General features: G+C 40.9%; 4 protein-coding genes across 4 annotated transcripts; 3 read left to right on the forward strand and 1 right to left on the reverse strand.

Moving 5' to 3' along the window:
• The first annotated feature begins 5672 nt into the window (after positions 1–5672).
• On the forward strand, positions 5673–31557 carry LOC139473621 (epithelial sodium channel subunit alpha-like). Its single transcript, XM_071256295.1, has 11 exons — positions 5673–5832; positions 15187–15383; positions 17032–17252; positions 18829–18929; positions 20331–20494; positions 21819–21935; positions 22377–22527; positions 25191–25269; positions 27778–27936; positions 30141–30216; positions 31375–31557. Exons 1-11 carry the CDS (start codon positions 5673–5675, stop codon positions 31555–31557), a joined length of 1608 nt encoding a protein of 535 aa, XP_071112396.1.
• A 20518-nt stretch (positions 31558–52075) lies between these two features.
• LOC139475188 (epithelial sodium channel subunit gamma-like) lies at positions 52076–81620 on the forward strand. The gene is made up of 11 exons (XM_071258444.1): positions 52076–52226; positions 60639–60826; positions 61901–62157; positions 62748–62848; positions 63824–63987; positions 64103–64213; positions 64998–65151; positions 68332–68410; positions 71326–71484; positions 77865–77940; positions 80714–81620. Exons 1-11 carry the CDS (start codon positions 52076–52078, stop codon positions 80876–80878), a joined length of 1605 nt encoding a protein of 534 aa, XP_071114545.1. The 3' UTR covers positions 80879–81620.
• A 5393-nt stretch (positions 81621–87013) lies between these two features.
• Positions 87014–98993, reverse strand: LOC139474767 (serine-rich adhesin for platelets-like). The gene is made up of 4 exons (XM_071257891.1): positions 98917–98993; positions 96394–97025; positions 93834–94018; positions 87014–92848 (listed from the first exon to the last, which is right to left on the reverse strand). Exons 2-4 carry the CDS (start codon positions 96928–96930, stop codon positions 87466–87468), a joined length of 6105 nt encoding a protein of 2034 aa, XP_071113992.1. The 5' UTR covers positions 96931–97025; positions 98917–98993; the 3' UTR covers positions 87014–87465.
• Positions 98994–99072: 79 nt separating this feature from the next.
• Positions 99073–108992, forward strand: LOC139474115 (serine-threonine kinase receptor-associated protein-like). The gene is made up of 7 exons (XM_071256987.1): positions 99073–99194; positions 102436–102571; positions 103570–103724; positions 104471–104570; positions 106427–106564; positions 107033–107169; positions 107938–108992. Exons 1-7 carry the CDS (start codon positions 99080–99082, stop codon positions 108138–108140), a joined length of 984 nt encoding a protein of 327 aa, XP_071113088.1. The 5' UTR covers positions 99073–99079; the 3' UTR covers positions 108141–108992.
• Positions 108993–115350: the final 6358 nt, after the last annotated feature.

A 115350-nucleotide genomic window follows, 5' to 3' on the forward strand; every position in this document is an offset into this window, starting at 1 on the left:
ATAAATGTTCGATTGGTAGAAATCTGGAGACCTGGAGGACCATGGCAGGACCTGGGTGTTGTGATTCCTCATAATGGCTGTTGTCAGTCTTGTCGTGGGAGGTCGGGCGTTGTCTTCTTGGAAAGTGACGTGTGGACGAACAATCTCATCCGTGTAACGTTGTGTCGTTAAGTTCCCTTGAACTTGCACCAAGTCTGTTCTAACAGTGTAGAAGATGGCTGCCCACATCATTACGCTCCAACCGCCAAATCTGTCCACTTCCTGTATGCAGTTTCGGGTATGACGTTCCCTGCAACGCCTGAAAACACAACGTCTCCCACCCGCACGGCGAAGCATAAAACACGACATCGCCCACCCGCACGGCGAAGCATAAAACACATCTCCCACCCGCACGGCGAAGCATAAAACACGACATCTCCCACCCGCACGGCGAAGCATAAAACACGACATCTCTCACCCGCACGGCGAAGCATAAAACACGACATCTCCCACCCGCACGGCGAAGCATAAAACACGACATCTCTCACCCGCACGGCGAAGCATAAAACACGACATCTCCCACCCGCACGGCGAAGCATAAAACACATCTCCCACCCGCACGGCGAAGCATAAAACACGACATCTCCCACCCGCACGGTGAAGCATAAAACACGACATCTCTCACCCGCACGGCGAAGCATAAAACACGACATCTCCCACCCGCACGGCGAAGCATAAAACACGACATCTCCCACCCGCACGGCGAAACATAAAACACGAAATCTCACACCCGCACAGCGAAGCATAAAACACATCTCCCATCCGCACAGCGAAGCATAAAACACGACATCTCCCACCCGCACAGCGAAGCATAAAACACGACATCTCCCACCCGCACAGCGAAGCATAAAACACGACATCTCCCACCCGCACGGCGAAGCATAAAACACGACGTCTCCCACCCGCACAGCGAAGCATAAAACACGACATCTCCCACCCGCACAGCGAAGCATAAAACATGACATCTCCCACTCGCACAGCGAAGCATAAAACACGACATCTCCCACCGCACAGCGAAGCATAAAACACGACATCTCCCACCCGCACAGCGAAGCATGAAACACGACATCTCCCACCCGAACAACGAAGCATAAAACACGACATCTCCCACCCGCACAGCGAAGCATAAAACACGACATCTCCCACCCGCACAGCGAAGCATAAAACACGACATCTCCCACCCGCACAGCGAAGCATAAAACGCGACTCGCCACTAAACCAAACTTGTCTCAATCGCAGTTGTGTCCGAGTTCTGTGACTTTGAAACACTGACGTCGCAGTCGACGCTGCAGGTCCGTGAAAATGACCCCTCGAACTAGTCGTCTAGCGCGAATACTTTTATCGCGTAAACGGTTCCTCACTGTCTGAGCTGTGACATTCTGTAAGGTCATTCTACATGTGGCGGGTATTTCACGGATGGTATAGTATCCCTAATATCCGAAATGTCATGCAAAGGATGGAGTGATTTTCAGAACTGAAATGTTGGTACTCTCACAATGAAACATTTTTGTTGATGCCAGATGTACGTTGGTTAACTCATGTCGAGTGAGTGAGTATAGTTTTACGCCGCTTTTATCAATATTCCAGCGGGGGACACCAGGAATTGGTTTCACTTATTATACCAATGTGGGGAATCGATCCCGGGTCTTCAGCGTGACGAGCGAACGCTTTTGCCACCAGGCTACCACACCGCCCCTAATTCATGTCGATAATGTATGTTGTGAAATGTCTCTAAAATAATTCACATGACTTAAGAGGTCTTTAATAGGTTTTGTGCAGTATGTTTTAAATGTGAAGCAAAATTGGAAATTCAGAATCAGTTAAATATACAACAAAATCTTATGTAAAAAAAAAAAAAAAAAATTAAAGTTATTGTTACTGAACTTCAAAATTTTCGATTCCAATTCTACCATGAAATGTGAGTATTCTGTACACTGTAGTTTGGCTAGGTACACCCCGTTAGAGAAGTGAAATGGCACCAAAAGGGAAAGACGTTATTGTGGTGTGATTGTCTTTCACATCACCGTATCTCGTCATCTTGTTCGTGACGCGTGACTAACTAGATTCCCATTGTCCCTGTCTTCTATCTAGCAAAACTACAGCCAAGGGATGCATTATCACGGTCTGTTTTGTCAAGCTATTTGTCTGAAATACAGTTATCAGACTGTTCATTCTGTAAAGCCGTATAATCGATATCCTTCTTAGTGCAAGTAATACATTGACCGCGGTAACCGTATATGTGTTTATAGTGAGTGAGTGAGTTGGGTTTAACTCCGCTTTTAACATTATTCCAGTTATATCACGGCGTGTCAGCTTAATGTGGGAGGAAAGCCCTAAGTGATGCAGGTCTCAGACGTTTACCACTTCGGTGAAACCCACGAGCACGGGTATGGTGCTGACAAACCTAGAAACATAATCCGGGCGAATCGGCATTCGAACCCACAATCATTGGTTTCTGGCGTGTCCAGGGGACGCAACTCTGCACAGCGAATCGCGGCGCCTTAGACGACTGGGCCACCCGTGCCCACAGTCAGTATGTGAGGTCCCGAGCATCTCTTCATGAATAATTATGTTGTGAAAGTTTCATTATTTAATTTCAGAATATATATTTATAACGAACTGACAGATATAGCGAACTTACTATTTTTGTCCCGACTATTTGCTTTAGTTATGCTGTATATATACTTATAACGAACTACAGTTATAACGAACCAAAATTAGTAGTCCCTTTGAGTTCGTTATATCCGTAGTTTACTGTATTTTTATTGAAGCACAGTTAGTTTCTTCCATTAGTATATTTACCAATTAATTGTAATATTAAACGTCAACGCTAGAGAATAATCTGTCTCGATCATCTGCAGAAACAGGTTCCATTGGGCGTAAAAGACAAAATAGTTATGAAAAGTATTCGGATGGATAACTCATCAGTGATGGCAGCAGGTGTTAGCGAAAACTGTAAGCATGTCCTGCCCCGCCATTCACATGTAGCAGTATGCTTGTAAACAGGTGAGGTGAAATGGGGTTTAACGTCGCGTCATAGATTATTGCACTTATATATAGCGACGTGCATGTACGTGTGTGTGTTTGTGTGGCTGCTTGTACTAGTCCGGACTGATGCCGACTTATAGTGCTAGCTCACTGAGTTACCATTGTAATGTATTCTCAGTTCCATTTAACTATGTATTTGACTGAGGTTTTAGCCAAGTGTACATTTATTAAAATAGATATATACTGATTGGAAGTGATATTTGTATATGTATCATGTAATATTTATAGTATTTTGTAGAATCTATAATGCTTGTATTCCATACAGGCTAGTGTAACTGTGGTTATGTAGTATATTTATATGTAGTATACTTATTTGTGCGGGGCTATTCACTGTACATCAATAAGCGAATTCTACCGTATAGTTCTCACTCGACTTAAGTGATATATCGTCATTCGCTTTCTTTGTATTTACAATGGGACTGCTTTAATTGATCACAAAGTGGTCTATTGTAACATGCTGACATGATTTATACTGTCCATGCCCATGATGTTTATATCTGTTTTAGGGCAGATCCGGACTACCGTATAGTTCTCACCCTACGCCCATTGAAATAAATCCCTTTTGACCCAACAAGTACTCCCTTATCTTTGAGACGACCAGAGTACTGCTGTAAAACGCACTGTAGGGAAATCATCAACCAAGGCGTGAAGCATTAGCTACTAGCGAACTCAACTACAATGGTAATAAATATCAACACAGGAGTGAGAATAACCTGAATACAATACTGCCTCACTAATATCATTGTGAGTTGGATATTTGCTGGAGACAGAATATGTCAGATATGGCTTGTCACCCAGTCAACCCGTGTGTGAAGTGCCTTACCCTCATCCGCCATCCTTGTCATCGTGAACACCCGCTGATTTAGATGCTATAGATTATGTTTATTGCTAAATGCTCTTGTTTATTCCAAACTATCCTTTATGTCTGTTTTGAAAGTTCCAAATATGCCAACAAGAACAAACAGTTGTCCTTTTGGAGTGAAACATTGTACCAAATCGTCTTTTATTCTACATGAACGGTTGATATTTTCGAAAAGGTTTGCAGAATGGTCAGTTCCCGTCTGAGATTGTATGGATGTCAACTTCTTTAATATGAGGTACACAACGTTTCGGAGTGTATACTTACTCCTTCATCAGGTGAATAAACATTCATAAATTGATAAATTCTCTTCCTAATGTGCATCACTTCTAAATCCCTTTCAAGGACTTAAAATACAGGGCACGGTGTATAGGGGAATGTACAACCCCTACATTAAGACTTTGACAAGACAGTCTCTGTGGACATTATTTGAAAAAATAAACCAGAACGCTTTGTAGCTCTGGCGTCGTGATGCTCGTGGAACGTGACGCTGTTGCGAGTGCACTCATCCACACAATGCATGGTACACGGTTCTTAACAATTTCCTGGGATCCCAAAGGACTATTTTATCAATTGCTAGGATATATATGTTGATTAAGGGAGACTATACTACTAATAAATAAATAAAAGCGACAAAATTCTTCCAATATTCAGTAAAAAAATCCCTGGTTTATCCAATTGTTTTACAATAAACATCGTTATAGGTAACAAGATATAACACAACTTTATACATATTATTTGCCAAGTGTTTGAGGATTATACAAATATTTGAAAATATTTAATAGTTTATTCCACACTGTATCATTCGTCATGTATTACAAATCATGTATCCGCTATTCCTCGTCCACAAGTCATAGATGCGGGTTCAAGCCCCACTGGCGACACGTTTACCGATTTGAAATCATTCACTTGTGTGTCAAATATGAAAAACTAACAATTCCGTCGATTCCAATTCCAAGCGTTGTTTATTGACGATTGCTTCAAGAGAATGACTAATAAACATCTGTCCATTCCGGGAAAGTAACGGAACGTTTTGAATAGAATGACGTCCCTACTGTGTTTTAAAAAGTCAATAAGGTCGTTTCAGAAATTGACCAAGGACAGTACTTTGAAACAATACAAATGTCGTTGTGGACTTTTTATCCTCATGTGTAGCTAACACAACTCACAATTACAATAACATCGAGTAGTACCAATACTGTTTGGCATGAAAACTTAATGTCTCGTCTTGGTTTGCATGACAGATGCCGTTAAGTTAATGTTCCATCTGTTATATTGATTCAAACCTATTAATGTATCTCCGTTATGAAGAATTAATTGATGAGTCTGTCCATTGTGACCGGAACGTAAACAGACTACTATGGGTCCAGGGATGATGTTCCGCCTATCAATAGCCTACGAAGCTCACATCCAGAGCGTCGGCCAATCACAGGTATTACCGTAGCGGGTGTTTCTGTAATGTAACCATTGACTGTCAATTAACGTATTCTTGCTATTCTGTCTGGATCTTCATATGCTCGTGGTTACTGACATAATTATTCAATGTGAGTTGTTACAGCAGTTGTTGCATCATCCAACATCACCTAGTACCTCATCACTTGACAGTATGGATGAAGGCATATGGTATTAACACTGCATGGTTCAGAATGACGTGCTATTATTAAACTTGATCTAACGAGTGAGGACTTAGTATTTTTACACTGGGGATTTGTGAGTCTGTGACACAATGTATGGAAACAAAATGGACAGCAAAAGAAATGAATCGGTTGCTTCCCTCACCACTTACTTCGCGGAAAACACGAGCATGCATGGAATATCCAGGTTTGTAGGAAAACCGGGCTTTTTCAGGAGAGCGTTTTGGGTTCTGGCGGTGTTAACCGGAGCTGGTGAGTGATGTAAATTTCTGACGTATTACCTCTCATTTTATATTTTATCGAAACTTTTCATGCTGGCGTGGTTTTCTCGGCCGAATATTTCTTTTCCCCAAAACACACGCAATTGCAGAATATATAGCTGGTTAAATGAACCAAAGACTAATCGTAATGGGACGTCATTTGTCTCTGTACAGTTTTCTTGAAAAAAACGTTTTGTTGGCCGTAACAAGTTGCTTGTGCGATTCCTTTCAGAGACAGTAATGTTATGTAGCAGCGAACTATTTTGTCCCTAGAAAAACCCCATCAAAGTGAGTGAGTAGATGGGTACACTGGGTAGGATTGTGAGTGTATGAGTGAGTGACTTGGGTTTAACGCCGCTTTGAACCGTATTCCAGTTACTGGTATATCATGGCGTGTCATCTTAATGTGTGAGGAAAGCTAGACATGATGCAGGTCTCACGAGAACGGGCATGGTGTTGACAGACCTAGAAACGTAATCGTTATGTGTTTTCAGATCTAATATTTGATGCCCGGATAATCAATTTGGAATAAAGAACGGTGGATATTTACCCCAGGTGACGTTCTATTTGATTCATAAACACATGCTTATGATACAGTCGGAACCGTACAATGGACTTCGCTTTCAGTAGAGATTTTCTATGATTGAGGAGCTCTTTTTTCATGAGATTTCCTATGATCGTGGCACTGTTTTTTATGAGATTTTCTATGATTGTGGAGCTGTTTTTTATGAGATTTCCTATGACTGTGGAGCTGTTTTTTATGACATTTCCTATGATTGAAGAGCTGTTTTTTATGAGATTTCCTATGATTGTGGCACTGTTTTTTATGAGATTTCCTATGATTGTGGCACTGTTTTTTATGACATTTCCTATGATTGAAGAGCTTTTTTTTTATGATATTTCCAATGATTGTGGAGCTGTTTTTTTCTGAGATTTCCTATGATTGAGGAGCTGTTTTTTTATGAGATTTCCTATGATTGTGGAACTGTTTTTTATGAGATTTCCTATGATTGAGGAGATTTTTTTATGAGATTTCCTATGATTGTGGAGCTGTTTTTTATGAGATTTACTATGATTGAAGAGCTGTTTTTTATGACATTTCCTATGATTGTGGCACTGTTTTTTATGAGATTTCCTATCATTGAGAAGCTGTTTTTTATGACATTTCCTATGATTGTGGCACTGTTTTTATGATATTTCCTATGATTGAGGAGCTGTTTTTTTATGAGATTTCCTATGATTGTGGAGCTGTTTTTTATGACATTTCCTATGATTGAAGAGCTGTTTTTTATGATATTTCCTATGATTGTGGAGCTGTTTTTTATGAGATTTCCTATGATTGTGGAGCTGTTTTTTATGACATTTCCTATGATTGAAGAGCTTTTTTTTATGATATTTCCTATGATTGTGGAGCTGTTTTTTATGAGATTTCCTATGATTGAGGAGCTGTTTTTTATGAGATTTTCTATGATTGAAGAGCTGGCTTTTTAAGAGATTCCTATGATTGTGGAGCTGTTTTTTTTATGAGATTCCTGTGATTGAGAAGCTGTTTTTTATGAAATATCCTATGATTGTGGCGCTGTTTTTTATGAGATTTTCTATGATTGAAGAGCTGGCTTTTTAAGAGATTCCTATGATTGTGGAGCTGTTTTTTTATGAGATTCTTATGACAGAGGAGCTGTTTTTTATGAGATTTCCTATGATTGTGGCACTGTTTTTTTATGAGATTTCCTATGATTGAGGAGCTGTTTTTTATGAGATTTCCTATGATTGTGGAGCTGTTTTTATGAGATTTCCTATGATTGTGGAGCTGTTTTTTTATGAGATTTCCTATGACTGTGGAGCTGTTTTTTATGACATTTCCTATGATTGAAGAGCTGTTTTTTATGAGATTTCCTATGATTGTGGCACTGATTTTTATGACATTTCCTATGATTGAAGAGCTTTTTTTTATGATATTTCCTATGATTGTGGAGCTGTTTTTTTCTGAGATTTCCTATGATTGAGGAGCTGTTTTTTTATGAGATTTCCTATGATTGTGGAGCTGTTTTTTATGAGATTTCCTATGATTGAGGAGATTTTTTTATGAGATTTCCTATGATTGTGGCACTGTTTTTATGATATTTCCTATGATTGAGGAGCATTTTTTTTATGAGATTTCCTATGATTGTGGAGCTGTTTTTTTATGACATTTCCTATGATTGAAGAGCTGTTTTTTATGATATTTCCTATGATTGTGGAGCTGTTTTTTATGAGATTTCCTATGATTGTGGAGCTGTTTTTTATGACATTTCCTATGCTTGAAGAGCTTTTTTTTATGAGATTTCCTATGATTGAGGAGATTTTTTTATGAGATTTCCTATGATTGAGGAGCTGTTTTTTATGACATTTCCTATGATTGAAGAGCTGTTTTTTATGATATTTCCTATGATTGTGGAGCTGTTTTTTATGAGATTTCCTATGATTGTGGAGCTGTTTTTTATGACATTTCCTATGATTGAAGAGCTTTTTTTATGATATTTCCTATGATTGTGGAGCTGTTTTTTATGAGATTTCCTATGATTGAGGAGCTGTTTTTTTATGAGATTTTCTATGATTGAAGAGCTGGCTTTTTAAGAGATTCCTATGATTGTGGAGCTGTTTTTTTTATCAGATTCCTGTGATTGAGAAGCTGTTTTTTATGAAATTTCCTATGATTGTGGCACTGTTTTTTTATGAGATTTCTTATGATTGAGGAGCTGTTTTTTATGACATTTCCTATGATTGTGGAGCTGTTTTTATGAGATTTCCTATGATTTTGGAGCTGTTTTTTTTATCAGATTCCTGTGATTGAAGAGCTGTTTTTTATGACATTTCCTATGATTGTGGAGCTGTTTTTATGAGATTTCCTATGATTTTGGAGCTGTTTTTTTTATCAGATTCCTGTGATTGAAGAGCTGTTTTTTATGACATTTCCTATGATTGTGGCACTGTTTTTTATGAGATTTCCTATCATTGAGAAGCTGTTTTTTATGACATTTCCTATGATTGTGGCACTGTTTTTATGAGATTTCCTATGATTGTGGAGCTGTTTTTTATGACATTTCCTATGATTGAAGAGCTGTTTTTTATGATATTTCCTATGATTGTGGCACTGTTTTTTATGAGATTTCCTATGATTGTGGAGCTGTTTTTTTATGACATTTCCTATGATTGAAGAGCTTTTTTTATGATATTTCCTATGATTGTGGAGCTGTTTTTTATGAGATTTCCTATGATTGTGGAGCTGTTTTTTTATGATATTTCCTATGATTGTGGAGCTGTTTTTTATGAGATTTCCTATGATTGAGGAGATTTTTTTATGAGATTTCCTATGATTGTGGCACTGTTTTTATGAGATTTCCTATGATTGAGGAGCATTTTTTTTATGAGATTTCCTATGATTGTGGAGCTGTTTTTTTATGACATTTCCTATGATTGAAGAGCTGTTTTTTATGATATTTCCTATGATTGTGGAGCTGTTTTTTATGAGATTTCCTATGATTGTGGAGCTGTTTTTTATGACATTTCCTATGCTTGAAGAGCTTTTTTTTATGAGATTTCCTATGATTGAGGAGATTTTTTTATGAGATTTCCTATGATTGAGGAGCTGTTTTTTATGACATTTCCTATGATTGAAGAGCTGTTTTTTATGATATTTCCTATGATTGTGGAGCTGTTTTTTATGAGATTTCCTATGATTGTGGAGCTGTTTTTTATGACATTTCCTATGATTGAAGAGCTTTTTTTATGATATTTCCTATGATTGTGGAGCTGTTTTTTATGAGATTTCCTATGATTGAGGAGCTGTTTTTTTATGAGATTTTCTATGATTGAAGAGCTGGCTTTTTAAGAGATTCCTATGATTGTGGAGCTGTTTTTTTTATCAGATTCCTGTGATTGAGAAGCTGTTTTTTATGAAATTTCCTATGATTGTGGAGGTGTTTTTTTATGAGATTTCCTATGATTGAGGAGCTGTTTTTTATGACATTTCCTATGATTGTGGAGCTGTTTTTATGAGATTTCCTATGATTTTGGAGCTGTTTTTTTTATCAGATTCCTGTGATTGAAGAGCTGTTTTTTATGACATTTCCTATGATTGTGGAGCTGTTTTTATGAGATTTCCTATGATTTTGGAGCTGTTTTTTTTATCAGATTCCTGTGATTGAAGAGCTGTTTTTTATGACATTTCCTATGATTGTGGCACTGTTTTTTATGAGATTTCCTATCATTGAGAAGCTGTTTTTTATGACATTTCCTATGATTGTGGCACTGTTTTTATGAGATTTCCTATGATTGTGGAGCTGTTTTTTATGACATTTCCTATGATTGAAGAGCTGTTTTTTTATGATATTTCCTATGATTGTGGAGCTGTTTTTTTATGACATTTCCTATGATTGAGGAGCTGTTTTTTATGAGATTTTCTATGATTGAAGAGCTGGCTTTTTAAGAGATTCCTATGATTGTGGAGCTGTTTTTTTTATGAGATTCCTGTGATTGAGGAGCTGTTTTTTATGAGATTTCCTATGATTGTGGCACTGTTTTTTTATGAGATTTCCTATGATTGTGGAGCTGTTTTTTATGAGATTTCCTATGATTGTGGAGCTGTTTTTATGAGATTTCCTATGATTGTGGAGCTGTTTTTTTATGACATTTCCTATGATTGTGGAGCTGTTTTTTATGAGATTTCCTATGCTTGAAGAGCTGTTTTTTGGCGCTGTTTTTATGAGATTTCCTATGATTGAGGAGCTGTTTTTTTATGAGATTTCCTATGATTGTGGAGCTGTTTTTTATGACATTTCCTATGATTGAAGAGCTGTTTTTTATGATATTTCCTATGATTGTGGAGCTGTTTTTTATGAGATTTCCTATGATTGTGGAGCTGTTTTTTTATGACATTTCCTATGATTGAGAAGCTGTTTTTTATGAGATTTTCTATGATTGAAGAGCTGGCTTTTTAAGAGATTCCTATGATTGTGGAGCTGTTTTTTTTATGAGATTCTTATGATTGAGGAGCTGTTTTTTATGAGATTTCCTATGATTGTGGCACTGTTTTTTTATGAGATTTCCTATGATTGAGGAGCTGTTTTTTATGAGATTTCCTATGATTGTGGAGCTGTTTTTATGAGATTTCCTATGATTGTGGAGCTGTTTTTTTTATGAGATTTCCTATGATTGTGGAGCTGTTTTTTATGAGATTTCTTATGCTTGAAGAGCTGTTTTTTATGAGATTTCCTATGATTGTGGCACTGTTTTTTATGAGATTTCCTATGATTGAAGAGCTGTTTTTTTATGATATTTCCTATGATTGAGAAGCTGTTTTTTATGAGATTTTCTATGATTGAAGAGCTGGCTTTTTAAGAGATTCCTATGATTGTGGAGCTGTTTTTTTTATGAGATTCTTATGATTGAGGAGCTGTTTTTTATTAGATTTCCTATGATAGTGGAGCTTTTTTTATGACATTACCTATGATTGAAGAGCTGGCTTTTAAGAGATTCCTATGATTGTGGAGCTGTTTTTTATGAGATTTCCTATGATTGAGGAGCTGTTTTTTATGAGATTTCCTATGATTGTGGAGCTGTTTTTTATGAGATTTCCTATGATTGAGGAGCTGTTTTTTTATGAGATTTCCTATGATTGAGGAGCTGTTTTTTATGAGATTTCCTATGATAGTGGAGCTGCTTTTTATGAGGCCTTAGTTACATGTGTACTAGCGTTGTGCGACTAAAGTGATATATCGTCGTTTGCTTTCTTTGTATTTACAATGGGAGTGCTTTAATTGATCACAAAGTGGTCTATTGTAACATGATGTACTTGACGTTCCAGTAGTTACTCAGACAAAATAGACACAAATCATGAATAAAGTAATAAGCCTGTCAAACAATTTAGTTACTCAGACGTTGATGTTCTGCACAATACTGAGATGACAGGTCCCTGTGGGACATACACGGCCTATACACGACCAGACAATGCTTCGTTTAATACAGATTGTATCTCATGTTCCAAATGTACATATGTTTAACGTCGCGGTGTATCTCAGTGGGGATTTCAGGAAAGAATAGGTCGCTTGTATCCCATTCTTGTCTCGCGGAGATTCTAGGGTAGGTCAACAATAAAAAGTTTATCTCTCTTTGGGGATTGCAGGGAAGAATGGGACACCATCACGTCGTTCTTTTCGGTCTGTGAGGTTTCAACGGAGCGATAGACTGTAAATAGAGCTTAAAGTGGTCTACAAATGGACCGTATTGTTGAGCTGGGTTGGCCGTGTTTCAGTGTATAGCCGACGTTATCAATCCCCTATTTGTCTGGCATTGAACAATAAACAAATTAAAACCGGAGTAGCACAGTACAGAGGCTCACCTGACTTCAGTGATATTACAGTTACGGGGTGAGAATAATTTGTGCAAGATAGTTTGTAAATATTACCCAATAAGTGGATACCTTATTTTAAGTTCTATATTTTTTTAATGATCTCACACTTTGTTCCGTGTGCTTACAATAGAATAGAGGCCGCCTAGTGGATAGAGCGTCCGCCCAGAGATCGGAAGGTCAGGGGTTCGATACAAGATAAAAGATTCAATTTAAAGTTGCCCTGCCTTGTGCTTGGCTTGAAGTGGATTCACGTCAGTATACCATGTCTGTGTGGAGCTTACGTGTTGAACTATTTGCTATTTCAATGGGCAAGCACCATACAACCAGCACTACTACAAGCAGCAACACACGCAGGCATGCCCGTCACTATATTGGTGAAATGATCTTAAATGCGACGTTAAACCCATTTCCACTCTCTTTTCAAAGGAACATTGATTACTGAGTCATGTTCCACAGTTGACTACTGTGTAATGTTCCACAGTTGACTTCTAAGTCATATTCAACAGTTGACTACTGAGTCATATTCAACAGCTGACTACGAAGTCATATTCAACAGTTGACTACTACGTCATATTCTACAGTTGACTACTAAGTCATATTCTACAGTTGACTACTAAGTCATATTCAACAGTTGACTAATAGGTCATAATCAACAGTTGACTACTAAGTCATATTCCACAATTGACTACTAAGTCATATTCAATAGCTGACTGCTAAGTCATATTCCACAATTGACTGATAGTTCATATTCAACAGCTGACTACTAAGTCATATTCCACAGTTGACTACTGAGTCATATTCCACAGTTGACTTCTGAGTCACATTCCACAGCTGACTACTAAGTCATATTCCACAGTTGACTACGTCATATTGAACAGTTGGCTACCAACTGATTGATTATTAACAGAGTAAGGGAACGTTTCCAATAATTAAACTTTCAAAATAGGAGGGTTGATGGATAAGCTCTAAGCTTCACATTGAAGGGATTGCTGAAAAGTGAAATATATTGGTCTGGGCAATACATGGAGATAAATATAACAAAAATTGAGTCATTTGAGCAACATTGTTTCTGTAATTTGGCAGTATTCGAAAGAGGGGTCTTTGACATTTTGAAAAAGGAAAAATGTGAGGAACTTGCAGTAATCAAGTACTTGCAGAAAAAGGGGCTCAACACAAAAAGCCATTCATGATGATACGAGTACATCGCTAGGGGATGATCATGATGCCCCTTCCTGTGTCTCCGTGAAGACAGGCAGCAGAGTTATCGTGGCAGGGAGAGTGAGTGAGTGAGTATGTTTTACGCCGCTTTCAGCAATATTCCAGCAATATCACGGCGGGGGACACCAGAAATGGGCTTCACACATTGTACCCATGTCGGGAATCGAACCCGGGTCTTCGGCGTGACGAGCGAACGCTTTAACCACCAGGCTACCCGACCGCCCCCATGGCAGGGAGAGCCTTGAAGACGCCCCCATCAATGAAGAGTCCAACACGAAGGAATAATGCCCCTTACTATGACACTGTAAAGAGGTGGACAGCAGAGTTTAAACGTGGCAGGGATAGCCTTGAAGGCAACTCTCGTCCTGGAAGACATCACACCAGACATAATGATGAGAATCCACGATATGTTTTTTACCGACGGTCGAATGACTGGGCGTTATATGTTACTTTTTTCACAGGAGAGAACAATGAATAAAGCATTAGCTATGCGGTTTCCCAAACTTCTGTTATCTGATCCAAAACGCACCAGGCGCAACATGTCCCTTGATAATCTAGCTTTGTTTGAAGCTGACCCAGAAAGGTTCTTGCAATGATGTGTGACAATGGATGAAACCTGGGTTCCAAACAATAATCAAAACATGGCATCCTTGCTTTGGTGTGCCGAGGGTGTCATCATAGTGGACTATCTTTCTAAAGGCCGAACATTAAAGGCAACATGTAATGCTGACGGTTTGAGGCAATAATGGGATGAACTTATAACTAAGAGACGCAGGAAGCTGAAAAGTTGTCCCATCGAGACGATGCCTCAGTCATTGCCATCGCGACAATCCAAGAGTGTGGCTTGAAGTCCTGCAGCACCGACCTTCTCCTCCTGATCTGGCTCCATCATTTTGATTCAAATGATGCGTCATCCCAGCCACGTTTTGGACAGCCAAGTGTAGGACTTCTACGAAACGGGAATAAAACACCAATCAAAAACGTATCAATGTAGAAGTCGACTTTGTTGAAAGCAGTTCATTTCAATATCAGAACATACCAATCATCCCTCGTACCTTGCAGAAATGGGATTGATTTCATTATCCAGTATTCGCCTTTTGTATGCACCAGGTATCTGGTGTGTTTTCTATTCAAAACAGATTATGGTACACACACTGTTATTGTGTCTCATGCTCTACCGATAATTTACATACAATTCTATTATTCATATCAAGATGTGAAGGTGATAGTTAAAACACAAGATGGGTATGTATCAAATGACTAATTCAAACTAATGCTGACAATCATGAAATATATGCTCAAATCGGTTCCTGAAAACTTTCAACAAAATGAACATGAAGTGCTGGGTTCCAGTGTACACTGAATGCAGCTGTTGCCTCCCGTGCTTCATTTTGATATTGTGTCCGAGATAAACAGGACACAAATGTGTGTTAGTGTGTGAATGTGAATGTGTGTGAATGTGTGTGAATATGTGTGAATGTATGTGAATGTGGGCGTGTGAATGTGTTAGAATGTGAGTGAATGTGTGTGTGAATATTTGTGAAGGGGTGTAAATATGTGTGAATGTGAGTGTGTGAATGTGAGCGTGTGCGTGTGAATGTGAGCGTGTGAATGTGTGAGTGTGTGAATGTGAGTGTGTGTGAGTCTGCTTGGTGAATTATTTCATTATTGATATTTTGTACTGTAAAGAATGATCATATTTATTATTTCATTTTTTATGATAAATGTATTTCAAAGGCGTTGCTGTGTACAACATCTGGACGATAGGCATCGCCTACAGCAGGTGGGAGGTATCTACGGTGGTCAGTCTCGAATACAACTCAAAACTTCGTTTCCCAGCCGTAACCATTTGCAACCTTAATCCAGTAAAGAAGAGTAGTATTGAGGTGGAAGAGACTGAATTTGACAGCTTGAAGACAGCTTTACGATATGAGGTAAAGGCTTACAAAAGCAATAACAACAAATGTTCATTTAATACCGAAGATTTACGAAATCTACCGGAGATTTCCGAAAAAACACCAAAAACGTTTGTGCCTCTTGTTTGTTTCTACCATGAATTTCGAAAGTACTCGAGGTTTGTTCGAGACAGATATATTTGATGTCAGCGCTGAAAGATATTCACTTTTCATTTCTGAAACCCAGAATAACCCAAATAATTTCTTTCCACCCACAACATATTATTTACAGAACTTCAAGTATGTCCGGGGCACGGGTGGCCCAGTCGTCTAAGGCGCCGCGATTCGCTGTGCAGAGTTAAGACCCTTGGGCACGCCAGAAACCTATTATTGTGGGTTCGAATCCGGGTTCTCCCCGATTATGTTTCTAGGTTTGTCAGCACCATACCTGTGCTCTCACGGGTTTCACCGAAGTGGTAAACGTCTGATACCTGCACCACTTCGGAGTTTCCTCCCACATTAAGCTGACACGCCGCGATATGACTGGAATACTGTTAAAAGCGGCGTTAAACCCAACTCACTCACTCACTCAAGCATGTCCATCGGCCGATTTACTTTTTGGGGGGGGGGGGGGGGGGGGGGGGGGAGCCGAGGACAAAATATTTTTTAGGCATTTTCCAAAACAAATCTCTGCCTGAAGTATCATACTTTTATACTGTATACTGTTAACACGTGTAAGTTTGAATTCGGCGCGGTCGTGAATAAATGAGTCCAGCGCAGTGGAATGCACATCTCACTTCTCGTTTTAATTGGATAATGATATTAACTCATCTTGATTTGAATAATACCCACCTTAGAAAGAGCGAAATGCTCTGAATTCTGACATCATCGATGTTGTCTCAGAAAACTGGGATTGCTCAACCCGTCACACGGGTTCGAATCCAAGGTCCACCTCGAGGTTGATCACAGAAGAACACGTCCATGACATTCTTTGCGTCAGCTATCGTTCACATTGAGCTGATATACTACCGTAGAACTGAATATCATCAGAATCCCAATTTACCAGGTTGTGTTTTATGGCCCTCTTTTTTTGCATTGAGTGAGTGAGTGAGTTTGGTTTTACGCCGCTTTTAGCAATATTCCAGCAATATCACGGCGGGGACAGCAGAAATGTTTTTGCATTGAAATATATATGTATAGACCCCAAACTTCAAAAATATGTATTACAATTAAATCTTTTTATCTTCTTATTAGATCTGTTAGCTATCTTGACGAAATAACTCTGAGTTAGAAGTAAATAACGACTTACTTGTCCGTCAACTTGTCAGGTTAAGTGTGAGTGAGTGAGTGAGTGAGTGAGTGAGTGAGTGAGTATGGTTTTATGTTGCTTTTTTATCAATATTCCAGCAATATCACAGCGGGGGACACCAGAAATGGGCTTCACACATTGTACCCATGTCGGGAATCGAACCCGGGTCTCGAACTGAGCACTCAGTGCGAACTCTTTAACCACTAGGCTACCCGACCGCCCCTGTCAAGCAAAGACAAACTACATGAAGAGTAGCATTTTATTTTTGAACATTTCGCCCCACCGACCATTTTTTGAAGACATTGTTTACAAATGGAACCGACTGACGATTAAACTTCATTTTTAAACGCAAAATACAGGTATGATTTTAATGACCAGGATCTGTTCCCGACTTCGAGTGAACCAATGGATAACGAAGACTTCTATGACTGGGAGAATTCATCAGTCTCTTACGACACCTACGACAGAAACTACCGGGCAACTATCGACTTCCAGAAAGCATTATTACTGATGAAGGTGGCGAGGAGAATCCAAATCGGCCATCAGATCCACGATATGCTGATTGAGTGCTCCTTTCAAGGAAAAGTTTGCACTCCTAGGTGAGATTAATAGATTGAGTGAGTGAGTGTTTGTCAGTGGGTGAGTTGTTGGATAGGTGGATCGGTGGATGGATGTATGCCTTTGGTTGAATGCGGCTTTATTCACTGATTCAGCATTTTGGAAAGAGAAAGATAATTTTTACTTGGTGAATAAATGAATATCTTTTCAAAAGCTGAACAAAAAAATGGATCCCCGTTTCAAATGAAATAAAATCAACAAAATTATTTTCATAATTATAAGAAATATCTGCGATGCTTGTACGGACTTATGCCGATTTTATAATGCTTGTGATTTTTGGAACAGTAGTGTGTAATACCGTCACGATTTGTCAAACATTCATTCAGTCGACAAAGCATACTGCGTACGAGTCTCCCAATAGCGATTCGAGGGGGTTTGTTCCACTCCACTTGCAGCGCCTGGCCAAGTTCAGCCAATGTATTCGTCGGCTTATGACGTTGACCCATGTCCCAGACATGTTCAGAGGGGGAAAGGTCTGGGCTCATTGCTGGCCATGGCATGCCATGGATGTTGTGCTGCTGGAGGTGAATATTGACGATTCATGAACGGTGAGCAGAGGCGTTGTCATCATGAAAGACAAAACATCGACCCACACGCCTTGCAAACGGGACAACAAAGTATCAGTATGTTGTCCCGATAGTCACGTTACCCTTCTTGCACAATATGGAGTGGGGTCGCTCAGTTATAGTGAAGCCACTCCCCACCACAACCGATCCACCACCAAATCATAGTTTCTCAGCTTGACATCGGCTTGACGTTCATTTCGACGTCGCCAGACACGACCACGACTATCAAGGAAGTGCAAAATGAATCGGGACACATCTGAAAACATGACACCTGACCAGCGACGTTTACAATCGTTTCGACGTCGTGTTCACCATTGACGTCTTTTATCAATTTGACGAACTGTAAGAGGCGGCACACCACTTGTCCGTCGAGCAACCGTAACTTGTGCTCCAGTAGTTAGATGAACGTTGGCAGTATATTTGATTCCCCGTTTGAGGTCTATTTCGTAGAGACTGGTTTCGGAACATTCGATCATGTACTCTTGTCGTTGACCTGTGTCACCCTGAACGTATTTTAATTGTCAACATTTTTGTTGATACCTGTTCCATAGTCCGCTGATCAGAGACTGAAACATTGAACGTATTGACCACTGCACGCTGACTTCGGCTAGTTTCCAGTATGCCAGTTGTCCATAGACGCTCCGCACATTGCCAGCTCATGCACAAACAATGAATAATGATGACTCACTGAATACAGCCCGCGCTCAACAATGTCGGACAAGTCTCTGCTAGGAACATGGGGGTTAAGTTTGGTAAAACGTTCAAAGTACGACGTCGTCATGTTGCGATCTCCAGAAATGACGTCATGATGGAACGAGGTTTTATCGTGAAACAAATAACCCTTCGTTTTTCATTGTTCTTTGCGATTCATCGCGGAGCTATCTATATAATATACAAAATAGAATCGAATGTGAATAAACAAGATCATGCTGAATTGATATGGCGATAACCTGAAGCTGTAGGGAATGATTATTGTAACATACGATTGCAGCAACTTCACCCACTTCTACAACTACATGCACGGCAACTGCTACACCTTCGTTCCAACAGACGTCGACTACACCTTCATCAGCCAGACGGGGCCGCTATACGGTATATGCTGTCAAACTTTGTGTTTCCAATGTTCAACTTAAATACAGTGTAGATATGTGCACGATGACAGTTAGGATCACAATTGAGCTATAAATGATCGACGGTCATAAGGGAGGCAACTCTGTGCGTCACTCCCCGTTAATACAGAACTATGAACACGGCTAAATCATATTTGGTTCAATACAGTGTAAAATTGGTGATTGTGCTGTTTGAAAGATGTGTCATGGATCGATATATCTTGTAGGAATTATTCGACAGAATAGGACTATGTCCCCACAGATTTGTCTTGATGCTGTTTTTGTCTGTCTCTGATGTTGTCTTGTTCCCTCAATTCTGTCTCTGATAGTGTCTGTGTTCCCTCAATTCTGTCTCTGATGCTGTCTGTGTTCCTTCATTTCTGTCTCTGATGCTGTCTGTGTTCCCTCAATTCTGTCTCTGATGGTGTCTGTGTTCCCTCAATTCTGTCACTGATGCTGCCTGTGTTCCATCAATTCTGTCTCTGATGCTGTCTGTGTTCCCTCAATTCTGTCTCTGATGCTGTCTGTGTTCCCTCAATTATGTCTCTGATGGTGTCTGTGTTCCCTCAATTCTGTCACTGATGCTGCCTGTGTTCCCTCAATTCTGTCTCTGATGCTGTCTGTGTTCCCTCAATTCTGTCACTGATGCTGCCTGTGTTCCCTCAATTCTGTCTCTGATGCTGTCTGTGTTCCCTCAATTCTGTCTCTGATAGTGTCTGTGTTCCCTCAATTATGTCTCTGATGCACTCTGTGTTTCTTCAATTCTGTCTCTGATAGTGTCTGTGTTCCCTCAATTCTGTCTCTGATGCACTCTGTGTTCCCTCAATTCTGTCTCTGATAGTTTCTGCGTTCCCTCAATTCTGTATCTAATGGTGTCTGTGTTCCCTCAATTCTGTCTCTGATGGTGTCTGCGTTCCCTCAATTCTGTCTCTGATGTTGTCTGTGTTCCCTCAATTCTGTATCTAATGGTGTCTGTGTTCCCTCAATTCTGTCTCTGATGGTGTCTGCGTTCCCTCAATTCTGTCTCTGATGGTGTCTGTGTTCCCTCAGTTATGTCTCTGATGTTGTCTGTGTTCCCTCAATTCTGTATCTAATGGTGTCTGTGTTCCCTCAATTCTGTATCTAATGGTGTCTGTGTTCCCTCAATTATGTCTCTGATGGTGTCTGTGTTCCCTCAATTCTGTCTCTGATGCACTCTGTGTTTCTTCAATTCTGTCTCTGATGGTGTCTGCGTTCCCTCAATTCTGTCTCTGATGTTGTCTGTGTTCCCTCAATTGTGCCTCTGATGTTGTCTGTATTCCCAACGGTCTGTCACCATTGCTGTCTGTTTTCCACAGGTCTATCCCTGATGCTGTCTGTTCTGATGCTATTTGTTTTCCAACAGGTCTATCTATGATGCTATACGTGGAGGAGGCGGAGTATATCTCAAGCCTTAGCAGCGGTGTGGGCTTCAAGGTAGTCGTCCACAGCCCAGATACCATGCCATTCCCTGAGGACGAGGGGTTCGACATAAGTCCCGGCTTTGCCACATCCGCCGGCGTCACCAAGGTGAAGATATATGCACCGTTAGGAGGAACTGTACGGTGACCTTGACCTCCCTGGGATGGATATTCTTTGGACAATATACAGAACACGTGGTGTTACACTATTTTTTAACACGAGATTCAGATGCCTTGAGGGTCTATTTTGCTGAAAGGGCAGTGTGTGGGATGCTGAACTTCCTCATTGGAACCATATATGTGGAATTGTTCGGGGTGGGAAATTTCGGCACTGGTTGGCTTCCCTATGGGCATCTATTGTGCCCCCTCCCCCCACCCCCCCCTCCCTCCTTCTTGCTGATTTGATTCTTTAGGCATGTGAGCCGGAATTTCTGTTCTGATTGGCAAAGTCAAATAAGGGTAATTTGACGTTTTAAGAAGTTTTACTTAAGCTTCGGCTATATCAAAGATCTGATATCGTTCAATGACCATCCAATAGCCAATTCCATTCCACTGATTTACCCACCTGAAGTAGAAATAACGGAGCCTAAGGAGACCGCATCATCTGTTTCATATTTTGATGTAGCATAAAGATTCCAAGTGACAAAACACTCTCCTCAAGACTGTATGACAAGAGGGATGACTTCAGCTTTCCAGTGTTCAACCTTTCCTTCATGACGAGCAGTGTTCCTGCAGCGCCAGCTCTTGGTATCTGTATCTCACAACTTTTGGGGGTGCAGTTGGGCGTACTCTTTCTGCCAGAACCCCAGGGAGCGTCATGCGGTTCTTGCTCTGAGCTAGTTTGATTGAGGTTACAGCATTCGGGGCTTCAGTTGAGCTTTCAGAGGGTTTTGTGGTAGACCTGTAGGTGACGTTCTATGTTTGGCACGTCGGTGGAGGAGGAGATGGTATCCGGTATGGCTCCCTGTGTTAGTTTCCGGTTGGGCAGGATACGCTCACCTTTTTGCGAACAAGTAGTATCATCACTATTATTCATCATTCGTTGGCACATGCTTATGATGTGGTCGGAATCATGCAGTCGACTCTTTTTTGGACAGAAATTTATTATGGGTGTGGAAAGGGTTTTTGTCGCTTTTGTTTTTGTGTGGAAAGGTAGCGCTTCATAGAGTCTGCCCTGTATGTCACAGGAGTGGTCGCATGGTTAAAGAGTTGGATTGCGGATTGCATGGGTTCGATTCCTTACGTTCATACAATGTGACAAGCTCATTGTTTTCTTGACATAGTTGGACTATTATTCATATCACACAACTCACTCAATAATTATGAAAACAAAAGGTCAGGTGCGCAAACGAACCGGTTAACCTGAATTAAATTAAGGTATTACGATTTGGGTTTGATTTGTCTAATCCTCCAACAACCTTTCATATTATCAGGTCACCGTGGAGCGTGTCCCGGCCCCCTACGGTAACTGCAAGCTCTATGGACCGGGGGTAGAGGAACCGCCCAATATATTCACCACCCAGGTGCCTAACATCACCTATAGCGATAAGGTGGGGGCGTTGACATGAAATGTCTGAACATTTAACAAAATGAATCTTTGACTGAATTGATGACACATGACGGGATTGCTGAGCGGTCACTCCTAGCGTGACGTTAAATCATTATATGTATTTCGCCGTATCCGCTGTTGGTGACGCTGTCTCAAGACTTGGGTTGACCTGGAGCAGCTAATCTGTGAAATAACACTAATTATTTATTAGTAACAGACATTGTTAGAGAGAGGTGAATTCTTGGGAGCCGTGCCAGGATCCGCTGATAACGTGTTCGAATCCCAGATTAATCTTGGCTGGTAGAAGGCACCACAAAGGGCAACATCAGCCAATTAAACTTTTAATAATTAATATTATTTTTTAATTTATGAGATAGAAACCTAGACTGAAAGCAGGGGACCTGGTTGCTATGGTGACATGTAACTTGTTATTTCTACTCAGACGTGCAAGAAGACGTGTGTGCAGAAGATACTGGTGTCACTGTGCGACTGCTGTTACAACATCTACCCCTGCAACCCTGACGCCCTCAGGATCATCAACTCCAGCATCACCTCCGCGGTCCGGTTTTGTGGCCTTAACGGCGAAACGAAAGGTACATTAGAAAACAGCGTTAGTTGAAAATGTCCTCCTCATTGGGCGGATAGTATTTTACGCCACACGATAGTGAGCACCGTTTTGTCTATAGGGAGATTAATACTTAGTTTCACATATTGAATCCCGGTGTTAGTTTTTGTTCTTGTTTTATTTGTTGTTTGATGCCGCACTCAGCAATATTCCAGCTATATGACGGCGGAGTCTTTGGTGTGAACAGAACACCAGGCTTCCATTGCGCCTTTCTTCATATTTCTGAATGTATTAGGAGGCACGGGTGGCCCAGTCGTCTAAGGCGCCGCGATTCGCTGTGCAGAGTTGCGTCCCATGGCCACGCCAGAAACCTATGATTGTGGGTTCGAATCCCGGTTATGTTTCTAGGTTTGTCAGCACCATACCCGTGCTCGTGCGTTTCACCGAAGTGGTAAACGTCTGAGACATGCATCACTTCGGGCTTTCCTCCAACATTAACCTGGCACGCCGATATAACTGGAATAATGTAAAAAGCGGCGTTAAACCCAACTCACTCACCCACTCACTCACTGAAAGTATTAACGATGCAATTGTCATAAATGCGACATTCTCGAATTCTAAGAACGGTATTGATTCATCAGCGTTTGTATGAAAGTCATCGAGTTATACCCAAAGGTTGAAGACCTTCAGTCCAGGCAATCAAGATATCTAGGCAATCATCATTATTTCAACCATATGGCGAATCACCTAACAAAAAAAATAAATCTACATCATGGGGACATGTGGTACAGGTCAATAGAGGGAACGGCATCGAACATCATTTTTGCCAGTGATGCATGAAATTTGGAAAAGTCCTCCACATGTATATCATATAACTTTTTGAAAGAGCAACATATCTCTCTCTTTGTTCGGATTTCTATGGAGTTTCGGAATCCAGTTCAAGCCTGGGATGGACAGGTGTTCAGGTTCTAGAGTCAAGTCAAAGATTTTTCCTCAGTTAACATATTGGCCGTATATGTGTCATTATTTGACCTGTCACTTTCACCAAGTTCTGATCAAACAATTAATGCAATGAGGATTACATATAATGGTTATGTTATTTGAGACCTTGTCAGTTGCAACAACTACAAACTGGTCATGTAGGGCAGACAGACTTTGGATGACAGCTGTCGCGGCAGAATCGTTTTATTCCAGTTCTGTTTCTTCTTTTCTGTTTGTGAATTCTAACGATGACAATATCATGCACTGGAAAGACATTTAACAGGTTGAAAGTGTCTTTTGGACCACTTTTTTGTATATGCTTCAACAGCATCCATACTGATTTTAAAGTAGTGATTCCAATTTGTCGGTGGCTGCTGACGATGTTTTTGTCCGTATTTGACACTGAAATCATGACACGTTAAATCATGAATCGAACTACATTTGATACCTCAAAATTAACATGCCTTTTCACACAAAAATCTGCGAAAGAAAACATCGATCTGAATCGAAAGCACATAAGAATGGCTGCATATAAATCATTTTGTTTTATTTCCGATCTAATATTATCAGACATTTTGTCACTCACTGTTGCGCTGAACAAACACTTGGTCACAACAGCTTATCACACATGAAGAAATCCTTTTCAGAATACATACAATTAAGTAAAACATACACAAATCATTCTGTCGCACAGGGCCGGCATGTCTTCAGCTAAAAATCGGCGGTATTCAGACATACTTCAGGATGTTTCTGTTGGCAATGGTTGTGCCAGTAGGGTTATTACAACCAGTTAATCATCCGGTTAATGTTGAACACAATTACATATCGGAATTATCCTCGGTGTTCATGCAATTTTTAAACAGCACTGTCACCGTGAACAACTAGTTGCCAACCAATGACTGTGAAAAGTGACGGAAGTAAGTCAAGTGCAGTCAGGTCGAAATTCAGGGTGGAGAGATAGTCATTCTTAAAATATATTACTGTTGGGGAGGTATTTAAAACCAACTGATACACAGGTACAACTTACAGCCTCCTAAACTAAACCACGTCAGCATTTATTTTCACTATTACTGCAACTTGTCACCCCTATGATCAGATACGTCATGTTGATTTCTATACAATGACTTGTCGGTTGATTTCCAAGAAATGACTTGAATGGGATAATATTAATCTGTAACTATTGAGGGTTATTTCATCAATTCGTCTTGAAAACTTATGTATTTTGCAATCTTTATTTTAAACTAGTCAAGAATATAATTAAGAAATTTTAAACTTGAGTAATATGTTTTATCTTTGTCACAACATGTAACCCTTTTTCGTCAGATTCTAATGTAGCTGGCCTAATTGCCCATGTGTATGTACGCGTTCCAAGAGGCACCGATTTCAAAGCGCGCTTGGCGTCATTGTAGAATGGAGATACAACAACTGTCAAGTCAGTTGGATGTGATACACAAAAGAGGGAATTATGGATGTCAACTTCTTTATTAGGAGGGACACAATGTTTCCAGTATAAACCTTCTCCTTCATCAGGTAAAGAACGAATGTGTTTTGAAATTTGAAACATCAGGACATGATAGACATATTATTATGGAATAAGAATCGACGATTTAACATGTAGAGTGTGCGAAATTCGAGAACGTTAAACTGAGTCTCTCGGGATGTTTTCACGTTTCCTTTACATAAATGATAATTGGTGGAGATCTGTTCCAGAGTCATGTGCAGTAGAGGTTCTGGATGAGCTGGACAATGAACAGAGAGTTTGTCCAGACAGCTGTTACCCAAACTGCAAGTAGGTTGCTGTGATCAGTGTTGCTGCTGTCTGTTGTCTCCTGTGTACTGTACACGTCTACTGTCTGTTGTCCGTGTGTTGTCCTCTGTCACCTGTATTCTGTCTGCTGTCTTCTTTAAACTGTCTGCTGTCTTCTTTGAACTGCCCGTTGTCTTCTGTGTACTGTACACGTCTACACGTCCGTGTGTTGTCCTCTCTCACTTGTATTCTGTGTTCTGTCTGCTGTCTTCTTTAAACTGTCTGCTGTCTTCTTTGAACTGTCCGTTGTCGTCAGTGTACAGTGGGCTGTTTTAAGTGTAATGTGTACAGTTTGTTGCCTTCTGTTTTCAGATTCTGTCTTTTTGTTGTCCAATGTGTGTGTACACAGAAGATAACAGAATGTGAACAGAAGACAACATAAAGTACTTGTAATGAATTGTCTACAGTCTGCAGTCTTCTGTGATGTACTATGTACTGTCTTCTGTTTACATCCTGTTGTCTTCTGTTTACATCCTGTTGTCTTCTGTGTACTGGTTGCTGTCTTCTGTGTAGTGTCCTCTGTCCTCTGTATACTGTTATCTGTGTATTGTCTTCCGTTTACATCCTGTTGACTTCTGTGTACTCACTGCTGTCTTCTGTATACTGTTATCTGTGTATTGTCTTCTGTTTACATCCTGTTGTCTTCTGTGTACTGGTTGCTGTCTTCTGTGTAGTGTCCTCTGTCCTCTGTATACTGTTATCTGTGTATTGTCTTCCGTTTATATCCTGTTGACTTCTGTGTACTCACTGCTGTCTTCTGTATACTGTTATCTGTGTATTGTCTTCCGTTTACATCCTGTTGTCTTCTGTGTACTCACTGCTGTCTTCTGTATACTGTTATCTGTGTATTGTCTTCCGTTTACATCCTGTTGTCTTCTGTGTACTCACTGCTGTCTTCTGTATACTGTTATCTGTGTATTGTCTTCCGTTTACATCCTGTTGTCTTCTGTGTACTCACTGCTGTCTTCTGTATACTGTTATCTGTGTATTGTCTTCCGTTTACATCCTGTTGACTTCTGTGTACTCACTGCTGTCTTCTGTATACTGTTATCTGTGTATTGTCTTCCGTTTACATCCTGTTGACTTCTGTGTACTCACTGCTGTCTTCTGTATACTGTTATCTGTGTATTGTCTTCCGTTTACATCCTGTTGACTTCTGTGTACTCACTGCTGTCTTCTGTATACTGTTATCTGTGTATTGTCTTTCGTTTACATCCTGTTGTCTTCTGTGTACTCACTGCTGTCTTCTGTATACTGTTATCTGTGTATTGTCTTCTGTTTACATCCTGTTGACTTCTGTGTACTCACTGCTGTCTTCTGTATACTGTTATCTGTGTACATCCTGTTGACTTCTGTGTACTCACTGCTGTCTTCTGTATACTGTTATCTGTGTATTGTCTTCCGTTTACATCCTGTTGTCTTCTGTGTACTCACGGCTGTCTTCTGTATACTGTTATCTGTGTATTGTCTTCCGTTTACATCCTGTTGTCTTCTGTGTACTCACTGCTGTCTTCTGTATACTGTTATCTGTGTATTGTCTTCCGTTTACATCCTGTTGTCTTCTGTGTACTCACTGCTGTCTTCTGTATACTGTTATCTGTGTATTGTCTTCCGTTTACATCCTGTTGTCTTCTGTGTACTCACTGCTGTCTTCTGTATACTGTTATCTGTGTATTGTCTTCCGTTTACATCCTGTTGTCTTCTGTGTACTCACTGCTGTCTTCTGTATACTGTTATCTGTGTATTGTCTTCCGTTTACATCCTGTTGTCTTCTGTGTACTCACTGCTGTCTTCTGTATACTGTTATCTGTGTATTGTCTTCCGTTTACATCCTGTTGTCTTCTGTGTACTCACTGCTGTCTTCTGTATACTGTTATCTGTGTATTGTCTTCCGTTTACATCCTGTTGACTTCTGTGTACTCACTGCTGTCTCATGTGTCTTTTCTGCTTACTTCTGAATACTGTCTGTTGTCCTCTGTTTGCCATCTGCTGTCTTCTGTGTACTGTCTGCTCCCATCCTTCTCCATCCCATGTTCTATGATATTATGTTGAATATATTCCACAACCTTATTATGTAATCCGTAATATCACATCATGTTACATATACCCAACAACCTTACTATGGCATTCTAGAGGTTGGTGAGTAAATACTTCCTCAACAGCCAAAGCAGACAGCAAATGATCAGCCCTCTCAGAACACCAGTTATATTCCCTAGCAATCAAACTTCCAAATCTTATCAAACAAACATCAGGACTTCACTATGATATGACATGATGTTAGCTATAGACACCAACCTTACGATGTGTTCTGTGATAGCACATTACGTTAAATATAGCCACCACCCTTACGATGTGTTGTGTGATATCACATTATGTTAAATATAACCACCAACTTTACTATGTGTTCTGTGATATCAAATGCGTCGTTTATAATATCTTGACATGTTAAAAACATTTTGAACAATATCACGCAACTGTTGCTTGATTCAGAGAGGATACCCATCAGATGGAGATCTCGACAGCCATGTGGCCATCCAGTAATCGTCTTACCAGCCTGGTAGATGGACTCATCAGGGGCTTCGAGAATAAGCAAGGTGCACAGCCTATTGACAAGCATGCATCAGCAGCTGAAAAAGATACCTTCTTCAGGTGCGTAATATATACTAAGGCCAATCTCATTGTCAGGATATAGGTCAAGGTCAGTGAGGGTGGGGGTGAGGTCCAGGCGTTAGTGCACGAATACTGACTACCCGACATTTTTGTAGGCCGGTCGATGATTCTATGTACTCGCAATACCCTCAGCATATCACAATTTGTTTGGAATTTGGCAGCAGGGCACATTGAAACATTGCCCCATTCAATAACCAAAAGGTGAAAGGTAAAATAGTCAGTATTTCAAGGTTCTTGTAAACTGTCCAAAGAATGAAAATGATAGGAAACAAGCTTAGATAAACGAGTAAGATTTAATGAGTAAAAAAAATCTTGAATTATGTTAAAGCTTTATTAAATGTGAAAATATGAAATACGTTGGAGGAGGTGTAGCATCTGGATAGAAAAAATGAAAAGACCGGAAAGGGAACCTAGCATTCTTTTCGCCTGAGAGATGACAACAGGGAACTGCATGTATATGAACTGGCGGCCAAAAGAAACTTGACCATAGTTTAATATCGCTCTAGTTAAAAACACATAAGATAGATGCATGAAGTAAAATGTATTGACAAGATCAAAATCTAAACTAAAACAGCATTTAAAATGACACAGTATCCGATATTGGCATGACAGATGCCCGACTTTTGGTTGGGTAGCAAAAACAAACTTTCAACGTCATGGGCAAAGGGCACACACATCTAAAATCGCCCAAGTTCAATGACACGTTACCTTAATATCGTGCATGACCACGCCCTGATACACAACAATCTCTCCGGCAAACAGAAAAGTCAGTCGTCTGATGACGTCACGTGGGATACGTCGCCATTCCTCTTGGAGGGTCTGGGGTAGTTATGGGCCCGATCCATGATATGCCAGAGGTGTTTTATGGGGGTCATGTCTGGGGAGCAACATGTTGACGTTGTCGGCTGCAAGGTAGTTCTGTACAATTAGGGCTACATACGGTCTTGCCTTATCACGCTGTTAAAGAATACGACGTGGCAGCTGTTGTAGCAATGGTAGGACAATCGAACGAAGAATGTCGTCTGTGTAACGCTTATCTGTCAAATTTCTCTTAGCGATGACGGTGGTCTCTCCTGCCCACAAATTCCTCCCCCGACCATAACACCCATCCGCCATACGGCACAACCTACTGAACGCAACATGCCGTCTTTGTTTTCCCCTTCGGAGGTCAACACGTTGCCTTCCATCAGCTCTGAGCAGACAGAACCGACTTTCATCAGTAAAGACGACCCTCCACAAGTCCAGGCCTATCTCAATCTCAAACGACGCTGTTGCGCTGTCAATAACTATTCTCTGTAAGGTTTGTAAGCCCTAATTCCTTGACCCCTGATTCGCCTGGCCACTGTCTGTCGACTTCCCTTAGGCTTTCGTCGCTGATGACTTCACCGTCAGGAATCGAATTCGGAGTTGCAAAGTACACAAATACTGGTCTCCACTGGTCGGAGTTACCCTGGGTCTGCCCGGTCTGTCTGTAAAGTTGCAACAGATTAGCCGCAGCCTCACGGGAGCAACCAAAAGTTCTAGCAATGTAGGTATGGGTGTTTCTCATCTGTACCATACCCAGTGTCCGCTCGCGTTGTTCGGGCGTCAGTCGTGGCATTTCTGTTGTTGATTTTATCAGTGTGTGTGTCTGACATGCCGCCCCTATCATTTATATACCCTTATTGCACATGTAGTTTCGTCACGTTTTTCACGTTTCCGCATTTTCTGCCGAAATTTTTTAAAATAAAAACGTGTCATGGACGTGTATCAGTTTCTGCGTAGAGTATTGCTGTGTTTGGACGATGTGTTTTGTTTTGATTAAGTTTGAACTTGTGTTTATACATATTTGCAATTACATTTCTAAACTGGTAAAGTTTCTCTTGGTCGTCAGTTTATTATGAGCCCGCTGTTACTGATAGTAGATTCAGCTAAGGCAGGGACGGAACAACGCCATCTTCGAGTCAGACTACCCTCGTATGTTGTAAACATGTATTTTAGTTCGTGATAAATTGAGTCATTTATTTCAATGGATTATAAAGATAAAAACATCCATTCGAGCGCTCATTTCAAGAGTGGGTAATTGCCAAAACGAGGGTTAGATTATCGCGCTACTTTTAGCGTTTTTTAATGTTTTTAATGATTTTCTACACATGTGTGAGGGAAATCGACCAATTCATATTCACTAAAGAACGTTTATTTAGGAAAAACGTCATGAAGTTAAACGTCTTCTACAAGGATCTGAACTATCAGAAGATACAAACGAGGCCGGCATACGATGTGAGTAGAGTGAACGAGTGTGCGAGTGAGCAAGCGAGCAAGAAAATAACCTGTAATAAATAGTGTAGATTGTAAGAAAGTAAAAAAGTTGTTTACCACTGCATATTCCGACTACATCACAGTCCCTTGCTAAACATGTCTGTATGTGAATAATAACCTGATTCCTGGCCTCAGGGTACGATGCCACACGGAATACACCAGGTCACATACTGCAACCCTATAACATTTTCGTAGGTGCATATGACGAGCATGGTGTACTGGGGATCTGTTCCTTCTAGGAATATACATAGGTGTTTTTATAACTACATAACATGTGCCTAAATCACAAAATATATACATATTGCCTTTATCTTAATCATACGCTATAACGAACGATTGAAGATAAATGTTGCATGTATATTTCCAAAAGAGAAGAGTTGTCGGACGTCGATATAATTATATCTCCTCCTGTCTGTATTCAAGTGGAAGAGTCTGTTGTCTGACGTCGATATAATTATATCTCCCCCTGTCTGTATTCCAGTGGAAGAGTCTGTTGTCTGACGTCGATATAATTATATCTGCTCCTGTCTGTATTCCAGTGGAAGAGTCTGTTGTCTGACGTCGATATAATTATATCTGCTCCTGTCTGTATTCCAGTGGAAGAGTCTGTTGTCTGACGTCGATATAATTATATCTCCTCCTGTCTGTATTCCAGTGGAAGAGTCTGTTGTCTGACGTCGATATAATTATATCTCCCCCTGTCTGTATTCTAGTGGAAGAGTCTGTTGTCCGACGTTGATATAATTATATCTCCTCCTGTCTGTATTCCAGTGGAAAAGTCTGTTGTCTGACGTCGATATAATTATATCTCCTCCTGTCTGTATTCCAGTGGAAGAGTCTGTTGTCTGATGTCGATATAATTATATCTCCTCCTGTCTGTATTCCATTGGAAGAGTCTGTTGTCTGACGTCGATATAATTATATCTCCTCCTGTCTGTATTCCAGTGGAAGAGTCTGTTGTCTGACGTCGATATAATTATATCTCCTCCTGTCTGTATTCCAGTGGAAGAGTCTGTTGTCTGACGTCGATATAATTATATCTCCTTCTGTCTGTATTCCAGTGGAAGAGTCTGTTGTCTGACGTCGATATAATTATATCTCCTCCTGTCTGTATTCCAGTGGAAGAGTCTGTTGTCAGATGTCGGCGGACAGGCTGGCCTCTGGCTGGGCTTCTCCCTCCTCACCATGGCCGAGATCCTGGAACTCATCCTGGACGTAGTGATCCATCTATGCACAAGGCCTTTCCGACCAAACAAGGGTCAGGTGGATCCAGGCCAGAAAAGGGACGAGAAGCAATTCTAGAAGTCCATGTGCATTAGACGAAGCGTGAACTGTCTGGTGATACAACGTTTAGCTTTCATTCAAAGCCATGTCAAAGAAGTTGATAAACGCATAACTCACGTCACTGTGTACTCTGGCCACAGATGATTACTGTCTGTTTGTTGGTTTGTCTGGTGTTCATTCGCTAGTGATGATTATTGTTTTAAACGTATTTTCATCATAATAATGGTCAGGGTGGTTTTGTACTCAAGACGTGATTCCAACCCTAACGCCCTTACACAAAAGCTAAAGTTTCAACACTAATACGCTCACATAACATTCTCCCTTACCCTGCAGGCCAGTAAGGCAACCTTTGCTGTCGCTGTCTGGAAAACCATCAAAGTGAAACAACGAGAACCTGGAAATGTCCAGTGTATTCTTGTTGGGTGAGCTCTACTTCAGCGGCTATCCGGACCAAGAGGTTCTACATTATATCATGTGTGTAAACTATATACCTTCTATATATTGTACAAAATATTGTCTGTAATGGCCACAATGGTGATCCATCAACGAAAGATGCCACACACATGAGAAGAACGGGGGCATTGGTCATTAAATGGTAGAAGGAAGAATTCTTGAACAACGCAAAAACAAACAGCCCTTTATTGCTTGTCTGGATGACAAACTGGAAAGTGTTTGGTGCAGCACAGTCAATGCCAAACAAAATGCTGTCACATCTGCAAGAATAAAGACACTGTACGTCCTGGTGGGAGATGTCATAGATTTGCCCATCCTCCCTCATGTTGAAATGGAAGCACATGACTTGTTCCTAGCACCAGAATCCAAGCAAGCTTCAAGAAGGTGCAGAATTTGGTGCATGAAACAATCGAAGCAGGTCTGGGCAGTGCTGTGTGAGCAAGTTCCTTTTTTTACATACAGTCTTGGTTGAGACAACACTGATCGACTACTTGGTTTGGGAAAGGGTCTAGCACTGAAGAAGATCCTGAATGATGCATAGTTCCACCATCAGGCTACTAAAATGTTCAGCCTTACAGAAGAAACTGGGAATGAAAAAGTCATCACTGAAACAGGTGGACATGCACTTTTGTCATCATATGGCGGATTTAAGGAGGAAGAACTGGGTAGCTAACAGTACAAGCTCTTTTGTTGGAAGGTGACGAAGAACACGCAGAGAGACAAACTCTGCCACCAACCTCTGCAGCCACAGGATACCACAGCCCCCGTGTCTACTACCAGATAGTGGAGCGTAAAGGGTTCAATATGAATCTAGTGGAGTGGGGATGTCACATGATGGATGGACGGTGCTTACCAATATAGACAGATCAGCCTGCGTCACCTTAAGCACTCCTGGGCATCATCTGCTGTAACTGCAAACAAAAACTGTAAATCACGAAGATGCGCTTTGCAGAAATATGGTCTCACATGCAGTGCTGTGTGGGAGGAATATCATGGTACAATCTGTACTAATGTACATGTACCAGATTTCTACTCTTCAACTGCTCATGTATACCTTTAAAAATTATGTAAATTGTCACGACTTTTCTTTTATATTGTTATTTGTATATGTGCCATCATATACATCATTTTGTCATCATACTGCAAATAGTACTGGTTGATTGATTGAACTACTTGAAACGCACTGGACCGGTTTGAACAGAATGGCGTCACAAAAGCCTTTTAACAAGTGAATAAATCAGTTTCAGGGATCGATCAAGGACAATACTAACAAACAATCCAAAAGTCGTCATGCTCCTAATATCTTCACGCGAATACCACCTAATTATTTATTACACAATTACAACCACAATGGGTTGTACCAGAGGGTAAATTGATATAAAAACTTAATGTCACTGTAATGTCACTGTAATGTCATTGTTTAATCTATTATATTGATTCCATCCGACCCATGAGCTTTCGTATACGTTAAGAATAATTGATGGGCCTACCCGAGAGCATAGGAATGTGCATTTGTTACAGGAATGATGTTCAGTCAACCATTATCACACAAAGGACACATCCCGAGCGTCAGCAAATCAGGCAGTATGTCAGTATCTGGTGTTTAATGCATTTGATAATAGACTGCCGATTAATTTGTAACTTAATTATTGCTATTCTGCCTTTTCCAAAAAATCCGTGGTAGAATAGGTCTTCAGCAACCCATGCTTGCCGTAAAAGGCGACTATGCTTGTCGTAAAAGGCGACTAACGGGATCGGTTGGTCAGGATCGCTGACTTGGTTGATGCATGTCATCGATCCCAATTGCGTGGATCGATGCACATGTCAATCACTGGATTGTCTGGTCCAGACTCGATTATTTACAGACCGCCGTCATATAGCTGGAATATTGCTGAGTGCGGCGTTAAACAACAACCAACCAACCTTTTCCAAAACACTGATTGACATGCAATGTCTGTTACTTGAGGTTAAAAAGATAATCTGATCATTGTGTTTTATAATGAAGGTTCAATGCAAGTAATAAGAATTAAACAAATACCAATAGGCCGTTTTCGAGTTGTTACAGTGCATATATTTCATTACACTTTTATATTTTTAAACAAATTAAATTTAAACTAGGAAATTCTAAAATTCGAAAGTCGCTAGACCAGTATTTCTCGTTTTTATCGCCACTGGTCGACCATGACGGCTGTTCCTTGGCAAGCTCATTCACGCGAACAGTAAATTACGTAATCATAGATAAAGTTCGTCCGCCCCGGCCCTTGTTCTATTGATAATGTTTTGTTACCAGCTGGCGCAGGTTTTGACCATCATCTAAAACCGTAATTAAAATAAACTCTTGTTGGGCAATACTGATACTATTCCATTACCACCTGCTTTTGTGTAGTCAACTTTGACAGCCTAAGACACATAACAGAGACCGAAATTATAACTTCAAAGTAATTGTTAATGTGATAAGAGTAGAGCTGTGGGGGTATATAACTCCTTGGGCGTTGGTCCTCGGCACACTTGCTTGAATAAACCCTAAGGACCTCACAGCTCTCTCCTCTCTTGTTTCAAGGTAAGAAACATTTAAATATTCCTATTTTATGACTAAACTTCTTATTTCATTGTTATTATTGTCTAGAAAATGTTAAAGTTAAGTTGAATCAGTACTGCCATATTGTAACTCTCAATCTACTTTGTACAAGTTTTAAATGACTGTTCATTATATATATTATTTACCGTTTAATACTCAGGCACTTTCCAGTGTTGTTTGAAAGGTAATGCGTCGTGGGCTCCACAAGTTTATGTGTCATTAATATGCGGCACCAATAGTTCTCTCCTATATTTCGACATCCATGATTATATTCCCCTTCAATGTCTAACATCATCTGTTCAAAATGCCAGATGCATATACAGTTTGGATTTCCGTGCAGTAGCGTAGCATACATGTAGCTTAGTCACAAACGGTTCCTAGAGTTAACACAACTGTTTATTCTATACGTAGGTCGGTTATTCCATATTTTCCGACAGTCCACCGATCAAAGGTTATATGTGCAGCTTTACCTCCTGTGTGCGCTTACAGAATAGGCTATAACAACGCATTCCATATTTCTTAGCTTTTATCCTCATTAAGTAAGTCTTTGAATATATTGTAAAGAGTCCCGTCCCTCATATAGTTGCATACGCTACAACACAGCCTATACCACAATTTCATTCCCGTAGTCATTTAAATACTGTTATAGTCCTCCTTTATACTTCATAACAACGTACATTCAAACGCGCATCGTTTAAGTATATAATTACCGTATTCACTCCATTAGCTGTTATCGTCTAGCTCCATATATATTTAGGAAATGCGCGTAGTCAATAGCAACACAGCCGCCGTGATTCATTACCGTAGTCACCAAAGTAATCACTACTAAAACTAATAATTACACAAGTAAAACCGAGCTATATCTTCTACCGCGTACATTCGTATCTTTATTTGGATCAAGTATTTACTTTCCGTATTTGCCGAAATTATTATGTTGTGATAATTATTACTGAAACTACAAATATTAATGTTTACCGTCTTTTCATAAGTAAATGTCATGTTCCTCATCTAAGCAGTTTGCGTAGTCTACCGAAAATGCTCTATTAAAATGTTACGACTACTCAATTTAGCTGTTAAGAAATGTTATTTGTCATTACCGTTATCATTCTAGTAAATACTGCATATGTTGTATAATGTTACCGTACATACTCCAATATTAAATACATTGCTTTATTATTATGCCTTTATTAGATGGACACTGTGTGAGCATATTATTATCATTATTATCATTGTACGTCACTATTATTTATTAATTGATGTAACTTGAATGATATGACACTTGCTTGAATAAACCCTAAGGACCTCACAGCTCTCTTCTCTCTTGTTTCAAGGCTAGCTCCCAATAGCTAATTCCCCAAACCGAGGCCTGACAGTTATTGGGATCACCCCACAAGGCTGTCTTAGAGTGAACAGAAAGACTCGTGTCGCCATTACTTATGCAGACATCAATTTCTAATTTATGTATCATTAGTGATACATTTACCGAAACTGCTGTGATACTAATCATTGGTAAATATACCACAATACATTTTGATCTTGAATCAATCGAATATGTCCCATGTTCACAATGCCATGTGATTTGCTATTAAAATTTTATAGCACAGCATGAAATAAACTCCGCCCACTGTTATTGATGCAGATGCTCAAACATGACCAATGCAAGTTTTTATTATAAAACTACTGAAAACTCATGGACGTTTGATTAGTGGTATCCAAGGGTTCTCATTCTCGCGGCCTTTGTCGATCTTGTCTATGTACAGTGATCAAAAAAGCTTCTCTCGACACTCGGTTGTGTTTATATTTTCAGTGGCTGTTCGAAACTGAAACACCGCCACCTTCACGTTGGCCAAATTACCTTGTTTGATTTTGAAATTCCTTTTCAAATCCATAAATGTACAATTAGCCCTTCTTTCCTCAATGTCTTATTGCAAAGTTTCACATATATGTTATCAATAAAGAAATCCAGCATTTCACATATTGTTTTCTCAGTTCATTTCAGTGACATTTGCTTACAGTTTTGACGAATGGTGTTGAAGCCGGAACCATAGAGATGTTCTATTTATCATTTAACTAAAGCATTTATCCATGACATAATCTAATGACATAAAAACATGTAAGTCATAACCCAATGACATGAGTATGCAAATTAGATATGCAAATTAGGTGACCGGAAGTGGGACTTTTTTCGCCGGTGCACGTGAGTAGGTCTTTACAAACAACATGGATACCTTTGATGTTGGAGACAATGTTTTAATAGATCAAAGGGGAAGTGCTACAGTGATGGCCGTGTTGACAAATGGATATTACAGGTTACAGGTTGATGGCACCGAATTTGAATTTGACTGTGATGAAGGAAGATTATCAAAACCTCCCTGTGACCAACGTTTCATTATCGAAACGCCACCGTCGAGCACGGCGAAGCAGACGACGAACACAAAGCCGAAAGATGAACAAGGTAGATTTGTGGCTGTTGAAGACGGCATGATCGATGGTGTTATCCTAGACAATCAAAATAAAAACAAAGACTAGAAAACTTTGTATGGTTTGAAACTGTTGAAAAACTTTCTAAAAGTCCAAAATGAAATTTGCCAAATGCAAACAAAGTCTCACGGGTTTTCAGAGCAGCATCGAGAGATCACTAAAACGAAGGGGGTATGGATATTCACTCACATCATCTTTAGAATTTTCAGGATCACGGTAAGTATTAAAGGGGAGAAAAATTGAACTAAAGAAAGAAGGGCGTGGCAACTTACCAAGGAGAGCCGACCCGATTGGTGATGAAGAGATCGAGTCCCTGTGGCAGTCCAGATCCATTGGAATCAGTAATCCAATGAGCATAATATTCTGTTTGTGGCTCTACAACACAATCCATTTCGGGGTAAGATGTGTCAATGATCACTACAATATGTGTTTGGGGGAGGGGGGGGGGGGGGGGGATATCGCATTGCATGTTGATGGATACGATCACGAATATCTCGAACTGTCCATGAGACAAGAAAAGAAGAGGTCCTGTGAGAATCCTCGTGATTGTCGCGACGTAAGGCCCAAAATGTGGTCTTATAGTGCTGATCCCTCTCGGTGCCCTGTGCAGGTGTATAAGTTGTATGCCTCCACGCGTCCACTCGACTTCTGTCGAGATGCCGATCCCTTTTACATCGGCACACACACTTTAGGTATGCCTAAACCTGGCGATCAGTGGTTTATCCGCTATTTGTGCGCAAACACCTTGTGCAAAAGTTGAATGACAATAATGTTCCGCCAAATCAAATAATGCATATAACTGGCCACAAAAACATCCATTCTGTGAACAATTACTGCCATATTAATAATGACCAGCACAGGTAAATATCCAACATCATTTCACGAAACACTCCATCCCACACTGTGACATCCCGGCTTGTTGATGAAACTCCCGTCATGTAGAGCGGTCCCTTGCGTAATGACCAAATCGACAGTAGACAACAGAGTCAGCGGTCTCAAATAATAAATGTTTCTGGTGGCGTCAGCGCTATGTTTGCTGGCAACATTACTGGTGGAAAGATAACGATTAATCTCGTTAAACCTCCAAGCCCGGTCCAAGTTAAAAGACGCCGGATTGTCAACGAAAGTGATAGTGACACAGACAAGAGCATATCCTCTGACGTCTCCTCCGCAAGACATTCTTCAAGTGAGAGAGCGGTTTGATTTGAAACTATATGTAAGTGAAATTACACCAGAGATATCAACAGATTACACAGGATCGTTGTTGTTACCGTTATTAAATTTTCAATTATTCTGCAAAAGTCTGTTCAAGTATTTTGTTTAAAATAATCCGAGGAAGTTTTTTCTCAGCGAAGGAGTTTCCCATAAAGGAGTTAAGAAGTTGTTCATTTTGGTTCACAGTAACTTCACACGGCTATGGAAAACATGTATCACTACGCACGATCTATACGTAAGATTTCGACAAGCTGCTTATGTTAATGTTAATGCAATTATTCCTTAAAAGGAAGCAAAAATGTGAAAATGATAAATAGAATTCATCACTTGTGTTTTTTAATATGGGAAATATCAACCTCGTCACGTTAATCGGTTGATATTTCCCATATTAAAAAACACTCGTGATGAATCCTCTCTCTCTCTCTCTCTCTCTCTCTCTCTCTCTCTATATATATATATATATATATATATATATATATATATATATATATATATATTGTCACCATGATGAGTAACAAATTCCCCATGTATCAATGTATCCCTTTACTTTATCCTGCGGTTTAGTACTGTAAACAGTTGAAAATCGAGTGTCAAATGAGCTTGGTCATAACTGAAGTTCAAAGAATTCCAAATTCAAGCAAATCCTTGGAAGTTCTGTGATCCTACTTGTCTCAAATACTTTGTGGGGGCATCGGTAGCCCAGTCGTCTTAGGCGCCGCGATTCGCTGTGCAGAGTTGCATCCCTTGGGAACACCAGAAACCTATGAATATGGGTTCGAATCCCGGTTCGCCCGGATTATGTTTCTAGGTTTCTCAGCACCATACCCGTGATCGTGGTTTTCACCGAAGTGGTAAACATCTGAGACCTGTATCACTTCGGACTTTCCTCCCTCATTAAGCTGACACGCCGTGATGTAACTGGAATACTGTTAAAAGCGGGATTAAACCCAACTCACTCACTCAAATACTTTCTGGGAATATAAAGAAAATTCGTCCTAGATTGTATTGAGGTTCATGATTACTTGTTTACACATTGACCTTATGGTACATTTGCTGGACCAGCGTTATGTCTGCCTTTGGACGGATGTTTATGGGCCTTATACATTCATTACAAAAGACGAATGGACATGTCTCCAGGTTTTCAGGTTCAGAGTCAAGATAAAAGCTGATAGTACTGATGCATGTTTTGGCAGCTAACATTTTCAAACAATTAATGTAATGATGCTTACATATAATGGTTATGGTATTTCACTTTGGGTGACAGCTTACTGTGACAGAATAGGATATTCCAATTCTGTTTCCTTTGTTTTTGAGCTTGTAAATTGTAACAATGAAAACATAATAAAAACCTACTCCGAAAGACATTTAACAAGTTGATCTTCTCTTTTGGTCCACTTCTGGCATATGCTTCGACAACATCCACAATAACTTTAAATACAGATCCTAATAGGTTCTGGTTTAGCCAAACGTTGAAAAGCAAAAATCAAGAACTATTATCACTACTCGATACTGTGGGCTCTTACTGTAAACCATTCAACTGTACATGGCCTAACTAAGCCAAATACCGCCAATTGTTCTTAAACATCAATCTCAAGGAGTAAGAAATTACCTTATTTTTGTAAACTCGTTGATATGGAATTCAAATAATACATTGTCACCCAAGCCTGATTCCAAACAACAATCAACACACTGGAAGCATCTGACATCAAGACAACACAAGAAGGCAAAGAAACACCCATCAGCTGGAAACGTATGGCTTCCGTTTTCTTCTGTGATGCCGAGGGTGCCATCACGGTGGGACACTATCTTCCATATGGCCAGACAATAAACGGAGCATATAATGTTGCACTTTTGGGGCAATCACAGGATGAAATTACGGCAAAAGAGACGTGAGCGCTGAGAAAATGTGTGCCCTTCCATACAGGGATAATATACCTCTGCACACATCGGTCAATGTCACGAGTGTGGCTTTGAACTCCTTCACCACCTATGGTTATCTCCCGATCTGGCTCCGTCAAACTTCCATCTGTTCCCAGACATGAAGCAGCTCCAGACGGAACTCATTTCTCCCCGAACGTGACGTCACATTCGTCACCACTCTGAAGACTCGTCCCCCTATCGATGAATGTGTCAACGTGCATGTTGACGGGGAATTAGCTCTTGGGGGAATAAAGGACAAAATCGACATCACTGTCCCGGAACGCTTTATGCACAACATGTAAACAATAAACAACAATTGCACAATGAGCGGAATACCTGCTCTGACAACACAAACACAGCAATGAGCAGACTTTCCAGCTCAGGCGTACAAGAGGTGAACGGAGCTCCAGCTCACCTCAGGGCGTTTCCTACGAGCAGCATATCCTGCTCGAGGTCGTCCCTATGCCAGCACTCGGAATACCAAGCCTGACTAACACCGTAGTAACTGTGTAATGGTAGCACATATATAGTAATGAACAACAATGGACAGACAAAGAGACAACGACGTTGCTTTGGACATATGGGCGTGATTAACAAACACAGTTCATGGGATGATCAATTAGGGCAATAAATGCCATACTATAAAAAGCAGTAGTTAAAGGGAAGTGATATGGTAGTCCAGGCTGACTGACAGTCAAAATACAATGAAATGTTGGTGAGAATTAACAACGGGGAGTAGCGCCTGAAACGTAATGACAATTAAGTTATGGAGACATGGCTACAGGGTAAATTGCCCTTGAAGTCAAATGTACTGCAGACAATGGTAGTCATAAATCAGTCGCTGTGACAACTTCCCTCCGTTCCGTGAAGCTTGGACCCCAAGCTTTGACAAGTCCAAATTGATATGTGTGAACTGTTTCACCAACGGAAACAATAGTGCAAAATGTGAACAAAATCAGTTAGATGAATTCATGATATCGTTGAAATTCTTGTGCAACAAATATACCTATGCAATGACGGTATGAAAGTGATCATCTAGCCAATTTGATTAAGTGCCAGTTTGAAAGTGATCTTTGTAATGTGCAAATTCACTACGAGTTAATTACCGCTTTGGACAGATTCAATAAATATATTATTGAGGTTCTTTGAATTCAGGAGTCTGGTTTGGCGGTGCGACTCAGTACTGAATAATGATAATGATTAATGTCATAAAAAGTACAAATTAAACATCTCAGCAAATATTTTGCATAAAGAAATTTGAAAACCAGGAGTCTAGCTTTACCGCGTGACTCAAACGGTACTTGTGGGTACTATTGCCCTTTTAAGTACAATGGGTGCTCTTCCCGTGTCTTTGACGGAGCTTGCCCAGATATTGTGGGTGCGATGCCCAAGAAAAAAAATCCTTAATTCCGACATCAAAACTCTGAAATGCTGAATACTACTGTGCTGTTAATTACTTAATACTGACATACAATAAACATATGTGTAGGGGTGGCTCACCCAAGAATATAGCTAATCTGAATTCAAAGTCCTAGACAATACATTCAATTTTGTACCAAACTGTGCGCATTAATTACTTGTAACAAATGACAAATTTTGTCGTTTAGATTTTTGAAATTACGAGTCGAACTTTAAGGTGTGACTCGATAACCCTACAGCTTAGGTTTGTCTGGGCCCTAGCTGCAACTATATGTCTGGCGTGGCCTGGAGACATTTCAAAGATTCCCTACAAAATAACTTCAAAGATCTAGCATGACTAAAGATGTAATTTGGAGTATATTGCACATATACAAAACTGAATTTTGGAAAGACACATTTTGGCATTAATATACTGGCTTTGATTAAACATACCTGGTTGCACTATTCAACAGTCACACAATATATATCCTTGATTGAGTCCATGTAAGTAAACACAAATTAGTAAGTCCCAATGAGATATCTTGTACACAGTGTCCATCTTGTAGGTGCCCGTGAGGCGATTTCTGTAAGATCTGCATCATGATGGCTGTGGTCAGGATCTCTGTGGGATAGGCGTTTATACTTCCTTGGTCCTGTGTATGAACGAAATCTTGAGAGATTCGGAGAGATTCCTGTTGTTTTCTTCAATCTTGTTTCTTCATGGCTCGAGTTGATGATTGTTCTTCAGGGTGGTAGGCATACAGAGAGGTTACGGGATCGGGAGTAAGCTCAAAAGTTACTCCAGCCGGATTCTAACACCAGTTGTCAACGTGCATGTTGACGGGGAATTAGCTCTTGGGGGAATAAAGGACAAAATCGACATCACTGTCCCGGAACGCTTTATGCACAACATGTAAACAATAAACAACAATTGCATAATGAGCGGAATACCTGCTCTGACAACACAAACACAGCAATGAGCAGACTTTCCAGCTTAGGGCGTTTCCTACGAGCAGCGTTTCCTACGAGCAGCATATCCTGCTCGAGGTCGTCCCTATGCCAGCACTCGGAATACCAAGCCTGACTAACACCGTAGTAACTGTGTAATGGTAGCACATATATAGTAATGAACAACAATGGACAGACAAAGAGACAACGACGTTGCTTTGGACATATGGGCGTGATTAACAAACACAGTTCATGGGATGATCAATTAGGGCAATAAATGCCATACTATAAAAAGCAGTAGTTAAAGGGAAGTGATATGGTAGTCCAGGCTGACTGACAGTCAAAATACAATGAAATGTTGGTGAGGATTAACAACGGGGATTAGCGCCTAAAACGTAATGACAATTAAGTTATGGAGACATGGCTACAGGGTAAATTGCCCTTGAAGTCAAATGTACTGCAGACAATGGTAGTCATAAATCAGTCGCTATGACAAATGTTATGTGCGAAAATACGACAAACCAATCAAAATGCGCGTATGATTTCAAGTTCTTGGTCAAAGAATCCTTCAGAAATAATTTTTGATTTTACATATGTCTCACATCTAAAAATATAACCCAGACACAGTTAAATGTATTCAATCATACTGTATAATTCCGCTTGTCCAGATGTGCTTTAAATTGCATCTGAAATATATCCAATATATGGGGAAATATATGTGAACCATTACGCAATGAGTTGACAATTGTTTTGGGAATGCCCGTTCGGAAAACGGAACCCGGTCGCAAAAATGGCCACGAGTGGGACACGAGTCGCTCTTCGGCTTGTCCCGGAATAACACGAGTTGGTCACGAATGCGTGATGTCATAGCAGGTTGAGGTTGAGATTCGGCATGTTCCAGCTCACACCAGCTACAACCCATACACGCCATGTAATCTGGCCATCGGCTCCTGTCTACATTCTTGGTACTGGATACTGTTGTACATGTGAATGCTGCATCATGCGTCTGACGGTTTGCTGCTATCTGGCGACGAAAAGTAAATCCTGGCCCTCCGGATGATGATATTATACGTGAGCTTCGTCTGATTGAGATGACATTGCCGAGAAACACCAGAGACACATTGTTTGACACATGGAAGTTGAATTTGGCTGTGAGTGAGATTAAAAAGGATCTCATTGAAGTGTAACATCGGTACAATATTCAACGATTGGATGCGGGCGCTCTTACTGAACGTTTCGAGACAATGGAAGATGGACCTTACCCTCGTCAGAACGATCCTACACAGATTCCAGATATGTTTAAGAAAAAGGTACAAGATGGACATTACCCTCGTCAGAACTTGATCCTACACAGATTCCAGATATGTTTAAGAAAAAGATACAAGATGGACATTACCCTCGTCAGAACTTGATCCTACACAGATTCCAGATATTCTTAAGAAAAAGATACAAGATGGACATTACCCTCATCAGAACTTGATCCTACACAGATTCCAGATATTCTTAAGAAAAAGATAGACGATTTTGAAGAAGTTTGGCCAAATAAGAACACATGTACTGTTCCATGGAGTTGCAGGGAAACGCGAGGGGAAATGACATTTAACACCTTGACTCCCACGACAAAAGTGTCCTCCCATTCACCGAATCAGATACTGAAAACATACACAAGTCTGGCAGTGTCCATTCGAAACGCCCGCGATCTATTATTGTGCGTTTTAAATCAATAGAAAAAACTGGAAGCTATTTAATTCACGTTTGATATGTAATGATTATGGGGATGAACATTTTGCAAAGAATAATTTCAGTTCCACCTTTCTTGTGTCTTTAGGCTTTTCTGTATAAATTTGTGTACTAAATTCAAGTCAAGTTCAGTCTTTTTCATTGTGTTTTCATTTTTATTGGCATTGATGTCATTATCGTTCAGAAAGGCAAACGTGTTTGTACTAAGTCCGGTTCTTGGATTCGGATGGTCGAAAGATTTCGTCAAGCAACAAGTCCTCTAGAACAGACGCTGGCAAACCCGGACTTGGTGGTTTTGATCTTGGCGCACTAGAAACAGTTTTTGTAACACCCGCAATCTGAATCTTGGAACTTCAATCTGGTCATATGCAGTTTTAACAACAAAGACATTAAATTTGTTCAGAGGTTGAATAATACGAATAACTCTTACTGTTTCATCAGATCTCCGTCCACTTTAGCGAGGTCAGTTACTTTGACATGTATGAAATGGTTAGCCATGTTTGTTTCATTCAACGCTAACGTAGTTTTGATTTTCATTGTAAAATTAAAATCATGTGAAATGAATGCCTTGTTGAGTATAATGTGAAATCATGTTGTTGATATGGAACTATGTTTCCTGTCTTACAAATCTCGAATCAGTGAGATTGTAGCATGTAAAACATGTGAATGAATTCCGTGGATTTGTGAATGAATGCAATGAGAGAAAAAAAGTGACGTGGACCAATGAAAATTGATTTCTGTATCACTGACCAATCAGCTTCGAGACCCAATTGTACGCTGTGCAAATATCAAAAAGATATTACACTGCATATTTAGCCCATATGGGTGATAAATCAGTTAGTTTCTTCAGGTTTACGTCTAATTTCCAAATGTTGCATTAGCTGTTAATAGAAGCTAATGTATTCTGGAGTTCAGTAATCAGCAAAGAGGACAGTGTCATCAGGATACAGAAGGGTTAAGAAACAAATTCATAAATCGTTCACAAGGCCAATGTTTAACACTCGTGCTTCCGTCTTTCATAAGGAATAAGATAATTGATAAAAAATACAAAATAGAAGAGGTGATAAATTTCCTCCTTGCCGCACGCCCAAATAACATGGGAAATAATCTGATACAACACTATTTAAAGACACATCTTATATTTGCATACATATTGTGAACTAACAGGAAGAATTTACCCTAAATACCATATTTTAGGACTTTTTGCCATAACCCAACTAACAAGGCTTTTAAATAATCAATAAACGCTTAATATAATTTTCTCGTACTTTGTTTAAGAATTTGTATAAGCATATCCAATACAAAGATGTTATCATTTGTAAAGCATCCCTTTCTAAATCCGGCTTGCGCTGAGGTTAAGACATTATTTATCTCCAGGAAATTATGCAATCTTTTATTGAGTGGTGAAAAGTTTTGGAAAAAGCAGCTAAATATTGCAATGAGTCTGTAAGCGTTAGAGCCTGATTTGGTACGTTTCCACGTGTAGATACGGCGTATAGAACCAGAGAGCAATCCCTAAAGAAAATTTCAACTTAAAATAATCGACGAATACATTTCGAAAAATTTCAAACCTCATCAATAAGGAGGTCAATCTTAATTCTGTCAGTCCCTGGGGCTTTGTTACGTTTAACACCCTTAACGGGCGGTTATTTCATCAAAGGTGAAGTCATTATTCAATACATTGTCATCATTGTCTAAAACTTCATTTTCTCCATTTATTTCTAAATCACCCATATGGTGTTCATCATTAATGTTATTTAGCACATTTAGAACCTTCTGGGGGTAGATACAGTATTCCTAGATACATATCATTGTCAAAGTTAAATAATGACTTGGATATACAGAACCATTTAACATATTCACAACTGTAATCAACAAGAGAGATATAGTCAGAGTATTAATTTCTGGCTGTTTAACCAATGCCATGAGACTTCCTTTGGGAACTGGTTCTGTGATAAAAGTATAGCAGTTAACCGCCAATGTCAGCTTATCAATTGAAGCTGTTTTGTTTCATGCAAATCAATTATATCACCTTTACCAATTAGATAGGTAAATTCAGGATATTCTAATTTCCCAACGTCCACACACACTGAGGCTATAACCTTAAGTATATTTACAATGTTGGGAGAATAATAATCATTACACTTTTCCATATTGTTTATTAACGCACGTGTTATGCTAGAGACATGCTGTGGTGGAGTAAGTTGGTTAAACAAAGTTGATGTATTATCAAGACTATAGCTCTGATAATGTGTCTCAGAACAGCAGGTACAATCATGAACAACACGTTTTGTAAATCTTTGCAAATCATTATTATGAGTAGGATGAGTTAATGAATATTGTGCATACTATGTGTTTGCATTTCCATCAGAAATCTTATATTTTTATACAGCATTCAAGGTTGAATCATAGACAGTGTTACTAATACCAATGCTATTTACAATATTGACATCACCTATCGTCTCAGCAGTAGGGCTGCTCTGGGTAGACACAAATAGGGGATTGTTAGGGAAGGCAGTACAATACCTTGCAGAGTTCTCTTCCTCATCTACGTGCACAATATTATGTACATACAGCATACATATATTAACTCCACGGGTATTATAGTGACAAACAGTCAGCGTGGGTATCTTCTTATAAGTATTTTTGGACGTTATTTGTTTCAAGTAGCTGATTTTCGAATAATCATATTACCAATGCTACTACACAGGCCACAGGCGTTGTTCACTGTCTATTAAACTCTCGTAAGCCTCAAACCTATTTTATATAGTTTGTTCTTTAGAATATTCGACACTAATGTTTTGCCTGTTCTTTTACAAGAGCTTGAAATCTGGGGTATTGGCAAATACAAGGAAATTGAATCTGTACACTTGTTAGCTTGCAAGCGTGTTCTGGGGGTTAAAGCTACTACACCAGACCATGGTGTACGGGGAGAATGTGGGAGATATCCCCTATATATGGGCTTAGTTACTGGTGTAAATTATTAATAATGCCCGAATGAAGGTATCCTAGAACGTGTTACACTATGCAATATCAAGCTTCGACAATTGTCATATGTAGCTGGGCTTCAACGACATAGATTTTACTGTATAAGCATTGTTTTGGCTATTGGTGGGAAAACAAGACGTTTGCTGTATTTTTATAAAATTTTATCTGAAATTTTCTCACGTTTACAGTTACACGTTTTCCTATGTACAAGATGGCATTCTTCACTCGCAAATGACACTAAAATGCTTACTTACTGTTCAAACCTTAATTTGTAGTAGTGACTTATATTGCTGTAATATCAATCAATAAATTCATATGTGCATCGGCTTAGTTGCGTTGTACAACTCTTCATCTTCATGTAGAGACAAGATGTTATAAAGCACCAAGACAGCAAGGCTTATGTCACGTTTCTAAACAGGGTTACATTGAAAATGAATATCATTTTTATTAGTGTGCCAAATGTATGATGGTTTTCGTAAACAGTATATTCCTTCGAAATAGTATGTCCACCCTACTTTTAAAAAAATGAATAATACCCATATATACTGAGAGGCATTAGAAACGCATACTCAATTTTAAGATATAATTTTTTAAGAACATATGAGGTCAGTTTACATTTTACCTTGTTGACACTGTCCATTGTTTGTTATTGCTGTCATATGGGTTGCAAACAAAAACTGTTTCTGGAAACGAAGCCAATCACCAAAACGCAACACACCACTGGGAATTTTGCTATCGATGCACATTTTGTGAAAGGCATGATGCACGTGCAAACCTCAAAGGTAGGCCCTATAAATGCACACCATGACATTTTGCCATCACTTGCCTACACAATGCCGCGGTTAACGCAAGATCAGCAATGGGGATGTTAAATGCTGGTCGTACCCAAGAACAAGTTGCTGCTCATTTCCAATGCCATCAAACGACAATATCGAGATTACATGAGCGGTTGAGAACCACAGGCAGCGTAAGGGACCGTCCTTGACCAGGTGCACCGCCTGTGATGTCACAGAGACAAGATCGTCAAATCGTTAACAGCCACCTCAGAAATCGCTTCACGTCTGCCAGGTCAACGGCAAATGCAACCATTGGTCTCCGTGGAAGACATATCAGTGACCGTACAGTGCGTCGTCGTCTTGCTGCCAGGAATTTGAGGTGTCGACGACCATAACGTGGACAAATATTGACTCAGGCACATAGGCTAGCACGGCAGCGATGGGCAGCTGGTGGAGGTAATCTCGGTGGTAGAGATTGGAGACAAGTTGTTTTTCTGATGAAACACGTTTCACAGTCAGCTACCCTGATGGACGTTTACGTGTATACCGACGCCAACATGAACGATTTACACAACTATATATTATTGAACTTGATCGGTTTGGAGGTGGAGGTGTTATGGTTTGGGTAGCAATCAATGCAAATATCCGCTCGGATCTTGTTATTCAGGGGAACCTTAATGCCAGACGTTACATCGACAACGTTCTACAGCCTGTTCTGCTGCCATTACTGACTCAACGTGGTTTACGTCGCCATGTCTTTCAACATGACAATGCAAGGCCTCACACTGCCAGGATAACAAATGCCTTCTTGCAACAGAACAACGTTAATATGTTGGACTGGCCTTCAAGGTCCCCAGATTTGAACCCTATAGAACATTTGTGGGATGAACTTGGCCGCCGTGTCCGACGTCAACAAAATCCTCCACAGACGGTTCCACAACTGACTCAAGCTCTTCTGCATCATTGGAGACATATTCCTCAGGCTGCAATTCGTCGACTGTGTCTCTCAATGCCTCGCCGGCGTCAAGCGTGCATTGCTGCACAAGGAGGACACACTCATAATTGACACCACTCGCCTTTGACGTCATTTTCATAGACATTTATTCTTTGTCACACAGTAACTGTCCATGAAATTCATCAGTGTAATCTTTAATTAGTCATTTGTATTGATTGTCATTTGTATATTTCATTTCAGTAAAAAAATATTGACACTTAAATTTGAGTATGCGTTATTTGTGCCTCTCAGTATATTTGAAAAATGAATGTATTATAAGAAATAAGCTGTATTTATATACCATGCGATGCTCATGAGAATTTCCTTGTTATAGCATCCATGAAAGACAGAGATCTGTATTCATACTCTAAAGTTTATTTAAGAATGTATTACTTATATTGAGTGTGGACCAAGATTGTGCAATGGACCGATGGTCCACACTTGTGCAAATAAAGAATCGCCTCGGTCAGCTGGAACTTTACATTTGACATTAGGTTGAGCTCTCAATTAATACCATATCAATAGTTCTAAACGCACCAGCCACACACCCAAGCAGATAATTCAAATAAAGTCTGTATTACATGAACAAGAAGTAATTAAATCCAACATCAAATCAAATAGTACCCGGTGCTGCAGATAGTGTAAAGATGACATGGAAGGCTTACTGATGGACATATAATGTGTTGCCCATGGTAACAATCTTCAACGCACACGCTTGTCTCCTTTCTCGGGCTCTTTGAATGCTTGTTTTTTTTATTTACTTGCATTAACAGTGTTTGGAATCCCCAGTTTATCTGATCGAGTAACACACTATGTCTGTGTACTGTGTGTACACACTATAGCATAAAATACCTGAATTAGTTTGTGTAGTATTTACAACGGAGTGGCTTCTGTTGAAGCTGAAATTTTCTAATCTAACGCCCAAACATGCAAAGGATGTATGTTTTACCAAGAAATTCGACTACACCCAGACGTTCTTGATCAGTTAATTATACATGGACTAGCGTTAAAAAGAATTCTAATGAGGACGAATATTCATTCTTGTTGAAAGTGTTTTGTCACTCTGAATCTTTATGCATAGATCTAAATGTGAAACCGACGAAGAGGTCTCTCTGGTCCTTTTTCTAGTTCAGGGTTTGGTTGCACAAAACAACTTACGACTGTCGTAAGTCTATGTTAAGGTATGGGAGTTACGATCACCTCAGCGCTAAGATCGCCTTGTACAGCGCACCCAGGCGGGTACATCAGTTGGAGGCTGGAACTGGTAAAGATTCAAGCAAATCCTTGGAGATTTATAGAATTCACATGACATTATTTCCGCTTGTCTTAAGTACCTTCTGTGAATATAAAGAAGGTCCTTCCTTGAATGTATTAAGGATCGTGGTTAATCTTTGAGACAGGGATTTGGTGGTACATTTGCAGCAACATCAATACACAGAGGCAATTTTATGGCCTTTTTGTCAAATACGATGTACATCCAAATTGTATATTTGTTACATACATTTGGATGCTAAAATTACCCCATTTGCGAAGATTTGTCAACAGACAGCGTTTGCACAAAATACTCCTCATTAATTTAATAAGATAAACCACACAATAGCCGCAAAGTTGTTGTTTTTAATAATTTTCAACATGTAGTGTTGATTCTCGATATTTGAAAGAACATGAAAACATACAAAATATATAAAAGCTGATTTGTGGCGAACCAGGGGAAATGTGCGTTACTTTATATAAAGGTCCGTCAGTCATAGACCCGTGAAGATTCCGGGATAGAATAGGTCTTCAGCAACCCATACCTGCTGTAAAGGGCGACTATGCTTGTCGTAAAAGGCGACTAACGGGGTCGGGTGGTCAGACTCGCTGACTTGGTTGATACATGTCATCGTATCCCAATTGCGTGGATCGATGCTCATGCTGTCAATCACTGGATTGTCTGGTCCAGAAACAATTATTTACAGACCGCCGTCATATAGCTGGAATATTGCTGAGTGCGGCGTTAAACAACAAACCAACCAACCAGCCAACCTCCTTTTTTGCTCTCCGTTACAACACACACTCACAGCATAAAAGTTGTTTATTACCGAATAATAATCATTGACCTAACTAAAAATACCAGTTTTGTAAAATTTCATGTCCGAATAAAAACATTTTCTTCATAGTTATCATGTAAGTTCCGTACCCACTGAACCGCCCCCCGCCCCTGCGCAGACGTGACCCTTATGTTATTGTTGCTCGATATCAAATGTGTACCTAGTTTCTATCGACAATTTAAACAGCAATACTCAATTTAGTCCGTCACGTTGCACGAACCTTAAGCGGAAGGATATGGCGTCACCATGCAATATCACTACGCCCGAAGTTTCCCGATGTGTTATGAAGGTTACGGAGTTAGCTGAGTGGACTCGAATGATGATGGTTCCAAATCAAAGCATGTTATTTGAGACACCATTAGCCGATATTGAAGTGAGGGTGCGAAACCGCCACGTGTATCATATGCATTTCACACAGATAGTCCCGGGCGTGCGATAACATCATACAATCTCATATATCATGCATATTGTCTGTGGGTATCAACCAGCCGCGTGTGTATGCTGTATTGGCCGTAGGTGGCACATAGATTTGTGAACAACAGGATATTAATTAACAGTATGTGGGGCTTGCCTCTCATTGCAACACGTCCTGGCTATAATTCTTTGATTGATTACAGATACGCACAGTGGATAAGCACGCCTTAATACACAGGTGGAAATTGTAACTCCCGCTGAGAACCGATGGAAGCATAGAGCCAACACTGCACCACCAACACCGTCATTATTAGTACTCGCAACATCTGCAATAACGGCATATAACGTTCATTAAACGATCTTCATAGATTCGCCACGAGAATGCAAACCGTGATTGAAGGATTCAAAAGAATGGAACCGACTCTGTAAATCGGCCCACTGGAAATGCTCTCTTGTAGAACACATCTGAATGTGATCACTTTCGTAAGCTAGTGTGTTGTTCAGTATTGACAAGGGTTAGCTGAGGTTACGAATTCTAAAAATGAACGAAAAACGAGCCCACCGTGAGTCGGTGCGTTCCCTCGGCAAGTACTTCGCAGAAAACACCAGCATGCATGGCGTGGCCAGGATTGTGGGCAAGCCAGGCCTACCGAGGAGGATGTTTTGGATTCTGGCGGTGTTGACGGGAGCCGGTGAGTGGTGAAAAACTTGTTCTTACTGAAATATTCGACATACGTATTAAAGTTAAATCAACGACTCAAAGACCTCGTTTTAAGTCTTTTAGGTTCCCGGTATCCGTTATTTGTTTCTCACAAGAATTCTGCGCCATAAACAGAGAGTTTACATTTACGCCGAATTTAGCAACACTCCAAGTATTACACGAGGTCATCAGAGCTTCACAGCGCCCCACCTGCTTAATACGAGATGCCATCAGAACCTGTTAGTACCCTTCGTGTGTATTACAGAAGGTCATCAGAATCTCATAGTACCCTCCCTCGTGTATATTACGGGTCATCAGTCCATCATAGTGCCTCTAGTAAATATTACAGGTCATCAGAATCTCATAGTGCCCTCCCTCGTGTGTATTACAGGTCATCAGTCCATCATACTGCCACTAGTGAATATTACAGGTCATCAGAATCTCATAGTGCCCTCCCTTGTATTTATTCTAGGTCATCACACCCTCATAGTGTCACTAGTGAATATTACAGGTCATCAGAATCTCATCTTACCCTCCCTCGTGTGTATTACAGGTCATCAGTCTATCATAGTGCCACTCGTGGATAATACAGGAGGTCATCAGAATCTCATACTACCCTCCCTCGTGTATGTTACAGGTCATCAGTCCCTCATACTGCCACTAGTGAATATTACAGGTCATCAGAATCTCATAGTACCCTTCCTCGTGTATGTTACAGGTCATCAGTCCCCCATACTGCCACTAGTGAATATAACAAATCATCAGAATCTCATAGTACCCTCCCTCGTATGTATTACAGGTCATCAGTCCATCATAGTGTCACTAGAGAATATTACAGGTCATCAGAATCTCATAGTACCCTCCCTCGTGTATGTTACAGGTCATCAGTCCCTCATACTGCCACTAGTGAATATTACAGGTCATCAGAATATCATAGTACCCTCCCTCGTGTGTATTACAGGTCATCAGTCCTTCCTAGTGCCACAAGTGAATATTACACGTCATCAGAATCTCATAGTACCATTCCTCGTGTATATTACAGGTCATCAGTCCCTGATAGTGTCACTAGTGAATATTACAGGTCATCAGAATCTCATAGTACCCTCCCTCGTGTGTATTACAGGTCATCAGTCCTTCATGGTGCCACTCGTGGAAATTACAGGTCATCAGTCCCTCATAGTGTCACTAGTGAATATTACAGTTCCTCAGAATCTCATAGTACCCTCCCTCGAGTATATTACAGGTCATCAGTCCTTCCTAGTGCCACTAGTGAATATTACACGTCATCAGAATCTCATAGTACCATTCCTCGTGTATATTACTGGTCATCAGTCCCTGATAGTGTCACTAGTGAATATTACAGGTCATCAGAATCTCATAGTACCCTCCCTCGTGTGTATTACAGGTCATCAGTCCTTCATAGTGCCACTCGTGGATATTACATGAAGTCACCAGAATATCATAGTGCCCTCCCTCGAGTATATTACAGGTCATCAGTCCTTCCTAGTGCCACTAGTGAATATTACAGGTCACCGGAATCTCATAGTACCCTCCTTCGTGTGTATTACTGGTCATCAGTCCTTCATAGTGCCACTCGTGGATATTAAATGAGGTCATCAGAATATCATAGTACCATCCCTCGTGTGTATTACAGGTCATCAGTCCTTCATAGTGCCACTCGTGGATATTACATGAGGTCATCAGAATATCATAGTACCATCCCTCGTGTGTATTACAGGTCATCAGTCCTTCATAGTGCCACTAGTGAATGTTACAGGTCATCAGAATTTCACAGTACCCTCCCTCGTATGTATTACAGGCCATCAGTCCTTCATAGTGCCACTAGTGAATGTTACAGGTCATCAAAATCTCATAGTACCATCCCTCGTGTATATTACGGGTCATCAGTCCATCATAGTGCCTCTTGTGAATATTACAGGTCATCAGAATCTCATAATACCCTCCCTCGTATGTATTACAGGTCATCAGTCCTTCATAGTGCCTCTTGTGAATATTACAGGTCATCAGAATCTCATAGTACCCTCCCTCGTATGTATTACAGGTCATCAGTCCATCATAGTGCCTCTTGTGAATATTACAGGTCATCAGAATCTCATAGTACCCTCCCTCGTATGTATTACAGGTCATCAGTCCATCATAGTGTCACTAGAGAATATTACAGGTCATCAGAATCTCATAGTACCATCCCTCGTGTTTATTACAGGTCATCAGTTCATCATAGTGCCTCTAGTGAATATTACAGGTCATCAAAATCTCATAGTACCCTCCCTCGTGTATATTACAGGTCATCAAGCATTCATAGTGCCTCTAGTGAATATTACAGGTCATCAGAATCTCATAGTACCATCCCTCGTGTATATTACAGGTCATCAGTCCTTCGTTGTGCCTCTAGTGAATATTACATGAGGTCATCAGAATCTCATAGTACCCTCCTTCGTGTGTATTACAGGTCATCGGTCCTTCGTAGTGCCACTCGTGGATATGACAGGAGGTCATCAGAATCTCATAGTACTATCCCTCGTGTATATAACAGATCATCAGTCTATCATAGTGCCTCTAGTAAATATTACAGGTCATCAGAATCTCATAGTATCCTCCCTCGTGTATATTACAGGTCATCAAGCATTCATAGTGCCTCTAGTGAATATTACAGTCATCAGAATCTCATAGTACCCTTCCTCGTATGTATTACAGGTCATCAGTCCATCATAGTGCCACTAGTGGATATTACAGGTCATCAGAATCTCATAGTACCCTTCCTCGTATGTATTACAGGTCATCAGTCCATCATAGTGCCACTAGTGGATATTACAGGTCATCAGAATCTCATAGTACCCTTCCTCGTATGTATTACAGGTCATCAGTCCCTCATATAGTCACTAGTGAATATTACAGGTCATCTGAATCTCATAGTACCCTCCCTCGTGTATATTACAGGTCATCAAGCATTCATAGTGCCACTAGTGAATATTACAGGTCATCAGAATCTCATAGTGCCCTCCCTCGTGTATATTACAGGTCATAACACACTCATAGTGCCACTAGTGGATATTAAAGGTCATCAGAATCTCATAGTACCCTCCCTCGTGTTTATTACACGTCATCAGTCCATCATATTGCCACTCTTCGATATTACAGGTCATCAGAATCTCATAGTACCCTCCCTCGTGTATATTACAGGTCATCAAGCATTCATAGTGCCACTAGTGAATATTACAGGTCATCAGAATCTCATAGTGCCCTCCCTCGTGTATATTACAGGTCATAACACACTCATAGTGCCACTAGTGGATATTACAGGTCATCAGAATCTCATAGTACCCTCCCTCGTGTGTATTACAGGTCATCAGTCCTTCATAGTGGCACTGATGGATAATACAGTAGGTCAATAGAATCTCATAGTACCCTCCCTCGTGTGTATTACAGGTCATCAGTCCTTTATAGTGGCACTGATGGATAATACAGTAGGTCAATAGAATCTCATAGTATCTTGACACCACTTCCCTCACTATTACACTCACTATTCACTCACACTAATCCCAGTCCAGATTTGAGGAGGTCATTATGCGACAAGGTCGTATTCGCCCCAGCAGAAAAACACACGACGATTTATTGAAAGGTGAGGATCCTCCATTTCGTGTCCTTTGTGATGAGAGAATAACGGTCAAGCATGTCCTGCTTGACTGTGTTGATTTTGCCATGACTAGGGATAAATATTTCGTATCATCATCTATCAAAGATCTTTTTAATAATACTAGTTCTCATGAAATTATTGTTTTGAAAGGAAATTAAAATATTTGAATTTTTTTTTATAAATATGCTTTGAAAAAATCTAAGTGTCTTTTTAAAATTGGTAGATTGGGGGGGATGGTGTAGAACCTGCTGGGGAACCGTGCAGGAAGCAGACGAATCGTGAGTCCCATGGTCTCTAGTACGATGGGGGGAGGGGGGGGGGAGGGGGGGGGATGTATGGGAGGGGGGATGGTGTAGAACCTGCTGGGGAACCGTGCAGGAAGCAGACGAATCGTGAGTCCCCATGGTCTCTAGTACGATGGCCTAACTTTGTCTGTTGGCGATCTCTAGCTCGTTTTTATCATTTTTTGTTATGTATAGTAGTTTCGTTTTATCGTTCCATAATTTTAGAAAGTCTAAACATATCTCGTATGTATGTTTAAATTGTTTTAGTCACGACATGGCTGAAATACTACCGATGTGACTATAAATCTCCCTCACCATAGGGACCACCGTGCGTCATACAGGTCATCACCTCATACTGACCATCGTGTGTATGACAGGAGTGTGAATGAGTGAGTTGGGTTTTAACGCTGCTTTGAATACTATTTCAGTTATATTATGCAGAAATATATTCGGGGCGCATCGTGATTCGAAGTTTCTGGCGAGCCCAAGGGACGCAACTCTGCATTGCAAGTTGCGACGCCTTAGACGTCTGTGCCACCTGTGGCCCCTGCACATGTATTGATCGTCAGAGCCTCATAGTGCCACTCGTGAATATTACAGCAGGTCTTTAAAATCTCATAGTGCCTCCCGTGTGTTATACAGGAAGTATTCACAAACCCCAAAGTGCCTCTCGAGTGTGATACTGGAGGTATTCACCACCTCATAGTGTCACTCGTGTGTAATACAGAAGGTATTTACCACCTCATAGTGCCTCTCGTGTGTAATACAGGATGTATTCACCACCTCATAGTGCCTCTCGTGTGTAATACAGGATGTATTCACCACCTCATAGTGCCTCTCGTGTGTTATACAGTAGGCATTCACCACCTCATAGTGCCACTCATGTGTAATACAGGAGGTATTCACCACCTCATAGTGCCCCCAGTGTGTAATACAAGAAGTATTCACCACCTCATAGGACCTCCCGTGTGTAATACAGGAGGTATTCACCACCTAATAGTGCCCCCAGTGTGTAATACAAGAAGTATTCACCACCTAATAGTGCCCCCAGTGTGTAATACAAGAAGTATTCACCACCTAATAGTGCCCCCAGTGTGTAATACAAGAATTATTCACCACCTAATAGTGCCCCCAGTGTGTAATACAAGAAGTATTCACCACCTAATAGTGCCCCCAGTGTGTAATACAAGAAGTATTCACCACCTCATAGGACCTCTCGCGTGTAATACAGGAGGTATTCACCACCTCATAGTGCCCCCAGTGTGTAATACAAGAAGTATTCACCACCTCATAGGACCTCCCGTGTGTAATACAGGAGGTATTCACCACCTAATAGTGCCCCCAGTGTGTAATACAAGAAGTATTCACCACCTAATAGTGCCCCCAGTGTGTAATACAAGAAGTATTCACCACCTCATAGTGCCCCCAGTGTGTAATACAAGAAGTATTCACCACCTCATAGGACCTCTCGCGTGTAATACAGGAGGTATTCACCACCTCATAGTGCCCCCAGTGTGTAATACAAGAAGTATTCACCACCTCATAGGACCTCCCGTGTGTAATACAGTAGGTATTCACCACCTCATAGTGCTTCCCGTGTGTAATACAGGGAGTATTCACCACCTCATAGTGCCACTCGTGTGTAATACAGGAGGTATTCACCACATCATAGGACCTCTCGCGTGTAATACAGGAGGTATTCACCACCTCATAGGACCTCTCGCGTGTAATACAGGAAGTATTCACCACATCATAGGACCTCTCGCATGTAATACAGGAGGTATTCACCACATCATAGGACCTCTCGCGTGTAATACAGGAGGTATTCACCACATCATAGGACCTCTCGCGTGTAATACAGGAGGTATTCACCACATCATAGGACCTCTCGTGTGTAATACAGGAGGTATTCACCACATCAAAGTGCCTCTCGCGTGTAATACAAGAAGTATTCACCACCACATAGTGCTTCCCGTGTGTAATACAGGAGGTATTCACCACCTCATAGTGCCACTCGTGTGTAATACAGGATGTATTCACCACCTCATAGGGCCTCTCGTGTGTAATACAGGAGGTATTCACCACCTCATAGTGCTTCCCGTGTGTAATACAAGAAGTATTCACCACCTCATAGTGCTTCCCGTGTGTAATACAGGAGGTATTCACCACCTCATAGGGCCTCCCGTGTGTAATACAGGAGGTATTCACAACCTCATAGGGCCTCCCCTGTGTAATACAGGAGGTATTCACTACCTCATAGTGCTTCCCGTGTGTAATACAAGAAGTATTCACCACCACATAGTGCTTCCCGTGTGTAATACAGGATGTATTCACCACCTCATAGTGCCTCTCGTGTGTAATACAGGAGGTATTCACCACTTCATAGTGCCTCTCATGTGTAATACAGGAGGGTAGCAGACACTTACTGTGCACCTCATGTGTCTTGCAGTAGGTCATCACAACCTCAGTGCCCCTTGTATGTGCCCCTGGTATGTTTTACAGGTCTTCATGATCAGAGTGCCCCTCATCAGAACTACAAAGTGCCCCTCTTGTGTTTATATGAGGTTATCATAACCTCATGGTGCTACTCGTGAGTATTTCAGAGGGTCATTATTCCAGATTCCTGGGGGTAATCCAGGCAGACGTTCTATACCACGGAGGCGGTCTATAAAAAAAGATAACAGTATTCGTCACGAAATGCACGTCTTGTTGTTCTGCTCATCCCTTGCTTCTGCCCAGAAACTACCAGCTTATTATTATGCAACGAATTGCTCCTTTGAAAACCTGTCTAATATCATGTTCATAAGTATTCAACTACTGGTTGTTACGAGTCGATTCCCAAATTGAGACAATATGTTAACCTAGAAATCGTACAAGAACTTCGCGTGACACAAACAAACAACTGTCACAGAGTGACTTAACAGCACTCTGGACAACGCAATGTTAAAGAATTGTAGCTTCTTAACTACTTCCCTTTTGTACAGTGTGGAGTACATATCGTTTAGGAGATCTGGACTATTTAACACAGTATATAATATGAAGGCAGTGGTCGGTATCAAATACAGAATACACTTATATTAGCAAAAGTCAGAGATAATAGTATATTCACCCAGTGGCGACGGTGATCAAGCTTCCGAGACGGGCCTGGCAGGGAATACGGGGTGATCGTCACACTAAAGTATGTCTTGATGTATTCTCAGATGAAAATATGTGATGGACGCCTAAACACGCTCTTGTTCCACCATGTATACAGTCAAACTAGCTACTGGAAATTTCTACACAGTGACCTAACCAGTCTGGCGGCACTAGAACATCACTGAATAATCTGCATGAGGCCCCGGTATACCGGAAGTTTACATATCACATGTCTAAATATAGTAACTTCCTGACGACTGCTTACATTAAATAGTACAACATTCCTGACGACTAATCACTGTCCAACACAATGCAATGAGCGTCTACCGAATCTCAACAGAAACAATGTAACATAGCTATAATCATTGTTACAGCAAAATACACTGCCATATAACAAGGTGAAACTGTCCAATATGATGTTGCATCACTTAACTATGTATTGTGCACTTGTTCGTGTTTATGCAATATGATGTATTTCTCTGGGTCACGCCTGTGGTTGTATGATAATCTGAATTAGATATTTCATCACATAATTGTGTTATTCATTGATTGATTTTACCAGGGGTCGCTGCAATCAATCTTACATTAGTTGAGTTCTTTCTGTGATTGAGAACGCATTATATTTCGGTCTCGGAGAGTCCTTGGATGGGTGACCGCGTTTCGGCAGCTTGGCTCCTGAGAGTTTCTAAGGCTTCGGTCCTGCCCCACACTGAAGCACATGTACCACATGTAGTGTCTCCTCAGGCAAGTGACTTTGTTCAAAATGTGCCTCTATTCACCAAGCAGTGAAAGGGTACCAGGTAGGATGAGGTGGCAATGTGATCGTTAAACTTCTATCCCCCTAACAGGCAGCTTGGGATGTATACTCCTCAGGGAGCTTAGAATGATTCTTAAGTGCACACTGATCCGGTGACGGGGTTATAGCGCATTGCGTATGCCCCTGAGTGGTATGGAAATATGCGCAATATAAATGGACTACTACTACTACAAATACTACTACTACTACTACTACTACTACTACTACTACTACTACTACTACTACTAGTGGAAGTAGTAGTAGTAGTAGTAGTAGTAGTAGTATATTTCTGGGAACATCAGAATGAAGAGTAGTAAGTGACTGAGTTGGGTTTAACGCCGCTTTGAACAACATTGAGGTTAAATCACGGCGTGTCAGCTTGATGTGGGAGAAAGGCCCGAGGTGATGCACATCTTGGATGTTTATTACTTTGGTAAAACCCATGAACACGGGTATGGTGCTGACAAACCTAGAAATATAATCGGGGCAAACATGACATACGGAATGATAGACATAACTGTGTATCTTCCTCAGGAGTGGCAGTGTACAACATTTGGACGATTTTCATCGCCTTCGGGACGCGGGAGGTGTCTACAGTAGTCAGCCTGGAGTACAATACAAAGCTTCGCTTCCCTGCCATCACCATCTGCAACATCAATGCCGCCAAGAAATCCCAGCTGATGAATGTGTCGAGCAATTACGATTTCAAACTGGGCGAAAAGGTAGGTGGGGTTGGGCGTTGGGGGTTGGGGGGGGGGGGGGGGGGGGGGGAGAGAGGTTGTTGGGGTCGAGGGCAGATTTACCATTGCAATATTATTACGTAAGATCAGTGTTTGTACGTGTGTGGTGTGTGTGTTTGTTGTTGTTGTTGTTGTTTGTTTTGTGTGTGTGAGTGGACATGTGTGTGGTGAGGTGTTGATGTGTGTGTTTGTTGGTATGGATGTGTTTGTTTGTGTGTGTGCGTGCATACCCAGGAAACCCAGGCCTACCTACGGTTATAATACCCAGAGGCAAAGGTTCTTGTGACTTTGATTCTTTTCTCTTACAAAAGAACCTGAATATGAATATTTGAATTTGAACCATGGGAACTGTTTTTTAAAAAGAGTGAAGAAACGCAACCAATCGAATGTCGGGGGGGTTGTTTGTTTCTTTGGAAGACAAATAACAAATATTCGGAAGAAAATTATTCAAAGGTCAGATATCCAATATGGCAACCAAACTCTTGGATTCGAACCATGCATCTTCGACACCGGTTCCAGACAGCAACTCCCAAGGCCCCTGCCATCCCTGGCAACAATTTGTTTTGCTTGTTTGTTGTTTAACGCGGCTCTTAGCAATATTCCAGCTACATGACGGCGGTCTGTAAATTAAAAAGTCTAAACCAGACAATCCAGTGAATGACATCATTGGCATCTATCCACGCAACAGGGATACGATGACATGCATGAACCAAGTCAGCGAGCATGATCACCCGATCCCGTTAGTCGCCTCTTACGACAAGCATAGTCGCCTTTTGCGGCAAGAACGGGTTGAAGAAGACCTATTCTACCCCGGGTCGTCACGGGTCAGAGGCGTATCTACTTTAATGACAACTCCTTGCAGCATCTGAAGGAAAGTTGTATCGGATTAGTTCAGTTTCGAGATAAAAAAAATTGACAAATCAGGTATGTATATTTTGCCGAATGAAAAACACTTGCAGGGCCATTAACCCCTCCTCCCTCCCCAAACCATAATCATAAGGAATTACGATTTTTATCCGACATCGGACTTTTGCACTGTGTAGCCTTTTCTTTTAGAAGACTGTGAGTTCAGAGGTGCCAGAAGCCGATTCCCCTGAACTCCTAGAGGCTCTGGGTATCTCAGACGTCACCGACACCCCCATCACTGTGGACACGTCGACACCATCTGGCTCGTACAGTGAAGAATACAGAGCAGCGCTTAGCTTCCAACAAGCCTTATCCAACCTTCCACCAAGAGTAAGAACCAACATCGGACACCAGCTGGAGGACATGCTCATAGAGTGTTTCTATCAAGGAAAAACATGTACACCGAGGTAAGAGAACAGATACTGTAGGCCATCCTCGGAACCCAGGGGTATGTTTAGACATTCGCGCGCATATGTACCCTGGGTAGCTTGATCGCTACTATATATTGACCCGCTTCTAACCAATCAGATGTTAATTTAGTTTTAAGGGTCAGAGCCAATCAGAACTTATCTTATGGCGCATCATGGACGTATTGCAGTCCACGTGCTAATAACATCTTTGAGAGGAATTTAGAAGTTGGAGTTGTGAATTTCGGTTGTGTCAACTTCGACACAGCGGTGTTTGACTGTACATCCGGGTTTCGTAGTCATGCATATTGATAAACTCAGTGCCTTTTGCTTTTAAATATATAAAGTATGAAGTTAATTTGCATCAGTGATCCAGGATATATTGTTTTCTCGGCCGCCTAAGTTTCTCGGGCTATTCTGGTTGTTAGATGTTAATTATACAGATCATTCTAGAAATAACAAGATTCTGTGGAAGTGGGGATATTTCACGGTATTTTGGATAGTCGTAAAATCAGTGCTAAAAATTAACATTGGCCTCCAATCGTTGGCAAGCTAAATGTCACTATGCTTGGTACACTTGTCATTCCCAGGAATTTCACCAGGTTCTACAACTACATGCACGGCAACTGCTACACCTTCTCAACCACTGCGACGGACGAGATGTACACAACCAAGACTGGGCCTTTATATGGTAAGTACTTGGTCACTACCAACCTTGTTGGCCCCTTAATGTGTTGTGTAAGCCTACTGTGAGTGTGTGTGTGTGTGTGTGTGTGTGTGTGGGGGGGGGGGGGGGGGGGGGTGTCTTTAGGCGTAGAGGGTGTGGGGGTGGGGGGTGGTCGGGGTGTAAGCCTTATGTAAAAGTGTGTAGGTCGGAGTGGGGTGCAAGCTTAATGTGTGTGTGTGTGTGTGTGTGTGTGTGTGTGTGTGTGTGTGTGTGTGTGTGTGTGTGTGTGTGTGTGTGTGTGTGTGTGTGTGTGTGTGTGTGTGTGTGTGTTTGGTGGGTGACACATGTCGCAAGTGTTGACCTCTTTGAAAAAAAGGAGCTTGTGGTGACCAACCAAAGGTCATAACTGGGACGAATTAGGGCCTCGTACCAATGAAAGGCTGCAAGACCATCGCCTTGACCACAACCCACTGGCTACGGGTGTTCAGGGGTCCCATACATCTTGAAACTTTGTTCTACTCTATAGCTGCTCACAGTCAAAATTCATTTCCTGATTCTGAAACACCCGCAGTCCCAACAAACCACGAAGTTGATTAATTGCCAACACAAAGCGAACAGCTAAAGTGGATTCATTGTCGTTTTGTCTACTTATCTTCTTATTCGGGGCACGGGTGACCCAATCGTCTGTGTGCGCCTGAATGCACTGTGCCGAGTCGTATCCTTAATGCGTCAGCACCTTACCCGTGTTCGGGGATCAAAAGAGTGCTAAAGGACCGCATCACTTCGGGTTTTGCTACCAAGCTGACATGTCGTGATAAAACTAAAGTACCATCTTTTAACGTCTTTTGGTATGACGCGGCCTGGGATTGAACCCCGGACCGTCCGCTCTCCGGGCGGACGCTCAACCACTAGACCACGGAGGCGGTCTACGGGGCAAAGGAATGTACCGTAATAGTAGAGATACAGTGGCGCGGGTAATGAGGATGGTGTTCCCTCCAGGGCTTTCCATCATGCTGAACGTGGAAGAGGATGAGTACGTCAGGTCTCTCACCAACAGAGTCGGCTTCAAGGTCACAGTCCATAACGTCGCCGCCATGCCGTTCCCTGAGGACGAGGGCTTCGACATCTCCCCTGGGTTTGCAACATCTGTCGGCGTACAGAAGGTAAGAGCGGACTATTGGAAGTTTTTGGAAATAAATCTAACTAAGGTTCACTGTATGTGGTGGTGTTTTTCTTCTAGGGTTGCTGTAAATAAGGTTCACTGTGTGTTGTGTGCAGGTGTTTGTTGAGCGCACACCTTCCCCGTATGGCAACTGTGAAATCCACGGGCAAGACGGTCCACCCAACATATTCTCCACCCAGGTAGAAAACATCACCTATAGTGACAAGGTAAGAACTGATACACTGTTAGAACCGACTGATTTCAGATGGGTTTCGCCATTGATGTGGATTGGTTCATATACACCACTAAAAATCGCTTAGGACCAAAGTATTCTTTAATATAACCATAGTAAATATCATGGCATGGCCGATTAACTACAGTAATATAAAATCGGTTGGTCCTTAACATGTTTTGATTAGTATAAGCAGTCGACCACTGGTTTGCCGAACTCATATTGTGTTCAAGCCGCAGTGATGTAGCGTGAATACTGCTGACTGTTGCATAAAACAACATTCAGTCACTTAACCCTTTTGATAACGCCTGTCAATACATGATACGAGTTAATACGAACAGTTTAAATTGTCAGCGTGTCTAGCCAAAGAGGACTAGGATATTGCTGTCTTAATAAAACATCCATAAGCTTCTTGTATTAATGTATGTATAATTAACTATATGCTACAAGTTTCACTATGTTAAAGATACATATTGTATACAGTGAAACCTCGTTATTCCGAAAACCTTGCCTATCAAATTTTCTCGTCAGGAACACAACATATATACCAAAGAATACTACTCCATCCACATGATTCATTAATCCGGACATTTGTTAATCCAGGCGTTTCACAGGGTTCGATACCGTCTTGATAAACGAGATTTTACTGTAAACGTCACATTTGTAAAGCGTGAAGAAAAACTAAGTGAGCAATATGACTGTGATATTGACACTTGTGAGATTAGGCATACGGGTTAGAGTGGATGTCCGTGTAACCGTCTCCCATTGCACTGTCACAGGCGTGCGAGAAGTCGTGTCTTCAGGCACAGCTGGTCAACAGTTGCGGATGCTGCGACATGACGTTGCCGTGTGACGCCGCCGCTCTCGGCCTCATCATGGAGACCGTCCCATCCCTCCCTCTTCGACAGTGTGACACCAGTAGGAGAAACGGAGGTAGGTTATCCCTGACAAACAATACAACACGTGTTAAACTCTCAAAGGTGTCTGTTATAGCAACGCAGTTCTTCACGGAACGTCAATATTATGACGTTACAGTATTTATTGCGGCGTTACAGGAAAGCACTGAACTCTGTTGCTCCTAATAACCAAACAGATTAGAGTCCTTTTGGGTAAGAATTGTTCAAATGGTTATACACGCAGCAAAATGTGCATGAATCGTCTCCTTGGGTAGCTTGTTCAAGAAAACGCGTTGGCCACGTGAAAATGCAAAATGGCCGCCATGTCTTTTCAAGATGGCCGCCAGAATGAACTAATGTTTATCTCTTAGAAATATACATAGTTACCAATGTTAATCTTTGCAGCTGTACATACTCAAACTGACCTCATGAAATGACACAAGAATATAATACTTGGAAATTGTTGGTGATTGCATAATTGCATTATGGTACGTTTTCTCGAGAACTCTGGATAAAACAGTTGCAATACCATGGCATGTTTTTTTAATGAAATATATCGAAACTGGTTATATGAGGTATTGAAGAGAAAAGGACATTACACGTAGACATACATAACTCATTACATTCTCACCTACGTGAACATATAAATCCATGTTTATAGCTTTAAGATAGCTTAACGGTATCAGTAAAAATGAGGTAAATGCGAATTCATGTTACCTTAATAAATAGGATTTTCAAGTGGCCAACGCGTTGTCCTCTATACATGTATGTAACCCACGCAGACTATTCGTACCAATTTTGAATCACGTTTGAACAATTATTCAAGAATCTGCCAAGCTAAAAATTGAAATATACCAGTGTATCATGTATTCATTTATATTTTGTAATTTATATGAACTCTGCAAAACAAACCCCACAAAAGTAGTAAAATCGTAAATATCTGATAGAGTGTTGCCGACATCCATAATAAATTAATACCCAAAAATGAATTGGTCATTTCTGCATCGATTGGAATTGATTTATGTGGAAAGAATGAGGTACTGCCGAAATTTGGTGAAAAGATCAAAAACACATCCACGTGAGAGCCTGGCGCCGAAACACACTAACATGACATGTATGTCATCACAATCTTACAGCAAGTGAACAGCGAAACCATGCCACGGCTGACGGAAGCCCAACGCATCTAAGCCATCGGCCGACTGCAAACAGAGGAACCATCTTCATCTATAGCCAGGTTTTTTTCCACGTAGCACCAAGCACCATTTCAAGAGTTTGGAACCCATATCAGACACACGGGACAACGCGGGACCTAACCAGATCCGGTTGACCACGTATCACTACAACATCACAGGGCAGATTTTACGGCTACGTCACTGACGTGAAAGAACCATCAAGGCCACCTCCACAACTACGGCATTACCAGGGTTGCGTAGGATATAAACCCAACAGTGAGGAAATGTTCACGCACTGAAGGTATTCGCGCTAGACGACCAGTTCGAGATGTCATTTTGAGTCACGTTTAATGCTTTTCCGTCGGATGGTTGACGTTGTGTTTACAGGCGTCGCGGGGAACGTTATGCACGAAACTGCATACAGGAAGTGGAAGTGGCAGTGTGATGATGCGGGCAGCCATCTCCTACAGAGCTGGTTCAAGTTCAAGGGAATTTAACGGGACAACGTAAAAGTTACACGGTTGAGATTCTTCGGCCACGCGTCACATTATTTTCAACAAGACAAACGCCTGACATCACACGCCAAGACTGACAACAGCCTTTTTTTCAGGAATCACAACATCCACGTCATGCCATGGCCCTCCAGGTCTCCAGATGTATACCCAATCGAACATTTATTGGATGAACTGGATCAAAGAGCACGACAGCAACAACCACAGAACCTCCGACAGTTGGCACAAGCACTGGAGCACTGAGAACATTCCCCAGGCCACAATAAGGGATCTGATTGCTTCCATGAGACGACGATGCCAGTCAGTTTGGGACTCTAATGTTGAACATAAAAGATATTGAGAACAGATGACCTTCGCCTTCAAAATCTACTTTTCCATGAGTGCCATACCTGGGTCAATGAGAATGATGTGTGCCAATTTTGAACACTCGATTACCATCTGATGATTATGTATATGACAAATAAAATATACATATAAAATCACGTTTTGGGCATTGTATATACCAATGTCATTATTTCAAATGCCTACCAACAATAACTCAGAAAGAAGTACTTTTCTCTCAGCTTCTGCGATGATGCAGCCTTTAAATCATGTGTAGCTTTGAGCAATAGCCAAGTGATATCAGGACGGTGGAGACTAAATTAATAGACCCGCTGAAAAATATCTTTCGTTGACATCCGGACAACCGTGACATTTATAGACCTAATATCCATTCTGATCCTTAACTTGGAAAAAAATGATCAAGTTTGTACTCGATGGTGTAAAATATTGTTTTTACTTTCTATAACCTAACATTGGTTGAACTCAAGTAGAATGAGGGCATTACAGGATGAAGTGTGTGAGCACGTTCAGCAGCAACATCCTGTAAAAACTAGCGGCGACAGGACATTTAGATGTTTGTTCCATTTGTCATCAAAATTTTGATTTACCATTTCCTACGTATTATGCGCGTGATTTCCACCTCTTTTAGTAGGCGTCTCGCACGCAATATCAACTGGTCTGTGTCTCTGTAAATATAAGTCATTTCATGATACTTTGTATGACGTCACACGCGGTAATGCAGGCACAAATTGTGTTGGATTTTGTTATTTGCAAAACTGACAAAAGGTCGGATACAATATTAGTAATTACGCTGATATATGTTCTTAACCGTTCGTTACGGCCAAATAGGAAGGGAAGTAACTTAGCGTTCATTAATCATTAGTCCGGAACCTCTTTAAAGCGGAAACTGTTGGAATGTTTGAATGATGCACTAACTTGATGAGGGATTATAGGTTCTGCCTAGTTCTAGAACTGAGACATTGTTTGTGTGTTATGTTGGTTGTCTATTAGACCGATATTCCATATCAATCGAAAATGAGGGACTGGGGTCAAATATGAAGGAGGCATAACCATGTTGTTGCTTTTTATGGTGCGTCGGTCGGTTATGCTGACTCCATGATTCAGTGCAGAGATCTATAGGGACAGGAGGGACGTAAAGAAGCATTAGACACACATTTGATGAATAAACGTTACAATTTTCACCTGTCCTAGATTCATGTGAGATGACGGTCTTGAAGACGTTTGAGGATGGCGACACGCCATGTCAACAGAGATGTACACCGAACTGCAGGTAAGCTTCACATGTGCTTGAGGAAGGGGGACCAGCTATACACTGACGCCACATGCTCGCTGTGCTTATAGAAGGGTACCTAGCTATAATATGATGCTGCATGCCCCCTGTGCTTATAGAAGGGTATCTAGCTATAATATGATGCTGCATGCCCCCTGTGCTTATAGAAGGGTACCTAGCTACAATATGATGCTGCATGCCCCGTGTCTTCTGGACCTAGTCTAGGGAGTTATGTAGAGTAGCAAGCTATCGCCTTACGTGGGTCAGAATGTAATGTGTCATGTATGGCCACGTGGGTCAGAATGTAATGTGTCATGTATGTCCACATGGGATGAGAATTTACTATCTTCTGTATGTCCACGTGGGTGAGAATGTTTTGTGTTATGTATGTCCACGTGGATGAGAAAGTTTTGTGTTATGTATGTCCACGTGTGTGAGATTTTTTTGTGTTATGTATGTCCACATGGATGAAAATGTTTTGTGTTATGTACGTCCACGTGGGAAAGAATGTGTTGTGTTATGTATGTCCACGTGGATGAGAATGGTTTGTGTTATGTATGTCCACGTGTGTGAGAATGTTTTGTGTTATGTATGCCCACGTGGATGAAAATGTTTTGTGTTATGTATGTCCACGTGGGAAAGAATGTTTTGTGTTATGTATGTCCACGTGGGATGAGAATGTACTGTCTTCTGTATGTCCACGTGGGATGAGAATGTACTGTCTTCTGTATGTCCACGTGTGTGAGAATGTTTTGTGTTATGTATGTCCACGTGGGTGAGAATGTTGTGTGTTATGTATGTCCACGTGGGATGAGAATGTACTGTCTTCTGTATGTTCACGTAGGTGAGAATGTTTTGTGTTATGTATGTCCACGTGGGTGAGAATTTACTGTCTTCTGTATGTCCACGTGGGTGAGAATGTTTTGTGTCATGTAAGGCCACGTGGGTGAGAATGTTTTGTGTTATGTATGTCCACGTGGGTGAGAATTATTTGGGTTATGTATGTCCACGTGGATGAGAATGTTTTGTGTTATGTATGTCCACGTGGGATGAGAATGTTTTGTGTTATGTATGTCCACGTGGATGAGAATGTTTTGTGTTATGTATGTCCACGTGGGATGAGAATGTTTTGTGTTATGTATGTCCACGTGGGTGAGAATGTTTTGGGTTATGTATGTCCACGTGGGATGAGAATGTTTTGTGTCATGTGTGTCTACGTGGGTGAGAATGTAATGTGTCATATATGTCTACTTGAGGTGAGTATGTAATGTGTCATGTATGTCTACGTGGGTGAGAATGTAATGTGTCATGTATGTCTACTTGAGGTGAGTATGTAATGTGTCATGTATGTCCACGTAGGTGAGTATGTAATGTGTCATGTATGTCTACGTGGGTGAGAATGTAATGTGTCATGTATGTCTACGTGGGTGAGAATGTAATGTGTCATGTATGTCCACGTGGGTGAGAATGTAATGTGGCATGTATGTCTACTTGAGGTGAGTATGTAATGTGTCATGTATGTCTACGTAGGTGAGTATGTAATGTGTCATGTATGTCCACGTGGGTGAGAATGTAATGTGGCACGTATGTCTACTTGGGTGAGAATGTAATGTGTCATGTATGTCCACGTGGATGAGTATGTAATGTGTCATGTATGTCTACGTGGGTGAGAATGTAATGTGTCATGTATGTCCACGTGGGTGAGAATGTAATGTGTCATGTATGTCTACTTGAGGTGAGTATGTAATGTGTCATGTATGTCTACGTAGGTGAGTATGTAATGTGTCATGTATGTCCACGTGGGTGAGAATGTAATGTGTCATATATGTCTACGTGGGTGAGTATGTAATGTGTCATGTATGTCTACTTGAGGTGAGTATGTAATGTGTCATGTATGTCTACGTGGGTGAGAATGTAATGTGTCATATATGTCTACTTGAGGTGAGTATGTAATGTGTCATGTATGTCTACGTGGGTGAGAATGTAATGTGTCATGTATGTCCACGTAGGTGAGTATGTAATGTGTCATGTATGTCTACGTAGGTGAGTATGTAATGTGTCATGTATGTCCACGTGGGTGATAATGTAATGTGTCATGTATGTCTACGTGGGTGAGAATGTAATGTGTCATATATGTCTACTTGAGGTGAGTATGTAATGTGTCATGTATGTCTACGTGGGTGAAAATGTAATGTGGCATGTATGTCTACTTGATGTGGGAATGTAATGTGTCATGTATGTCTACGTAGGTGAGTATGTAATGTGTCATGTATGTCCACGTGGGTGAGAATGTAATGTGTCATATATGTCTACGTGGGTGAGTATGTAATGTGTCATGTATGTCTACTTGAGGTGAGTATGTAATGTGTCATGTATGTCTACGTGGGTGAGAATGTAATGTGTCATATATGTCTACTTGAGGTGAGTATGTAATATGTCATGTATGTCTACGTAGGTGAGTATGTAATGTGTCATGTATGTCTACGTGGGTGAGAATGTAATGTGTCATATATGTCTACTTGAGGTGAGTATGTAATGTGTCATGTATGTCTACGTGGGTGAGAATGTAATGTGTCATATATGTCTACTTGAGGTGAGTATGTAATGTGTCATGTATGTCTACTTGAGGTGAGAATGTAATGTGTCATGTATGTCTACGTGGATGAGAATGTAATGTGTCATGTATGTCTACGTGGGTGAGAATGTAATGTGTTATGTATGTCTACGTGGATGAGAATGTAATATGTCATGTATGTCTACGTGGGTGAGAATGTAATGTGTTATGTATGTCCACGTCTAAAATATACCGCGAGATTTACTGAAAGTTAAAGCGTTAACGTTAGATTGGAGCTTGTATAGTTATGAGCTAAAGCCAACGATATCGCAACTGTGCAAGGATCATGTTGTGATTTCAGGGACGAGTCTTACCAAGTAGAGCTCTCTACCGCTATGTGGCCCGCTACAGGCCATGTCCCCAAACTGGCTGATACTTTCGTGGACACACTTATCTCACATGGCAGGAAAGTGCCGATCAGTCGACATTCCTCAGACAAAGAAAAGGAAAATTTCTTCAGGTTAGTCAGCATTTTATATTCTCAAATTTGGACATTACAGTCCTTGATTCTTGTTTCCTTATAGGCAACTTCCTTCCGGGAGCACATAACATACCTCGATGTTGGGCAAGGAGATCTAAGGGGAAACAAATGATTGCGATGTTGTTGCGAATATCAATTCTCATATATTACCGAGAGCACAAATATCATAACATTCGGAGAAAGTATTTAAATGTCCAAATGAAAGTGCTGAAATCACACGCTCGGGAATCGGATCCCCCCGCCATCCCGCCCCCCCCCCCCCCCCCCCCAAAAAAAAAATTAAAATAAAATAAATAAAAATGAAAATAAAAAATAAATAAATACATAAATAATAAAATGAAATAAAAAATAAAATAAATAAAATTTTGGGAGGCGTGGCCTAAAGTTACCGGCGCGTGTGCAGCGGTAAGTCACAAATGGCTGGTATGTACACACGTGATCTTGGCAGCTGTACGGATAAGTCAGGAAGCGGTCAATCTAAAAGTGTTGCTGTTATGGTTAATCCTACAAAAAAGTGTGTGAAGCGACCTTTTGATCTTGATATTATGAATAATTAAAATAACAATCAATGTATGTAACATCCTGTTTGGTATACCATCAACTCAAGGGCATGGTCCAGTTTTTCATTTTTCTTCTTCTTGGTGGCATCAATTTGCCATCAAAATACCCGGATTTTCATCGCTGTATTATCTTGTTACACCTGCAGTATCTCATTGAATTTGTACAGTAAAGACAATATATCTTTTATAGATGACAACTTTTTTATTTTGTTATGGTGCGACGTTGCGGTATAAATCCTTACATCGTTGTCAAGCAGGAAGTAGTTGGTTTGGTTGGTTGGTTTGTTGTTTTACGCCGCACTCGGCAATATTCCAGCTATATGACGGCGGTCTGTAAATAATCGAGTCTGGACCAAACAATCCAGTGATTGACATCATGAGCATCGATCCACGCAATTGGGATCGATGACATGCATCAACTAAATCAGCGAGCCTGACCACCCGATCCTGTTAGTCGCTTTTTACGACAAGCATTGTCGCCTCTTACGGCAAGAATGGGTTGCTGAGGACCTATTCTTCCCCGGATCTTCACGGGTCCCAAGCAGGAAGTATGTCAGCACACTACAGATTTGTAAGCAGGAAGTAAGTCAGCACAGTACAGATTTGTAAGGAGGAAGTAAGTCAGCACATTACAGATTTGTAAGCAGGAAGTAAGTCAGCACAGTACAGATTTGTAAGCAGGAAGTAAGTCAGCACAGTACAGATTTGTAAGCAGGAAGTAAGTCAGCACAGTACAGATTTGTAAGCAGGAAGTAAGTCAGCACATTACAGATTTGTAAGCAGGAAGTAAGTCAGCACATTACAGATTTGTAAGCAGGAAGTAAGTCAGCACAGTACAGATTTGTAAGCAGGAAGTAAGTCAGCACATTACAGATTTGTAAGCAGGAAGTAAGTCAGCACATTACAGATTTGTAAGCAGGAAGTAAGTCAGCACATTACAGATTTGTAAGCAGGAAGTAAGTCAGCACAGTACAGATTTGTAAGCAGGAAGTAAGTCAGCACATTACAGATTTGTAAGCAGGAAGTAAGCCAGCACAGTACAGATTTGTAAGCAGGAAGTAAGTCAGCACAGTGCAGATTTGTAAGCAGGAAGTAAGTCAGCACAGTACAGATTTGCATGCCACCCCTCGAAATGCTCAGAAGCATTTCATTGTACTTCGTGACAAAGTCATCATTTTTGGTGTTTCTTGTTGTTGGACACCCCAGTGAATGGAAGGGCATGAACCTGTATCGGGCAAAATACAAGTGCCAGCCCCTCTTAGAATTGGGAGTAAACTGTAAATCAACTTGGACATTTGGCACAGCGGACTACTGTCTCTTGCCTGTAATTCCATTTATAGCCCAAATCACACTTAATCATACTTTCAATGTTCACTCACATTGAAATTTATTTGAAAAGCTTTCACTCGGTTCAGTGTATGTGAATATAGTTCACCAATTAGTAGTGTTAAGTTTTCTGAGATATTCACCCATGGGATCCCCACTCTCTCCTTTCCTTACTGAAATCTACATGACCTACATCGAACAGCAAGCCCTCACCTCATCACCCATCCAACCTATTTGCTGGTACAGGATAGTTGACGACACCTTTGTCATCCTCAAACAAGACCAAGACCCAACCCTGCTACTACAACATCTTAACCAACAACACCCCCGAGTACAGTTCACCATCGAAATAGAAAAGGACAACCAACTACCCTTCCTAGATGTCCTCGTCTGAAGAAGCCCAACAAACAGAATCCAAACCAGTGTCTACCGACAGCCCCCACACACCGACCAGTATATCCACTTCAACTCCAGCCACCCCCTTAAAGCCAAGACTGGCATCATCTCCACCCTCACCAAACGAGCCATCAACCTTTCTTCTGCTGACCCCAAACCTGAGATCGAACACCTCCGCCAAGTCTTCACCCCCCTCAATCATTATCCACCCAATTTCGGTCGACAAAGTCATCGCCTCTGTACTCCATCCCACACCCAGATCTGCGACCCTTCCGCATCGCCCTCTCGTTCATAGGAAAAGACTCCCACATCATCAGCCGCCTCCTCAAACAGCAAGCCAACATCGACACCCACTTCACCAGCTCCAACCCCGTCAAGATCCTGCTTAGAGCCAACGGCAAATGTCCAAATCCTCTCCAACAACCTCCATGATTTCACTAAAAGAAAACTAACAGAAGCAATCCACATTCGCCGCCACAAGCCATCAATCAACAGAGATCAAAGCTATTTCATCCCATCCGCCTACCATGAACTCATCAAGTAATAATCACTTATCCTGTTTAATTGGCTTCATGACCCATTGGCTTCCACCTATGTGTTTTCTGTCCATCGTGTTGTGACAGTATTATTCCCTTGTTATCAACACCTTACCTATGTTATCCCACTCATATATGCAATTGTTGTTACTGCTAATCCTCCACCTACTATATATATTCTGTACTAAGGCCCTTATTCACCCCTAAACTTAAAATTCCCAAAATAGACAAAACACTAGCTAGCCAAATAAATAAACAAACCGACCCAAACATAGCTAAAACTACCACACTAGCATACATACACAAAAGTTGGCCAAATTGGTGTCACATTTACACGGACGGATCCTCAGATCCGACCTCCAAACACACGGGTTTCGGAGTCCATACCACACAACCAACTAAAACCACACAATCCTTCCGACTCCCAAATAACCAATCAATATTCACGGCAGAACTAATGGGCATGGCCTCAGCCCTCCACAATCAAGAATCCAAAAACCACCAAAAAATCCTAATACTTACCGACTCCCTAAGTGGACTGCAAGCCCTCCAAAACAAAAATACTAAAAACCGACCTAAATTAATAAATCAAATACTTAAAAGCTCCAACGACCTAACAAAGGCAGGCAAACAAATAACCTTCTTGTGGATACCCGCCCACGTAGGAATATACGGTAATGAAAACGCCGATAAAGCAGCTAAACTATCCCTCAAAATCCCAGAAATAAGCTTAAACTTACCCATCTCAAAATCAGAAATTAAAAGTGTAAACAAACAAAAAATCACAAAAAATGGCATAACCTATATCTAAACTCAAATAGCCAAATCAAAAAAGTGCTCAGCAAACCACTAACCAAACCAAAAATTCTCCATCCATCAAAAAAAATCGACAGAGTAATCACTAAACTCCAAACAGGACACACCAACCTAAATAACCACCTAAAAAAAATAAAGAAACACACTACAGGTAACTGCCCACACTGCAAACAACTAGAAACCCCAGAACACGCACTCATCCACTGCACACACTACCTCACACATCGAACCGCATTACAAACCACCCTCAATCTAAACAAGGCTCTCACTCTAGAAGCAATACTAAACCCACAAAATAAACTAGAAAACTTCAAGGCCTTAGGCGTATTCTTAATCAAAACGGAACTAATAAAACGCATCTAAAAACATAATAACCTACCAAATCAAAATCACATAAACAAACAAACATCCACCATACCCAGCTCCCTTAGTTCTCCTCCCCAACCCCATCGGCATCTATTCCAAATCTCAAAATTCCCAAATTATATATAAGCAACCCCTAAAGCCCCCTTTTGGGTTGCACAGACCCTTTCGGAAACACATTAAATGGCCTGGCCGGGCCCGTGTGCGAAATACGCATCAGTCGGAAAGCGCACGTTAAATCTCCAAAGTAAGTAAGTAAGTACCCTTATTCAGTCTTGCTTGACAACAGTATAAGGATCTATACCGAAACGTCGCTTTTCACAGTATTAAAGAAGTTGTTATCCATAAAATTGTGTCTACCTTGTCATCCGTCAACCTCTAAGTGATGCCTATCAAACAATATTCACCAGTCAGTTGTGTGGTATGTGAGATGCCCCTTAAACCCCTATTGTGTCCCCAACCACCACGCTTGGGTGAATTTATACCTAAAACAATAAGTGCTGAACAAGTAGGAAGACCCGCAATAAACCACCAGGCAGACTGGGCGGCGACTTCGTTTAAATTGCGCAGGTTTTTAACCCCAGTAAAGGAAATCCCCTCAGTAGCGGAATTTTGGGGACAATTTCGCCTGTAGTTTTTTATCGTTTGTTTTAGGCTATTTCCCATTTTCAAAAGTGACTTGTGATTATTAAGTATACCCAAAGAATTTAATTCTGCAGAGTTGCTCTGTTGAGTTTACGTCCCCTTTAAACTGTCTGCATTGTAGTGGCGGTGTTGTAGTGGCGGTGTTGTAGTGGCGGTGTTGCAGTGGCGGTGTTGTAGTGGCGGTGTTGTAGTGGCAGTGTTGTAGTGGCGGTGTTGCAGTGGCGGTGTTGTAGTGGCGGTGTTGTAGTGGCAGTGTTGTAGTGGCGGTGTTGTAGTGGCGGTGTTGTAGTGGCGGTGTTGTAGTGGCGGCGGTGTTGTAGTGGCGGTGTTGTAGTGGTGGTGTTGTAGTGGCGGTGTTGTAGTGGCGGTGTTGTAGTGGTGGTGTTGTAGTGGCGGTGTTGTAGTGGCGGTGTTGTAGTGGCGGTGTTGCAGTGGCGGTGTTGTAGTGGCGGTGTTGTAGTGGCGGTGTTGTAGTGGCGGTGTTGCAGTGGTGGTGTTGCAGTGGCGGTGTTGTAGTGGTGGTGTTGTAGTGGCGGTGTTGTAGTGGCGGTGTTGTAGTGGTGGTGTTGTAGTGGTGGTGTTGCAGTGGCGGTGTTGCAGTGGCGATGTTGTAGTAGTTTTAAGGCTTGTAGTCTGTCTTCGGGGTAGAGTTGCGCCACCAAGGCATGCCAGAAAACTATGATCACTGGTTCGAATGAGACCTGGTCCAATTCTGGCTTCCCCCCCCCCCCCCCCCCCCCCCCCCCCCCCACATCAAGCTGACACGCCGTGGTAACTGGAATCCTGATCAAAGCGGTGTTAAACCCAACTCACTCACTCACTCACTCACCCACAAGACCTTGTCCTACTGCAGTGTTTCTGTAAAGAACGGTTTAGCACTCTGTGGTTAGTGAGTGAGTTAGTATGGTTTTACGCCGTTTTTAGGAATATTCCAGCAATATCACGGCGGGGGACACCAGAAATGGGCTTCATACATTGTACCCATGTGTCTGTGGTTAGTGAACTGTGTTCCAACCGAACACATGACTCCCCGTTAGTATTCCAGAATACAAGTCGCCAGCACTCTATGCTTGTCGTATGAGGCGACAAAACGGATCGGGTGGTCAGTCTCGCTGACTTGGTTGATGCATGTCATGGTATCCCAGTTGCGTGGGGTTATGCTCATGCTGCCAATCACTGGATTGTTTGATCCAGGCTCGATTATTTACAGGCCGCGGTCATACAGCTGAAATAGTGCCTTAAACAACAAACAGACAATTCTAAGAGTAGACTCAAATGAGGATCGGCTGATGAAGCAAAGAGTTAGTGAGTATGGTTTTACGCAGCTTTTAGCAATATTCCAGCAACATCGCGGCGGGGGACTCCAGAAATGGGCTTCACACATTGTACCCAAGTCGGGAGTCGAACCCGGGTCCTCGGCGTGACGAGCGAACACCGTAACCACTCGGCTACCCGACCGCCCCGATGACGCAAGGAAGTGTCATCGTATCCTGACGGCGTCGTCAGCTTCTCATGCTATCAACCACTGGTACTGCCTGTATAGTGTATTCGCCCGGTCCCCATATTGACAATGATGGGGGAGTCTGTACTGGAACATTGTCCGCCCAGAACCTCAACTAGGGGTCAGAGCAGTTACATTTGTATATTTTGTAGACGATGAGAATATGCCATATTTCTGTCCACAACGTGTCATTTAGGTGGGATTTCTACTTTTCAGGCAGAATGCAATGACTTTAAACGTTTTCTACAAATCGCTAAACTATGAGAAGATTCAGACCAGACCAGCGTATGATGTAAGTACATTGTTTTATCTTCAATGTCAGCACGACCTGAAAGGGATTTCAGCTACATGTATATTGTAGATCCGGGTTAAAATAGGTCTTCAGCAACCCATGCTTTTCGTAAAAGGCGAATAACAGGATCGGGTTGTCAGTCTCCCTGACTTGGTTCATGCATGTCACCGTATCCCAATTGCATGGATCGATGTTCATGATGTCAATCACTGGTTTGACTAGTCCAGACTCGATATTTACAGACCGCCGTCATATAGTAGGAATATTGCTGACTGCGGCGTTAAACAACAAACAATCAAAGATACAAAAAAAACACCCAAAAAAATCAGATATATTGTAGGAGGAAGCCCGAAAATTTCTCATTTCATTTTACCAAAGACTCACACACAAACAAAATTTGGCAAGCCCATTGTGTTTGTCGCCGAACGCACAGGAGCGTGTAACGCCAAATATAGCAGCTACAAGATATATGGTCACACCCAGTGTCAGTATACCATATAAAAGGATCATGTAATCTACTGACACTCGGTGTGACCATATATCTTGTAGCTGCTATATTCGTAACAGCCCCTCTGGCCGAACGTATTTGGCTCCAATAAAAGCACAAAAATATGTACTACCTAACATCGTTCCATTTTCTTAAGAAACAGCGACGGTTCAGGAATGAAATCACTTAATATATAAGGCTTAGGCGGTATAATTAAACGTTTTACTGTCTGTATTCCAGTGGTAGAGTCTGTTTTCTGATGATGCTATATAGAGATTATTTCATGTGTCGAGAGAAATATCATGTTTCTCTCATCACGTGACAGGGGAAAAGGAGATTATTTTAAACATATCACGACCCCCCTCCCCTGTCACGCGATAGGAGAAACTTGCCATTTCATGAGTGACATCATGGACTATCCTAAGTATTATATACTTTTTGTGAACTTGTCAACCGGAAAATAAAATTATTTTATTAGAAATATAAAAGCTTGAAACGTAAATTCTCCCTACCTTACACACAGGGACGTTTCACCACCCCTTATATTTGCGAATTAAAAAGTAGTTCCGTGTTTACAAAATATTAAAACATAACCAAAAGTTACAAAAAAATATTTAGGGTCACGAAAATTCTTTATCATACATTTCGATATGATTATATACACAATCAACTGCAACAAAAAATATTCTTGAAATCTACGAGATCGCCGTTGGAAGCGGAAGAATACACGTTGGTCAAGTAACACAAATGGCGAAACGAACAGTCTCGATTGACGAGTTAAATGAGAAATTTACAGTTTATAACGAAACGATTTCAAGAGAATAACCGATATTTACTCCATAAATGACCATCTGTAATTATTTTGCCTTGTCAATGTCAACTAACGAAAATAGGAAGTCAACAGTTTGTGTACGGGCTAGACACTTACGATAAAGGGAGACAATTTGCGGGGAGGTAACTCGTGTCTGACAATGGATCCGTCAGAGTGTTATGTTCACTGCGGTGAAATATCAAGTGTCATGTTCACTTCAGTGAAAATATCACTTTTCTCAGTTTCAGAAAATTCTTTCACACTGAAGTATAATAAAATTAAATCTGTCAGTCGATATAATTATATCTCCTCCTGTCTATATTCCAGTGGAAGAGCCTGTTGTCTGATGTCGATATAATTAAATCTCCTGTCAGTGGAAGAGTCTGTTGTCTGACGTCGATATAATTACATCTCCTCCTGTCTGTATTCCAGTGGAAGAGCCTGTTGTCTGATGTCGATATAATTATATCTCCCCCTGTCTGTATTCCAGTGGAAGAGTCTGTTGTCTGACGTCGATATAATTATATCTCCCCCTGTCTATATTCCAGTGTAAGAGTCTGTTGTCTGACGTCGATATAATTATATCTCCTCCTGTCTATATTCCAGTGGAAGAGTCTGTTGTCCGACGTCGATATAATTATATCTCCTCCTGTCTATATTCCAGTGGAAGAGTCTGTTGTCCGACGTCGATATAATTATATCTCCTCCTGTCTGTATTCCAGTGGAAGAGTCTGTTGTCTGACGTCGATATAATTATATCTCCCCCTGTCTGTATTCCAGTGGAAGAGTCTGTTGTCTGACGTCGATATAATTATATCTGCTCCTGTCTGTATTCCAGTGGAAGAGTCTGTTGTCTGACGTCGATATAATTATATCTGCTCCTGTCTGTATTCCAGTGGAAGAGTCTGTTGTCTGACGTCGATATAATTATATCTCCCCCTGTCTGTATTCCAGTGGAAGAGTCTGTTGTCTGACGTCGATATAATTATATCTCCCCCTGTCTGTATTCCAGTGGAAGAGTCTGTTGTCTGACGTCGATATAATTATATCTCCCCCTGTCTGTATTCCAGTGGAAGAGTCTGTTGTCTGACGTCGATATAATTATATCTCCCCCTGTCTGTATTCCAGTGGAAGAGTCTGTTGTCTGACGTCGATATAATTATATCTCCCCCTGTCTGTATTCCAGTGGAAGAGTCTGTTGTCCGACGTCGATATAATTATATCTCCCCCTGTCTGTATTCCAGTGGAAGAGTCTGTTGTCCGACGTCGATATAATTATATCTCCCCCTGTCTGTATTCCAGTAGTAGAGTCTTTTGTCTGACGTCGATATAATTATATCTCCCCCGTCTGTATTCCAGTGGAAGAGTCTTTTGTCTGACGTCGATATAATTATATCTCCCCCTGTCTGTATTCCAGTAGTAGAGTCTGTTGTCTGACGTCGATATAATTATATCTCCTCCTGTCTGTATTCCAGTGGAAGAGTCTGTTGTCTGATGTCGGCGGACAGGCTGGCCTCTGGCTGGGTTTCTCCCTCCTCACCCTGTGGGAGATTTTCGAGCTGATCGTGGACGTTGTCGTGCAGGTTGTCACCAGAGCATGTCGGCGGGATCAGGTCAAACCGGTCACTCTACATCACTGAAATTACGCATCAACTTCGACAGGTTCCAATCCCATTAAATAAAACCCTTTACTCCCATACGATGCCTCTCTGCGTGAAGATCTGACAACCTCCACACGTTGTGTCTGATTAATTTTCCAATCAGCCAATCAATAACGAGGCTTGGTACGAGTGAGAGCAGCATTGAAAGCAACATATCTGATTTCTGTATTTCGAAAACAAACACAATCGTGGAGTTCCGAATGAAAATAATATCATCGTTGTGGTTGCAATGTGTACCCTGCCGTTTCTGAGGAGAATGTCATCTTCACCGGACACGGAGTACCATGGATGGAATATTTGTGTTCAGTGGGGTTTTGTTTGTGTTCAATCGAAATTTCAGATTTCGAGTGGTAAAGAAATGAAGCCGAATCGTTTTAGAAATCTGAAATCTGATAGACTCAAGAAGCCACGTACCCTTCATTGAGAGTGGGATTTTATCGAAACATATATTTTGTCAACGAGAAGACTTTAAAAAATATTTATGCTTCAAACTGTTGGCAATTGTCTGCCACAAAAACATACATTGTTGAAAGAGGTTTTTAACAAAATATTCAGGAGCATAGATTTAATTTCAAAAAATAAAATCTGACAAATATCGAGTCTCGCTACAAAATCCAAGGCACCCAACCAGACTATCGAATGGTCGCTCCCTTAGACCATGAAGCCACCGGAGCCCCGTTATAAGGCACATATAATGCAGTTACGGTAACTCATGCGTCGAGACGCCACAGCTTAGCTGTTGAACCAACAGCAATTACAGAAGGGTGAGCTTCGATGTCTTAGCACTGTCTATGATCCTTACACAATCACACAGCTGCGATCTAATGACTGGTAAGCAATTCAGAAATACTCAAATTTGATTTATGAGCTGAAGGCTTTTGTAACTTTAGAACAAATATGTGTACGTCTAAATACCCGTACACCTGTGGGTCATAGGGTGGCTTATAGATTATTTTGGGCTAAGCGAAACATTTCATGTTTGAACAAAACAATATCCATTCTCGTTCACATTTGCGTGCGGTAAACGTGCACAGCAGTCTTTTAAAGTATAAGGGATGCATTATTTGTTGCGAACCGCATTGTGATCAATAAAAAAACACCGTTTATATTTGTTTGTATGTTTTTTTAACGCTGCACTAGTCATGCATAATGACGGCCAATCTCATCGATCTTCGACTTTGGGATATGATGACATGCATCAACCAAGTCAGCGAGCCTGACCACCCGATTCCGTTAGTTGCCTCTTACAAGCAAGGACTGCTGAAGACTAATAAAATATTACCTGGATCTTTACTGGGTTTTAACTACAGTAGACGACGGTTATATCTCGAGGGGACCACTAATTTTAGTTCATAATATCCATAGTTCGTTATAAGCATACATACAGCATATATACAACAAATGGTCGGGACTAAAAATAAGTTCGTTATATCCGTCAGTTCGTTATAAGCGTGTTCGTTATAAACGTAGTTTACTGTATTATCAGAAAAGGCTTAACGAGGATAAGTTCTTATGCTGTAAATGCAAGTATTTTGTTCAGTTTTCTTCTGGGACAAAGTAGTTTGTCACCCATCACATAACCAGGTATCACTGTCCAGAAGCTCGCGTGAAGGGGGTTGATGGGGACAAAACGAGAGTCCCGCATCAGATGATTTCCACTTCGAGTGAGTGAGTATGGTTTTACGACGCTTAGCAATATTCCAGCAATATCACGGCGGGGGGGACACCTGAAATGGGCTTCACACATTGTACCCATGTCGGGAATCGAAGCCGGGTCTTCGGCGTGACGAGCGAACGCTTTAACCACTAGGCTACCCGACTGCCCCATGTCCAATTCGAAACAACGTTCAAACGACATTGGCACACCTGACAGACCGTACACTGCACGGCGATTTGTTGGCCTTTGGGTGACTGGCTGGTTACCCATGCCCCTACAGGTAACATGGATGAGCCGCCGCTGGGATTGTAACTGAGCTGTCTGTTCTCAGTTCAACCTAGCTGGATCACATCACGAATGAGTGAATGTTGTTATATACTCCAGTCTTCAGTATGTGGTTGAGTCTGCCGGTAGCAACAATACATCTATCTCACTTTATAAATCAGGAGAATTGTATAACCGGCAACAAGTCATTAATGTTGATTTGATGTCACATATGCCAGTACCGACTATACAGCAGTCTGATGCCAATTTGTCACCAACTAATATGGAGCCGTTCTTTGAGTGTGTGAGTGAGTATGGTTTTACGCCGCTTTTAGCAATATTCCAGCAATATCACGGCGGGGGACACCAGAAATGGGCTTCACACATTGTACCCATGTCGGGAATCGAACCCGGGTTTTCGTCGTGACGAGCGAACGCTTTAACCACTAGGCTACCCGACCGCCCCCCGGGGGGACATCAGAAATGGGCTTCACACATTGTACCCATGTCGGGAATCGAACCCGGGTCTTCGGCGTGACGATCGAACGCTTTAACCTCTAGGCTACCCCACCGCCCCCCGTTCTTTGAGTTCTTAAAAGGGATATTGCTAGGGTGTTGAGAGAATCAGCATAAATCCATACACAAACCACACACCCCTCTCACTCACTCACCCAGCTTCAAAGACGATCTATCAGCTGCAATACTGTAGCTAGATTGTAATACTGGCAGTTGCACACAAATTTCTGCGAACTTCAACTTCAATCCAGGTTAGAATAGATCCAAGCAACCTGTGCTTATTGCTTATAATATCAATCACTGGGCTGTGTTGTAGGGAGTTTATTATTTACAGGGCACATTGATATGGCTGGAGTGGAGCCTTTTAAAAAAAAGTTTTTGTTCGGGATTCGAACCCACAATCATAGGTTTCTGGCATGCCCAAGGGACGCAACTCTACACTGCGAATCGCGGCGCCTCAGACGACTGGGCCACCCGTGCCCCCGATTGGTCATATGGCCACAGTGCTCCCTTGTTCATGTCACAAATTGAGTACATTATGTCATCTGAACAATAGATTGCCTGCTTTCACATTTCATAGGTCTTTTCTTCATTTTCACTCATAAAATCTCAATCAGTAATAACTGTACCTATGTATCTGTATATCTATATATCTATAACCTGCTCTGAGGTAGCATAACCTACTTGAAACTGGGAATTACGGATAATTTCTCCCTCCTGAATGAATGCTGATAATCCCTCACCAAAGAATGTGGATGAACACATCTCATTCTTTCTGGACAGACAAGCCGTTAATCCTCGTTGCTCTCGTTGTTTAGTCTCGAAATCAGCCTTTTCTTCACAGAAAGAATACTTGTAAAGAACACTTGAGGTAGAAAAATAATTTATTCTCATGGAAATATCAATATGATGCACAAATCATCTCAGGGAGATGAAACAAACATCAACACTGATAAAAATAACAGCCAAACTAAGGACAAATACTTCAACAAATATCTACCAGTGATTTCACGCTAAAATTGTGGTCATATTATTATAGAGACAATTCCAAAATAAAGATTATATACTTATTGACGTTTCTGTAGGCCCAGGAGAACATTAAAGACAACTACACAAAATTTACTTCCTGCATTCTATACTTGGACAACACTGATTATTGATATTCTCATTTGTGAATCTTTATAATACCAAATGAACAAGACGTACCAGGGGAATCTGCAGAAAAGAAACGTTGAACAGAAACTTAAGCAAACATGTTCTTAACCTGCCCAATCATTAGTGGTGAGTTTGAATAACAAGGCTCTGAAAACTAGCTCAGGTCCCCATGAGGATTCCAGCTGACAATTGGACCCCAACAACCTATGCTGGTTGCAAGGGGCGACTTGATGGAAAGGGTGGTCAGTCTGGTGACTTGGTTCATGGATGTACCCTGAAGGCGTGGATTATTGCTCACAGTATCAATCACTGGATTGTCAGGTCCAGACTTGAATATTACTTATGGAATATTGCTGAATGCCTTGCAAAGCAACAAACTCTATTTCTGTTACATCACCCTGTGTCTGGTGACTTGGTTCATGGATGTACCCTCAAGGCGTGGATTATTGCTCACAGTATCAATCACTGGCCTGTCAGGTCCAGACTTGAATATTACTTATGGAATATTGCTGAATGCCTTGCAAAACAACAAACTCTATTTCTGTTACATCACCCTGTGTCAGTTTTATATGACCAAAAAATACTTCTGCAGGTCGTAGACCATTACCACATTGGTGAACAGGTATAGTGCCGATTATGTGTCATAATCAGGTCAAATATGGGATTTAAAGCAATGATCAGAGAATCCTAGCATGGCTAAGGGAGATTACTGTGGTTGTATTAGTTCAGTGCCCAGCATGAAAAAGTTGATTTCTTGTAATTGTACGTTATGTGTTTCAGTACATAAGGTATAAAGCACCTAGTAAACGTAAAATGTCAGAAACCTGATTAAAAACATAATTCACCCAAAGGACAGGGTTCAATTTGTCAACATACAAAATGAATGAAAGATTTTGTAGATCATCTGGATGAAACACAAATATTGGTCAAATTAACACAGACCATGTTCAACTTATGTTAGGCCACATTTATTATTTCTACTTGCTCTACGGATCTGCCCACTGTAAATGTGGAACTGGAAAAGACAAATTCAGAATTGGCTCGTTTTTATCCCACCGATACACTGATAGCATATTGCAGTCAAAATAAAGTGTGTTGTTGTTCCTGAAATTGATAGGATGCACAGATGCCTAGTATCCCGCTTGAAATTGATATTACTTTTTAAATACCTGTCTCAGGTAACTCTACCAACAGCTGGAAACAGCTGTCAAGCCACCCATACTTAAATTTAAAAAAAAATCATACCTCCCCATTGTATCGTTGACTGAAGCCATTGTGACAAATCTAAGAACATGGCAACTATAACCAGTTCCCAACAAGCCTATGGTATTAGTGAGTGAGTTGGGTTCAACGCCGCTTTTAACATTATTTCAGTTATATCAGTTTGTCAACTTAGTGTGGGAAGAAAGCCTGAATTGATGCAGGTCTCAGACGTTTACCACTTCGGTGAAACCCACAAGCATGGGTATGGTGCTGACAAACCTAGAAACATAATCAGGGCGAACCGGGATTCAAACCCACAATCATAGGTTTCTGGCATGCCCAAGTGACGGAACTCTGCACAGCAAATCGCTGCGCCTCAGACGACTTGGCCCACCTGAGCCATGCCTATGGTGCTGAACATCATAAAAAAAATAAAAGATGAAAAAGATCCCCACCTACTGACCCACAAGTTGTATGTACTCTTACTGAAGCACAAATATTGTTGTTCGGCCTAATAGATCACCTACAGCACAGGTAATATTAGCTGTTGTAGTGCACATTTGAAGAAGACATTTAACATGGTTAAAGATGCCATAACATAAAATTAATTATTGTTCTGATTACACAGGAATTCCATTATTTTTTTCCTGAAAGATGCATGTTACTAAATGGTTTCACATAGAACTGATATGTGAATAAATGATACAGCTTTATTAAAGTGTCCTCATGATTATACCTCATCCACACAGGTAAAACACTGACATCGATTAGAATCATAAAAAAAATGGGAATTGTGTCCCACATCTATGCAAATATGACAACTGTTTTTCTAGCTGATATTGCTATAGAGACAGTCAGCAGGCTTTTAATGCTTTAGCCAGCATCAGCACCACCTTGCCATCAACTGCATCAACACTACTCTTAATGGTTATAAAATTAATAAATGATAAATGTGATGATGGCGCTGATCTGATATATGAGCATGTGTACGATCCAAGCATGAACGTCAAGGGGGTCGGTCCACTTCATGTTAAAACAGGGTCCTAGATTTAGACACAAAACGTCAAGTACCCTAGGACCACACTTAATTTCAAACACTGCATGTTACAAAATAACATAGCTTAAATAGAAAACACTTAGATATTTGCACATGACAAACATGTCCCGAACCCTGCCATCTATGGAGAAATAGGACCACAGTATTAGAGGGCACTTGTTTAGCTATCATGAGTATGGAAATATCAACTTAAATTTCACTCCTGAAGAAAATTAAGAACTGCTTGCTATATATCTCCACATAAAATAACCAATTTTTGAAATCTTATCCTGTATCAATTTTATAATAAAACATGTTTTTGTTTACAGTGTGACTTACTCATTAAACTACAGAAAGAGAAATGCTATGTTCAGTAACTGTTCCATGGGAATACCTATTTGACCACAATTTCAATTAATTGCCTCCTCCACTTCTTTGATTTCATGAAAAACAACCCCAAAAAATATTCAAGATCTCTAAAAAAAATTCAATACATATAAGGACTTGCTGGTAGGATGGTGCTTAACTTTTTCCAGATGTATATAACACAATACACCCACTCCAAGAAAACAGTGTCCACTCCCATACAATAACACAATGTTCAGTGCTAAGAGAGTTTTATGCACATTAGCCTCACATGGATTACCACCTCTTCATTGTGTTCATTTCTGTAATAACAGCAAAGGCTGCAAAACACACACCAATATTGCCTCTGTAAAATATCCCCAGCATCGGTCATGACTTGTCTCTATTGCTTCTCCTGCCGGAATGGCGACTGACCGGGCTTGGGTCACCCCTACTTCTAACAGAGTCCGTAAAATCTCGCCCTCGGGCCCTCTGCCTCCCAGTGTCAGTCACCATCCTGTCAGGCCGCTGGTATTTGTCTTGACGATCACTGCCATGACTTTTGTGGTTTTCTTTACTGTGATCTCTGTGGGAGCTTCTTGAAGATAAGGGTGAAGTGTTTCTGTGACTGTCCCTCTTACTCTCAGAAGGAATCTGACGAGCTGAAGGGCTGCTGTGATAACGTGCTTCTTCATCCCTTCGGTGCCTTGACGATGACCTTCCGACAATTCTTGGATCACTCCCATGAACTTCTCTGCTGAATCGTTCCTGTTCCGAGGTACTTGGTTTGGATCCCCTACGATTATCAACACTTCTTGAAGACCTAGATCTATCAACTTTTCGTTCCAACCTACGGTCACGTCTCTGATTTTTATGCCTATTTTCCCGATCACAAATTCGAGATGACAAAGGCTTCTTACTCTCCCTCCCACAAATCCCATTTATTTTCTGCTCAAGGAGCTGCTTTGCTTTTAACAATTCCCTCAAATCAACAGACAGTTCTTCATCATTAGGTGCTTCTAAAGCTGGACCTTCCTCATCACTAGTTATTTCTCCATCTTCAGAACATTCACCACTATCAGACTTAGCATCTTCAGAACATTCACCAGACTTTCCATCTTCACGTTCTTCAACACAAGTTTCAGCAGCAGCCTGGCCACCCTGGCTTCTAAACTGGTCACCATGTGCACTTTGGTCACAGTCAAACTCAAACTGCTCTGCATGCAATGACAGCAGACTACTTTCAGTGTCTTCATCCAGAGACGTCACTGGTCTCCTAGTTATTGTCTCTGGTGATTTGGTTTTATCTGAGGGTTCACTAGATGAAGCCAGCCTTGCAAATGCTGATGTGGACATATCTGGTAATTTAAACATGGCCTCATCATCATTACTCACATGGGATCTACTGGCTGTAGCCAGAAGATTTTCTGAGGACTCGTGATTATAACTTAGACTACTGTCATCAGAGAGGAGGAGATCATGTCGCAACTTTTCAAAGTTTTTCAGCGGCAAACTTTCACATGAAAGAGTTTTCATGAGGATCTCACTCTGGCTACTTTCACAGTGATATACATCGTCATTATCAGTCACACAGACGTCCTCCGAACTCTCTTCCTCGCTGCTATCATTGTCCTCCTCGCTGTTATCCTTGTCATCTTCGCTGCTATCCTTGTCCTCGCTGCTTGACACACTACCACCATCATCATCAGCTGATGCTGAGGAATCGTAGGATGAGGTAGTCGTCCTACTCGGGACACTTGATATGGTTGTCATGGTTTCACTTGAACATATCGTCTTGAGTTTATCTGAACAGGACGAAACCTGAGTTAAAGATACAGTCTTAGAAGACGGTTCTGAAAGATCCTGACTCGTTGAAGGTGTGACATCTTCCTCACCTTCAGAACCGAATGTAGAACTTTCATCAGACTTGTTTTCATGGTTGTCTCGTCTTGCAGGGGAAGTGAGGTCACATTCCTTGCTTGTGTCACTTCTATCCATACTTTGTATCGAGACATTGACAGGTTTATCAGATGAAGCAGGTTCTTCCTGTTCCTGACAAGATGGCTTCACCTCCACCGCTGCTGCAGCATCTTGGTTCAGTTGAGGTGGGACTTGGTGTTGAGAGGAATCAACTTCAACATCTTTTTCTACTTTGATTTGTCGGTCTAACACAAGGTCACATGCATCAGTGGCTTCAACATTTGATTTTGTTGTTCTCAGATCAACCAAGCTCGATGACTTTTTATCCAAATAACCTGAATATGATATTGTTCTTTGAGAAGATGCAGGCATACGAGTAGTGCTGGAAATCTGGTCTGATTTTGGTTCATCTTGATTAGTTAGGGTTGGATTGATTTTAGGTCCAAATGATTTACTTTCAAAATTTACACGCTCAAAGGGTCTCTGAATCTGTTTCTTTGACAAATCTAATGCCCCATCTTCTGACATACTGAAGCCACGGAAGTGACTTGACTCAGTGAACTGTGACCTCACTGTTGACCTCACAGACAGGTCAACAGGCTGGAAGGTGCACTGAGAACACTCTACTGGAACTGAACACGGTCTGGAACCAGGCAGACTTGAGCTACACTGAGATTCTGAATTACTTCTTGCTCTTTTTGTTACAAGATCAATTGAGACATTCTGAACGTTACATCCTTGGGCTGGAACAGAAGACTGACGACAGAGTGGTTGTCTGACGTTTCCTGATAGATCTTTTGTCATCTGTGACAATGTTGATGTATCTTCCATTTCCACATCATTGCTTCCTGAATGATGTCTTGCTTTTTTTTCTGCATTTTCATCACACTCATCTTCCTTCATGATGATGTCATCTGAATCATTGTCACGAGCAGCGTTCTGCGCATGGTCACACAAACTGTTTTCAGGACAACTCTTTTTGACTCCTCTTTGTTCAGATATACCACAACACTCAACATTTCGGACATTCCGCCTCTCCTCATCATCACTCTCAGATCTGGCATATGATTTAGGAAATGAGGTAAAATCAAATGGTTCCACATGGTAGGGTGGTCTTTCATGGCCATTCAGACGACTATCCACAAGATGAATAGGTAATGGACCATCTACATGGGAACCATTATCACCAGCATCTTCAAACTGATGGAAGGAGAGCTTGTCTGTGGACATAGTTTCACTTCTAATCTTCACACAATTATTTTCATTTGTTACACTTTCTGAATTTTGACAAAGCTTAAAATTTATTTTAACAGAATGTTCACTCCCAGATTCATAATTTAATCTAGGATCTCTTCTATTGACATGATCGATTTTAGCGTCGTTTCTTTCATGTGTATTATCTGATAGTTTTTCATCATTTGTATCACTGGAGGTTACAGCCATTTCTGCACTTTGATTCATCTCATGTCTCACAGAAGCAGGAGCTGTATGAGAAGAAACCTCAGTTGTTACTGGTGATATTCTCCCTGATAAATCAGATTTTGTAACATCTGCACACCGACCTTCTGTATCAGATAGGACATTCTCTTTCTCTGCATGCTTAGGTTGGTGTTTCTTTTTAGATTTCTTCTTCTTTCCCGAACTTACGTCCATACTGTCTTCACCCTGACCCCCTTTATTGGATAATTCACTACCGTTTGAGCATGTTAATTGCTCCACCTCGTTTCTACACTTGTTCCTCCTGACATGAATATATGGCATGGTTCTGGAGCACCTCTCCTCCTCCATCATCAAATCCAGAGAACAATCTCGGTCTGACATGTCACCAACCACAGACTCCATTGTCTCCCTGTCCACGGACACACAAGTCTCTGTCAGAAGGGGATCTCCAGTACACACAAGCAACTGTTCATTCTCTTCTCTTCCAATCTGCACCTTGTCCTTACTCACAGATTGAAGTGGAGATGTTTCAGCCAGCTTAGAGTCCAAGTCATTGGAAGAACTGACTTGGCCAGAACCCTTCGAGGGAGTCATGTCATGACTATTTTTAATACATGTTCTATCATATTCATCATCTAATTTCTCCTTAGCATCATCCCTGATTTGGGTAGCACCATCCTTACAACTGATCTGATTCTCGGAACTTGCTGTAGACGCAGAAGCATCTACAGGACAACCCTTAACATCCATTACAACCACTCTGGCATTGGCGAAGCTGGAGTTCTCCCTCATCTCTATGTTTTGTATCACTGAATCAAAACAAGATTTGTGGTCAATGTCGAGACTGTCGCCAGCCACATCCGGCTTCCCACTCAGCATTATCGGCCTGATCCTCTTCTTCTCTTTTGATGCACTGCTGCTGGACGAGCCCCTGGAATCTGTGGGACTATTGGAGGAGTCGCCCTTCATCACAGAACAGCTTGAAGCTGAAGGCTGGGAATCCCTCCCCTTTTCTCCTGGCCATCTGTCCTGTGCCTCATCAGAATCAGTTTGAGGTTCAACTGAAGTGGGTTTTAGCTTCATGCTTGCCTCCGCAACGTACTTTGTCTGAGCTTTAACTGAATTATTTTTCAACAGATTTTCATCACTTTTACTTGCATTGCCAGGTTTATCAGCCTTTAAGTTATTATCATTGCTTTTCCTGGATATCTTAGCACTAGTAGAATCCTTATCACCAGGTCTTGGTTCTTTGTCATTTGTTTTCAACGAATGCCTCGTGTGATTCGAACTTTCTGATGTACTTTCAGTTTTACTAGGATGTCGCCTTCTGTTTGCTAATTCAACAGATTTCTGTTCCTTTCCATTTCCATCTCTCTTTCGTTTTAAAACAGTCCGCAAGTCTACAGAACTATTTTGTAACTGTTTGCTGGACTTTTGTTTTTTCTCCTTGTCATCATCAATTGATTTGTTACGCATCCTGCTTCGTTCACCTCCATGACCGTCTTTTGAAGATCTCCTTGTGCCGGACATTGGATCTCTGTCAGCGATCTCATGATATTTATCTTTCTCATGACTGTTTCGATCATATTTCTTCTTCTGACCAGCTCCAGATTTACTTGAAGTGCTGCCATCACAATGATCTCTCTCCCTGCTCGTACTCGATCTATCGATTTTACCCCCTTCCTCTGCACAATCTCTCCGTCTCTGATCCCTCTCTCTGCTCGAACTTGATCTACCAATATTACCCCCTTCCTCTGCAAAATCTCTCCGTCTCTGATCTCTCTCCCTGCTCGAACTTGATCTACCAATATTACCCCCTTCCTCTGCACAATCTCTCCGTCTCTGATCTCTCTCTCTGCTCGTACTCGATCTATCGATATTACCCCCTTCCTCTGCACAATCTCTCCGTCTCTGATCTCTCTCTCTGCTTGTACTTGATCTACCGATATTACCCCCTTCCTCTGCACAATCTCTCCGTCTCTGATCCCTCTCTCTGCTCGTACTCGATCTACCGATATTACCCCCTTCCTCTGCACACTCTCTCCGTCTCTGGTCGGAGTATTTACCATCATTCCTCCGCCCCTTCTGTGTTAACACCGGCTTCTTCCTGTCAGGTTTGTCAGGACTCTGACTGTGTGACCATGGTTTTCTTCGATCTTTGGGTTCAGGGGTCACAGGTCGTTTCGAGTTTCCAACTTTCCTTCTTTTTGGGATGCCATCATTGACTTGTTCGTTTCTCTTTCTTTTCTGATTGTCAAATTCACTATTTCTCCCTCTTCTTGGTGTCTGCCCATCTGTGTACTCATCACTCATCCTGGTCACCTTCTGCTGACTTGGCGATGACTCGTTGTACTTCCTGACATCAGTGTGGTTTCCTCGGAAGTTTCCTCCAACACGCTTGGCTAACAACAGGCTGCAAAAAAAAGACATCACAATTGATAACCAGATGGAATTTTTGGGTCACTGCTTCAAGGAAGTCATTTTCTCTAAAAAGACAATATGACATGCCTGTTTATGCATGTTATGTGCAAGGCAAGAAATATTGTACGTTTTTCAAGATTTTCTCCGAAAATGAGCACTAACACCCTTTTCAGTCTAAGTCAACGTCATTGCCATGGAAATTAAAACAAAAAATAATTCAAAAATCCCAAAACATCAATAGACACCAGTTCACCAATAGATCTATCTATGTGCCAAGTTTGGTTAAGATATCTCTCCTGGTTTTTGAGTTCTGCTCCAGAAACAATTGTGACGGACGGACAGCACCTATTCTAAAATCCCCTTTGCAATTCGTGAGGTGGGATAAAAATGCCAGGCCTTGTTCAGGATATAAAAAGGACAGTCTGTTAGTGAGAACTCACTCATAAGTTTAACCACCAAAATCCCTAGAATATATTTGATCTTTAACACGTTTAACACCATCCCCTCCACACACCTAGAACTATTCTGAAGAGTCCCTTGGGCTCGTAAATGTACAGTGAGTGAGTTAATGCTTTACGTCACATCGGCAATATTTCAGCCGTATCGTGACAAGCGTAAACGTACAGAAACATATCGTGACGAGCGTAAACGTACACAAACATATCGTGACGAGCGTAAACGTACAGAAACATATCGTGAGGAGCATAAACGTACAGAAACATATCGTGACAAGCGTAAACGTACAGAAACATATCGTGACGAGCGTAAACATACACAAACATATCGTGAGGAGCGTAAACGTACAGAAACATATCTTGAGGAGCGTAAACGTACAGAAACATTTCGTGACGAGCGTAAACGTACAGAAACATATCGTGACGAGCGTAAACGTACAGAAACATATCGTGAGGAGCGTAAACGTACAGAAACATATCGTGAGGAGTGTAAACGTACAGAAACATCCCTGTAAGTCTTACTTGAGTCTGGTTATTTCTCTATCTTTTCGTTTGAGTTCCGTCTTTGAGGTTAGGAGGAGAGATGTGATGTTCTGTTTGATGACAATGTTCTGTGCTCGTGCTTTCTCTTCTGATTCCTTCAACTTGTTCAGCTCGACCTCCAGGTCCTGAATCCTGGCTACAGCGGTGGAGTACTTTTGTTCCAGCTGGTGAAGGAAATCATACTTCAGTCAACACGGTTAAGGACCAATGGTCACGTATTGGTCAGAATGAACCAAAATGCAAAGGTCAAACTAAATCACAATTTGAAAATACAATAGCCATGGCCAAAAGAATGTTTCAGCTTTCAGTATGGTCGAAGTGCAAAGGTCTTAACTTCAGCACGTTAAGATATTACACAAAAGGAACATATATCTTCTTAAGCCCAACTACTAACTTACACATGTGTGAGTGAGTGAGATTGGTTTAACGCTGCTTTTAACAGTATTCCAGTTATATCACGGCATATCAGCTTTATGTGGGAGGAAAGCTCGAAGTGATGCAGACGTTTACCACTTCGATGAAACCCACAAGCACAGGTATGGTGCTGACAAACCTAGAAATATAAATGGGGCGATTCAGGATTCGAACCCACAATCATTTCGGGCGTGCCCAAGAGACGTAACTCTGCACAGCTAATCGCAGCGCCTTGGAGGAACTAACACATGTACCAAATTTCATTACATTTTGCACGAAATAATTGAAAAATGGCCATAAACAGCTTTCTTAAATATGGCTGCCATATTGAAATCAGATTTGAACCACTTGAACAGATTGGGGTGATATTGATGGGAACGTATTGATTCATTGGTCCAGTGGTTTCTGAGAAGTTCATGATGGTTTTTACTTGACACCAATATAATGCATACCATATACATACAAACTGAGAATTGACACACATAATTAAGGCTTGAGTCTTATGAGCATGATGAGCATGTTCAATGATATGGCATCATTATAATTCTTGGAAATCTCATGGAGTGTGCCACATGTCAGCAATCTTGGACACCCAAAACTATATATGCCCAGGATTTGAAATAGATAGACTTGGGTAATGAGGTACCTTTAGAATAGAGTACCACAAATTCTTGAGAGGACGATCTCTGTCGTAGGTCACATGTCTCAAAGACAAGCAGCCAGTTTTTATGAGAATCTGTCGGACGCGAACAAGTGACCTTCGGATATATTGTTAGCCTGATAGCTAATTGACTGAGCTATGTCCACACTGTGAAATTTTAGTGTGCAAATTTACCAAATCATGCCTAAGATGTTACGGAACTGAACGGAAAGGGTTTATAGGTGACCGGGCACTAATGAAGGTTACGGGTAGGCATGGTGTCTTGTGCCATTAGTCTACAGACACTTATAAAACTTATCACAATAATATAGTGAAATAACAAGGTCTTTTCCATGTATGGAGCAGTATTACAATCATGCTTCAGTATTACAATCATGTCATTGGTCGTATTTAGCCAATCAGTGTATTTTAAAAAGCTTACAAAACATAGGTTTTAAGTCAAGTTACGATCACATACAATCGAGAGATTTATAAGAATAGTTCTGGTTGATATTGTATACGAGAAATATCCTCTCTTGGTTAAACTCGGAAACTTTTGAGACACGTAGTCAAAAGTTATGTCAGATCTTAATCATGTTAATTGTCATCAGAAAAAAAAGTTTAAATGTAAAATTAATGCACACAAAAGGCCCTTTCTCGGGAAAAAATAACTCGGGAAGGCCGTAACTCTGTAAACACAGGACGGGACCAATTTTCGAACTGTCTTGACAAGTATTGCTTTTATAAGCATGCAAAATTTCATTCATTTGATTTCAGTAGTTGCTAAGAAAACATGTCCCCATTTCACTCAGTATGCAGTTAGTTGAAAAGTATGGATCAAGGGCCATAACTCTGTAAATATGAATGTGCGACACCAATTTTCAAACTCATTTGAGGTTGTGACCAGTAACATCTGTGTGCAAAATTCCATTCCTCTAACTTGAATAGTTTTTGCGAAAATTTGTCCGCATTGAGAAGCGGACGGACAGAAAAACTCCACTGAGCCACGAAACATGTACACTATCATAAAATTTAAAATCGCTAAGAGTGATTGAGTATGGATTTATGCAGCTTTTAGCAATATTCCAGCAATATCAATGAGGGGTCACCAGAAATGGGCTTCACACATTGTACCCATGTCGGGAATCGAACCCGGGTCTTCGGAGTGACGAACACAGTATGTAACCAAATAAACAGTTGTGTACTATCAACTGGGGAAAGGGCCTTCCTACATAAACAAGCATACAAACGCCTATTGCCGCCATGAACATAACATGCACAGTAAAGGGAAGTAACTGCGTAACTTAGGATTTTTTATTGTTTGGGAAAATGGAAATTAAAACAAAACGTGCAGCAGACTTAATGTCTGACAACCAAGACTTATTTTTTAGCCTTAGTAATGGATGTATCATGATACCTTTGAGTCGAAATATTTTTATTCTAAATTTCCAATGAATGACACAATAAGTAAATGCCTGCTATCACCTGTATCCGTGAGTCGTGTCGCTGCTGTACTTCATCACTGAGGATCTCCGTGTACAGGTCCAGGCTGCTGTCCTCCTCCCCAGGCTTATCTGACGACCCACTCCTGGCTGCTGCACCTCCATCACCGGCTGTACGGGATGACAAGCCAGCACTGCTTGATGCAAGCACCTTGTTTTCCGAAGATGATGACTTTTCAGTTCGGGGGTAGTCAGCTATGATGTCAGAGTACAAATCCACACTTTCCTCTTCAGGGGGAGGTTTGCTTGGGACCAGAAACTGAGGTTTTGAATCTTGTGACAGAGGTTTCAAATCTGATGATGGGGGTTTCAAATCTGGGGATGATGGTTTCAAATCTGGTGACATAGGTTTCAAATCTGGTGACAAATGTTTCAAGTCTGGTGATGGACCCAGTGGAGAAACTGGCAGTGGAACTGATGTGGGAAGTGATCTACAAGCTTCAAGAGCTAGTTTCGACTCCTCACATATCATATCCGTGTACAAATCAAAGTCATCTTCCTGGACCACATCATCTGCCATCGCTTAAGAAGGTTGACTGACGTGTCTGCTTCTGTCTGATGATTTGAATGATTGACTATGAATTTGTTTTACATGGTGAGGTTGATGGAGTCCATCTGTAAAAGATAAATCATATCCACTGATCAGTTACATTCCAGTTTGACATGAAATAGTATGCATGAGTGAGTGAGTGAGTATGGTTTTACGCCGCTTTTAGCAATATTCCAGCAATATCACAGCGGGGGACACCACAAATGGGCTTCACACATTGTACCCATGTCGGGAATCGAACCCGGTCTTCGGCGTAACGAGCCAACGCTTTAACCACTAGGCTACCCGACCGCCCTAGTATGCATGAAGATCCGGGTTAAAATAGGTCTTCAGCAACCCACTCTTGCTGTAAAAGGCAACTATGCCCGTTGTAAGAGGCGACTAACGGGATCGGGTGATCAGGCTCACTGACTTGGTTGATGCATGTCATACGATTTAATATTCGCATTCGTTCCCCTATATTCGTGATATAAATCGTATTCACTTCATAGTGTGCAGCCCCAATTTTGACTGATTCCCCTTTAATTATCTGGGGTTGATGGACAGATGGAAAGATTTCTTGCTAAATCTGGGTCAAGATAAAAACCTGAATAATACAAACATACAGAAACATCCCAAAACCTGCAATAGATGTTTTTTTTATACTGTCCCTGAACAGTATCATACTGGACACTTGCACTCGCAGTGCCTACAACATGCATCATCAAGATAATCCCTGTACCTGCTTATCTTTAAATGAAGACAAAATCAAATGTCATGCAATTATAGAACCTGTTTGCCACCAAATAGCATGATAAAAATCAGGCACATCTCAAGTTAATTATGTATACATTATACATTTTTAACATTGTTGAGTACAGTGTTGTCAACCTGCCATATTGGTAGTTTTTGATCAAGTTATAACGAAAGGTGTGATGTCATCAAAGCTGCCGACCTGACAGTGCACACGTCCAGCCTGTAAACATAGGGTTCATGTAAAGTACTTGTACACAGAAAAGTCTGTCATCATTCAGAATTTTGGTGCCTGTGCCATGATGAAAAGGAATTGTAAAATAGTATTCACACTCTAATTTCAAACATTCAATTACATTTGAGTTTTAATGCCAACCTGCAAGAATTATGAGAACTGTGCACCAAAAAACGGCTGTTAATTATGGACACCCGCTAAAGTATCAAACCAATCAGGTGTTCAGAACTATTTGACATCATTCAAGAGCAGCGGAGGATTACAGACGAGGCAATGGAGATTCTGCGTTTAATCAAGGATTTCTTTCACATCGGAACATAGCTGAATTCTATCATGTCTATTGCAAAAGACATCACCTACCAATTAGTGCACAAATTTAAGTTTCGATTCACTCATCCATTGAAATATCAGCAATGTTGTCTAACTGTTTCAAAATAGGGTATGCAAGGATATAATACACCACATATTTACAATCTAAGGGATAGTTGTGGTAGGGTTTTCATAGCTAACCCCCAACTCTATCCGCTTGGATCATTGAATGAAAATTGTGGCAAACATATTCTATAGTTGCTCCACAAATGCTCCCATAACTGCAATGGAATTCTTCTGAAAGTTGTGTTTTGTCAGTGTTCACATTGGGAAGCTTTTTTTAAAAAAACCATCAAATATCACCAAACAATAACCAAACATACATAGGCTAAGTGTCAAATCTCAGAGTTTGAAAGTAGCCAAATCAGACGTGCATCATATCTTCAAATTTCATTCGAAAGTATTGAAGCTGCCGACAGATGTGCACTGCAGCCTGATCGGCATGCTCCGCAATCAATTTTGATTCTTGTTTCGTCTGGTAAATCGTAAATAAACTTCTAGATGTTTTCATTTCTCAACAATATCCTCCCATGCAGTTCAACAACATATATCAAGTTGTTATGTCAAACAATAGGAAAGTTTCCTTTACATGTTCATTCACATGTTCATATGACCATTACCAAAAATCAGATCGATATCAAAATCGAATGTCCAGTCTCTGTCCGACCCTTAGTTTCACTTTACCCGCCATTTCAAGCAAGTACGCAAGCGTCAACTTGTCATAGTTCCGGGGGATGTTGGCAAGACACATGCGCGATGCCATCCCGGAAGTAAACATTCAACATGTCGGCTTTGAGACAAACACCGCTGACTTGCAGTGGACATACTCGGCCAGTGGTTTATTTGAATTTCAGTGACATAACGCCGTTTGGTTATTTCAGCATAAGCGCTTGCAAAGGTTTGAAGATATCTTTAACTTGTAACATTACATGACTTCTAGCTGTGGCCTAAATATCGTTCAATATGGGCACGTGTTCACACCGACAGCCAACATGACGTATTGTCATGACGCTAGTTTATGACCACATATATGGGTTTTGCCTTTAGATATAGATTCGAGAAGGGATGTTTGGGTAGAAGTGCACTTTCGGGGATTCAATGAGCCGTTTAGAATTCGAAAGAACAGATACGTAATGAAATAACATTGTCAAACAAGATAGCCTAATTATTTTTGACTTACTGCTAACATATTATATACTCGGACCCCGAAGTATCGCGATACCCCGAGGTTGCAGGCTACTACTAAAGTAAACAGACCAAATTTGAGTAACAACTAATAGTTTAGATGATAATTGATAAAATATAATGTATGTAGTCTCTGACCAATCTTACGAAACTACAGGGGCAGTGGTTAGCCAATGTGCCTATAATATTGAGAGGTGTGAAACACTCTCCTGTTGGTAATGACTATGATGACACTACCAGAAGATTTATTTTCCGGTGAATTCCCAAACATAGTGCAGGCTTTTGATTGGTTCCATTAGATGACCAAAAAGATGTTTGTTAAAGTGTATACTCACCAGGGAGCCGAGAAATATTAAAGGGGCACTGATCTAACGCAATTCCCCGGGACTGGTTGTTGCCTTTGTTATTGTTTTTCCTCAGTGAGTACCCGGATGTAGAGCAGAAATCTAGACTAGCTCGCGACCTCTGTTGCGCCATTCGTAAGCGCATTAGTCACTTTTATGGATACCGGTAGTAATAAGAGCGTATCACATTGATCAACAAAATGAAATACAGTTTTCGAGATAATAAGGAAATGTAGGTATCTTTGTGGGTAGCATCGGTAATGGTGACGAAGTTTTGATAAGTCACTTGCTCGGTAATTTTGCGATTTTCGTTTACACTATTTTGACTTGCAACACAAAGTAAATATTTCATCTGAGCATTGCTTTTTTTATAGTGTGTATATTTTTTTACTGTCAAAATGTGTAACATATTTATTTATTCAGTTATTTTACAAAGTGACTGAAAAACATTTCCATCTGTATTATTATGATAACGAATTCCAAACATTTTGATGTTTAATGTCATCACCAAGAGACTGAAAATGTTACGTTGAAAAGTACATTTCTATGTTGTTTGGCTTCTAATCCTACATAATAATCTGTTGTGATGTTTGTAGGCCCTTTTGATCGTCTCAATCAATCTGGACAGATTTTTTAGTCAAAATGACTGAAATATTTAAACATTTTAAAAATTGCCTGAGAGTATCACATTTTACAAATTGACGGTAATCTATACACTCTTACAAAGGAAATGACCTGTGAAAACAACGCCTATCGCGCATTGAAGAATTTCCCAACCAAGACGTAGAAAAACAAGAACGAATCGGTTCAAATGAAGGAAAACAAAATGCAAATACCATAATTACAACTTACCAAATTTATGTGTATAAATAGGCAGCTTCCTTATTCGAGGAATGTATCCGTGAATATCCACACAAAGGAATAATATCCCACTCGTCTGCAGCTATACAAAATAACTTATTCGATGTCACGTGTCTCTGTAACTATCAAATATTCTAAAAGATATATATCGTTTCGGGTGTCAAGTCTCAAGGGTCGGCTGAGAAAGGCCACGTGATAACTATTTTCATTACGTCGACGGTTCCTAAAAAATCCATTGAGTTTGATAACAATGAGCAACCAATCAACGTATTATCAGTTAACCCTTTGAACAAATTGTATGTTGTTTTTACATCGGCACTTCACGCCATGATATGAGTGTATTCCCTTTGTTTTAGTAAACCTAGACATGTAAACACTCACTTTTGACATATCCACTGTGCAAGATAACAGTGATTAATCAATCAACGTATTTTCTGTTAATCCTTTGATGACTAGGAACGATCCGTTGCTTTACAACAAAAAAAAGTAACTCAACTGATCATTCATCTCTTGCTGGGCTGCCACGTGCATATTACATAACCTCACTTCAAACCTGGATTTAGATTGAATAATTACCCCAGACACAATAAATGCCAAATGAGAACCTTTGTCAGGTAATCTAAGTGGTGCTACCACTAATTGTACCTGTAATAAATTCATTAACTGAGCATCAAGTGAATGACGACAAATACACAAGTGTAGGGTTATACGAGAAAACGTGGATGACAACAAGGGAGTAGTAATCGTATTATCGACGCAATCCGAAATCCGAAAATGCTTTCACTGCATGGATACTTTTTTTTAGTATTAAACTATAACCATCTGGGGTATTTCCAAATGACGACTTCCGATGAGCTCCGCCGTTCTTTTTGTCTGTTTGTTTAGGCTGAAGAAATTAATTAACATGCGCCCTTTGTCGAATCTTTATAGATCACATTTAACCAATCAGTGTTTATTCAAAAATGCGTAAAACAAATATTGCCTCCAGCCTCCAAGTTTATTTAGCTGTCCTTGCAGACGGTAGCCCAGTCTCTGGTCACGCTCAGGTGCGTTGCGTATCATCTGGGTACTCACGGGGGAAAAAACAATAACAAAGGCAACAACCAGTCCGGGGAATGGCGTTAGATCAGTGCCCCTTTAAAGGATGAGAATTCTTTTGCAGATCTGTGGATTTTAGTGACCACAAATTTGTTAAAATCTGATGGCTTTCCCAAGCAACACCCCAAAATTATGGACCATGCTCCATCGCAATAAAGTTTCAGCTGAAAAGGAAAATATCCATTCTCATTCTTGAATATTTGAAAGCACACTGATCCTTTGACTGGGGTATGCTATTAGCATACTTACACTCATGGAATTTGGTGCGGTAGAAATTAAGGTTTTACCGGACACGAAAAAATCCTCCATCCTGTTCTCATTTCGAAAGCAGACATATAAACAAAATACAGTGTGCATCCACTGGGTCACAGAAAATGTGTATGCAGGTTTAAGAATGAATGCTGCTTTCATAATTTGGTTCCACTCGCTGACTTGGTTCATGCACGTTATCGTATCCCAATTGCATAGACTGATACTCATTATGTCAATCACTGGATTGTCTGGTCCAGACTTGATTATTTAATAGCTGGAATATTGCTGAGTGTGGCGTTAAACAACATGAAACTAAAAAAACATTATTGTCATATGTATCATCTGGTGAATATGTATATCGGCCCAGTCCACTTGTCACTAAACTCACTCATTTTTTAGATGGAAAACCAATGTTGCGGCAGGGTGACACAGGGGACTGGATCGGGACGTTCGAGGGTCACAAGGGGGCAGTCTGGGGAGCCACACTGAACCGAGACGCCACCAGGGCTGCAACCGGCGCTGCAGATTTCTCTGCGTAAGCAAGCATTTGCACTTGGCAGAGATTATACATTTAACAAGGGCAATGATGATGGTGGATGAGTACCAGAATGATATAGCTAGAGATATGTATCTATTTTTATCTTTGAAGCTGTTATGAGTTAAAGCAGAGATTGAATGGAAAGATAACCTTGAAATAAGTTTTTTCTTTGTTGTTTTCGCTGCACTCAGCAATATTCCAGCTGACGGCGGTTGAAATGATGAAATACAGACAGTGCAGAGCTCGAGATAAGCTGCGTATCTGCGTGAAATACGCATCAGAAATGCAGAAATACGCAGTAAAATAAAATCCAAGCGTATCAAATACGCAACGAACATTACAGATACGCTACAAAAAAAAAATTGTGCGTATCATCAAAATATTGTGAAGTAACCCTGCGTATTCGATTAGCAAATCAGCAACTTATTTTGAAATTATAAACGGGCATTCCGTCAACCTTGCCAAACTCCACGATGACAGTTACATCATGATCATTTGCCATCATACTTTCTTGTGGAAGTATTGTGGTATTTTTCAGTCTTATAAAGCTCTCGAACCCACACGACACCAGTTTGCAGGGACTAGATGAATAGTGTTAACTTAAATACCCACTTGTGTAAAAACTTGTGGGTAACAGAAATTTGAATACGCAGATAGAATTACTGATACCCAATGATTTTAAAATGCATGGGTAAAATACCCACAACACCAAAAGCTTATCTGGAGCTCTGCAGTGTGAGTAAAAGATATCCTTGAAATGATTATATTCGGACAGTGTGAGCCCAAATTTTGATTCCAGGTGAACTATTGCTGAGGGAAGCATAGGACAACTAACTGAGAAGTATATCAGTGCTTCCAGACAGACTTAATCTTCGGGGAAAGTTATATTAACATAACAGATATGATTTTTATAGCTCACTATGCTAGCCAGCGTTTCATGAAAACACTGATCTTCCTATTTTTGTGATTGAAACAAAGCGTGTTTGTGTTGCCAGGAAACTGTGGGATGCAGAGAAGGGCGAGGAGATCCACACGTTCGCCCACAAGCACATCGTGAAGTGTGTAGACTTCTCCGCTGATAGCAACTTCCTCCTCACTGGAACCCAGGAGAAGAACCTCCGAATATTTGATCTGGAGAAGCCAGAAGCAGGTATGTGTTGACGCTTGGTTTGAATTGGAGTGAGATGGGCTGACAGTGCTTGACAGAACTACAGCTCTTACAGATCCAGGGTAGAATAGGTCTTAAGCATGACTGACGTAAAAGGCGAATATGCTTTTCGTAAGAGGTGACTACTGTGATCGGTTGGTCAGCTTTGCTGACTTTGTTCATGCACGTCATTGTATCCCAATTGCATGCATCAATGCTTATGATGTCATTCACTGGATTGTCTGGTCCAGACACAATTATTTACAGACCGCCATCATACAGCTGGAATATTGCTGAGTGCAGCGTTAAACAACAAACTTAGAGCATGTTGGCTTATTGCAAGAAGGAAGCCTTAACTTGAAGGAAAGCCTAACGTAGTTTACCACTATGATATGATCCATGGGTATGATGGTAACAGACCCAATCTGCTAATCAGGGCCAGTTGGGATTTGAACCCATGACCATTAGATCCTGGCACCTCCAAGGGATGCAACTCAGTGTGAATTGTGCTCCTTATACAACTGGGCTCACCATGCCCTGGGCTAGATTGAAAGTGTTGCTATTGAAGAGGTATTTTGAAGTAAAATTCAAATGACAAATAATAAAATAGTAGAGGTTTGATCGAAACATTTTGTGTAACATGATTGAATAATCAAGTTCTGACGGAAATCTTTGACGTGTGTGTCAGAGTTGTTATGTCCTGTGTTGAGGTAAAGACTCAACAGTAATGATCTTTGTGACATTTTCAGAGCCACGAGTATTAAGTGGGCATACTGCCAACGTCCGATCAGCCTTGTTTACAAAGGGAGATAAATCTATCATCAGTATATCAGATGATAAAACCGTGAGGTAGGTAATTCTGGTGCGGTGAGAATGTACTCCAGTGTTCCCGCTGGCTTTTGAAACTTCTATAAATTACCAGCCCCCCTCTAATTTTCAAAACCAGAACAACAAAAAACATGTGAAAATTACCTGATTTTATTTCTTTCAAGATGATTTAACTCAGTTAGATCTATATGCCATTCACACAAAGTTCAGTCACAGTTATTTTTTTATAAATATTTTATACAATAGCTACAAATATTTATTTAACCTCAAAGCAAAGTGAAATGGTTATTTCCTTGTACTAAAATTAGACAAGGAGAAACCCTGAGGTAGCAGACTTACCCGTAATATACTTACATAAATATATTTATATGAATAGACTTATATGAATATCACCAATGTTTTGTTCAACAACAAATATTGATAAGGCACTTTATTTGCCGGTCCACATGGACTGGCAGTCACATGAATTACTGGTCGAAGCCACATTTTACCGATAGAAAACTGGTAATTACTGGTAAACGGGAAACACTGGTACTCAGTTGGCCGTGTTTGGGATGTAACCATTGGTTTCCATGTAGATGATGGCCACCCAGAACTGCTCTTGATGGTACAATCATATCACATCTGTGTTAAGGTTTAGGAGATATCACAATCGTATCACACATTTGTGTTAAGGTTTAGGAGATATCACAATGGTATCACACATCTGTGTTAGGGTATGGGGAGACATCACACATCTGTGTTAAGGTATGGGGAGACGTCACAATCGTATCACACATCTGCGTTAAGGTTTGGGAGATATCACAATTGTATCACACATCTGTGTTAAGGTTTAGGAGATATCACAATCGTATCACACATCTGTGTTAAGGTTTGGGAGATATCACAATCGTATCACACATCTGTGTTAAGGTTTGGGAGATATCACAATCGTATCACACATCTGTGTTAAGATTTGGGAGATATCACAATCGTATCACACATTTGTGTTAAGGTTTGGGAGATATCACAATCGTATCACACATCTGTGTTAAGGTTTTGGGAGATATCACAATCGTATCACACATCTGTGTTAAGATTTGGGAGATATCACAATCGTATCACACATCTGTGTTAAGGTTTTGGGAGATATCACAATCGTATCACACATCTGTCTTAAGGTTTAGGAGATATCACAATCGTATCACACATTTGTGTTAAGGTATGGGGAGATATCACAATCGTATCACACATCTGTGTTAAGGTTTGGGAGATATCACAATCGTATCACAAATCTGTGTTAGGGTATGGGGAGACATCATACATCTGTTGTGTTAAGGTATGGGGAGATATCACAATTGTATCACACATCTGTGTTAAGGTTTAGGAGATATCACAATCGTATCACACATCTGTGTTAAGGTATGGGGAGACATCACAATCGCATCACACATGACTTCACCAGAAGCAGTCCACGTTCGCGGCCATCAGCCATCAATCAACAGAGATCAAGGCTGTTTTATCCCAACTCATTAAGCAATAATCACCCCACCTATGTATACTTAATCCTGTTTAACTGGCTTACTGTCTTACCGGCTTCCTCATCATGTGTTCTCTGTCCATGTTGTTACAGTTTTATCCTTCTGTTATAACCTACCGGTACTCATGTTAATCTCTCTCATGTATGCAACTGTTACCACTGTTAGTACTCTACTGTTAATCCTCCACCAACTATGTATATTCCGTACCATGTTCATTATTCAGCCTTTGCTTGACAACGGTATCAAGACATTTCCAGAAATGTCGCCTTTACAGTAAATAGAGAGGTTGTTATCCATAAATTGTGTCTACTGTGTAATCCCAACACTAGGTATACATGTACTATGCGTGTATTTCAGACTGTGGGATGTCAGCAGTGGCACAGAGGTGAAGAAGATTGATCTGCCAGCCCAGCCCTCAAGCCTGGAGTTGGCCCGCGATGGAAGTGTGTTCCTAGTCACATATGGACATAAAACATGCTTCTGGAATTCTGAAACGTAAGCATTATCTCTCCTTATCCTGAATATTTATGAATTATACAATGTGAATTGGTGTTAATTCTCCTAGGTGTTAGGATCTACACCGAAACGTCGCACTAATTGTAATAAAGAAGTTGTTCATCCATAGAACTCGTCTTGCTTCATCACACCAACTTCTAAATGCCACTCAAAGAAGTGTTGTAATTAGCTTTTCAAGTTCACTTCTGACAAGAGCTGCTACGAACATGTGTCTACAGCAAGCTTCTTTTTTTTTGAACCTTCTCTGAAATATTTATAGTCAAGAAGTTCCATGTGATTTGACATAAATATCTGTATCCCGATACATATCCTATCAATAATCATGACCTTGCTGTATCGTTTCAGCCCTACCAGGCACTGTTTCCCTTCAGGCTAAAGCCTGAGAGTGAAACTTAGCTGGCAACAAGCTTGTTAACCCATGTACTCACTGTCATGTGTCTCTTTCAGGTTTGATAATGTGAGGGAGTATGAATCTCCAGCTCCGGTAAACTCCTCGTCCCTCCACCCTTCCAAAAATATCTTCGTCTCCGGAGGCGAGGATTTCAAGATGTACAAGTACGACTATGAAACTGGAGAGGAACTAGGTAAGACTGCCTATAACAATAGTAACCATGGTAACTTGCCATATTAATGTCTGGAGAAAATTTGAACACTGTCGTCTAAGTCTTTGTTGTTAAAGGTGCAATGTGGGGGTTCTGTGGCAGACAAGTTCCCCCCCCCACATATGTATCCTGATGCTGATGTTGAGGCAGATGGGGAATGTGGGTGGCCTGCGATAGGAGACCAGATTGAAAAATGGGGGGGGACATAGCGGTCCATTCCAGAGCAGTACTCCTAAACTGTTGAATATTTCTTGTTGAAACTTACTGGTGGTTTAGTGCCTTTTGGTGATATTGGATTTATTCATTTTTTCTTTCATGACGACAAGTTGAACTGAACTTAATATGAAGCTAGTGCTCCAGGACTCCTAAACTGTTGAATATGTCCCAGATGAAACTTGCTCTACAGATCAGTACAGTGGCGGACTGGTGCCTTTTGATAATTTGGAATTTTTAAAAATACTGAAGAGCATTGTTTATTTCTTCACTGAAGTTATCCAATGGCAGTGAACCAGAAGTGGGGTATAAGTAGCCGAACTCCATTTCCGAATTGCATCAGATTAATCTAGGTTAACAGACGAATGGTCATTATCATCATTATCTGGAATTCAAGCCCATGACTAGTGGATCCTTTTCATGGCCAAGGGAGGAAACTCTACACAGTTTAGGTACCACCAATAATCCTCCTGATTGAAAGGGACATATTTCAATCTTGTGTATTTGCTTTCAAACTTCCATTTTGTTTCATTTTAGAATCTTTCAAGGGACACTTTGGTCCAATTCACTGTGTGAGGTTTTCTCCTGATGGGGAGCTGTATGCCAGCGGCAGTGAAGACGGAACTCTACGTTTGTGGCAGACAACTGTCGGCAAAACGTATGGCCTGTGGAAATGTATCTCTCCAGAGGACAATCTCTCCAACTCCGATTCCAACATTCCCATGAAGGCGGAAGCATAACACTGGCTCCACGTAGTGCGCAAACATCCTGCTTCATGCACTCAGCTACAGGCTTTTCAGCAATTTAGCACTCTGTACTTCAACACTCAACAGAACTAAACATGTCGGCTACCCATTGCTGATGTCCTGTGAAATAACCATGACGATGACGGGTTCAGGTTGCAATGCAGGCCACAGCAAATAAATGCAGCACAAATACAGACCATCGCCAACTGTTGTCAGTTTGATAGTTTATGCTTAAGGCAGACCAGTTTCCTTTATTGCTTTGCCAAGGGAGCCTGCTGTAAATTTTGAAAAAGTAAAAACATTGAATCAGTAATCATGGTAATCAATGTGTTTGACTGAAGGACATTTTTATGTGTGTTCTTGTTAAGTTTATTTCCCCTTTTTCAACAGGCATGATAGGAAATCGATCAAAGATCAAAGATCAACATGTTTTAGAAGTTTCCTCCGAAGTTAAATGTATTCACAAAGACAATCTGGAAAAGAAAAGAAATTAGTTAAATCTTGACTAAATCAAATGTATGTTTAATGATGTTGATATGCTACTCAAAAGAAGTTAAGGAGCACCTGATTCTTTCATATTTTTATGGTTAATCGCCTTACACAATAACTATAGTAATATGAGAGAATCGGGTGTTCTTTGACCTTTTTTGAGTAGAGTATGTTTCTGTATTTCATTAAATGGAGGGGGCACGGGTGGCCCAGTTGTCTAAGGCGCCGCGATTTGCTGTTCAGGGTTGTGTCCCTTGGGCACACCAGAAACCTATGATTGTGGGTTCGAATCCCAGTTCGCCTCAATTATGTTTCTAGGTTTGTCAGCACTATACCCGTGCTCGTGGGTTTCACCGAAGTGGTAATCGTCTGACACCTGCATCACTTCGGGCTTTCCTCCCACGTTAAGCTGACACGCCGTGATATAACCGGAATACTGTTAAAAGTGGCGTTAAACACAACTCACTCACTCACTCATTAAATGGATGCAAAAGGACTAACAACGTTGTGAGTATATAGAGATGAGCTTTTGGAATGATGTTATATGAAGATTTTCAGAATGTTTTTGCATATTGGCTATTAGAGAAGTTAATATTATTATTAAATATTTAATATTTCAACTCCTTTTTGTTTGGTCTAGGCTGTGTATTTGAAATATGTTCCCTGATTCGTTGTGCACAAAACAATGTCAACTTGAGTTTTCAAACATGTTGTTTGTATTTGCATATTTCTTGAATATAGAAATAATTATTATACTTCTCAAAAGAAGTTGAAGAACACCTGAATCTGGGGTTCTTTAACTCCTTTTGAGTAGTGTATTTCTGGTATTAGAAGCTTTGTTTGCAAACAATGGACCCAAAGTTGTGCTGAGAAAGAAACTAACATGTTAATCTTCTATTTTCTATTTGAGATATGTTTCTTTGTGTGATAGCTTTTTGCAGAGTTGGAAGCACATGGGTTTTTAAAAAACATATTTCCCTAATAGATTACTGGAGAGCAGAGGCACCAATGTTCTTGAGAATTTGTCTGGAACTCTGTTAATTGTTTTTAAGGTTTGGGGCATGGGTGGCCCAGTCGTCTAAGGCGCCATGATTGGCTGTGCAGAGTTGCGTCCCTTGGGCATGCCAGAAACCTATGATTGTGGGTTCGAATCCCACCTGTGTTTCTAGGTTTTTTAGCACCATACCCATGCCCGTGGGTTTCATCGAAGTGGTAAACGTCTGAGACCTGCATCACTTCAGGCTTTCCTCTCACATTAAGCTGAATTATGACTGATGGGGTGTGAAAAGTTATCACTAGATATGAGCATTTGAGATCAAAATTTGTTGAGGATTCATTGAGATGTAAATTCTCAATAGTATGCAGACCACAATATGCTGATACAGCTTCATATCACAGAAACTAGTTGACATATCGTGATATACAGGATCAAGAAACATTCATCAGATCATGGGATGGTCTATAGATTCTGCCCCTGAAACAACCTGCAGTTAAATGTATGACTTCATGAGTGTTTCAAAAGGTTGGTTTCATAATAAACAGTTCTGACTTTCATTAGTCAAGTTAAAGTGCCAGGACTTCGACCGTTCTGATTTCAAAACACCCAGAACCCTCAACATCCCAGCCCTTTAATCACAGAGATAATTGAGAGGTCAAGGCAGGAAAGACTCGTCCAATGACCTGGGTCTCCACACGTTCCTGGGGGACGGCCATGCGTCCTTCTAATGAGATCCACCCTGGATCCATTAACCACAATGTCCAGCCACATTCACGATGTTTGCCACATGTAGTCCAGGGTCCAGAGGTCCCCATTGAACATCACACGTACACCTGTCAGCATGGTCAGTGATAGTTCTACCCAAAATATATGCTACTCAAAAGTAGTTAAGAAAACCAGATTGTTTATAGTTCATCTGTCCTGTCTGGCGTTAGTGAAACACACAGCCTTCCAATTGAGTTACGTTACTGTATTTCATTAAATGGAGGGGGCACGGGTGGCCCAGTCGTCTAAGGCGCTGCGATTCGCTGTGCAGAGTTGCGTCCCTTGGGCATGCCAGAAACCTATGATTGTGGGTTCGAATCCTGGTTCGCCCTGATTATGTTTCTAGGTTTGTCAGCACCACATCCGTGCTCGTGGGTTTCACCGAAGTGGTAAATGTCGAAGACCTGCATCACTTCGGGCTTTCCATCCAAATAAAGCTGACACGCCGTGATACAACTGAAATACTGTTCAAACCGGCATTAAATCCAACTCTCACACTAACTCATTCACACACTCCAGTTGTGAGTGTTCTTCAACTTCTTTTGAGTAGTATATTTAGTCCTAGGTGAAAAAAATAAATGTTGCCAATCTACTTGATAATGTTATGCTGATGTTAGTGATACAGATGTTTAGCTGTTCCATCTTTGATATTTGTGTTTAACAGTCAGAAGTGAAGATTGTATCACTTCAGGTAGAAGACATGTATGTATTTATTTGAAGAGATTCATCAATATGGTGCAAGAGTTGACATATGCAAAGTGATGTTATAGTTTAGTTGTTGATTATTGGTGTGTAGTATAAACTTTGTTACCACAATACTTACTTACTTAAAGCATAGTCACCACACACAGTCGGAAAAATCTTGATTGATTGAGTCATTTGGCTCGGGCACAGATGGGCCAGTCGTGCAGTTTATTGTGCAGAGTTGTGTCCCTTGGGCACGCCAGAAATCGGTGATTGTGAGCTTGAATCCCTGTTTGCATGGATTATGTTTCTAGGTTTGTCAGCAACATACCCATGCTTGTGGGTTTCACCAAAGTGGTAAACTTGACCTGCATCACTTCGGGCTTTCCTCCCACATTAAGCTGACACGCCATTCATTATATAACTGGAATACTGTTTAAACTCGAACGACTCACTGATTGGCCCAGTAATGTACAAACATAACAATTTCAATTAGGGCTGGCAAAAAAAGATTGATAATCGGAATTATCATCGATGGGTAGAAGTATTAACGATTATCGATATGAAAATTGTGTCATCGATAATACCTTACATAAACTACATTGTAATTAAATAATGTTTAGATATACCAAAATAGACTTCTTATTGTCAATAATGTTAATTGCTGAAGATTGAAAGTGGCTGTTTTTGTTATACCTTAATGTCCACAAAGTAATCCCTGCATAAATGTGTCACTACTCACCAGTGGAGTGAAATATGTTGATTTCTTCAGGATTTTGTTTTGCGTATTTTCTCAAAGATACTTCTCCGACATTTATCGATAATTGATCGATATTTAGTTAACGATTACTGGTCTCTATGAACTGTATCGATAGCCAGCCCTAATTTCAATGGGATTTTATTTCTTTAGACTAGTCAAATTGCCAAAAATATTTCCTGACCTCATTGCAAGAACTGTTGGTTAACACGTTGGATGAAGGGACTAGCTCCTGTACAAAGCTGAAGCCCTGATGACAGTTCTGACTTACCTGATACTGCAGCTTCTAGATGCCATTTACAGATACTGCAACTACGCAACCTAGCATGCTGACGTGGCAAGGTCTATCATTGTGCTACGTGTGTATCGAGAAGAATTAATGTGATTAATGCAAGTCATGAGGCCAGTTTCTAGAGGCAGGTTGCCACGACTACAAATATTGAAAGAAATGTTGTTTTGTTTCTGTTCTGTTTTTATGGCAATGTCTACAGCTTTATTAACTTGAATAGGTAATGATCTTTGGAAATGAAAAACTTGACACAAATTGCTGTTATAATGTATATGTTTAAGCAATTTAATTTTTGTTTGACTACAGAAGTGTTAGACACATCTTGGCTGTGAACTGTTCATCTGCTTTTCAATTTGATTTCTAAAATATGTCTTTGAAATCATATATGTTGGATATATGAAGACTATTCTCGTATGGACCATGAAGACATCCCTAGGAATCTGAAATATCACATTTTTCCATAAATGTTTAAACTACAGTACACCTTTTTGGAGTGTTTAGCTTTACTGGACACGACTTTTGGGTTCCAGTTAGAGCCCCATGGGTAGACTCTGGTCATACTTGTGTTGTCAGCCGGAAGCTAGGCAAGGCTAATGAGCTTTTTAGCCTAAACTTTGCTTTGCCCATGCTTTAGCACACAAAGTTAGTGCTCATTTAAATTATCAGAACCCGATTATTGCACATGCACACTGTCATCGATCCCAATTGTGTGGATTGATGCTCATGATATTAATCACTGGATTGTCTGGTCCAGACTCGATTATATAGCTGGAATATTGCTTAGTGCGTTAAACAACCAACTAACCAACCAACGTGCACACAAATGAATACAATCCTGCACATAGACTCTAGTCAAAATTTCTTTCCCCGGATAAATCGACACAAAGATCCGGGGTAGAATTGGTCTTCAGCAACCCATGCTTGTCGTATGAGGCGACTAACAGGAGGGGGGTCCGCTTTGCTGACTTTGGTGATTTATGTTCTCGGATCCCAACTACGTAGATCGATGCTCATGTCGTCAATCACTGGATTGTCTGGTCCAGACTCGGTTTACAGACCGCTTTGATATAGCTGGAATATTGCTCAGTGCGGTGTTAAACAACAAGCAAACTTCAGTAGGTTACGTACCTTGTGTATTGTTATGCACCTATAATTCTGTGCATCTCCTGCGGTTCAAGGAGATGGGGGCCACGGGCGGCGCAATCGTCTAAGGTGCCGCAATTCGCTGTGCACAGCTCCGTCCTGGGCACGCCATAAACCTATGATTGTGGGTTTGAATCCTGGTTCGCCCTGATTATGTTTCTAGGTTTGTCAGCACAATACCTGGGTTCGTGGGCTTTCCTGCCACATTAAGCTGACACGCCGGGATATAACTGGAATAATGTTAAAAGCTGCGTTAAACCCAACTCACTCACTCACTCACGGAGATGGTAACCACGACTAGCTTCCCCTGCGAATCTATCATGAATGGAATGTTGTGTGTGAAGAGCCGTAATCAGAGGCCAAAATAAAATTTAGTAAAACTGTTTGCTTAAGAATACAAATCAATGTTATAGAGCGAGTGAGGCACGAGAACCGAGTGTATTGTAACAAGCCTAACATGATTATTGTCTTGACAAGCTGCTGGGTCACAACCAAAATGTGTTGGTTTGATTACTGAAAACCATTTCTGTTTTCCCACCATGTATTGTTGAAGGGGGATGGGAAACCAGGAATGGTGAAGAATGTACGAAACTTTAACTTCCAATTTCCTGCTAAGATATGTACCTCAAGTGTTGTTGTTTTTTCGAAAAAAGGACAAAAGCGATGTGATTTATGAATAAGCCATGGTGTTCAGGATCAACTTGTGAACAACTTCATGGTTGCTCTATTTATTTAATATTCACATCTGTAGAGAGGGATGGTTTCTTTGTTAGATCTATGAAAAAAACATGTTATTTGTAATGTTTTCAATGATGCAAAATAAATGCATTTATCAATTTTGTGTGTTTAGTTGCTCTTTCTTTCTCTAAATTTATTTGGGAAAACCTATGCCTCATTTAAATGTTTATGGCTTGAGGCCTAGAACAAGATGAGCTTAACATGCTTAATACATCCAGCCTGAGTGAATGTTTAACATGGCAGTCAGTGTTCCAGCTTTATCAAAGCTGCCTGGAAATAGTTTACACCAAACTTGACTTGCAAGAGCCAACTGCCCTGATGCCGTTGATCAGGGCTCATTCTATCAGTCATTGGTTTTCCTGGTCCAGACTCATTTAAGTGCCTCCTTTTGGAATTTCTGACCGCCTCCGTGGGCTGGTAGATTGAGTGTCTAGTTGGAGAGTTGAATATCAGTGGCTCGATGCCCGGCCGCGTCATATCAAAAGACGTTAAAAAATTGTACTTGTTGTTACCCTGCCTGGTGCTTAGCATTAAGGGGCTAAAACAAGGACTGGTTGGCCCAGAATCAGTATACTGTGAGTGGGGTATTCATGATAAATTGCGTCATGGTGTCTCAGTGGGCAAGCACGATTAAGATCTGGTTGAGAGAGTTGGGTATCCATGTTAAACTGCAGCATAGTACGCTGGCACTATATAACCAACATTAGTCTGGACTAGTACAAGCAGCATACATACAAACTGAAGATCCAGGGTGGAATAGGTCTTCAGGAACCGATGCATGCCGTAAGAGGTGACTAACGGGATCAAGTGGTTAGCCTTGCTGACTTGGCTGATGCATGTCATCGATCCCAATTGCGTGGATCCATGCTCATGTTGTCAGTCACTGGATTGTCTGTTCCAGACTTGATTATTTACAGACCACCATCATAAAGCTGGAATATTGCTGAGTGCGGCGTTAAACAACAAACAAAACATATACACACATGAACACACAGAGTCTACAATGTATTCAGGAAACTTATATGCAATCAATAGGCTGCTTACTTGTCATTTTTCCAAATGCTCTGTCGACTCATTCTCATCCAAGCGAATAGCTTAAGAATAACAATTGTACTCAGATTTCTTCCAGTTGATATTTTAGTGAACAAAATAGATCAATAGCGTCCACATTTCTCACCTTAGTTTTTTCTTCGATAGACCAGAATACTGGCCATTCAAATGGTAGTTTGTGAACAAGATCAACCCTGTGTTGGTATGACGTTTGTAAGTGATGACACCAATTGTTCCATCAAAGTATAACCAAGCATGTGCTTGAAGTCCACATAATTTTCTCAATAAGGTA

The sequence above is a fragment of the Haliotis cracherodii genome, unplaced genomic scaffold (genome assembly GCF_022045235.1).
Source record: "Haliotis cracherodii isolate W230 unplaced genomic scaffold, xgHalCrac1.p SCAF_3, whole genome shotgun sequence".
Lineage (NCBI taxonomy): Eukaryota > Metazoa > Mollusca > Gastropoda > Lepetellida > Haliotidae > Haliotis > Haliotis cracherodii.

Coding starts and splice junctions, on each gene's coding strand:
- LOC139473621 (XM_071256295.1), top strand. CDS start 5,673: ATGTATGGAAACAAAATGGACAGCAAAAGAAATGAATCGGTTGCTTCC. Junction 17,253..18,828: donor GGAAAAGTTTGCACTCCTAG/GTGAGATTAATA, acceptor ATACGATTGCAG/CAACTTCACCCACTTCTACA. Junction 27,937..30,140: donor GAAAAAGATACCTTCTTCAG/GTGCGTAATATA, acceptor ACGTTTATTTAG/GAAAAACGTCATGAAGTTAA.
- LOC139475188 (XM_071258444.1), top strand. CDS start 52,076: ATGAACGAAAAACGAGCCCACCGTGAGTCGGTGCGTTCCCTCGGCAAG. Junction 52,227..60,638: donor GGCGGTGTTGACGGGAGCCG/GTGAGTGGTGAA, acceptor TATCTTCCTCAG/GAGTGGCAGTGTACAACATT. Junction 68,411..71,325: donor AGATGTACACCGAACTGCAG/GTAAGCTTCACA, acceptor TTGTGATTTCAG/GGACGAGTCTTACCAAGTAG.
- LOC139474767 (XM_071257891.1), bottom strand. CDS start 96,930: ATGGCAGATGATGTGGTCCAGGAAGATGACTTTGATTTGTACACGGAT. Junction 94,019..96,393: donor GACACGACTCACGGATACAG/GTGATAGCAGGC, acceptor TTCCTTCACCAG/CTGGAACAAAAGTACTCCAC. Junction 92,849..93,833: donor AGAGAAATAACCAGACTCAA/GTAAGACTTACA, acceptor TTTTTTTTGCAG/CCTGTTGTTAGCCAAGCGTG.
- LOC139474115 (XM_071256987.1), top strand. CDS start 99,080: ATGTCGGCTTTGAGACAAACACCGCTGACTTGCAGTGGACATACTCGG. Junction 104,571..106,426: donor TCAGATGATAAAACCGTGAG/GTAGGTAATTCT, acceptor CGTGTATTTCAG/ACTGTGGGATGTCAGCAGTG. Junction 107,170..107,937: donor TGAAACTGGAGAGGAACTAG/GTAAGACTGCCT, acceptor GTTTCATTTTAG/AATCTTTCAAGGGACACTTT.